This window comes from Macaca nemestrina, assembly GCF_043159975.1.
Source record: "Macaca nemestrina isolate mMacNem1 chromosome 8 unlocalized genomic scaffold, mMacNem.hap1 SUPER_8_unloc_4, whole genome shotgun sequence".
Lineage (NCBI taxonomy): Eukaryota > Metazoa > Chordata > Mammalia > Primates > Cercopithecidae > Macaca > Macaca nemestrina.
This window is the reverse complement of record NW_027257568.1, coordinates 177,860-322,038: the sequence shown is the minus strand read 5'-3', so window position 1 is coordinate 322,038 and position 144,179 is coordinate 177,860. Positions and strand designations below refer to the sequence as shown.

At 47.4% G+C, this 144,179-nt stretch overlaps 2 protein-coding genes and 1 pseudogene across 4 annotated transcripts in view; 2 read left to right on the top strand and 1 right to left on the bottom strand.

The window, feature by feature from the left end:
* The window catches only part of LOC139361110 (SH3 domain and tetratricopeptide repeat-containing protein 1-like), a 43,171-nt gene extending 17,428 nt beyond the window's left edge, over positions 1–25,743 (bottom strand). The window contains exons 1-2 of one of the 2 annotated variants that reach the window (XR_011618654.1): positions 25,514–25,743; positions 25,099–25,213 (exon numbers count right to left, since the gene is read on the bottom strand). Coding sequence is in view for 1 of the 2 variants with exons in the window: in XM_071089596.1 (XP_070945697.1) it covers positions 10,675–10,765 (91 nt within the window). In the remaining variant the exon portion in view is untranslated. Of the gene's footprint in view, positions 1–10,674; positions 11,032–25,098; positions 25,214–25,513 lie in introns of those variants that run through there. The other variant, XM_071089596.1, reaches the window with a different exon arrangement.
* Positions 25,744–52,810: 27,067 nt separating this feature from the next.
* Positions 52,811–58,552, top strand: LOC139361107 (zinc finger protein 705A-like; annotated as a pseudogene).
* Positions 58,553–66,911: 8,359 nt separating this feature from the next.
* Positions 66,912–118,550, top strand: LOC139361108 (SH3 domain and tetratricopeptide repeat-containing protein 1-like). Of its 2 annotated transcripts, none has more exons than XM_071089594.1 (7): positions 66,912–67,123; positions 108,662–108,842; positions 110,019–110,168; positions 113,298–113,420; positions 114,122–114,278; positions 115,238–115,433; positions 118,164–118,550. In XM_071089594.1, exons 2-4 carry the CDS (start codon positions 108,709–108,711, stop codon positions 113,338–113,340), a joined length of 327 nt encoding a protein of 108 aa, XP_070945695.1. In that variant the 5' UTR covers positions 66,912–67,123; positions 108,662–108,708; the 3' UTR covers positions 113,341–113,420; positions 114,122–114,278; positions 115,238–115,433; positions 118,164–118,550. The 2 variants fall into 2 exon arrangements, with proteins under 2 accessions (XP_070945695.1, XP_070945694.1); XM_071089593.1 differs by lacking the exon at positions 66,912–67,123 and adding an exon at positions 70,803–71,211.
* Positions 118,551–144,179: the final 25,629 nt, after the last annotated feature.

The window sequence follows — 144,179 nt, the reverse complement described above, 5'->3', positions numbered from 1 at the left end:
AGAGAGGACAAGATACTTAAATGCTCCAAAATGAATAGAAGCCTCCAAAGAAACTCCCCCAAAATGGGGCAGGAATTTACAAAAGACCAAACCGAGCAAGCGCAGTTACCTGAGCAGAGCGCCACCAGAGCGAGCCATCCAGGAAGAAACAGGGTCACTAGAAGCCTGAGCCTCTACTCCCAGCTCTGCGACTCATTCACCCTATGACCTTGGTGAAGGCTCTTAGCTTCTGTGAGCCACAAGAGAATCATGGGAAAACAGAAGATATGAAAACTGCTCTGCCTTTTTCACAGAACTGCTGAGGGAATAAAATCAGATAATGGATATTAAAATTCTCTGTGAATTACGAAGCGAAATACAAACGCATGACATCATTCTTACCATTAACAACAGCACTGTCAAATTAAGAGCAGAGTTAAGACCACAGCATTTTCCACCCCCCCGACTCCCGAGAGAAATAGTGAGTCCAGCCGATGTATTTGGGCAACCCCAGTATCTAGGCTTTGAGAGCCTCAAACAGCTCATGAACTCTGACAGTATCGCTCCAGCCCAGTGCTCACTAAGTTCTCCAAGACAGCCAACTGACAGAAAATACTATAGATTTTTCAGCTGGGCTTGAAGCCCTCCAAGCTCCCAGCACAGCTCAACAATGAAGAAGAGGTTTTCTGCCACTAGACTCAAAAGCTGGCTTTTGTAGATTCCCATAGAAAGAACATTCAAGGCCAGGCGTGGCGGCTTATGCCTGTAATTCCAGCAATTTGGGAAGCCGAGCCAGGAGGATCACCTGAGCTCAGAAGTTCAAGAACAGCCTGGCCAATATGGCGAAGCCCCATCTGTCCTAAAAATACAAAAATTAGCCGGGCATGCTGGCGGGCACCTGTAATCCCAGCTACTTGGGAGGCTGAGGCAGGAAAATAGCTTGAACTCAGGAGGCTGAGGTTGCAGTGAGCTGAGATCATGCCACTGCACTCCAGCCTGGGTGACAAGAGTAAAACTCCATCTCAAAGAAAAAAAAAAAAGAAAGAGCATTCTTTTTTGCTGATGTTAAATTTCCTGTGCTAAACACAGAGAAATCATGCAACACTGAAATCCTGAAAAACATATCATAAAAAGCATTTAGTGACTGAAAAGGTATTCAGTATAACCTGTAACAGTGAGTTCCCCTCCTCTTTCCAGCCAGATCCACTAACGCTGTGACCCTTAACAATGCTTTCACTACCACAGAGGAAAATTAATAGGACCTCTTACCCCTCTCAGCTGACAGCTAAACCACTGCTTCTCCCTGGGCTCACTAAAGATGGCCTTTACCCAAAACCAGGCTGCAACGACCCTGTAGATGTTGACTAACAATTTCAAAATTCCCATATTCTTTGTCCACTCCTAAGGAAGATGAACTGAAGCCAGGTGTCTCCAAGTCAGAACTAACAGAGGCCTTAAACATCAGATGGCCCATCCCCTTCTTCGACAACCGGGGGATCTAAAGCTGAGCTTATGGAAGAAAACAGCCTGTTTAGTAACAAAGCGAAAACCAAAGCCTAGTCACTTAACCTCTGGTCCAGAAGTCCTGTGACAATCCAGCACCCATAAAGGATGAGTCTCCCTAACCAGAAACTCCGAAATCCACAACTTTTTCAGTGCCGACGTGACGCTCAACGAAATGTTCATTGGAGCAGCTCAGATTCTGGATCTTTGAATTCAGGATGCTCAACCAGCAAGTATAATACAAATATTCAAAAATCCAAAAATGTAAAAAAATCTGAGACACTTCTGGTTCCAAGCAGTTTGGATGAGGGATATTCAACCCGCATTTTTTTTTTTTTCCTCTAATGAAGGAAATTAAAAACGAGGCCCAAGCAAAGTCATTCAATCCATACTAAAGTCATTCAATAGTTTAATTAGTACCCATTTAAAGTTAAGTGCTACCCACAGATATTTAAAAGGATGAAAACATACATGCCTATAATCCCAGAACTTTGGAAGGCCGAGGCAGGAGGATCACCTGATGTCAGGAGTTCAAGACCAGCCCGGCCAGCATGGTGAAACTCCATCTCTACTAAAAATGCAAAAATTAGCCAGGCGTGGTGGCACACACCTGTTATCGCAGCTACTCGGAAGGCTGAGGCACGAGAATCACTTGAACCTGGGGGGAGCACGTTGCAGTGAGCTGAGGTCACACCACTGTACTCCAGCCTGGACCACAGAGCAAGACTCTGTCTCAAAAAAAAAAAAAAAAAAAGAAAATTAATTTAAATTGTGTTTTCACATGGAGCCCATGTTCCCAGAACACAAGCCCTGCTCTATGCTCCAAGGGCACACAGGGTGCCCCTTTATCTTAATACTCACCACATTCCATGGCAGGCATTGGCATGTGTCTGTCCATCGCACTAGACTTCCTGTGCATGAGGCAGGGATCATATATTATTACCTTTCTGTCCCCAATGTCTGGCCTAGAAGACACTCAGTAAATGATTACTGAACTAAGTCAGATACTAAGACATTTTAAACTTGTATTAACAAAATTGATTCAGTAAGTCTGCCAATGCAGCGTTCATACCACACAGCTTAAATCTCAACCTGCGGATTTATCTTGTGTTCTGCTAGATTATCACCTATTAACATTCAGGAGGCACCTAGTATGTGCTGGGCATTACTAATTGCTGGGGACCTAGCACTCACAAAACAACATTCCTTGTTCAAAGAGAAGTTCTAGTATAAAGAGGAATAGGAGGAACAGGCTAGATTGATGAGAGAGCTAAGAAAAGGACAGGGTGCCGTGGGAAGCACCTGGTCTTGTCTGGATGGTACACAGTTAACGAAGTCTGAGTGCTTCATATAGCATAAGATCATCTCCTCCAAAGAAGCTAATGAAGCTTTGATTCCCCAGTACCAGAAGTCACCACAAAGGTGCCCACAGCCACATGCTTAGTGTACGAAGTGTAACCAAACAAACAAACAAAGCTCCAACTTCCAGAGGCAACGGTCCAATTATGAAATCCTCTGGCTACGTTCAATTGAAATTCAAGGTATTCAAGAGGCCAATATTTAAGTGATAAATTAACCCAACCACTTAAAACTAAAGTAGTCTTTGGTTCAAGGGGTAAGGGTATACTACCTTTTACAAATTTATTAGCTCCTAATATTTACATTTAAATATGATGATGGTGTAATAATAACTTTACTGAGTAGTTACTATGTGTTAGGCACCAAACTAAGCACTTTACACACACATTTGCACGATCCTGTGAGATGATAATGACCCCTTGTCATCCCATTTCATAGATGAAAGTCAGGTTTATATAAGCTTAAAAACTTGCCCAAATGACACAGCTAGTTAGCAAAACCCAGGCAGCCTGACTCCATAGGCCTTGTTTAAAGAAGTAATATTTATAAACTGTCCAGCACAGCTGTGGTACAAACGAGAGTTCAATAAATGCCTAAAGGGTACTTCATACCCAAAATCGTTTCCCGCCAATCAAACTAGACTTACTCTGGTTCTGCACAACCAACTGTCAAATTATTGTTCCATGAAGAAAAAGTGGAATGGGTAGAGATCAGAATAGAGTGAATAACTGGTAAATATACTTGATGACAGGTAGTAACAGGATGTGGCATTTAGGCTATTTCCACATTTGTTTGCATAACACTTTTTCACAGTTCTAAAGCACAAGAACCATTCTAAGCTGGTGAAAGCATAAGGCATGTCTATGATCCAGGACTCCAATTCACTGTGGATCAGTGGATCTCAACCTTTACGGTATATCAGAACCACCTGGGGATTTTTAACAGCACTATAGCTGCGCAGGCTCCATTCCTGCAGATTCTATTTCAACTGGTCTGGAGTAAGCACGCATGTTTTTTTCACAGCCCCCCAGATGCAGCTAGGCTTGCAAACCACTGTCCAAGTTGCTCTCACACTTCTGCTCAGTTCAACACGCACTCACTGAGATTCTAAGCACGATGAATTGGGCTAAGTTAACAAGTCAGGCTCCACTCCCTAATAATATTGGCAAAGAAATCAATATCAAAGATTTATTCCAGTCCAAACCAAATAAGTTGCCGGGTGAAAAAAATGCCCTGGCAGTTTGCCACACAAAACAACTTCCTGTATCTTCCCGGTCAGTAGCCTAGAGACTGACTCTGAGCCATGAGAATTCAGAATCAGGGGAAAATGCCAGTCTGAGGCATCTGCCACACTCCTAGCACACCCCCAAAAGCGCCCAGCTACATTTCACATCCACTGTCCTAACAGGGGTCGAAATAGGGAAGAGCAGTGCAATACAGAAAACAGAGCCTGCTGGGTGGCAAAAGGCTAGGAAATACCAGTCCTAGCCCTGCTACCAATCGCTCTGGTCACTTCTCTCTGGTCCTGGTGTGGCCAACAGTTACACAAGAGGGTGAGGCATAAAAACACAGATGTCAGGCAAGCTCCAGCATCCAAAATACATAGAAATTAAAAAGCATTAAGGTGATATCAAGGAATGTATGCCATCAACCAGAAAAGTAACTGAAATATTCCTCTTCCCTTTCTTAAGAAATCAAAAGTGGAAGCAGAAAATTGAGCAATCAGCCTACCAAGTTGACTGGGGCAACAGAATACACTCACGGATTCTGTTCACAACAGCGGGGGTGACAGACCAAAAGGAGAACGGCAGAGCGTCCCTCTCTCCTCTATACACCCATGCCACCAGCACGTGAGTGCGTCCACATGCAGCGCCCAGTCTCCTGTTCCACTGACGCCAGCGTCCACTCACCGCAAGCATAATAAGTGCCACATGTGCTATGATGCTCCCTCATCTCATCACCATAGACATCCCTGCTGGAGGTGAGTATGTGACAGATGAAAATCACGGAGGCCTAGGGAGGTTGAGACCCGCATTCCCACTGCGGTGAGGGCGTGCTTGAGAGGGACCCCACGGCTGGCCTCTCCATGCCGCTCTCCTCAGTAATCACTCCCAGACCAGAGCAGCGAGGGAGAATTTTCTTCCTCTCACTATTTTCAGCCCCTTGGCTGACACAGCATTCCCCAGAAATCTATTGAGTTCTGGCAGCTCTGAGGCAACAAAGCCATAAACGCAGGGGACACACAGCCCATCTATCTCGAACGGGTCTTTTCCTTGTCATGCTGGTCATTTCTAAGAGCAGATGGGTTAAGAAAGACTTGGCAAGTTACCACGAAATGAACCCTCCACTCCTCCCTGGGGGAAGGCTGACTAGCGAGCAGTCAGGCCGGCTTTCTTCCCCCACTCCCTGCATTCCTGTCCCTAAGGAGCCACAGACAATCCCACCAAATACAGGCAGGAGACAGCCGCCTCCTTCCTACAGCTGGAGGGGGGAAGGGTCCTCTCGGGCCTTTCTAACTGCATGAAAACCAAACTGGGAGTTGTACTGACTCGGGCCTCACCCATGTTGCAGGCATGTACAACACAGGTGCCCAGTGGTATCATCAGGCAGAACTACGAATGTGCTTTCCATCGTTTTCATACAATGATTCCAGAACCGCTATCCACACAGCTCCACGTCTCACATATACGACGTGCTTCACGGATTACACAGCATGTTCACCAAGCCCCTCATCCACTCCTCCCAGCAGCCTTATGTGATCCCTTCAGTATGCTTCCTCATCTCCATTTCTTAAGAAATGGAGTTTCTGAGGTTATGAAACCAAAACTTTCCCAAGAACATCCAGCTAGTGTTAGAACCAGGATATGAGGGCTTCTGATTCTACAACCAGTATTTGTGCCACTGTTCCACATGGGCCCCTCCAGGGATTTCTGCCTGATCTTAAAATGCAGACAGCAAATCTGTCTCTCTACAGTCCTGGGGTTCCCTATAGACAAGAAGTCACACTTCTAACAGAAAGCTTATACTTATTTGGAAGGCTACCTGGGATATTTCTTTTAAGTTAGTTTGTTCATGTTTTGGAAAGATTGTTCCAATGGCAATGCGGGGCATGAAATGTGGAAAGGATTCCATGATGAGGCAGAGAAACAATTCGGTGGCTCTTACAACAGTTCAAATGAGGCATGAGGTGCAACTAGAAAGGACAGAGGGAAAATGCATTGGAAAGAAATGCAAAATGAAATCCACTCAGACCCAGGATGGAAAAAAGGGGATTAAGCATGATGGTGGTTTCTAGTTTGAAAGACTGATGAACACGGATGTCATTAACTACTGCAGAGTAGTATCTGGGGCCTGGGTGCACCAGTTTGTTTAACCATTCACCTGCTGAGCAGTCTCCGGGCTGTTTCCAGTTTCTAGCCTCCATAAACAATGCGGCTATGAACAGATACATAAAGGCTTTTGTGTGAACATAAGTCTTCATTTCTCTGGGATAACTGCCCATGAATGTGAGTGCTGCATCCTATGTCAATTGCACATTTAATTTTTTAAGAAACTGTCAAGCTGTTTTCCACAATGGCTGTGCCATCTTCCATTCCCACCAGCCAAGTGTGAGTGATCCCGTTTCCCCGCATCCTCACCAGCACTGGCCTTGTTACTACTTTTTATTTTAGGCTTTCTGATAGGTGTATAGTGACGTGGCTTTAGTGTGCCATTTTCTGATGGCTCGTGATGTTGAACAAATTTTCATGTGCTTATATGTTATCTGAAATGTCTCTTCAGGTCTTTTATTCATTTTCAAAGTAGATGATTTGGTTTCACTGTTGAATTTTGATAGTTTTTTATATATTATAGATATGAGTCCTTTATCAGACATCTGGTTCGCAAATAGTTTCTCCCAGTCTCTAGCTCTCCTTTTCATCATTATTTTGCATTTTACATTTTAGTCCATAATCCATTGTGAGTTAATTTTTGTGCGAGGTATGAGGTTTAGATCAGAGTTCAGGTTTTTTTCCTATGAATAATCAGGTAGCCAGTAACTTTTTTAAGAGACAAGGTCTCACTCTGTCACCCAGGCTGGAATGCAATGACAAGATCAGAGCTCACTGCAGCTTTGACTCCTGGGCTCAAGTTATTCTCCTGCCTCAGCCTCCTGGAGTAGCTGGGACCACAGGCAGGTGCCACCGTGACCAGTTAATTTTTTTAGTTTTTGTAGAGACGGGGTCTTGAGCCATTTTACCCAGGCTGGTGTGGAACTCCTAGGCTAAAGTCAACATCCCACTTATATGGGGCCAGGCAGTGGCACATGACTGTAATCACAACACGTTGGGAGGATGAAGCAGGAGAATCACTTGAACCCAGGAATTCCAGACCAGCCTAAGCAACAGAGGGAGGCCCTGTCTCTGCAAAAAATTTTAAACATTAGCTGGTCATGGTATTGTACACCTGCAGTCCCAGCTACTTGGGAGGCTGAGGTGGGAGGATCTCTCCAGCCTATGAGGCTGAGGCTGCAGTGAGCCATGATCGCATCACTACACTCCAGCCTGGGAGAAAGTGAGATGCTGTCTCCAAAAAAAAAAAAAAAAAAAAAAAAAAAAAAAAAAAAAAAAAGCTAGAGCATCACCCATATTAAAGACAGGTTTGTTTTTTTGAAAATTTAATTACAGTTATATAATGGACATGTAAAATGTCCAGTTTGAAAGCTTGAAAAATATATAACTAAGTATTCTTACCTTAAAATTCTGATTCCTACCTAAGATATCGCATACTGTTTACATAGGTATCACAATGCCTGGACAACAACTAAAAATGTGTATGAGTGAGAAAAATGAGCATGTATGCCTATTAATTGAGGTATATTTCCCCCTTATTACATAAACAAGTCATCACAGCAAACCCCTGTGACGGTATCTAAAGCAAGCCTACAGTTTTACTTCTCTGTATTATAAAATGCAAGGCTAAAATTCAAATACTAAACATTTTCTGAAGCCAAGGGTAGTTTACTTAAAATAAATGCCTAGGGTCTATATCAAAAATATGAAAAAGCTAGCTACTTCATAGCCATTCCAATCTAAGTTCAGCTTTTTCTTTTTTAATTGACACATAATTGTGTGCTGTACATACGTATAGAGTACACATAGTGATGTCATAATACATGTAATATATGTGATCAGTGTAATTAGCATATTCACCATCTCAAACATTTATCATTTCTTTGTGTTGGTAACGTTCAATACCCTTCCTCCAATTATCTGGAACTATATATATATATCTATATATATAGATATATATATTTTTTTCTTTTGAGACAAAGTCTTGCTCTGTTGCCCAGGCTGGAGTGCAGTGGTGTGATCTCAGCTCACTGCAACATCTGCTTCCTAGGTTCAAGCTATTCTCCTGCCTCGGCCTCCTGAGCTGGGGTTACAGGCACCCACCACTATGCCCGGCTAATTTTTGTACTTTTAGTAGACATGGGGTTTTACCACGTTGGCCAGGCTGGTCTTAAACTCCTGACCTCAGGTGATCCACTCACCTCAGCCTCCCAAAGTGCTAGGATTACAGGCATGAGCCCCTGCACCCAGCCTGAAACTATATATTCTTGTTAACTATAGTCATCCTATGTTATAGAACACTAGAACTTATTCCTATCCAGCTATAATGTACAGTGGTGCAATCTTGGCTTGCTTACTGTAGCATCCGCCTCCCGGGTTGCAGTGGTTCTCATGCCTTGGCCTCCCGAGTAGCTGGGATTATGGGCGCCCGCCACTGCACCTGGCAAATTTTTGTATTTTTTAGTAGAGATGGGGTTTCACCACGTTGGCCAGGCTGGTCTTGAACTCCTGGCCTCAAGTGACCCGCCCACCTCAGCTGCCCAACAGTGCTGGGATTACAGGTGTGATCCACCGCTCCCAGCTAAGTTTTGTGTTTTTAGTAGAGACGGGGTTCACCATGTTGGCCAGGCTGGTTTCGAACTCCTGACATCAGGTGATCTGCCCGCCTCGGCCTCCCAAAGTACTGGGATGTCAGCGTGAGCCCCACGCCCAGCCAGCTGCTCTAGTTTACACCCCCGTACAGTGTGTAAGAGCTCCCTTTTCTCCATATCCTCACCAGCACTTGTTATTTTTTGTCTTTTCGATAATACCCATCCTAACAGATGAGATGATGCCTCACTGCGGTTTTGATTTGCATTTCTCTGATTATAAGCGATACTGAGCATTTTTTCACATATTTTTTGGCCATTTGTATGCCTTCCTTCAAGAAATGTCTGTTCTCTTGGGTGTGGTGACACAAACCTGTAAGCCCAGCACTCAGAATGCTAAGGCAGGAGGACAGCTTGAGCCTAGACCGGCCTAGGCAGCATACCTAACCCTAGCTAAAAAAAAAAAAAAAAAAAAAAAAGAAAGAAAGAAAGAAAGAAAGAAAAAGAAAGAAAGAAAGAAAGAAAGAAAGAAAGAAAGAAAGAAAGAAAGAAAGAAAAAGAAATATCTGTGTCTGTTCAGCTTTTTGACCTCCAAAAATTAAGAGTCCATTTTGGAATCGGAAGACCTGCCTGATTCAGAGACAATCTGTGTTTGGTTCTACTCTGCTACTTCCTATGTGACTTTGGGAAGTTCCCTTAGCCACTTTGAGCTCAACTTCCTCAACATTAACCAGGAATAAGTAGCACCTGCCTCTGCTGGTTAACGCTGAGAACTGAAAGGAGAACCTCCACAACGCCACTTGACAATGCCACCTTGCGGAAGCCCCTCAATGCGGGACTGGTAGGATCATCTGAAGCCAAATACAACTTTCCTTTCCACTGTCCCAGGCTCACTCTGCATGCGATTAGCAAGGAATAGCGAAAAAAGGAAACCAAAATAGTTGCTTAATTTTTAATAAGAAATTTTATAAAGAGGGGGTGGTGGCAAAATAGGAGGGAGAGGAGGGGAAGGAAAAGCAGCCGGTCACAAGTTCTAGTCCAGGGCTCATCCCCGGCCTCCTCACTCAGGCAATCACCAGTCCCCACCTCCTGGGGAGGGGTACTTTCTCCGCTGGCTTCACCTACAGGAAAGGCACTGCCACAGGTGTTCAGAAACCAGGAGCACCTTGAAATGGGCAATGTGCTTTGGGTAGGAGACCTACAATTTCCCCAAAGAAACCACGGCACAAAAGTGACCCACATAGGAGGGACCAACCGCTGTAAACCCTTGGTGGCAAAAACGGATGTCATACCTTCTGTACAGGAGACACACACGCAGATAAAACTTGCCAAAATAGCAGAGAAAAAAATACAGCAGACATCCAGTGCCATTCTGTTACAGAAATATTTATATCCCAAAGCCAGGGACCTCTCTGGAACACTGTCTTTATTTCCACATTTCATGGAAGATGTTTGAGTGCACTCACGTGTGTCTCAACAAACTTCCAGTCCCTGCTCTAAAGCCTGTGGCTTCTCAGCAAAACCCAAAAACAAGTATCAGTTTTCCTTCCAAATGGGAAATTTCCTGACCTAGCGAAACCAGCATCAAATCCACTTATTATGAGATAGCTGATTACAGGTGAAGCCCTCTAGTCCAGGATGACTCCCCTCCTGCAGGAGCAGGAAGGATGGGCAGAGCAGTGGCCTGCCAGACCACATCTCCAGGCAGTTTGAAACCATGGCTGCTCAGGTGAGCCATGATAAAAATCAAAACCAAATATCTCTGAAAAGTATACATGTCAAGACCCAGACCTCGGACCAGACTCAGCCGAAATGGATGTTGCAAGGTTTGTTCAGAGACCTCCTCTCCATGCCCCCTCTCCCCGGGACCTCCCTCCTTGAACTAGGGTTCCAGGGCCAATGGACCGCTCCCTTACCTCTAGCCCAGTGCATTTTCAGGACCAGCTCCCAGACTGTACCAGACCCTGAAATGTATTCGCTGAATGCACTCTTTCTTGAAATGATCATAAATCACCTGACTATAACAACAATTGTGTTAAAAGTGTTCTCTCTCTGTCTCTCAGGAATCATGCCATGAGTTTGAGCAAGCAGCTTTGCTTCTCTCTACTGCAATTCTATCACTTGCAAAATATTAACAATTACTGTGTTCACCCATAGCATTGTTGTAAAAAGCCTTAAGACCCACTTCATGTAGCCTGCCTGGAGCACAGACCCTGTCACATGGTAAATGCCCACTGAAGGTGAGTTATCTGTAGCTATTATTACCTAGTACTACAGCGAACTAAAGGAGTCCATCAGGTCTCATCGTATCACCATGAAAGGATGTCCATGTAGACTGCGGAGTGGGAGTAGGGAACTCAATGTTTATCAGGTACTATTTTGTTTCTTACAATGTGTACATGTATCTTTGTAGGTACACTGGAAAAGATCTGGAAGGAAATACACCCAGTGTTAATAGTGACTCCCCAAAGACACATTCATCCAAACACACAGGAGAAAAACACTCACTATCTTTCTGTCTTCCAAATCATTTGAACTATTTTCAATAAGCATCTATGGCTTTTGTAAAGTTTTTGAAAGGAATTTATTGCATTTTTTTCTAGAGAAACAAGCAGGAGCACGAAAAAGGTGGAAACAGAAGGTAAAATGGAATGGGACTCAATGGAATTGAGTCCCAGCCAGGCTCAGCAGGCTCACGAACCACGCACCTCTCACTACAACTCAACACCAGCTCTCTCTTCTCTTGGTCCAATGGCCCAAGACTTAGAGATAAAATGTTTATTGTGATCACATCAATCACACCAAGGAGCTTGGAACCACCCTTTCAAACTCCTCTCGTTGTGTGTACCTGCCCGGGGCTGTTAGCTTTCCTCCTGTGTCTTTGGCTGGCCTGTAATCCCCTAGTGGTGGAAATGCACCCTGACACTTAGCCATCATCCCCACAACACTCAGCACCGCATAGAGACCAGGGCAGTGATGCCCACTCGGACTGTGATTCTACTTATAAAGCAAAGGACCAGGGGCCAGATGCGACTTGTCTTTGGTAACTCACCAGCTGTTGCTTGAACCAGAACAAAGCCAGGTCTCCTGATGCCCAGAAAAGAGCTAGTGCCTGTCCCGCTAGAAACGTGGTGAAAATGTTTTGCTTGCTGTGAAAAGACGCACTACTGGAGAAGATGGGTGCAACTTCTCATGGAGCCACTCAGCCCAGATCACCAGGAAACAAGGTAGCCGGATTAGACCCTCAGCCCAGATCACCAGGAAACAGGGCAGCCGGATGAGACACTAAGCCCGTCCACTGGAAAGGAAATCTAGCTGGGCAGTAGAAGGAAATTCACACAGGTTAGCCCGGCCCAACGGCAGCAACAACATGAACAAAACAAAAAATACCTGACTGGAAAGCCATAGCTTGGCTAGCAAATTCAAAACAGAGCCACAATACTAGCAGCACATATCACTGCAACACAGAGCTTCAGTCAGTGTGCGCACACTTTAAGTAGAAAGGTAAAATGTCCATGTTTTTGGAACAAAGGGCTATTTTTATGTGTGTGTGTGATGTCAGAAGAAACTGTTGGCAAGGAAATAGAAATAGGCGCCCTTACACATTGACAGTGAGATAACGGTATGGCCCTAACGGAAGGGAATCGAGCAACACCCATCAACATTTAAAATGCGCAGAACCCTAGACCCCACAATTCCATTTCTAGCAATGCACCCTATAAATATATTGATGCAAATATGCAAGAATTATGTACAACTCAGCATTGATTAATCCAAACGGTTGGGAATAACCTAAATATTTACCAGTGGGGAAGTGGTGGAGAACACTGTTTATCTTATGCCAACATCTGTGTTTTAAAAAGAAGATACATAGGCTGGGTGCAGTCACTCACACATGTAATCCCAGCACCTTGAGAGGCTGAGGCACGTGGATCAAGAGGCCAAGATATCCAGACCATCCTGGCCAACACGGTGAAACCCCGTCTCTACTAAAAATACAAAAATAATCTGGGCACGGTGGCGCACGCCTGTAGTCCCAGCTACTCAGGAGGTTGAGGCAGGAGAATCGCTTGAACCCAGGAGGTGGAGGTTGCAGGGAGCTGAGATCACGCCAGCCTCGTGACAGAGCAAGACTCCATCTTGGAAAAACAAACAAGCAAACAAACAAACAAAACTGGCAACAGTGGTCACAGGGCAGTGATGGGAGTAGGACTGCCTTTCACTCTCCAGGACCTTTTGAATGTCGCTCATATTACATACTCAAAATATATGACTACAGTAAATATTTTCAGAGTAACTATGAAAAACTGGGGAAATAATAATATCTAACACACAGGACTGCTGCATAATTAAAGGATGAAAAACATTAATCACTATCAGAGTTCAAAGGAAGAAAGATTAATTCTAGCTTGGATGTCAGAGCGGGGATCATGTAAAGGAAGTGAGTATTTCAAGTCTTGAAGGATGGAGAAGATTTAAAGAGGCAGAAGTGTGGAGATGATGTCCCAGATGGAGATAAGAACATAGGCGAAGATGATGTCCCAGGTGGAGATAAGAACATAGGCAAAGACGATGTCCCAGACGGAAATAAGAACACAGGTGAAGACGATGTCCCAGATGGAGATAAGAACATAGGCAAAGAAAATGAAGAAATGAGAAGGTATAAATTCTAAATGCAGCTCTCAGGCTGGGCTTCAGAACAGGGCTTAGGCAACAAGTTGGAATGCAAGGCTGATGGCGGGAACGGAAACACTGAAACCCAACTTGCATATCACGCCCAGATCATGAGCCTTGAATGCCAAGCCAGGGAACCCATCCTTGATCTTAACAACAAAAAATCACTGGGGTGGGTATGGAGGCTCATGCCTGTAATTCAGTGCTTTGAGAGGCTGAGGTGAGAGGACTGCTTGAGGCCAGGAGTTTGAAACCACTCTGGACAACATAGCAAGACTCTGTCCTTACAAAAAATTTAAAAATTAGCTAGGCAGGATAGCACACCTGTAATCCCAGCTACTCAGGAGGCTGAAGCGGGAGGATCAATTGAGCCCAGGAATTTAGGGTTACCGTGAGCTGTGATTCTGTTGCTACATTCCAGCCTGAGCAACAGAGCAAGGACGTGTCTCAAAAATAAAAAAAAAAAAACGAAATAAATCACTAAAAGTTTGTATAGACATAAAGTATAAAATCATACCATATATGATTTAATCCAGATATATAATATAAATTAGAGGGGGAAAAGAGAAATTAGGAAGCTATTATAAGAAGACAAGACTCAACTAAGACATGAGCAAAGGCCCTGGGCTCACAGTGCTATCTTTATATAAAGGAATAAACTACCACATTTATTTTCATGGCATCACCAACTTAGATACAGGCTACAGTATTCTGGAACCATCTCTGTATCAGTCAAATCAGATGGCCATAATACTATAGGCAAATACCATAAAAAACACCATAAAAATAGTATAGGCAAATACCATTAAAAAAAATGTAAAAACTGTGTGGTTTAAACATTAGTTTATTTCTCACAGCTCTGGAGGCTGGAATTCCAAGAACAAGGTGTCAGTCAACTCAGTTCTGGGACAGGGACCTCTTCCTGGATTGCAGATAGCCACCTTTCTTCTTGTTTCCTCACACCAGGGCAGTGGGAGCTCTCTGCTTTCTCTTTTTTTTTTTTTTTTTTTGAGACAGAGTCTCACTCTGTCACCAGGCTGGAGTGCAGTGACACAATCTCAGCTCACTGCAACCTCTGACTCCCTGGTTCAAGCAACTCTCCTGACTCAGCCTCCCGAGTAGCTGGGATTACAGGCACGTGCCACCACACCCAACTAATTTTTGTATTTTTAGTAGAAATGGTTTCAGGATGGTCTCAATCTCCTGATGTCCTGATCTGCCCACCTCGGCCTCCCAAAGTGCTGGGATTACAGGTGTGAGCCACCACACCCAGCCAGGTTTCTCTTCTTCTAAGAGCACTAATCCTGTCAGACCAGGGCCCACGCTCATGACCTCATCTAACCCTAATCACCTCTCAAAGGTCCTATCCCCTAATACCATCACACTGGCAGTTAGGGCTCCAGTACAAGAATCTGGGGGAGACATAAACATTCAGTTTATAACAATGTCTTTTCAATCCTGTTGAAAAAAGCAACCAAATGAGTAGGCGAAGAAGTACCTTATATGTAAACAAGTCAGGACTTTTCATATTTCTGTTAATACATTAAGGTCAATTTAAAATGTCTGATAACAAGAGTCAGAAGCAGAGATACATGAAAGTTAGTTAATCTGCAATTTAGGCCCACATTGAGTTGTCTTCCAATGACATTGTGGCACAAAGAACACTGCTTTCTATTCCTGGTTTTGCCACCAAAGAAGCTGGAACATTTCCCTGTATTTCTGTTTATCTTGAAAATCACTGGGCTGACCTAGCAGACCTCCAAGGTACCTTCCATTCACAAATTCCACAAATAACTTCCTACCAACAGAGGCTACACAAATAAACTACACTGATGAAGGGGATAGCTAACACTAGCAAACAATGAGATGCACACAAGACAAGACGTATAGAGAAGTGGATCAACCACAAACTGGTGGATGATGAGCCGGCGGGGGATAAAAACACATTCCCTAACGATGGACAGACAGGCAATGGCGCCGAGGTAGTATTGTTGAAGATTTCCTGTTTTACATCTTCAAGATAAATGGCCCAATTGTTTATATTCATTCTGATTAAATGTGAACATGAAAACTTCCTCCAGGGGACGCAGACATCTAAAAAGTTCTCAATGTATCCAATTTGTCATTTGATATTTTTACTGACCAGAAAAATGAGGGACTGAATATACAAACAGACCATGCCTGATCATATGTATAAAGACAGAACTCAGACCACAACCTGTAGCTACCCACCCAGGAAATCAATCCCCTATCTACAGTAAACAGCCAGGAGGCCAGCCAGGCTAGCACATCAGACAGGAAGCCAGACTGCTCTCTCAACAACCCAGAAACTAAACCACGACTCTGTCCCACGTGGGCAGGACTTGACTCAAAACTGACAGCCACCCTAATTTTGGCCCCTATTTCCGGTTAGGATAATTCAGAGAAAGCCAAATACGCCCCTAACCAATCACATAGGACACCCCACTTCTGCACAGCCGCCTCCAGCCCCCACAACAGCCTCCACTGGGAGTCATTCTTTTCCATCCTGAAGCTTCCCCACTCCTCATCCGCCACTCACTGGCATGTCAGTCTCTGCCACACGCAAGTGACAGTGCCGACTCCCTTGCCACAGCAGCTCTGAGAAAGTTGCCTCTGCCTGTCTCATGTGGGTGGCCTTCCTTTATTTCCCCCAAAGAATAAGTCTTAAATGAGGGGCTTCTCTCTATATGGCCAAGCTATACAATTCAGAAGCCCAGCATGGCAATTCCAAGCCTGGAAAGACCATACACCCCTTAGGTCCTCTTTCCACAAAACACAGCTTCCTTGAGTTCCTCAGTCACTCCCCACCAACCAGGGAAGGAACCACGTGTTATGGAAAGATCAAGGGCCTTGAAGTCAAACTTCTGAGTTCATCAAGTACTTCATTTTTCCACTTAAATTACATGGCCTTGGCCAGGCGTAGTGGCTCACACCTGTAATCCCAGCACCTTGGGAGGCCAAGTTGGGCAGATCACCCAAGGTTGGGAGTTCAAGACCAGCCTAACCAACATGGAAAAACCCCGTCCCTACTAAAAATATGAAATCAGCCTGGTGTGGTGGCGCATGCCTGTCATCCCAGCTACTCGGGAGGCTAAGGCAGGAGAATCACTTGAACCTGGGAAGCAGAGGTTATGGTGAGCCGAGATCACACCATTGCACTCCAGCCTGGACAAGAAGAGCAAAACTCTGTCTCAAAAAAAAAAAAAAAAAAAAAACAAAACAAAAAAAAAACGAACAACAACAACAAAAAAAAACAAATGACGTGACCTTGAACAATTTCCTTAACTTGTCTAAGCCTCTATCTTCATCTTCAATAAAATAATTTTACCTCCAAGATTGCATTAAATGGAATCCCACATGTAAAACAGCTGACAAATATTAGGGGCCCAACAGCTGTGTGCTCCTACTGCCACCCCACTTTACCCCAAGGGAGAAGCACAAGATGTCCAGAAAAAGCCTGTTGATCCCTACACCTCAGCATCCTGTGTTCACACAAGGCGCAGTGGCATCCAGACTTACCCGGGTCGCCCAAATACAAGCCACGTTTTGATTTTTCAACTTAGTTACACATGACTTCTAACGTTCACCATATATGATCCATAATTTAGAAGAGATTTTCCTACACTACCCCTTGGTTCTATTTTAGCAGACTCAGATGTGCCGTAATACCTCACTCTCTTAAATCCTCTTCAGTATCAAAAACAAAACTTTAATCTGTAACACAGTTATCAGCAGCGAAAGTGGACAAGGTACCTATGAGTCAAAATGACCCTCTGCCCTGCCCTGCCCCACCCTACAAAAAGCTGTTCAGGAGGATTTGGGCTGCTTATGAGAATGCTGTCTGTATTCCCAGGGACAGACAAATGCCTACGCTGGTTAGAAGCTGCGATGCTCAGCCTCCAGGGTAGAAAGCTCCCCACACCCTCTACCCAAGGAGAAGAGAAGCAAACGGGGTGGCCAGGCTCCAGGACGTGGACTGTGTAGTGTGGTTTCTGCAGTCCAGGTCACCGCCCTGGGTGAAGCTTTTCCTTCCTTCTTTTCCACCCAAGCGGCCAAGGTCCTACGGCTGCTGTAGGGTCTCTTCCCTAGGATGAGTCAGCCCAGCCATTCCCCTTCCTTTTTTTTTTTTTTTTTTTTTTGAGATGGAGTCTCACTCTGTCACCCAAGCTGGAGTGCAATAGTGCAATCTTAGCTCACTGCCACCTCTGCCTCCCAGGTTCAATCAATTCTCCAGCCTCAGCCTCCCAAGTACCTGAGATTACAGGCACCCACCACCACGCCCAGCTAATTTTTATATTTTTAATAGAGACGGAGTTTCTACTTGTTGGCCAGGCTGCTCTCGAACTCCCGACCTCAGGTGATCCACCTGCCTCGGCCTCCCAAAGTACTGGGATTACAGGCATGAGCCACCGCATCTGGCCGAGTCAGCCCAGCCATCCTGACTTTTTGTTCTGGCAAAATTACTCTCTTCCACGTCTGCCTTCCAAGAAGCTAAATTAGAGATCTGGCCTTGGGGCAGGCTTGAAGAATCCCTGTTTTTTGGTCCTCAAGAGGTCCTACCAGGGTCTGGGACAATTCCAAGACTTGTGTTCTTAAAGAGGAAAGAAGCCTCACATATATGGCTCTCGCAGAGCTCAGGCAGAGCTCACGCAAGGCTTGGGAGGCGGCCTTAAGGTTTGGGTGTGCCATCTATGATAACAGCTAAGAGATCTGAAGCCAGCTGTCTGGGTTCCAACCTCAATTCCAACAGCACTGGCTGTGTGATGTTAGACAACGTCCCCAGCCTCTCTGTGGTTCCGTTTCCTCACTGTAAAGGGGCCACAATAATAGAGCTGCTCTAAAAATTAATTGAATTCGTGCATATAAGGTATTCAGAACAATGCTTGGCACATGGGGGAGTTCAATAAACACGTAATGAACAGAGTAACTTAGCAATTAGTAAATATACTCATGCAGGCCAGGCTCAGTGGCTCACGCCTGTAATTCCAAAACTTTGGGAAGCTGAGGCAAGAGGGTCACTTGAGCCCAGGAGTTTGAGACTAGCATGGGCAACACAACAATATTCCATCTCTAAAAATGTGTTTCTGTAACATATATGTATATATACACTCATATATTCACAGCTTATTTATAATACACAAAATAACTGGAATACAGACTTAACTATTCACAATGGTTACTTCTAGAGAACGGGGAATACAAATTTCAGCTTTTTACCCCACACGTATATACTTGTAACATCTGAAATATTTAAGCAAATTGTATGTATAAATTTGCCCCAAAACGCATAGCAGAACAATGTAGTTTTGACCCAAAAATCTTCAAATCATGATGGAATTGTCCTGTGAAAGTAAAGTTATAGAGATGAAAAGTCTCCCTCCAGCCTAAATCCTCTTTCATATGACCTATATTACACACACCAATGCAGACGCCCCAATCCTTTCCCCACTGTCATAAGAATTTTTCAGTGAACCGCGTTCCCTTTTACAAACTAGATGATAGTTAGAGTTACTAGGCAAGAACGTGGATCCAGTTCTGCTTTTTCAAAGCCCAGTGTTCCTCACATAATAGCAATGTATTCTTCAACCGGTCCACTGCCCCCAACACCTGAGCTCTCTGTTGTACACAACTCAGCGAGGCCTGGGAGAAAGCAGGTGCAAATTTCACTTACTCAGTAACAACACGTCCCGCCTGATTCCTCTGCTGGGCTAGTTCTCAAGTCATCTTTTTCTAAGCTTTCATTCGGCTCTACCACACGTAACTAGGCTGGGTAAAACACTTTACCAGGTTTTTTTTTTTTTTTTTTTTTTTTTTTTGAGACAGAGTTTCACTCTGTAGACCACACTGGAGTGCAGTGATGCCATCTCAGCTCACAGCAACCTCTACCTCCCAGGTTCAAACGATTCTCCTGCTTCAGCCTCCCAAGTAGCTGGGACTACAGGTGCACCCAGGACTACCACCACACCCAGCTAATTTTTGTATTTTTAGTAAAGTTGGGGTTTCACCATATTGGCCAGGCTGGTCTCAAACTCCTGACCTCATGATCCGCCCGCCTTGGCCTCCCAAAGTGCTGGGATTACACGCGTGAGTCACCGCACCTGGCCTACTTTACCAGTTTTATTCCTGAATTAAACCTACTATTACTATCAATAATGTCAATCAGTGCCATTTCATTCACCGTATGACACACACACAAAGCACTTCATACTCACTCCACCTATCTGCTTTTCTGCAATGGCCACAGTGTTCCCCATCTTACATGAGAGGCACAGACAAAGACAATGACTTCTCCAAGGTTTTGTAATTCACAATCAGTGGCAGAACCAACACGACCAACCACGTCTGGCCAAGGCCTGTGTTTCAGCCACACCACCTGGTTGCTGCCCCTAACGCTCAATGGGCAAGTAACAGATCACTCCGATTGCAGAGGCTTCAGAAATGCCCTCCGCCATGGTACAATGGACGGTTCGCTCTCAGCAGGGGAGGCAGGGGTGGGAATCAGCACACAGTTCTGCTAGGTTTCTCATGCAGGGCACAGACTATGTATTTTGTGCCTTGCTTTGCAGGTGAAATGTCTCCTGCCCCCTGTACAACAGCTTTCTTTGTCCTCTCCACATAAAAGTACAACTGAGTTCCTCAGGGGAAGGCAGTGATCACTGCCCTGTGCCACACCTGACTGATGTCCAAACAAGTGGACACACAGGCTCTTCTCTTATGGCCCAGGTTGCTCCCATCTGCTAAGCATCGAAAACTACACACAGGATTCGCAGAACATGAATGACATGGAGGTGACCGCTTTATCTCTGTTGAAAACTTACTGCACTCTCTTAAAAAAGGGAATTCAGGAAAAACTGAACGTTTGAGGCTGGCTGGCTGTAATCTTCAGCTACTGAGAAAGCCTCAGCTGCTCGGTTCCACGGAGGAAATCCAACTCCTCCCTCAAAGTCCAACTCAAGTACACCTCCTCTGCGGTGCCTGTCCCTTCCTCCCTTTCACAAGCATGTGTTCCCTCTGCAGTCCCAGAGCATTCTATCGCCATCTCTGGAGCCACACTGTCCCAGCCTACAGCCAGCTCAGTGCACAGCTGCGTCTCCCTGTGTGTACCTGCAGGCCCCACCTGGGCTGGAAGGCTGCCTCCTTCTCCTCCGCACAGAGGCGGCACTCAGGAACTACTGAATGAGGGAGGGAGTGGATGAGCAAGATCAGCCAAGGGCTACAGGGAGTGACCTGCAGCTCCCAGCAGGAACAGCCCCTGCCCTGCCAATCCGGAGGTGCTGGCTCTGTTCTCAGCAGGGCCGCTAAAAGCTCCGTTATAACAGCTCTAGGCCACAACGGTCAACTTGGTGTCAGGCCCTAGAGACACCAAAATTCCTAAAAAATAAAGAGGCCGCGTATGCAGCATGCCAGTTAAAAGCACAGGCTTCAGAGTCAGAGCTTGAATTCCACTTATTATGTGACCTTGAGCAAGTTATTCAATGCATCAGTCTCATTTTGTCACCGGCAAAATGAGGACATTATCTGCCACACAGTGTTGCTGAAAAAGTAAGAGAGGTGACAGACGCAAAGTGCTTGGCACTTACTCTTACTGGTTTATTACAAAGAGAACACAGGAACAGCCAAATGCAAGAGATGCACAGGGCACACCACGGGGCAGAGAGGTCGGGGCTCCCATGCCATTGCTGGAAGTGCCACCTCCCCAGCACCAAATGAGTTCACCAACCCAGAAGCTTTCCAAACCCAGTATTTAGAGGGTGTTATGGAGTTTTCATAACATAGACATGATTAAGTCATTGGCCACCGTGAGTAGCTCAATTTCCAGCCTGTCTCATCTCCCCTCCCAGAGGTAGGTGTGGGGCTGATATGTCCAACTCTTTAATCATGACTCATCTTTCTGGCAACCAACCCTAATCCTGAATCTTTCCAGGTGCCCAAAGCCATCTGTCATCTCATTATCATACAAAAGACACTCTTATCACCCCAGAGATTCCAAAAGCCTTAGAAGCTCTTGTATCAGGTATTGAAACCTAAGACCAAATATTATAACCAATGATGCTCCTATCACTCAGGAAATTACAAGAGTTTTAAAGCTCTGGGCCAAAATCAGGAAGAATACTAAATATACACAATATTGTACTATGTATCCCACTATCACGATACTTTTTTTTTGAGACAGTCTACCTCTGTTGCCCAGGTTGGAGTGCAGTGGTGCGATCTCACCTTATCGTGCGATCTCAGCACACTGCAACCTCCAGCTCTCAGGTTCAAGCAATTCTTGTGCCTCACCCTCCTGAGTAGCTGGGACTACAGGTGTGGGACACTACAACTGACTAATTTTTGTATTTTTTAGTAGAGACGGGGTTTCTCTGTGTTGGCCAGGCTGGCCTTCAACTCCTGGCCTCAAGTGATCTGCCCGCCTCGGCCTCCCAAAATTCTGGGATAAGTCATGAGCCACCGTGCCTGGCCTCACTATCACAATAATTATACTGAGAGGATGGGGGAGAAAAACATGGGCAGCAGGAGAAGCGGGGAAAGTAAGCAGCCTGAATCCTTGTCTTCCACAGTAGGACATCTCCCTGTCTTTCACACAATCTAGAATGAGCTAAAACATAAACACAGTAACCTCCAAGGAGCAGGGATCAGAGTAGAGAAGGGTAAGGTAGGGGATTGCTGGGTTTTATTGTAAGCCTTGTTAATTACTGACTCTTAGAGCTATATGCCTGTACAACTTGGCTAAAAATGAGTATTTACCTATAATCCCAGCACTTTGGGAAGCCAAGGTGGGCAGATCACGAGGTCAGGAGATCAAGACCATCCTGGCTAACAGGGTGAAACCCCATCTCTACTAAAAATACAAAATATTAGCCGGGCGTGGTGGCGGGTGCCTGTAGTCCCGGCTACTCAGGAGGTTGAGGCAGGAGAATGGTGTGAACCCGGGAGGCGGAGCTTGCAGTGAGCTAAGACCATGCCACTGCACTCCAGCCTGGGTGACAGAGCGAGACTCCGTCTCAAAAAAAAAAAAAAAAAAAAAAAGAGTATTTAGTTTTTAAACAAAATCTGATACTTGACCAACAACAATAGTATATTAAGTAATATGGTTTTTTGTTTTTGTTTTTGTTTGAGAGAGGGTCTTGCTCTGTTGCCCGGGCTGGAATGCCGTGGTGTAATTCTAACTGACTACAGCCTCAAATTAGTGGGATCAGGTGATCAACACCCCCCCCCCACCCCAGCAGCTAGAACCACAGCTGTGCACCACCATGCCCAGCATTTTTTTTTTTTTTTTGGTAGAGGTGGAGGTCTCACTATGTTGGTGGTCTTAAACTCCTGACCTCAGTGGATCCTACTGCCTCAGCATTCCTAAGTGCTGGGATTACAGGTGCGAGCCACCACTCCATAGCCAGGATGGTCTCAATCTAGTGACCACATGATCTGCCCTCTTCGGCCTCCCAAACTCTGGGATTACAGGCATGAGCCACTGCGCCCGACCCTACATTCTGGTTTATTAAAGGAAATGTATTTCAAGTCAGAGTTTGTCATTTATTGCACAGGAAAATAAAAACTTCGTTAAGAAAATCAAAACACCCACATGATAAAACGAGGTCCTGCTTGGCTTTAAACTACTTGGTGACCACCATCAGTTGTTTTCTTGACCACAGGATACACCTAATTCCTAACTATGAATAAAGTGCAAACATTGTTTATTGGGCTTTTGGCTTCAGCCTGAGACAATCGGATTCTCTCAAACTCAGGAATGTGAATCGCTGTTGGGTTGATGCAGCTGTTTCCATTCTAGAAATGGACCTGGAATCATGTAATTTTCACCCATGAAGAGTCCTTTGGGTAAAACTTGAAAAGGCAAGGTCCCAAATTCCCCATATGGTGTTTCTTCCAGTAGAGGAATTACTCTAATGACTTCTTAGCAAAACTTACATAATCAGGGCAGGCCATCAAAATACTCCAGAACACAAAGTTTAGCTCCATTTCTGATGGACCTGTCTCCACTGCTATCAGTCTCACCAACAGCCTCACATCAAGTCAGAGGAACGGTTTTTTCATTTAAGAAGGATCTTCATGGCTGGGCGCGGTGGCTCATGTCTGTAATCCCAGCACTTTTGGAGGCCAAGGCGGGCGGATCACAATGTAAGGAGTTTGTGACCAGCCTGGCCAACAGAGTGAAACCTCATCTCTACTAAAAATACAAAAATTAGCCGGACTTGGTGACATGTGCCTGTAGTCCCAGCTACTCAGGAGGCTGAGGCAGGAGAACTGCTTGAACCCGGGGGGTGGAAGTTGTGGTGAGCCAAGATTGCACCACTGAACTCCAGCCCAGTCAAGAGAATGAGACTCCGTCTCAAAAAAAAAAAAAAAAAAAAAAAAAGAAGGATCTTCATGTTCCTGCCAATTTGCAAAAAAAAAAAAAAAAAAAAAAAAAATTGGTATCTGTTAACGAGAGGCAATGAAAAGCACCTCCCAGGCTGCTGTAGTAAGTGGATCGGTAACTGTGGTGGGAGAGTCCAACCCCCAAGACCTGTGACTATGTTATGCAGCAAAAGGGCTTTGCCACAGGCCTTAGGAAGAGTATCCTGGGCTATCCAGGGAGGTCCAATCTAATCCCATGAGCCTCTAAGAGCCTAGATCTGGCCAGGTGTGGTGGCTCACACCTGTAATCTCCACACTTTGGAAGGCTAAGGCAGGCGGATCACGAGATCAAGAGATGGAGACCATCCTGGCTAAAATGGTGAATCCCATCTCTACTAAAAATACAAAAATTAGTCGGTGTCATCGCGGGCAACTGTAGTCCCAGCTACTCAGGAGGCCGAAGCAAGAGAATCACCTGAACCTGGGAGGTAGAGATTGCAGTGAGCTGAGAACACGCCACTGCACTCCAGCCTGGGCAACAGTGCGAGACTGCATCGCAAAAAAATATTTTAAAACAGGGCATAGAACTTTCTCCGAGTGGAAGAAGAGAAATGCACACAGGGGAACTGGAGAGCCTGACCAGGTCCCTGGCCTACCTAGTCCTGAGCTGATGGGACCACGTGCAAAGACCAGATAGAGGGAGCTGAGGGCAGCCCCCAACAGATGGCCAGCAAGGGAACAGACACCTCAGTCCTGCAACCACAAGGAACTATATTTGGCCAAAAGCGCTTGGAAACAATTCTCCAGTGAGGAATGCAGCCCAGCCCACATGCTGATTTTTGCCCAGTGACACCCACGTCAGACTTCTGCCCCACAGAACTGTGAGATGATACAATTTCAATTGTTTTAAGCCATGAAATTTGTGGAAATGTGGTAAAGCAGCAACAGAAATGAATACAGTGATTTACGTGGAAACCCCTAGAAGAGTGTCTGGCATGGTGTTGACACCTTACAAGCGTTTCCTGATTTCCTTACATGGCAAAGCAGGGCTGGCCACACTCCATCCAAAACAATAGATGATAGACTTGTTCTGACAAAACAGATTCAGTGAATTATAAATGGCCCAGAACACCTACAAATTGTAGGTTTCAGGTAAGTGATTGCCTTTCTTTTCACTTAGAAGCCTCCCAATGCTCATCTTACTGATAAACTCTAAGTACCAGGCAGGAGACTAAACACCAGACAAACCCAGCCCCAGATGCCCCGAGGGAGCCCGTCCCAGCACTCACTCCGCTGCACTGAAATGATGTCCAAGTCAGTTGATCCCACTAGACCAAGAACTCCAGCTCTCCATGTGTGAGTCACCAGTGCTGCCTCTGCATCTCTGCTTCTAGGATGGTGCTTCTGCACTTCACAGGAAATCTGTATCAATGTTTGTCAACACTATATATGACAGTGTCACTTAATATCTGCACAGAAAACATCAATTCTTTGAGGACCAGGGCTGAGTTTATTAGCCTTTGTAATCCCACTGCCACTGTCTGAGACATCAGAGGCACTCGGTAGAAGTTGGTGAAGAGAAAGAAAAGGCAGAGGAGAGAGAGGAAAGCAGGACCAACACCGCAGACACAGATTCTGAGGTGGCTGGAGGAGAGGCAGGACAGAGAAACTTCCTGGATGCTGGAATGGGGTTCACTGTGATACCTGCTGCTGGATTTCAAATGTCAAAGGTGACGCTTTGCTGATCTTGACCTCTGACTGCCCTTTAGCTTTCCCAACCTCAACACAGGGCACTTAGAAACTGAGATGTCAAGAAATGATGCTTCATTGAACCATGGGAATGTTATTTACATGGACGTTCATTACTGCATTTTTTATATGGGAATGTAAATAATTGAAGAGATTGTTAAAGACTAAATCATGCACATTCAATAACTTTGTAAAATACTAATGATAACTGAAACACAAATTTTGATGTTCCCCCAAAATGCTAACATATAAAAAAATACTGGCCAATTAAAGATAGAAAACAATCCTAATGAAGCTCCCCAACAGACACATTAAAACTTCTCAATACATTAAACATTTGGGATTTCAAAAGAAAACCCAGATTCATTCCATTCTTAATATGGCGTTTAAAAAAAAATCTTAGGTAATACAATATTTCATTTAAAATTTACAAAATTCCATTCCATTCATAATTTCATTTGATCCTCAAAACAATCTCCTGAGTTAGGCAGAACAGGTATTACTAACAACTAACTCCATTTTATAGGTAAGGGAACTGAAGTTCAGCAAGTACTTGGACTTAACAAAAGCTTTAATAGGGCCACATATCGAAACCAAATCCTCTGCTCAAAAGAACTAGAATAAGTTATCTTTACATATTATTCATACGGATATCCTGTCAATATCCAAAAATGTTTTGAGGTAGCCTGCAATAATAGACACCTATCCAATAAAAACATTAAAATGAAAAACAGGGGGAAAAAAAACAGCCGGTGATATGGGAGACAGACGAAGGTAGATAGCAAAGACTGAGACTTATAATCTAAGAAAACTTCATCTCTGACCTTCCAGTTCCAGGGAGATAACGCTAAAGGAAACAAGATGGTTTATAGACTCAAAATCTGACAAAAGAGAGGTTGCATCAGTTCTTAACTCTGAAACACTCCTAGCAGCCACAGCAAATCTCTAGGACAACATACCAATGGCATCAAAGCAAGAGTATACTTCAGTGATAGAGTGAATTAAGTTCCCTGTTTGGGACCCAGGCCAGGGCTAGAGAAAAGAACTCTGAAATGTAGAGCTCAGAAATACATCCTCTGTCGGCCACAGGCAGTGGCTCACACCTGTAATCCCCAGCACTCTGGAAGGCCGAGGCGGGCAGATCACGAAGTCAGGAGATGGAGACTATCCTGCCTAGCACAGTGAAATCCTGTTTCTACTAAAAATACAAAAAAAATTAGCCAAGCGTGGTGGCAGGCGCCTATAGTCCCAGCTGTTTGGGAGGCTGAGGTAGGAGAATGGAGTGAACCCAGGAGGCGGAGCTTGCAGTGAGCCTAGATCCTGCCACTGCACTCCAGCCTGGGCAACAGAGCAAAACTCCGTCAACCCCCCCAAAAAAAAACAAAAAATTCTTCTCCATACCCTTGTGTCCCCTTCTGTGAGAGACTTCCTTACACCATTGCGAGGAAGAGAATTTTTCTCTGCTATATTTGCTTGAAAGAATTAAAGGTGTAGAGCAAAAATTCTTGGAAATTGTGTAGTTTACGATCCTCAAAAGTGAGAAAAATGAAGCCCAGAAGTGAAGGCCTTCCAGGAAAATTCCAGAGCCAGAGGTAGACCCAGTACATTGTTTTTGTTTTTGTTTTGAGAGGAAGTCTCACTCTATGGCCCAGGCAGGAGTGCAGTGCAGCCATTTCACTCACTGCAACCGCCGCCTCCTGGGTTCAAGCTATTCTCCTGCCTCAGCCTCCTGAGGAGCTGCGATTACAGGCGCCCACCACCACGCCCAACTAATTTTTGTATTTTCAGTAGAGACAGGGTTTCACCATGTTGGCCAGGTTGGTCTCCAACTCCTGACCTCAAGTGATTCACGTGCCTAGACCTCCCAAAGTCCTCGGATTACAGGCGTGAGCCAAGGCGCCCGGCCGACCTGGTAAGTTTTAATCAAGTACTCTGAACTATGCTACAAACACTAGGAAGTAATAGAAAAAAAATTAATCTAAAAACCCTCTGGAGAGTCAAAGAATTGCAGATTTAAAATAGCATGAATACTTGGATTCATGGTATTGAAAAAGGACCTCGCATTTACCCGCATGTACAAACTGCCTGCGCACTTCTATCACAGCATTTTTCAAGCTGTGCTACAGTTAACTATGTACTGCCCAAAGCCAATCTGTCCCTGCAAATCATAAGCTCTTAAAGACCAGGAATTCAGGAGAACAAGCAAAACTTCAGAGAGAAGAGAGCCACCGAAACAGAGTTCATAGCAATGGGTCGGCAGGAGCTGATGACTGGAGGTGCGCAGTAGCCTTGGGGTCTGGGACAGCGGAGGACAGAGAAGGCAAAAGGGCCTGCATGACACGCTACAGGGCTAGGAGCCACAGCTGTCGTGATTAGTTCAGTTTTGTCTCCTACGCCTGTTACTTATACACCATCTCTTGTTCAGAAAGAACTTCAGGTTGAGTATTTGGACTCCTTGAGCCTTCTGCTGTTTGTCTCCGGGACGTTTAACACTCTTAAAAGGGGAAAACTGTCCAGTTCGATTTCGCTTCCTGGGACATTACAGGTTTTTCAAAAGTTTGATGAAAGCATTCACTAAGGAATGATTCCACTTTCCTCGGTGGCTGAGAAATACAGCCTCTGAGGGGCAGCATCAGGTCTTCCCATCAAGCTGAGGTCGGAGTCTCCCGAACCACGGACCTCACCCTCGCTCTCCCCTCATAAGTCTGACCTCTAACTGTAACTGCCTTGGCCTCATTCCGTGGGTGTGGATGCTCCTGCTTGAAACGCATTTTCCAGCCCGCCAAATTCTTGGGATAGTTTCTTCCACTCTCCAAGCGCTAAGAGCTACAAAGTTCAATTTGGCTTTCCAGATTTTTTTTTCTTCCCATTGCTAACGGAAGAAATCAAGAAGTGCCGGGCAGAAGGGCCCTGCTCCCTCCAATCAGAGCCCAGCCCGGGGCCAGAGCGGGAAGTGCGGCGGTGGGACCCGCGGTGGGACGCGCGGTGAGGGCCCCTCGCCCCCCGGGACCCGCTAGCCAGGGCAGAGGTCGGTGCGGCCACTGCGCGACAGCTCCGGGCCCGCGCCTCTCGCTTCCTCCCGCCAGGCAAGTGAGAGGATAAACCATGGGGCGGGGGCAGTGCGCCCCCACCGACCGCGCCCCCCGCGCACGAACCCCCACTACACGCGCGTCCCAGGCGGAGTCGACCCAGACGAGCCACGGGGCGGCGCACAGCACCACTAGCAGGGCGGCCAGGACCCACGGGCGCGGGTCCACGCAGCCACCTATATAGGTGACAAAACAGGAAGCCGTCATGCGGGGCCGGGAAAGAGCCCCCACCCAGAGTCACGGACTCCCTCGTCCGAGGGTCCGCGCAGTCCCCTCGGTGAGTCTAGCGAAGCATCCTCGCTGCTAGGGAGGGCGGGGAGGGCGGCGGAGTCTCCCACTCTCGGTGACCCGGACCCCGCCTCACCAGTGGGCCCACGCAGGGCCCCCTCTGCCGCACGCGGGGACCAGCCACGCTGCGGGGGACCGGGCAGAAGCCAGCGCCCGGGTCCATGCAGTCCCCTCCGCGGAAGACGCGGGGAGCCGGGGAGCAGTAGGGACCGGCCCCACCCGCAGGGCGACCGGGACTCCCCCGCGGGCCCACGCGGTACCGCAGCAGGCGCGAAGCCCCCAGTGCCGCCCAAGGCCGAGACAAAGCCCTGGCGCAAGGACCCCGGATCCCGACCTCGGACCCTGCGGAGCCCAGCTCGGAGCCGCCACGCCCGGGGCAGAGACTCCCGCCCGGGCCGGAGACCCCGTCGCCCGTCGTGCCGTCTCACCTCAAGCTGCCGCCTCGCAGCGCTCGCTCCTCGCCGCGGCGCCTGGGCCGACTGAAGCGCAGCTGAGCAGCCGACAGAGCCACTGCAGCCTCAACAACGGAGCCCCGGGGCGGGGCCGCCGCCGCCGCTTCAGCCCGTGTTCCCCGCTCAGGATCCGGCTCGGATCAAGGAGCTGCAGCTGGCGCAAGGCTGCGGCCGGGAAACACACCCTGCAGGTGCACACGGCCCCGCCCGCCGCCCGCCGCCCACCGCCCCGCCCCCAGCGGAGCCGGACGCCCAGGACCCGCCCCCCGGCCAATGGGGAGCCAGCTGCGCGGAGAGGGCGGGGCCTGGAGGAACAAAGGGAGGTTGGGCGGGGCGGCGCTGGGACTGGGCGTGCGGGGTCCCGCGGGAGGACCGGACCCAAGAGCTGGCCGGATCCTGGCCTCCTAGAAGACCCAGCTCAACGTCCACCTGGAGTCTGCTCTACAGGACACGCTCATCTCAAGCCCAGAACTCAGGCTTTTAGGGCAGAGAGCGAGAGACAGGCTTGCTTTACAAAAAGGGAAACTGAGGTCCAAGGAATAGGATTGCCTGCTGGCTGAACTCACGTAGTCCCATTCACTCGTTCACCTTGTCATTCAGCAAACATTTGGAAGCACGGATGGTGGGCGTTAGGAGTGAAGTAGGGCCGGGCGTGGTGGCTCGCGCCTGTAATCCCAGCAGTTTGTGGGGCCGAGGCAGGTGGATTACTTGAGGCCAGGAGTTCGAAACCAGCCTGGCCAACAAGATGAAACCCCATCTCTGCTAAAAATACAAAAATTAGCTAGACATGGTGGTGCAATCCTGTAATCCCAGCTACTCGGAAGGCTGAAGCAGGAGAATTGCTTGAATCCAGGAGGCAGAGGTTGCAGTGAGCTGAGATTACACCATTGCACTCCAGCCTGAGTGACAAGAACAAAACTCTTTCTCAAAGAAAAAAAAAAAAATTGTCTCTTGCCACTAGCATGAAGGTCCCATGAGAAGAAAAATGGAAACTCTTGCTCATAACAGTGCCCCAAATGCCCAGCACATTGTAGCTGTAGGGCAGTTGGTCGATGGTGGACGCTGCTGGTTGAAGGGCCCAGCTGGCCCTCCCAACTGCCTTCTCCCTGGTCACGTTCCATTATAGAGAACAGAATAGTTTCTTGCCCTTCCAGAGTCCCTCTTAGTGGGGATTGGCCAAGTGACATTGTCCTGCCCCGGGAGACATAAGTGGAAGTTGGCTGAAAGGTTTCTAGCCTTGGTTTGCTGGGACGATTTGAACCAGGACATGACAGCTGACCGTCCATTGTTCAGGAATTCTGCAAGTTAGTTGTTCAATACATTCAGTACTTCAAATTTTAAATAATATATACTCGCAAAATAAAAAATGCGTTAGACCAGATGCAGTGGCCCACGTCTAACACATTGGAAACCTGAGGCAGGAAGATCACTTGAGCCCAGGAGTTCAAGACCAGCTTAAGCAAAAAAGGAAGACCCTGTCTCTACAAAAAATTTTAAAATTAGCTAGGCATGGTGGTGTGTGCATGCAATCCTAGCCACTCAGGAGGCTGAGATGGGAGGATCGCTTGAGCCATCTGTTCAAGGCTCCAATGAGCTCTGATAGTGCCACTGCACTCCAGCCTGGGTGACAGAGCCAGACCCTGTCTCAGAAATAAATATATTTCATATATTAATAAATTTATAATAAATGTATATATACACATTTATGTATTATAATTATATATTTAGACATAAAGATGTATTTCTTGTTTTATTTATTTATTTATTTATTTTGAGATGGAGTTTAACTCTTGTTGCCCAGGCTGGAGTGCAATGACACAATCTGGGCTCACTGCAACCTCCACCTCCCAGGTTCAAGTGATTTTCCTGCCTCAGTCTCCTGAGTAGCTGGGATTACAGGCACGCACTACCACGCCTGGCTAATTTTTGTATCTTTAGTAGAGATGGGGTTTCTCCATGTTGGTCAGGCTAGTCTCGAACTCCTGACCTCAGGTGATCTGCCCACCTCAGCCTCCCAAATTGCTGGGATTACAGGTGTAAGCCACTGTGCGCAGCCTATATGATATATTTACATATTATAATTATGTATATTAATTTTATATAATTATATATAAATATAAAATATAAAAACTTTCCTTGCCTTCTCTTGTTTCTACCTACAGTCAGTATATACCCATGACTTCAAATACTATCTACATGTAATAATTTTAAATGTATATTTTATATATATATATATATATTTTTTTTTTTTTTTGAGACGGAGTCTCGCCCTGTCACCAGGCTGGAGTGCAATGACGCAGTATTAGTTCATTGCAACCTCTGACTCCCAGCTTTAAGCGATTATCCTGCCTCAGCCTCCCAAGTAGCTGGGCTTATAAGCGCCCACCACCATGTCCAGCTAATTTTTGTATTTTTAGTAGAGACAGGGTTTTGCCATTGTGGCTAGGTTGGTTTCAAACTCTTGACCTTAATTGATCACCCGCCTCAGCCTCCTAAAGCGCTGGGAATACAGGCGTGAGCCACCTTGGCCAAAATATTTTTTTGTTTCCAAACATTTTACATGAGAGGAAAGTGGAGAATAAATCACCTGACACTCTACTCTAAAAAAAAAAATCTTTGTGCCTCTCTTCTTTTCATCCTTCCTAAGTGTACATATGACCAAAATGTCTTTAGGTTGAGGTCCCCCCGTGAAAACTTTACAGGGTGTTGTGTCCTCAGCCACCCTCCTGTCTTTTCCTAGTCCTGGCATGTTAGAACTGTCTGGGAATGACCCAGGATACCCACAGTGGCCATGTCTATTGGAGGGTCTAGTGAGTATCAGCCCCGGGGTCATCTCATCCCCAAGGACAGAGTCTCTCAGGGGAGCAGCTGGATGCTCTTGGCCTTAGAGGAATCTCCTGGTATAGTTTCATCTAAAATGGTGACCCTTAAGGGTTATTAAAATTTTAGGACATTAAAATGAATGGACCATACAACGTAACGTCATTAAAGCTAGGTCATTAAAGCTGTTCCTCTAGCTGGAGGTTTTATTCCTCGGAGACACATTGACGGTCTGCCAATGGGATGCTGATATTGAGAGGAAAAGGCAGAAATGATTTCTGCTCTCTAGATTGTCTCAGACTTGTGAAGAGAGAAAAACTGTCCCAAAGGATGAGGAAAACCCACCCCAGAGAGGATGTGCAAGAACCTGAATATGAAAATGCTCTGAAGGCACACAGGAGGACAAAGAGCAGTGCCAGTGCCTCCTAGGTGGTCACTGAGTGCTTTACTGAACAGGATGGGTGTCCCGAGGGATAGAATGGCCTGCCGTGACACTTAGAAAGGTCTGCGTTGGAGTCAGCACTGCCTCTCCCTGAGTTTGTTACCTTGAAAAGGCTTGTCCTCTTATTTGAGTTTCAGTTTTTCATTGACTGTAAGATACATTTTGTCAGTACAGCTTGAAAGATAAATATACTATTTCCAAAGAGGCAAGATAAAATGATGCATTTTATTTGCTAAAAATTCGTATTTATTTCTTCCCCAGAGTGAGTGTAGTAAGTTTTAAAGGTCTGTTCTTTTCAAGGGTAATTTCAAATGGAATTGTAGGACTTAGCTTTGTCAATGCTACTGGTGAAATAAAAGTGTGATAGATAAATTGATGATTTACAAAGATTCACCAAAATGTCAGTTCCCCTCTTGTAGCATGGTGAAGAATTTATGACAGTGGACATATCTGTATCCTCTTATCTGGATATCTGAGGGGGTTTTTCGTGTTGTTTTTTGTTTTTTTGGAGACACTGTCTTGCTCTGTAACCCAACTGGAGTGCACTGGCGCCATCTCTGCTTACTGCAACCTCTGCCTCCCGGGTTCAAGTGATTCTCCTGTGTCAGCCTCCCGAGTAACTGGGATTATAGGCACCCACCACCACACCCAGCTAATTTTTGTATTTTCAGTAAACGCGGGGTTTTAGGCCTGGCACGGTGGCTCATGCCTGTAATCCCAGCACTTTGGGAGGCCAAGGTGGGCGGATCACGAGGTCAGGAGTTCCAGAGCAGCCTGGTCAATGTGGTGAAAAACTGTCTCTACCACAAATACAAAAAAATTATCTGAGCCTGGTGGCAGGCACCTGTAATCCCAGCTACTCGGGAGGCTGAGGCAAGAGAATTGCTTGAACTCGGGGGGTGGAGGTTGCAGAGAGCCAAGATCTTGCCACTGCACCCCAGCCCAAGCGACAATGCAAGACTCCGTCTCAAAAAACAAACAAACAGACAAACAAACAAACAGCAAAAAGACGGGGTTTTGATATGTTGGTCAGGCTGGTCTCAACCTCCTGACCTCAGGTGATCACCCGTCTCATACTCCCAAGGTGCTGGGATTACAGGCGTGAGCCACCATGCCCAACCCACTCTATTTTCTTTTTATTCCCTAAATTTTAATATGTTTGAGTTTGTCTGTTCCTTTATCACTGTTTTCTTACATAAAAGAAATTCTGCCTAATCCTTCATAAAAAAAAAATCTTCCTGTGACTTCTGAAAGTGTTCTGGTTTTATCTTTCATATTTGAATATATAATAAGTTGATTATGGATCATGGAATGGAGAAGAATGCAATGCATTTTCCCAAGTAGATGCCAGCCTGGTTTGCCTCATATTTTAAAGTGCATGTGATTTCTTTTTCTATTCTACAGTGCCTACTCTATCATTCATCAACTTTCCATATAAATGCTGGGTCATTAAGACTTTTCTTCCCCTTGGTCTGCTTGCTCGTCTCTCTGCTAATACTGTGCTGTCCTGAGTATTGTCGTTTGAAAATCTTAGAAGTATGTTAGACAAGTCATCACTCTTTTTTTAGATGACTAAAAAGCATTAGACATTTGTCATTTTTACTACGCATGAAAAAGTAGTTTTTCCTTCCTAAAAAAACCTGATTGGGGAATTTATGTGATTTCATAGGAATAGCATCTGGACGTGGTGACATTAATGTCATTTTAAAAAACATGTGTCATATTTCCTCTTATTCCTTTCTGCCTTGACATTGTGCAATAGAAATTTTAAAAATTGTTGTATTAGTATTGTTAAATATCAATTATTGGTTTTATTTACTACTCAATTAAATTTAGTAAGCCTACTTTCTCTTGGTATAATCACATTGAATGGGCTCAACTCCCCAGTTAACAAGTGACAGCACATGTAAAATATTGTCTATCAGGGAAACTCATTGAACACTTAGTGTTCAGACTGTGTTTTGGTGTCTGGTTCCCTAAGCACCACTGCAGTGAAAATAATAGACCTTCGGCAGAAAAACTTTTGGCAAATATATTGCATAAGCCATTCAGATGCAGTGAGTCATTCTTATTACTTGGGTTGGTGGAATCCCTTTCAAAATGTAAGTTACTATTACAAACAAAGGTGGAACTTTGTGAGCAGGCATTTTTAAGAATAAGTAGTCTCAGGACTGATAATATTAACTCCCTTATGCACATCAGGTAGGACTTTATTATGACAGATACTAAAAATGCACAAAGTGAAGTTAAAAGGTAACTCCTAGCAGCACATCTTACTCCCTGGATTCTCTAATGAGATGGGTGTTTCTACTTTGCTGTTGCCTTTCTGAATAGTTCAATTCCAGCATTAGTACTGCTGTGTGGGAGGGAGTATGTGTGAACAGAGTAAGAGTTGTGACAATCAAGTCATAGAAAAAATGCTTGGAAATTTTAGAATCATGTAAACAGCTTATGGATTGAGTATAGATTCCCAGTGCAGTCAGTCTCACCCATCCTTGTATCCACATGTGTGGAATGTTCTAGGACTCCATGGCTTTTGAGGATGTGGCTGTGAACTTTACCCAGGAGGAATGGGTTTTGCTAGATTCTTCTCAGAAGAATCTCTACAGAGAAGTGATGCAGGAAACCTGCAGGAACCTGGCTTCTGTAGGTGAGAATGACAACACATTTCACCTAATTACAGAAGTATTTCCCTATCATCAGTGCTATTTGTGATTTGGAATGTGGCAAGGGAATGATTTGGTGACTAAATCAGGCATGGGCACTGTCCACAAAGAACATTAAATCTAGTAATGTTTCTGTAGTTTGTAATAATTCATGATAATTTTGTGGGTCTGCATTTTAGGAAACAAATGGAAAGACCAGAATATTGAAGATCACTTTGAAAAACCTGGGAAAGATATAAGATAATTTGTACTGAGAAGAGGAAATAAAGTCCTCTGAAGGAATCTTATCAAGTCATGAACTTAAAAACAAGCAATCAAAACAAATAAGAGTCACTTGAAATTTATTTTCTTTTAGAAAAAAAATTTATTTTTTTTTAGAAAGTGGGAATGTTTCATTTCTCTCATACCCACTCAAGGACATATGAAAATGCACACTGTAGCTCCCTGGACCTTGTTAATACAAGAACGTACACAGGATTAAAACTCTAATAGTTTAGAAACTGCAAGAATATTTTCAGTTTTCACATTTACTTGAAAAGTCATGTGAAAACTCCCACAGGAAAGAAGTTCTATAAGTGAAGCTTTTCTAATTTGGAAAGCCTGATGCAAATTAATTACGGTGCAGTGCTTGAAAAAATGTATGAAATGTTACACAAGTTACAAGTATATTGTTTTTATCAGTGGCTCATTCTTAAGGAGTCATGAGTATAAAATTCACCTTGTTTTGCAGGGAAACCTTGAGGTGAGAGTTCTGTAATTGCTCTTTAGGCAGTAGTACTTGAGTTTCATAGATAATGATATTAAGTTTATTGGTAGGATTTTTGTCTATTCATTTGATAATGTGCTGGATTCATGGTTGAATTTTAATGTTTTTCTAATGTGTAGGTAAGTTTAATTTTTTTTATTTCATTATTACCTTTTTTTGAGATGGAGTCTCACTGTGTTGCCGAGGTGGAGTGTAGTGGTGCAATCTTGGCTCACTGCAACCTCCGCCTCCTGGGTTTAAGTGATTCTCCTGCCTCAGCCTCTGTTGTAGCTGAGACTACAGGTGCCTGCCACTACATCCAGCTAATTCTTTGTATTTTTAGTAGAGACAGGGTTTCACCATGTTGGCTAGGCTGGTCTTGAACTCGTGGCCTCATGATTTGCCCACCTCAGCCTCCCAATGTGCTGGGATTACAGACATGAGCCACTGCACCCGGTCAGGTAAGTTTCGCTTTTATGTATTGTCCTGTGATTAACGGACCAGTGAATAATGACTGTGAATTGTTGGGATTGTCTTACTAGCCTCATTTGGCAAATTTTGATTATCCCTTGTTCATTATACACATTCCACCTTTCTTTATTAAAGGAAAAACTACTCTTGATGTAAAGATGTTTATTTTTTGCTAATAATGAGTTGGTATTAATTCCTAAGTACATAGATTTTACTATAGAGTATCATCTCGTGAGTTCTTTGCATTTGTCGCCCTTTATTCTTTATTATTTCTGTCTATTATTTGGGTCATTCACTTTGAATGAAGGAGAGAGGACTGTGATAGGACAATATGTTGTAACCAATCTGAGGGAGGAAGCATTCAATCTCTCAGTCACATATGATAGCGTTGGGCTTTTCATCAATGCCTTTCTTATTGTAGTAGATAGTATTGCACCATTATGATATGATAGTTTATATACTGTATTTTAGAGTATTACAGTCTTACCAGTCAGTGTCACATGATTCAGTTCCCTACCAGCCAATAGACAAACCAATCACATACTCCTCTAGGAACAAAGGAACATCCTCGGCCGCGTGGGTGGATCACGCCTGTAATCCCAACACTTAGGGAGGCCGAGGCCGCTGAATCATGAGGTCGGGAGATCGAGACCATCCTGGCTAACACGGTGAAACCCCGTCTCTACTAAAAATACAAAAATTTAGCCGTGTGTGGTGGTGGGTGCCTGTAGTCCCAGCTTCTAGAGAGGCTGAGGCAGGAGAATGGCGTGAACCCGGAAGACGGAGATTGCAGTGAGCCAAGATCACACCACTGCACTCCAGCAAGGGTGACAGAGAGAGATTCTGTCCCCCCCCCCCAAAAAAAAGAAAAAAAAGAACATCCTCACTTTCTAATGCTATACCACTGCTATACCACTCTCTACTCCCAAGTTAATCCCTGTTTGGGCCTGTGGGAGCTTACACCATCCTCCTATATGTAATTAATAACTGATGTCTGGCTTATCTGTCTAGTAATAGATGTTATGTGTTTAACGGTGCCAGTAAACGTAGGGTGCTCATTCCTTCCTCACCAGTGGGGTACGTGAGACGCTGTTGAAACAATTGGCAACACAAATGGAACGGACCAGCCCTCATGAAGGACACCTGCTCAACTTGACCTACCTGCTGTCGGCTGATGGTTCCGTAACACATCAGCAGTCACCTGGATCAGAACCGTGAGCTGATGATGGGTCTTCCTTTTGGTCTGCACAGCGTTTTGTGGTCTTCAGGTGTTGTCATCTTCTCCCACACTAAACTGCTCTCATCTCCTAGACTTGAATGTTTACTTGCACTCAGCGTGACATTTGGCCTGTGCTTAGCAGGCAGTTTTGAGGCCCTGGCTTATTAATGCACAAAAGCGCAGCACATAAGCTGACACTTAAGTCCTAATTAGCAAGGATCAGGCTGTATCTCTGTAGTCCCTGCATCTACTCTGGTCACCATCTCTGTATGCTTAGGGCAGCCATGTGAACATTATTAATTATTGTATACTCCAAGACAATAGTTATTATGTAGGCAGAAGTAGTGGCCTTGTTTGTTTCTTGTGCTGCTGCTCCCCTTGCCGCTGTCCCCTACACCCTCCTGATGAGGTGTACATCTATGGTGCCTCATGGTTCAGTCACGGATGAGTAAAGAAAATGGGAAGAAAGAGTTTGATATTAGCCCCTATGAAAGCATATGAAGAAGAGTCTCAGCTGCTTTCATTGAAAAATTCCTAGCGAGTGTGTGGGTTTTTCTTATCACTGCTGCTTATCAGCATGCCAAAAGTCGAATCTTCGGACTGCAAGTCTTGCCGGCCTTAGACATAATGGCCTTACTGCATGTGGAGCTAACCCCAGGAAGATGGAGTGACAGTCTCTGGAGGATTAGGTGGTCTCCTCCAATGTGGCTTGATGGGCTCCTGAACTCTTTCCTGTAACCATGCAGAGAGTCTACACTGCCAGCAATCATGTGCCTCAACTCTGTAGATGTAGAAACTCAAAATATTCAAAATATTCTGAAACAGTTTCCATTGAAAGGAAAGAGAAAGGCAGTTAGGTGCCATGCTCCGGTCAAGAGGACTAGTGGATGGCTCACAAGAACACTCTGTCGCTACTGTCTGTGCCTCTGTCACAACAAATATCCTGATCCTTCAGTTTTAAGGGTGCAGGGCCATTTTCCTCCCTTTCTTACTGGTAGTTCTCAAGATAACTGTATGATGTGCTGGGAAGGCAATATCCTGAGAATCAGGTCACATTGGTCAGAACAGCCCAGGCTCTGTTATAGACCCTGCTCAAAACAGAATGGCCTTTAACGCTTGTGTCCAGCAAACCACATCATTGGAGAAAACCCAAGGTGGGCTGCTTTCTGGGGTCCCTCAGTTGTAGTGCAAGTGAAGTGTTTACATCAAAACTCCATCCATCTGCTCTGGGTAGCCTTCCTGGTCTTGTGGTAGCGGTTCATATTGAATCCTAGACTTCTGTTGTCTTTTGTTTGCTATTTGTAAGTAATAAATTCATTTCATGGAATTTATGTATGAATGTGTTTGGTCTCATTATACTCAGAAAAGTTGGTAGCCATTGCACAGTGAACCCGCTTCATAATTGGTGAAAACGCCTATGCCCCCCTTGTGCCACAGCAAGGAGGTTCATTCAGCCAAACATAAACTTCATGCGCGTAAAACCCTGTAGCACAATTATTACCATGTGGGAGGCCTTTAACAATGGTGATGCTGATTTGAAGAACTCTGAAGGAAGAAATTTACACAAATGGGTTGGGTACACGGGAGTCCCTCCTAACGTAAAGCAACCGTTACTCCCCTCTGCCTAAAAAGAGTGAAGAGGCCAGGCACGGTGGCTCAGGCCTTTAATCCGAGCACTCTGGGAGGCCGAGGTAGGCAGATCACAAGATCAGGGGTTCAAGACCAGCCTGACCAACATGGGGAAGCCACATCTCTACTAAAACTACAAAAATTAGCTGGGCATGGTGGTGGGCACCTGTAATCCCAGCCACTTGGGAGGCTGATGCAGGAGAATTGCTTGAACCTGGGAGGCGGAGGTTGAAGTGAGTCAAGACCATGCCACTGCACTCCAGCCTGGGTGACAGGGCAAGACTCTGTCTCGGGGGAAAAAAAAAAAGTGTATAAGAACTGAAACAGGTTTGAAATTTCACCTAATTGGAAATGCAAAGTTTACAAAAATAATATTAAAATAAAATGCTAAATGAGTGCTCATTGAATTTTATGCCTCCACAAAGTGGATTGTGAATTAACTTCCACATCTGTTGAAAGCCACCAAAGTTCGGCAGCCTCCGTGTCTGAAATTCACATGTGGCTCAAATAAGAATTATACCTGGGGATACCCCAAAGTTTAAATATGGTATCCCCTGTGATATTATGAGGAAGTGCTGTACATAAAACAGGTTGTCTTCCTTTAATTCTGAAAATAATATTATCTTGCCTAAATTCTCCAAAACGCATCGCTCTGCAGTATCCGATAGAGGACATAGGTTTCCTGACCAATGAGCACTGAAAGTAAGTGTGTGCGACTCACCTATGTTCTTATCAAAATGGAAATCCCCGAATCCCACCAGTTAGAATAACATGACAGACTGGCAGATTTTTGGAATATATAGGTTTTCTGTGAGGTTATTAAGTATTGATTCCATTTTTAAAATAGATATCAATATATTTAGATTACCTATTTCTCCTATGTTTTAGTATTAATAGATTGTGTCTTTTAATTCATCCAGTTGGTCTAAGTTACCAAGTTTGTGCATTATAGAGATTGTAATATTGTTTATTATTTTATCATCCATGGGCTCTCTAATATAAAGGCCTCTTTTAATTCTTCTATTATTAGGTTGGTGCCAAAGTAATTGTGGTTTTGGACCATGAATTTTAAATTTTTATAACTAGGCTTCAACACATCTTTATTAATCAAAATAGAACCCATTACAATGGACTGGGCACAGTCGCTCACGCCTGTAATCCCAGCACTTTAGGAGGCTGAGGCGGGTGAATCAGGAGGTCAGGAGTTTGAGACCAGCCTGAGCAACATGGTGAAATCCCGTCTTTACTAAAAATACAAAAAGTAGCCGGGTGTGGTGGCATGTGCCTGTAATCCCAGCTACTCAAGAGGTTGAGGCAGGAGAATCTCTTGAACCCAGGAGGCAGAGGTTACAGTGAGCTGAGACTGCACCTTTGCACTCTGGCCTGGGTGATAGAGTGAGACTCGGTCTTTAAAAGAAAAGAAACCATTACATTGAGCACATTTTTGCCAATGAGAAATAAACTTGTTTATTCCATGCTTTCAGGGTTCGATGAACTCTTGGAAAGCATTTTCTGCATCCTGCTGGTTGTGTAAGTGTTTTCCCTGCAAAAAGTTGTCAAGATGCTTAAAGAAGTGGTAGTTGGTTGGCGAGAGGTCAGGTGAATACGGCAGATGAGACAAAACTTCATAGCCCAGTTTCTTCAACTTTTGAAGCCCTGGTTATATGGCATGTGGTCACACGTTGTGGAGAACTGGGCCCTTCATGTTGACCAGTGCCAGCTCCAGGTGCTACAGTTTTCCATGCATCTCATCGATTAACTCGGCATACTTCTCAGATGTAATGATTTCACCAGGATTCAAAAACTGTAGTGGATCAAAAGACCGGCAGCTGACCACCAAACAGTGACCATGACCTTCTTTTGGCACAAGTTTGACTTTGGGAAGTGGTTTAGAGCTTCTTCTCAGTCCAGCCACTGAGCTGGCTGTTGTATGAAATCCACTTTTCGTGGCATGTCACAATCTGATCAAGAAATGGTTCATTGTTGTTTCATAGAATAAGAGAAGATGACACTTCAAAAGGATGCTTTTTAAACTATTTGGTCAGCTCATGAGGCACCCACTTATCAAGATTTTTCAGCTTTCCAATTGGCTTCAAATGCTGGATGACCATAGAATGGTCGACATTCAGTTCTTCGCCAACTTCTCGTGTATCTGTAAGAGGATCGAATTCAGTGGTTGCTCTCAATTGGTCGTTATCAACTTCTGGCCCAGAGCCTGGGGCTGAGGCTGCCATGACCACCCTGTTCTCTACCTTCTGTTGCGCTTGGGCCCAGAGCCTGGGGCTGAGGCTGCCATGACCACCCTGTTCTCTTCCTTCCGGGGTCCCCAGGAAGCTCCCAGGACTGAACGATCACCACAAAATACAGTGGCCAGGATGGGAGGGCTGGAGGTCAACTACCCCCCCGCCCCTGCCACCACAACCAAGAGGCCCCCATGGAGGTTGGCCCTGAGATGTGGGTCCCTGTGGGATGCAGGTCCCTGTGGGATGCTTCAGGGGATGAGCACGGGTCCTCCTGGCTGACAGGAGCCTGGTGGGCACTGGGTGTGTGGGGCCTATATAGATGGGTTGGACAGAACTGGGCCTGACCAGGGAGCCAGAGACTGGTGTGTCTTCCCGATTTCCTATGAGATCCCCTATCTGGTCATAGATGATGGTGATTTCTCTTTAAGTACTGAATCCCTGTAAGGTGTTAGGCACTCCATTCTTACCAAGTTTATTTTGTTACCTGGTAGAACCTGGCTCATAAAGAAGAAAATGGTGAAGAGGAGGACAGGAATCCTCATGGCTGAAGAAAGAAGAAAGTTTGGCTTCATTTCCAGGAGGCAGAGAAAACTTCCGTCTGTGGCTCTCTAGCACCAGTGGAATGTCTCTGTTTGGATAATGAAAGCCTTTCTGTACCTCATTACGAATATTCATAGATAGAGGTGTTCTATGCATGCAAAATTGCTTTTATGGGAGGACTGATGTGGGTGCACAGTTTTGGCCAGAAAACCTTGTTCAATGGGAACATGAGCAACATTTTGGCAAAAGATGAAAGTTTATGAACAAACAACCATTTATATTGTTACAATAAATTAGACTATGTTGAGAAACCAGTTGCTTTCGTTAATGATCAGACATTTTGTTAGTGAACACTTCCCAGACTTTACTAGCCCTGCTAAGAATTAATCACCCCACTTGCTCCTGGTCTGAAGCCCCAAAGTGCTTTGTTGATGTTACAGTGCTTACCGCCTTGTATGTTAGATTAGTGAATGTATATTTGCCTCTTCCACCACTGTATGAGCTTCTTGCTTGCTAGGACAAGGCTATATTCCTCAGAGCAGAGGAGGGAGTTGAATCATGCGGCCATTTATTCTCAAATCCTCTTCACCAAGTGGAACAAAACAGAACAGCAAAAGACCACTGCACATGGAAGCAGGAGGTCTGGATTTGGGTTCTAGTTCTCTAGATCTATTACTAACTGGAGGTATGGATAGAGTCAGGAAAATTTTCTTCCTTAGATGCTTCCTTGATAGCACCTATAAAGGTTGAGATCTGTTGGATCTAGATCAGGGGATTCTCAATCACTACTATGCATAAAATCAACTGGGAGAGTTGCTTTGCAATACAGATGCTTAGTTCCATCTCATGATATTTTTACTGTTTTTTAAAATTGATCTAGTATTTTTCATTAAATAATGTCAACTTTCTTAGTCTACATCTAATAAAACTCCCACCAGCATACAAATACATTGAATGATATTAGCAGCAGAATCTTTAAAGAAAGTAACCATATACAACTATTAAACCATTTTTTTCATTACTTATTATTTCATGCTGTTTGTCACTATTGTCATCATAATCAGCATCACCCTACATTGCTGAACACCCATTATGAACCATATGGCATAAACATTTTTCCTACTCGTCAGGAGCATACATTCTCTATACGCATATGAAATTAATGTCTGAACAAAGTGGCTTAAACAAGGCAGAAGTTTATTTCTTTCTCACTTAAATCTATAGTTACACGTATCATGGCTGGTACAGATGTTTGCCAAATTCATTAGGGATGCAGGCCCCTTCCAGCTGTCTGTTCTGCTGCATTTTAGAAGAGGCTCCAGTTTGGCTGCTAAATGCCCACCTGTCATTTTTTAATTCCAGGCAGCAGGAAAGAAAATAACAAAGAGAGAAAAACAAGGGAACGTCTACCCCTCCTTTTAAATTTTTTAACCAACCCCCTCTTTTTTTTTTTTAACCCAATTTGTTGAGCTATGATTACATTTAAAAAGCTGTCCATGTTTAAGGTATGCATCTCAGTGAGCCTGGGGACCTCCAGAACTTACTTATATGGTATATCTGAAACTTTGTGCTCTAACCACATCTACCCATTTGCCCTGCACCACGGCCCCTGGCAGCCACCATTCTACTCTCTGCTTTTGTGAGTTTGTCTATTTTAGATTTCAAATGCAAGTGAAATCATATAGTAATTGTCATTCTGTGGCTGGCCTATTTCATATAACGTAATGCCCTCAAAGTCCACCCATGTTGTCACAAATGACAGGGTTTCATTATTATGTAACACTGAATAATATTCCAATGCATATATGTATTAACCATTTATCCTGATACTCTCCCTCCACCTGCCTCCCCAGTGTGTGTTTTTCCCCTCTCAGTATCCATGTGTTCTCATTGTTCTGCCTCCACTTGTGAGAACATGCACTGTTTGATTTTCTATTCCCGGGTTAGTTTGCTGAGGATAATGGCTTCCAGCTCCATCTATGTCCCTGCAAAGGACATGATCTCATTCCCTTTTATGGCTGCATACATAGTATTTCATGGTGTATATGTGCCACATTTTCTTTATCCAGTCTATCATTGATGGACATTTGGGTTGATTTCATGTCTTTGCTGTTGTGACTAGTGCTGCAATGAACATGTGTGTGCATGTATCTTTATAACAGAATGATTTATATTCGTTTGGGTATATACACAGTAATGAGATTGCTGGGTCAAGTGATAGTTCTGGTTCTAGGTCTTTGACGAATCACCATACTGTCTTCCACAATGGTTGAACTAATTTACATTCCACCAACAGTGTAAAAGTGTTCCTATATCTCAACAGCCTCATCAGCAGGTAGTTTTATTTAAAAATTTTTGGAGAAACCTTCATACTATTATCCAAAATGGCCATAGTAGTTTGTATTTCCACCACGAATATACAAGGGTTATCTTTTATCCACATCCTCACTAATACTTACTATTCATCTTTTCGATAACAGCTATTCTAAGAGGTGTCAGGTGACATTTCATGGTGGTTTTTATTTGCATCCCCCTGACAATTAGAGATGGTAAGAATTTTGTCATGTATTTGTCGGCCATTTGTATCTCTTCTTCTGGGAAATGTCTATTCAGATCTTCACCTATTTATTTATTTATTTATTTTTATTTTTTGAGACGGAGTCTTGCTCTGTCACCCAGGCTGGAATGCAGTGGCATGATCTCGGCTCACTGCAAGCTCCGCCTCCCGGGTTTACGCCATTCTCCTGCCTCAGCCTCCTGAGTAGCTGGGACTACAGGCGCCCGCCACCTCGCCCGGCCAGTTTTTTGTATTTTTAGTAGAGACGGGGTTTCACCGTGTTAGGCAGGATGGTCTCGATCTCCTGACCTTGTGATCCGCCCGCCTCGGCCTCCCAAAGTGCTAGGATTACAGGCTTGAGCCACCGCGCCCGGCCCACATCTTCACCTCTTTAAAAAAAAAATTTCAACTTTTATTTTAGATTCAGTGAACGCACGTGCAGGGTTTTACATTGGCACATTGTGTGATGCTGAGGCTTGGAGTATGAATGATCTTGTAACCCAGGTAGAAAACATAGTATTTCATGGTGTATATGTTTTTCAGGTTTTGGTCCCCACCTTCCCTTCCCCTTCTTGTAGTCCCCAGTATCCGTTGTTCCCATCTTTACATCCATGTATAATCAGCGCTTTGTTCGTACTTATAACTAAGAACATATGATATTTGGTTTTTTCTTCCTGCATTATTTTAGAATAATGGCCTCTAGCTGCATCCATGTTGGTGCAAAGGACATAATTTTTTTAATGGTTGCATAGTATTCCATGGTGTATATATACTACATTTTCTCTATCCGATGATAGAGAAAATATTCATGTCTTTGCTATTGCAAATAATGCTATAATAAATATATGAGTGCACGTGTCTTTATGGTATTTTCTTTTGGATACAAGGGTCAGTCCCCGTGGCTGCTGTCGAGGGCTAGCATTGAGTGCCTGAAGCTTTTCCAGGCTCAGGGTGAAAGCTGTCAGTGGATCTATCATTCTGGGGTCTGGAGGATGGTGGCCGTCTTCTCAGAGCTCCACTAGGCAGTGCCCCAGTGAGGACTCTGTGGGAGCTCCTACCCCATATTCTCCCTCTGCACTGCTGTAGTAGACATTTGCATGAGGTCTCCACCCCAGCAGGCTTCTACTGGACATACAGGCTTTTCCATACATCTTTTGAAATCCAGGTGAAGGCTTCTGATATGGTTTGGCTCTGTGTCCCCGCCCAAATCTCACCTCAAATTGTACTCCCACAATTCCCACATGTTGTGGGGGACCCAGTGGGAAATAATTGAATCATGGGGGCAGTTTCTCCCATATCGTTCTTGTGGTAGTGAATAAGTCTTACGAGTTCCGATGGTTTGATAAGGCGAAACCAGTTTTGCTTGGCTGTCATTCTCTCACTTGCCTGCTGTGATGTAAGACATGCCTTTCGCCTTCTGCCTCCCCCCAGCCATGTGGAACTGTAAGTCCAAATAAACTTCTTTCTTTTGTAAATTGCGCAGTCTTGGGTATGTGTTTATCAGCAGCGCACTCCTGTACTTTGTGCAACTGCAGGTTTAATATCCCATGGAAATTGCCAAGGCTTAAGGCTTGCACCCTCAAAGCCGTGACCCAAACTGTGTCTGGGGCCTTTTTTAGCCATGGCTGTAGCTGGAGTGGTTGGGAGGTAGAATGCTGTGAGCACTGTCCTGCGCTTGCCCGGGGTGGTGCAGCCCTAGGCCCAGCCCACAAAACCAGTCTTCCCTTATAGGCCTCCAGGCCTTTGAAGGGAGGGGCTGCCACCAGCCAAGGTCTCTGAAATGCGTTTCAGGCCCTTTCTTCATTGTCTTCTATTAGCATCTGCTTTCCTTTTAGTTATGCAAATGTCTTCAGCCTGCTTGAGTTTCAGAGGATACCAACGGCCTTAGAAGTACCATATGACCCCTAACACTTCTTGACTTCATTTCTGCAATATATTTTATTTTTTTACGTCATCATGAGCATTGAAACTTTTTATATCTATTCACTTTCCATTTGTTTTCAAGTCCAGTTTACTTCCAAATAATTTTAGAATATAGAGTCTCCATAAGACTCTAGTTTGTCTGGTTTCTTGCTGTACCCCATGACTGCGAATGCTTTCTAGTACATATAATACACTCAAAAGTACTTGTGAGGCCGGATGCGGTGGCCCACGCCTGTAATCCCAGCACTTTGGGAGGCCAAGGTAGGTGGATCATGAGGTCAGGAGATTGAGACCACCCTGGCTAACACAGGTGAAACCCCGTCTCTACTAAAAAAAAATACAAAAAAATAGCCGGACGTGGTGTCGGGCGCCTGTAGTCCCAGCTACTCGGGAGGCTGAGGCGGGAGAATGGCGTGAACTCGGGAAGCGGAGCTTGCAGAGAGCTGAGATCTCACCACTGCGCTCTAGCCTGGGCAACAGAGCAAGACTCCATCTCAAAAAAAAAAAAAAAAGTACTTATGAATGAAAAAAGGAATGAATCTTCCTATTTTTCCTTCAACATAGCCTTAACTTTTTGGTTTCCAACTTTATGTGGGGTTTTCAGTAGCTGTCTCAAAAATCCAATCAAATTGAACCGGGTGTGTCTCCAGAATGCAGTTTTGATTAGGTTCAGTATCTGTGCAGTCAGGGCATGTCTCTTGGAATGTAGTGCTGATTAGGTTTATTAATTGTTTTTTCCTATATAAGGGGAAGCCAGAGGATGCGTTTTCCCAGAGAAGGAGCATCAGAAGAGTTTAAGACCTTGGAGAAAGGGAGTCTTGCTGCTTGCTTGTGGGACTTGCCTTGGAAAGTAGATAAGTTCACAGCATCCTCCAACTTTTTATTTTTGGTGAGTTCTCCGAGCACTGAGATGTGAACTGGCCTCATTCCCTTACAATGATACTGTTACCAGTAGAAGAGATTCGAGTTACTGGCAGCATATCTGCATGGATCCATAAGCAACTTCAGTCCTTACCTCCTCAGAAGAAAGAATTCGACTGAGGGGCATACAGCGGAAAAAGAGACTAAGTTTCAGAGCAGGAGTGGAAGTTTATTTAAAAAGGCTTTAGAACAGAAAGGAAAGGAAAATTCTCCTGGAAGAGACCCAAGTGGATGCCTGAAGGTCCAAGAGAGAAAAGAGAAGGGCCTTTAACCTTGATCCTGGGATGGGCTTGCCTCTTTCCCACGATTCTTCCTTTAGGGAGAGTTTCCGGCATGCACAGTGCTTTCCTTACCCTTTGGAATTGGCATGCACGGTGTGTTTAGGGAGTTATATGCGTGTCCGTCTGAGGCTTTCTTTCCTTTTCCAGTGGAGTGTGTCCCCGGAAGATTATACTTTGCCATTTTTGTCTCTTAACATGCATGCCCAAGAAGTTGCTTCTTCCTGGGGTCTGCATTTAATTAACATGTAGACCACCAGGAAATGGCCTGTCTCTGGTGCTGCCTAATTATCATTGTTAGAGAGGCAAAGTGATCATTAACAGGCCATCACCTGACATTTCTAGTGGATAGGGGAAGAGCCCTCTCCTGCCCTGCTCCTGCTCTTCTACCTGTAACAAGACAAGCCTTGAATATCATTAGACATGTGTCCCATCAAGGCAGCATCTCATTATTAAATTTTACTGTGTGAATTGTTACTTCACATTCTCATATTCTGTGTTCACTATTTGTGTGCCTTTTCCATTTTTGTTTTGACCGTATCTCATTATTTTAACTGCTTTCTCCAAGATTCTAGATCTGCATTGACCAATAGAGTAACTACTAGTCACATGTGGCTATAAACTGTAAATTAATTATAATTAAATAACTAAATGGCATATCCTTAGTAGTAATTGCCAAATTCGTGGCCAAACTAGAAATTCTGTAACTACATATGTGTGGTAGTTACTGCATTGGACAATGTAGATATAGAGCATTTCTTTCATCACAGAAAATCATGTGGGGCATGTTGACTGCCACTTATTTTTAATTTATTTTTATTTTTTATTTCTTCGAGACAGAGTTTTGCTCTTGTTGCCCAGGCTGGAGTGCAATGGCATGATCTCAGCTCACCGCAACCTCCGCCTCCCAGGTTCAAGCGATTCTCCTGCCTAAGCCTCCCTAGTAGCTGGGATTACAGGCTTGTGCCACCACGCCCGCCTGTTTTTTTTTTTTTTTTTTTTTTTTCTATTTTTAGTAGAGACAGGGTTTCTCCATGTTGGTCAGGCTGGTCTCAAACTCCTGACCTCAGGTGATCCGCCTGCCTCCGCCTCCCAAAGTGCTGGGATTACAGGTATGAGCCACTGCGCCCGGCCTTATTTTTAAATTCTATTTGTGTGGTTTATAGTTAAATTATATTCTGCTTCTCTATATTCATTTCCTTTCACAGATTTTCTCAGGCAATTTTTAAATTTCATTCATTTACCTTCTTGAGGAAAGTACTTAGATCATTTTTTAAAAATAATGTACAGCAAATAATTTTTCCACGGATATTGTTTTAGCTTTATTGTGTTGGTACTTTTACATACTATATTCAGGTATTATTATTTTTCATAACTTACTTTAAAAATTGTGCCAAGTTTATTTAAAAGAGATTTCTCCCTTGATTTTCAGAGGTCAGATTGTGTCTTCCATTGCTGTTATTTTAGTTTAATTTTATTTTATTATATGTAAATATGTTGCATATTCCTTTTTTAAAAAATATGAGATTTTTTCTCTGGTTACACAAACTTTGTATGAAGTGTTCATTATGCGCTTTAAAAATAAATATTTTGTTTCAGGGCATGGTGCTTTCACACATGCAACCTTAGAATAATTTTAAATTCCATTCCACTTTCACCATTCCTGAACTGCTTTGAATATATTGGATGTTGGAAGCCATGAGAGGTTTTGACTTGCAATCCAGTCAAGATAATAGGATTTTCCATTTATAGTGTAATCTGATATATATTCGTTTTGGTTTCATACTTTTAAAAAATCTATTCTCTTTTACTCTGTGGTGATCTTTGCTTTTCTATTTGTGCATTACTAGAATGTCAGCTGCTGTTTCCCTAGCACCTGAGATGTTACTCAACACTGTATAGTGCTGGTGTTGAGAATTGAGAGAATCTACTAAATAATAGCACTTTTTGAGACCGCAGTTCTGAATTAAAAGGAAGGGAAAGGACAGGCAAAAGAATATAGACATCAGCTATTTTTACTGAAGATCTGTTGGAGAACATGGTTTTGGTGTCCAGGAGCTTGAGACCTAATACTGCATTCCTAATACTTCACTAAGGTGGGCCTAAATAGCCCTGAAAGGGCTAGGAAGTCACAAGTCAGCCTCTTAATTGTTATGGGTGTCCTGAAAATATTAAGGTAATATTGAGGATGCAGAATGGCTCCTTCCTCATGACTTTTTAAGAGATCTGGGCCGGCGCTGTGGCTCATGCCTGTAATCCCAGCACTTTGAGAGGCTGAGGCGGGTGGATCACCTGAGATCAGGAGTTCCAGACCAGCCTGACCAAATTGGAGAAACCCCGTCTCGACTGAAAATACAAAATTAGCCAAGCGTGATGGCGCATGCCTGTCATCCCAGCTACTTGGAAGGCTGAGGCAGGAGAATAGCTTGAACCTGGGAGGTGGATGTTGCAGTGAGCTGAGATTTCACCATTGCACTCCAGCCTGGGCAACAAGAGCAAAACTCTGTCAAAAAACAAAAAGAGAGAGAGAGAGAGAGAGAGAGGGATCTGGAGGGAGATACTAAGCTGTGCAGGCTCTCATCTTGAAGTCACCAAATACGTAAGTTGTTATTCCTGCTCTGGTGAGAAGTTTGTCAATACATTTTTTCCATGAATTAATGAAAATTTTAGACCCATAACATAAGTTTTAAAAAATTTATCCTAAAGATTGCTTGTGTATGTGTCTGTTTTGAAATATATTTAATCTCTATATCTTGAAATAGTTTTTATAGATTCCACACAAGAGTCCTTTAGGAAATAAGTGTGCTTTGATTTTCTTATAATATTTGTCCTTGTTTGTCCCTGGCACAGTCTGTATACGACCATTTAAATTACTTTTAGTTCATGTTTGGGTTATAATCACACACAAATATTCTCTAAAGTCCAAATCTTATTTTGATATTCGAGGAAGAGTTTACATGGTAATAATATTAAGGGTTACAGCTGGTTTCACTGAAGCTTTGTAGGCATTCTCTAATATCTTATTTTTTTGAAGGAATATCTGTTCTGCTTGAATTATAGACTACATAATACATGTACTGTCAGGTACATTCATGGAAGGGACAGGCAGATGGAGTCATATGTTACTGAAGCCTTGATAAACAGATGTAGGAAATAGACCAAGGAATAAGAAAAAAGTTGATATTGAAAAGTGCTTGTTGAAGTCTGTAAATGTGCATTAAAATGTGGCAGTAAAAACAGACACAGTGAAGTTTGGGAACTGGGGTCTAAATCCTGGAGTCCCCAGAATCATAGAGAACCTTGGTTAGGGGAGTAATTTTGTAAAAAAGCAAGAAGAGGCAGTGACAAGGCAGAATATAATTAAAAGTATTGCTGTGTCATTTTCTAGTTTTGTAATTTTGTCATATTTTTCAAACTCTGTTGATCATTTATTGAACTGGTAAATAAACTATCATCAGCAGGGTTACTATAAGGGTTAAATAAGGAAATTTATGTATATCTGTAAGCACAACATCACAATTAATACAAAGTTACCCTTTTTATTTTTCCTGGACTTCATGTACAAATGGGTCAGTTAATTTTTTATTTATGAAACATAATTATCATTTGTACATAAAATATATTTATTTTTTTTATTTTTAGCAGGGAAATAATACATGCATGTTTTCCCCCATCTCAAACACATGCATTCATATAAACATATCCATCTATATACCTACATATCTATGTATGAATATACACATGGACATCAGTATTTCTCAGCAAATATGTATCATGATAATCAGAGATATTGCAACTCACAAAGACTAATATAAACCATGATTGCAAGAATTTTAGATACCACCTTAGTAAAATACCAGATTGAGCTGCTACATTTCTCTCAGCCCTAAGTCATTTTGTATTTTCTGAGCATCTTAGAGGATTGTGACTGCATACACAGGACAGAAACACCATGACCCAGGGTACTGCTGCGAATTTCTGATGCAGGGGATTTTAAGGGCTAGATCAGCAGGATGGGAGTGTTGACCCTCCAAGTGAAATAAATTCCTGAATTCATTATCCCCATCCTAAAACAGATTTTTTTTTTTTTTTTTTGATACAGAGTCTTGCTCTGTCGCCCTGGCTGGAGTGCAGTGTTAGGATCTCGGCTCACTGTAATTGCCTCCTGGGTTCAAGCGATTCTCCTGCTTCAGCCTCCTGAGTAGCTGGGATTACAGGCAAGCACCACCATGCCCAGCTAATTTGTGTATTTGTAGTAGAAATGGGGTTTCACCATTTTGGCCAGGCTGGTCTCGAACTCCTGACCTCAGGTGATCCACCTGCCTTGGCCTCCCAAAGTGCTGGGATTACAGGCAAGAGCAACCGCACTTGACCCTAAAACAGATTCTTTCTTGATTGATTTCCAAGTTCCAAGGGGAAATACAAAAGTCGAAATTGAGAGAAAGTAAAAGTGGAGTAAGGCTTCAGAAGGCTGTGATTGGTGTTGGAGAAACATTGCTAGGGCATAAAGCTGGGATAATAAAATCTGAGAAATCCCACAGTGTTTATCTACAGGTGGAAATCATATTCCACATGTGGGCGGAGTCAGGGATCCCTGTATTTTAAAATCAGCGAGGGAATTGAATATCTGGACTTGTGTCAATTAACATACAAAACTCAGTGCTTTTAATGTTCTCGTTCACAAGATATCTGTGTTCCTTCTTTGTCAGAAACCATAGTCATAGGCTTCCTAATTTTGACCTTGGGGAAAGAGGAGAGGCCTCTGTGTGTTTGTGTCTATTGGTCAGGCTGTGGTGCAGGTGATGTCACACTTCAGTGAAGGTCTGGCTTTTCATCACAGGTTGGTCTGAAAATTGTGTACAAGGCTGCTGTCTCACGTGTTCTTTCTCCAACCTCAGCTTTTTTTAGTGCCTGAAGTGTCTGCAAGTGGAAATCCAGAAGAAGACAGAGAGAGACTGAGTTCTTGACAATGCATTCACTAGTGAGTAGGGGATGCCTCTTTCTGCTGAAATGACACCCATATTGCTGGCAAATGGGCAGTTTTCTGCAGTTTGCATGGGTGTTTCATTTTTATTCTTTTTGTTTGTTTGTTTTCATGATGCAAAATCCATCCAGCCTGGGTGTTCCAAATGCAATCAGGAGACTTTCAGGTATCTGGCCTCCAATTAAGTTTTCTCAGGACTCTAGGTTGGGTATCATGTGTCAAAGATTCCTAAATTATCAATATAATTTCTAATATTACACTACTTTATTCCAGCCCCTATTCAGGCTATTTACAAAAAAAGACATGAGAGGTCTCATTTATGTATTTCTTTTTCTTCTATCCATCCTATAACCTCATAGGGAAATAATTGACCCATTAACTGTACCGTTGGCTGAAATAGACTTAGGATTGTGATGAATGCAGGCAATAGAGATGCGTGAAGAGCAGAAGATCACAGCCCAATAATGAGGCTGATGTTCTAGCAGCTGAGTTCAATAAATCCCGTGTGATAGGCCTTGGGCAAGAGCTGCACAGTGCTGAGGAAAAAGGAGAGTTTGATAAAATATATTTGTGCTTTTAAAAACTTTGCAAAAGGACAACTAAAGAAGTCATTATTATTCTTATCCCCATTCATTTTACCTTTTGATAATTAACCTTTTCACCTTCTGGTAACTGAAAGTAACATATAAGAAATACAATTACTTAATTATGGTTGCACACTCAGGAGAAGGAATATAGTAGATAGAGTACAATTTAGGGTTCTGTGGAAATGCTTCATAAGGGCTGGTTAGAAAAAAGCAAAACAGTAAAGAGGCCTTTTTATCCTTGAACAAGCCAAGTGACAAGGTAAAGTTAAAAGAGAGGCAGTGATAACTGATGTTTGGATTGCCTTGAGAACAGGAAGCTTCATATCACAGGAATCATCAGACTAAGACTTCCTCAGTATAGCAGCCTCAGCGGTCTTGTCTTGTGCTGCTCGACTGTCTTCAAGCCTTGTCATGAACACCTGAATTACATAACATTAGAGTGACTCTATGTATAAATTGAATCCTATATTCTGCGTAAAACTTGTTCAGTTCTGAAGAATGCTGGAGTCTGGTTCATTACTTTCTAACTTTTTAATGAATGAGGGACCAATGACATGTATTTAATAAATATTTGCTAGATAGGAAACATGTTTTCTATTACTTCGTTAGATTATTCAAAGCACATAATAGGTCTTTTAACCATTTGATTGGTGAGAAACCTGTGGTTTATGTAGAGAAATAATTTATTTAATCACGGTCATGTTTAAAAAGTAGTAAATCATGGTTATTTGCCTTGTGACTACTCTGTAATTTTCTTGAAATTCATGGTAAATTTGTTTTATTTATGAAGGTTCAAGCGAAAATTTTATACTCAGTTATGTACAGGTGATTAACACATTACTGAAAAATATCTGGGCTATATTATGCCACACTTCATGTGATATTTCTTCATAGTAAAGTTTAATGGATTAAGAGTGGGCACGTCTCTGTGAGTGAATCGGAAAGGCAGATACCAGCCTAGTATTGAGAATGAACTGGCTGGAACCTAAAACACTGGGTGTTCTGCATACCCAGCTCCTACCTATGTCATCTCAGCCTTCCTCCTCTGGACGTTAAAAGGGATTCTCTGTCCAAACTAAAGTGTCTGTGATGTTTTAGAAGAAAGTGACTTTTGAAGATGTAGCTATTGACTTCACCCAGGAAGAGTGGGCCATGATGGACACATCCAAGAGAAAGCTGTACAGAGATGTAATGCTGGAAAACAACAGTCACCTGGTGTCCCTCGGTGAGTCCCTCAACATTCACGTATGTATGTAGACACACATTGACTCATTCATTCAATAAGTGTTGGAACAGCTTCCCCATATCTAACTCTAATCTCTTCTCTGATTCTCTCACAGATCTTATCTGAAAAAGTTTGAGCTCTCTAAATCTGTCTGAAAGAAATATCTTTATTTTATTTTATTTTATTTTGTTTTATTTAGTTTGTCACTCAATTAGAATGTAATCTTGACAAGGATTTCATGATTTCCTTGGTACTCAGTGTCTAATACTCAGAACAGACCTGAGAACTTAATGAATATTTTCTTTTTTTTTTTTTTTTTTTTTTTTTGAAACAGAGTCTCGCTCTGCCGCCCAGGCTGGAGTGCAGTGGCGTGATCTTGGCTCACTGCAAGCTCCGCCTCCCGGGTTCACGCCATTCTCCTGCCTCAGCCTCCCGAGTAGCTGGGACTACAGGCGCCCGCCACCTCGCCCAGCTAGTTTTTTTGTATTTTTTAGTAGAGACGGGGTTTCACCGTGTCAACCAGGATGGTCTCGATCTCCTGACCTCGTGATCCGCCCGTCTCGGTCTCCCAAAGTGCTGGGATTACAGGCTTGAGCCACCGCGCCCGGCCTAATGAATATTTTCAATGTATTAAATTTAATATTTTCTAAATAACTCTTCTGCTTTAGTCGCTACGCTTAGGCTGAGACCAATTAGTGAAAACAATAGCAATATCTTTTCTGTATAGAACATCAATTATTTTTGTAAATCAAATTTTTTTTTTGTTCTGCATGAGAATAATAATAAACATACTGTGCAGAGGTTTAATTAATCTCTTTCTGAAAAGACTGTGTATTCTGCATTGTGTCTTGGAACTTAGGCATGGACTCAGCATTCATAGGTCCTGACTGTTTTGAATTTCCTTTTCCTGATGGACCTTTCATTTGGATTTATTTTCTAGTCTCATGTTGGGTCAAAAAAATCCTGGGGAGTTTTCTGTGTTCTAGGTCTTGTGGCCTGAGCTGACCTTCACTGTTTTATTCTTCCTTGATAGCCTGCCTTACAGTTGGTGATAATGCACATTTATTGACAGTGAACTCAAAACACATGTACTGTTTCCACTAACAGGGTACCAGATAAGCAAATCCTATATAACTTTGCAGCTGGAGGAAGGAAAAGAGCTCTGGCGGGAAGGAAGAGAATTTCTCCAAGGCCAGAATCTGGGTAAGCAACAGGGTCCTGTGCTCTAATAGGAGGAGGTGCTTTGTCAATGAATAATATCAGTCAAATATTAATTAGAGGTTTTATTAAATGAGTGGTAATTTCTAAAATGTAGGTTAAGCTACTGGAGCAGAATTCCTTAGATGGTATCATCATTTTTGTTCATATGTCAGATGCTACTCTTGTGTCCTCTTGCCTTTTCTTTTACTTTCAGGAAAAGGATAATTCATGTACTCGTTGGGGTTAAACTGTCACATGCTGACTCTTTTACTGATACCCCTGTGAAGACTATCCCTCTATTTACCTGCCTGATATCTCATGTCCATTTTAAATCTTTTCACATTTTAATTTTAAGACTCTTTTTAATTGCTGACGCTTTACCTTCTGTTCTATTGAAGTATTTTCTTCATTTGACACATTTGCCACATCTAAGTGTCAATTTTTGAAAAAAAGTAAACAGGCCTTGTGGTTTTTCAAACAATTTTATTACCATAATACCAAGGTAACAATTTATTTTTCAATTATTTCAGACAAGGAAAGTGCCCTTAAGAAAAAACACACGATAACCATGCATCCTATCAGAAAAGATGCATCCACCGGTATGACAATGGTGAGTTTTATAGCTCTGTACACCAGTCATCTAAGTTAAAGATCTGGTAATGGGTTAAGTTAGTAATGACGCACAGTCACCTGAGTGTAATTAGGCTGGCCCTAAGTGCTTTCTAAGCAAAAAAAAAAAAAATTTGATACTTTGAATTCAGTGAATAAAGTGACCTGTGTTGTAAACCATAACATGAGATCTTTAAAATAGAACAAGTGCATACACATTACTCATGCTCAGACTTTGAAAGATATTGATATCATCACAATTAATGGAATAACTCTGCAGTTGGGATCTTACAAAAGAGAAAATATCTGTGTCTGCAGAAGATAATGTGTACGCAAGTGTCAATCGAGAAAAATGACGAGACAAGTCTCAATCATTTTAGGAGATGTATTTGCCAGAGTTAAGGACATGCACCTGGGGAACAGGTGTATACCTTTCTCCAAAGATAATTTTCTCCAAATTTAAAGGGGGAAAGGGTGGGATATTGAGAAGTACACAATTTTCATGTAAAAGTTGGGTAGAAAAAAATAGTCATTCATGAATTTTTCTGGCTTAGTGAATCTGGATTTTTTTTCATAAGATGACATAAACAAATGAGGCAGAGGAATAATGCAGGAAAGCTGCATTTTATATAAGACAACATAGGCAAAATGGGGCAGGGAAACAATTGGATATGCATTTGTGTCTGGTGAACTGGGGATGACTGCGCCTGTAAAGACAAGCTATCAGTTTGCATTGTCATGGTGTAATTTTAACAGCTCATCAGGAATCTCCTTGTGGGCAAAATATGGGGGAGGCATGTAGCTTTTCATCTTGTAGCCATATTATTTAGGAACCAGAAGGGGGAGGCAGGTTTGTGTGACCCTGTTCCCAGCTTGATTTTTCCCTTTGGTTAAATGAGTTTGGGGTGCCAAAATTTAATTTCCTTTCACACAAGTAACATTGGAAACATTTCAACTGGGCTCTACCACTGAATGGTTGGTCTAGGATTCAAAGGTGGTGAAATGAATGTATAGATGTATGTCGGTAAATCATTAAGAGCTTTTAATCTTTGTCTCTAAAGGAGAACTCTCTCATTCTGGAGGATCCCTTTGAATGTAATGATTTGGGAGAAGATTGCACTCACAGTTCCACAATGACTCAGTGTTTGTTAACTCAGAGTGGAAAGAAACCCTACGTCAGCAAACAGTGTGGAAAATCCCTTAGTAATCAGTTGTCCCCTAAACCACATAAACAAATTCATACTAAAGGTAAATCATATCAATGTAATATATGTGAAAAGGCCTATACTAATTGCTTTCACCTTAGACGGCACAAGATGACTCACACTGGAGACAGGCCATATGCATGTCATCTATGTGGAAAATCCTTCACTCAGCGTTCTCACCTTAGAAGACATGAGAAAACTCACACGGGAGAGAGACCGTAGAAGTGTCATCAGTGTGGGAAAGGCTTTATTCAATCCTCTAACCTTCGAAGACATAAGAGAACTCACCTTGGATAAAAGTGTTATGAATGTGATAAAAGTGGGAAAGTCTTTAGTCAAAGCTCTGGCTTTAGAGGACACACAAGAATTCACACGGAAGAGAAACCACATGCTTGTCTTCTATGTGTGGAAAGCCTTTAGTCTATCTTCTGACCTTAGATGATAGGAGAGAACATGCACTGGAGAAAAGCCATATGAATGCCATTTATGTGGGAAAGCCTTCAGTCAACGTACTAATCTTAAATAACATCAGAAAATTTACCCTGGAGAGAAACTTATAAATGTCTTCAGAACATATTCTGACTTTAGATGACATGGTGTCAGGAATGATGAACGTAAGGAATATGGAAGAGACTTCAGCTGTAGTGTAACATCTAAACATGCCAAAGGACCCACATTTTGAAGAATTACTATACCCAACATGGACGTAACTTCAGTTGCCTTTATTCTTCAGTCCACATCAATAAATTCATATGGAAGAGAAATTGTACGACATGTGTGTACCAAAGACGTGTTAGTGATCTGATCATAAATGACACGAGAGAGCTGAAACTGTCAACATGATAAACTAAAAGTCTTCAGCAACAGTTTTAATAATTTAAAACGTGTGGGACTTTCAGGTAGAGAATCTCTAGCTCTGTGTTCAGTGTGAAAATGATTTTATGTGCAATTTGTTGTCAAATAACCTAAGAAAACTTTACTTGGATGAACCCTTTATTGGAATTTTCTGTGAATAAACATTCAGCCAAGCACTAGGCTTGATGTTCACAAGAAAACCCAGTGATAAAATGCTGCTAAAATGGAAAATAAGAAAGGAAATCCTTTATAAGCTAAATAAGAAGGGAAAGTCTTTCCAAGGGCAATGAATTCTCTTGGAATACCAAACACTTCTTACTGGAGAAGTTATGCCTTGAAAAATCATGAGAAATCCTTTCTTCACAGAGTAACGCTTGTTGCACATGTGAGATTTCACACTGGACAAAACACGGTTAGCATCTTGAAAGGAGAAGATTCTTTAGTGGTAATTCATTTCTTAGTTGACATTAAATTTCTCACATTGAGGAGCTATCAAATTTGAAAATCACTGTGGAGAAACCTGATAGATTTCTCATCAGAAAAGTGAGTCAAGAAGGTGGACCTCTAGAAAAAACTCTTAACACATAGTTTAGCAAAATAATTAAGAAATTTGAGAAAATGTCTATTCATAAAAATGCAGCACATAAATGTATAATAGCAAAGTGACCTGGGCATAAATTGAATGCAGAATTATATAAGAAATCTCATTAAACATTTCCAAAAGATCAATACTTACAAATATTGAAAGAATACAATCGGTTGTTGAAAAAACTTAGTGTGTTGGTGAAGTCCTTCTTTCATTGATGCAGCCCTAACAAATCGATGTGCATCTGCACTCCTTGGCTTATGGGTCGACATTCTACCCCAACTTCCGAGTCTCCCCAGTCTTCGACGGCTCTTTCCTCACAGCTCACCTCCCTTTACTTCAATGTCCACTGAAACCACTTGTTTCCATCCAACCCTGGAACTGACACATCAGGGACCTTCAGCCCCACTCGCCAGATTTCTCAGTGTGTCATTGCATAGATTTAGCAAGGAAATGGAGGCTGTATCAAAGACACCTAGTATATGCATTTGGGTGTCCCCAGCCCTTGCCTCTGTCTCTGAGTGGTTACCTGGGATCAGAGAATAAGGCAGCCCTGCTCTTCTATCCCTCAGAAATCTCTTGAAATTTTGTCCCTGAAGCCTCTCTAAGTGGAGGTAGCAGTTCATCTCATGACACCCCAGAGTTTACTCAGGTAAGTCCTGAGTTATTACACAGAGGCAGACATAGCTGTGTTCCTTTTACTTCTGTCCCGAAGATAAAACACCAGCATGATAAAGCAGGCGAACCTGTCAGCCACCATGCAAGCCTTTCCTATATTTGATTCAATGTACTTTTCCAGAAGCAAAATGAAAGTTCTCACAGAGGGGGCTTCCTCTGCCTTGTCCTCAGAATTGGAAAATGTATTGTCCATCAAGGAGCCTCAGTACTGAACCTAAAACTCAAGAGAAAACGTTTCCTGAATAACAAGTGGGATGATGACATGAAATTTTGCAAAACAGGCACAATCTTAACACGATAGGTCTTACTAAGGCTAAATGGCCTTATCCATGGTTGAAATTGACACATCATTATATTAAAAAATCTCCACAAGTGATTGATTTTACTCTGCAGCCAGGGTTTACGTCAAGTGTGAGGATGGTGTCTTGCATTGTCGCTTGGGCTTGGGTGCAGTGGCAAGATCTTGGCTCACTGCAACCTCCACCTCCCGGGTTCAAGCAATTCTCTTGCCTCAGCCTCCCTAGTAGCTGGGATTGCAGGTGCCTGCCACCAGGCTCAGCTAATTTTTGTATTTGTGGTAGAGACAGTTTTTCACCATGTTAGCCAGGCTGCTCTGGAACTCAGGAACTCCTGACCTCATGATCCGCCCACCTTGGCCTCCCAAAGTGCTGGGATTACAGGCATGAGCCACCGTGCCAGGCCTAAAACCCCGTGTTTACTAAAAAAAACAAAAATTAGCTGGGTGTGGTGGTGGGTGCCTATAATCCCAGTAACTCGGGAGGCTGACACAGGAGAATCACTTGAACCCGGGAGGCAGAGGTTGCAGTAATCAGAGATGGTGCCACAGCAGTCCAGCCGGGCTACAGAGCAACACAGTGTCTCCAAGAAAACAAAAAACAACACCAAAAAATCCCTCAGATATCCAGATAAGAGGATACAGATGTGTCCACTGTCATAAATTCTTCACCATGCTACAAGAGGGGAACTGACATTTTGGTGAATCTTTGTAAATCATCAATTTATCTGTCACACTTTTATTTCACCAGTAGCATTGACAAAGCTAAGTCCTACAATTCCATTTGAAATTACCCTTAAAAAGAACAGACCTTTAAAACCTACTACACTCACTCTGGGGAAGGAATAAATATGAATTTTTAGCAAATTATATACGTCATTTTACCTTGCTACTTTGGAAATAGTACCTTTATCTTTCAAGCTGTACTGACAACATGTATCTTATAGTCAATGAAAAACTGAAACTCAAATAAGCGGACAAGCCTTATCAAGGTAACAAACTCAGGGAGAGGCATTGCTGACTCCAACACAGACCTTTCTAAGTGTCACGGCAGGCCATTCTATTCCTCGGGACAGCCATCCTGTTCAGTAAAGGACTCAGTGACCACCTAGGAGGCACTGGCACTGCTCTTTGTCCTCCTGTGTGCCTTAAGTGCATTTTCATATTCAGGTTCTTGCACATCCTCTCTGGGGTGGGTTTCCTTGTCCTTTGGGACAATTTTTCTCTCTTCGCAAGTCTGAGACAATCTAGAAAGCAGAAATCATTTCTGCCTTTTCCTCTCAATATCAGCATCCCATTTGCGGATCGTCAATGTGTCTCCGAGGAATAAAAGCTCCGGCTGGAGGAACAGTTTCAATAACTTAGCTTTAATGACATTACGTTGTATTGTCCATTCATTTTAATGTCCTAAAATTTTAATAACCCTAAGGGGTCACCATTTTAGATGAAACTATACCAGGAGATTCCTCTAAGGCCAAGAGCATCCAGCTGCTCCCATGAGAGACTCTACCCCCTACCTCGGGCTGTCCTTGGGGATGAGATGACCCTGGGGCTGATACTCACTAGACCCTCCAATAGACATGGCCACAGTGGGTATCCTGGGTCATCCCCAGACAGTTCTAAAATGCCAGGACTAGGAAAAGACAGGAGGGTGGCTGAGGACACAACACCCTGTAAAGTTTTCACGGGGAGACCTCAACCTAAAGACATTTTGGTAATATGTGCACTTAGGAAAGATGAAAAGAAGAGAGGCACAAAGATTTTTTTTTTACATTAGAGTGTCAGATAATTTATTCTCCACTTTCCTCTCATGTAAAATGTTTGGAAACAGAAAAATATTTTGGCCAAGGTGGCTCACGCCTGTATTCCCAGCGCTTTAGGAGGCAGAGGTGGGTGATCAGTTAAGGTCAGAAGTTCAAAACCAACCTAACCAACATGGCAAAACTCTGTCTCTACTAAAAATACAAAAATTAGCTGGACGTGGTGGTGGGCGCTTATAAGCCCAGCTACTTGGGAGGCTGAGGCAGGAGAATCGCTTGAACCCGGGAGTCAGAGGTTGCAGTGAGCTGAGACTGCGCCATTGCACTCCAGCTTGGTGACAGGGCGAGACTCTGTCTCAACAACAACAACAACAACAACAACAGCAACAACATAAAAAAATATATATATATAAAAAAACTATACATTTAAAATTACTACATGTAGATAGTATTTGAAGTCATGGGACTGACTGTAGGTAGAAACGAGAGAAGGCAAGGAAAGTTTTTATATTTATATTTATATATATTACATAAAATTAATATACATAATTATAATATATAAATATATAATATAGGCTGTGCACAGTGGCTTACACCTGTAATCCCAGCAATTTGGGAGGCTGAGGTGGGCAGATCAGCTGAGGTCAGGAGTTCGAGACTAGCCTGACCAACATGGAGAAACCCCATCTCTACTAAAGATACAAAAATTAGCCAGGCGTGGTGGTGCGTGTCTGTAATCCCAGCTACTCAGGAGACTGAAGCAGGAAAATCACTTGAACCCAGGAGGCGGAGGTTGCGGTGAGCCTAGATTGTGTCATTGCACTCCAGCCTGGGTGACAAGGGTTAAACTCTATCTCAAAATAAATAAATAAATAAATAAATAAAACAAGAAATAGATATTTATGTCTAAATATAATTATATTACATAAATGTGTATATATACTTTTATTATAATACATAAATTATATTATATACATAAATGTGTAATACATTATGTGTATTATACACATAATAATTATAATACATAAATGTGTATATATACATTTATTATAAATTTATTAATATATGAAATATATTTATTTCTGAGACAGGGTCTGGCTCTGTCACCCAGGCTGGAGTGCAGTGACACTATCAGAGCTCATTGGAGCCTTGAACAGATGGCTCAAGCGATCCTCCCATCTCAGCCTCCTGAGTGGCTAGGATTGCATGCACACACCACCATGCCTAGCTAATTTTAAAATTTTTTTGTAGAGACAGGGTCTTCCTTTTTTGCCTAAGCTGGTCTTGAACTCCTGGGCTCAAGTGATCTTCCTGCCCCAGGCTTCCAGTGTGTTAGACGTGGGCCACTGCATCTGGTCTAATGCATTTTTTAATTTGCGAGTTTATATTATTTAATATTTTTAAGTACTGAATGTGTTGAACAACCAAGTTGCAGAATTCCCACACAATGGACGGTCAGCTGTCATGTCCTGGTTCAAATTGTCCCAGCACACCAAGGCTAGAAACCTTTCAGCCAACTTCCACTTATGTCTCCTGGGGCAGGACAATGTCACTAGGCCAATCCCCACTAAGAGGGACTCTGGAAAGGCAAGAAACTATTCTGTTCTCTATAATGGAATGTGACCAAAGAGAAGGCAGCTGGGAGGACCAGCTGGGCCCTCCAACCAGCAGCATGCACCATCGACTAACTGCCCTAGAGCTACACCGTGCTGGGCATTTGGGGCAGTGTTATGAGCAAGAGTTTCCATTTTTCTTCTCATGGAACCTTCATGCTAGTGGCAAGAGACAATTTTTTTTTTTTTTTTTTTTTTTGAGACAGAGTTTTGTTCTTGTCACTCAGGCTGGAGTGCAATGGTGTAATCTCAGCTCACTGCAACCTCTGCCTCCTGGATTCAAGCAATTCTCCTGCCTCAGCCTTCCGAGTAGCTGGGATTACAGGATTGCACCACCACATCTAGCAAATTTTTGTATTTTTAGTAGAGATGGGGTTTCACCATGTTGGCCAGGCTGGTCTGGAACTCCTGAGCCACTGCACCCAGTCAAGAGGGAGATTTTAAATCAATAAGTATAATTGTGATGAATGCCAGAAAGCAGAATATGTGTGATGGGGAGGGGACTTAAGTTACTGTCTCATATTTTAACACTTTCATAGGCAATAACTAAAAACTTAGAAGCTTAAAACAACACACACCTTTAAGCCAATTTTGGCAAGCTAGGAGTTGAGCACATTTTAGCGGGTTGTGTGCTTGGGATCTCACGCTAAGCAGCTGGGCTGCATCCTCATCTGAGGCCACATCAGGGCAGAATCCATTTCCAGGTCCGCCGAGGTTATTGGCCGAATTCATTTCCTCGGACCCGCTTGGCAAGGGCCCAGCTTTTTGCTTCCTTGCCTACGGGCCCCTCCAAAGGTCCTTTCTCAGCACAGCATCTCCCTCCTGCAGCGCCTGCAGGTGGAACCGTTCTCTCTAGTGTGCGAAGGTGATGCACTGTGACATTGACATCCCATTGCTTTCGCCAGGCTCTATGGGTTAGAAGCCAGTCACCGGTTTTGCTCGTACCCAAGGTCAGGAAGATTATGCAAGGGCATAGGTCACTGGGGGGTGGTCAGCCACCTTAGGGTGTGGCTGCCACCACTGAATTTGGTGAGACTTTAAGGGTTGGTAGGAGTTGGTCAAGTACAGGGGTGAGGGTGTGTCAGGCAGGGGTGAGGGCATGGAGGGGGATGCAGAGGCCTGCACCCTGGAATGTCCTTTCACTCCCTGAGGTTTTGTTCTCCTGATCCCTGAGTACATCCCAGAACACGGTGGGGCCCTAGCAGGGGAGAGGTAGGGAAGCATGTGTTGTTCATCCGGGGACCTTGTTAGGCAAATCAGATTAAGGAACAGGCTTTCAGTGGTGGGTGCAAGCTTGGGAGTGATGAGGGTGCAGGTGTGTGTGGGAAGAGCGATGGGGATGGGGTCAGCCCCAGCCACCAAGAAGACTTTAACTGTGCATCCACCCATCCCAGCAGCCTCCCTGGGTGAGTGCCTTCAGGGCGCAGGTCCTGTTTTGCACATGGAAGTGAATCAGAGTGGGACACTGCCTTGCCTTAGAGAGGTCACACTTCTTCTCTTTCTTCTTCTTCTGCTTTTTTTTTTTTTTTTTTAATTTGCAACAGATTCTCACTCTGTTGCCCAGGCTGGAGTGCAGTGGTGTGACCTTGGCTCACTGCAACCTCTGCCTCCCAGGTTCGAGCAATTTTCCTGCCTCAGCCTCCTCGGTAGGGTAGCTGGGATGGTAGGCACGCATTACCATGGCTGGCTAATTGTTGTATTTTAGTTTCACCATATTGGCCAGGCTAGTCCCAGTCTCCTGGCCTCAAGCGATCTGCCTGCCTCAGCCTCTCAAAGTGCTGTGACTACAGGCGTGAGCCACCACACCGGGCAAAAGGTCACAATTCATGCCACGTGGGTGGCAGCCACTCAGACAGCACCCCAGCCGGCGCTGGGAGTGAGGGGTGCTCAGTGTCCTAGGAAGGCAGAGGGCTGCATGAGAGGTTCGGGGAGGAAGGACTGGAGGAGGATTTGAGATTTTCACCTGAGCAGCTGGGTGGATGGAGGGGCTGTTCACAGAGAATCACAAGAATGTGAATGAGCAGGTTAGGGCACTAATAAAGCACTCTGTTTTGGCCTGTGGAAAATTTAAGATGCTTCCCTGCGTCCAGCTGGAGCTTTGGGAAAGGTCAGGGCTGGGCATCTGATGGGATAGATGTCTCTGGCAGGCAGCAGAGCATGTGGATGGTTTGTGAAGCCCGGAAGAGCAAGAGATTTCTTGTGGCAGTGCCCACTGCAAATGGAAGGGCATTTGGCCTGAGTCCAGACATATACAAGTTGGGCAGAGAAGGGGGTGGGTCCCTGGGACCCACCGAGGAGCAGCTATGGGAGTACAGGGAAACCAAGAGTGTGGGGTCACATGAAGCAGGAAGCTCAAATAAGATGAGGAAAGAGGTTTTAAAGACGATCAGGTCTGGGGACAGTGGTTCATGCCTGCAATCCCAACACTTTGGGAGGCTGAGGAGAGGATAGCTTGAGGCCAGGAGTTTGAGACCAGCCTGGGCAACATAGGGAGACCCCATTTCTATAAATAAATAAATACCATTGGTACTTGGCATTTCAGGCGGGGAACAGCAAACACGTGAAAGCTCTGAGGCAGGAAAGGGAAGTGATTAGTGCTCGCTCCTGGTTCGTTTATCAGACCTTAAAGAGATGCAGAGACATTTCAGGTACTCCTTGGCCGAGCTCCTTCAGGGAAGGCCTAGGTTCGCCTCTACTTCCCATCTATTAATTTTTTTTTTTTTTTTTCCGAGACGGAGTCTCATTCTGTCGCCCAGGCTGGAGCACATGCAGTGGCACCATCTCAGCTCACTGCAACCTCTACCTCCCTGGTTCAAACGATTTCTCCTGCCTCAGCCTTGCCAGTAGCTGCAACCACAGGTACGCGCCACCAAGATCGGCTAAGTTTCTGTATTTTTAGCAGAGATGGGGTTTCATCTTGTTTGCCAGGCTGGTTTCGAACTCCTGGCCTCAAGTAATCCACCTGCCTCGGCCCCACAAACTGCTGGGATTACAGGCGCCAGCCACCGCGCCCGGCCCTACTTCACTCCTAACGCCCACCATACGTGCTTCCAAACGTTTGCTGAATGACAAGGTGAACGAGTGAATGGGACTACGTGACTTCGGGCAGCAGGCAATCCTATTCCTTGGACCTCAGTTTCCCTTTTTGTAAAGCAAGCCTGTCTCTCGCTCTCTGTCCTAAAAGCCTGAGTTCTGGGCTTGAGATGAGCGCCTCCTGTACAGTAGACTCCAGGTGGACGTTGAGCTGGGTCTTCCAGGAGGCCAGGATCCGGCCAGCTCTTGGGTCCGGTCCTCCCGCGGTACCCCCCACGCCCAGTCCCAGCGCCGCCCCGCCCAACCTCCCTTTGTTCCCCCAGGCCCCACCTTCTCCGCGCAGCCTGCTCCCCCTTGGCCGGGGGGCGGACCCTGGGCGCCCGGCTCCGCTGGGGGCGGGGCGAGGCGGCGGGAGGCGGGCAGGGCCGTGTGCACCTTCGAGGTGTGTTTCCCGGCCGCAGCCCCGCGCCAGCTGCAGCTCCTTGATCCGAGCCGGATCCTGAGCGGGCAACACGGGCTGAAGCGGCGCGGCGGCGGCCCCGCCCTGGGGCTCCATTGTTGAGGCTGCCGTGGCTCTGTCGGCTGCTCAGCTGCGCTCCAGTCGGCCCAGGCGCCGAGGCGAGGAGCTAGGGCTGCGAGGCGGCGGCCTGAGGTGAGACGGCGCCATGGGCGACGGGGTCTCCGGACCGGGCGGGGGTCTCTGCCCCGGGTGTGGCGGCTCCGAGCTCGGCTCCGCAGGGTCCGAGGTCGGGATCCGGGGTCCTTGCGCCTGGGCTTTGTCTCGGCCCCGTGTGGCACCGGGGGCTTCGCGCCTGCTGCGATACCGCGTGGGCCCGCGCGGGGAGTCCCGGTTGCCCTGCGGGTGGGGGCCGGTCCCCACTGCTCCCCGGCTCCCCGCGTCTGCCGCGGAGGGGACTGCATGGACCCGGGCGCGGGCTTCTGCCCCGTACCCCGCAGCGTGGCTGGTCCCCGCGTGCGGCAGAGGGGGCCCTGCGAGGACCCACTCGTGGGGCGGGGTCCGGGTCACCGCGAGTGGGAGACTCCGCCGCCCTCCCCGCCCTCCCTGCCTTCCCTCGCAGCGAGACTGCTTCGCCAACTCACTGAGGGGACTGCGTGAAGGTTGCAGTGAGTGAAATGGCTGCAGTTCACCCCAGCCTGGGCCATAGAGTGAGACTTCCTCTCAAAACAAAAACAAAAACAACGTACTGGGTCTACCTCCGGCTCTGGAATTTTCCTGGAAGGCCTTCTCTTCTGGGCTTCATTTTTCTCGCTTTTGAGGATCGTAAACTACATAATTTCCAAGAATTTTTGCCCTACACCTTTAATTCTTTCAAGCAAATACAGCAGAGAAAAATTCTCTTCCCCGCAATGGTGTAAATAATGGAGGCCTTTGAAAATGTGGATTCTAAAGTGGAAGTTCTTTTTCTTCTTCCCCTTTGTTTCCTTTTAAACGAGTTTAGTTACATGAGTATATACTTTATCTCAGACTTAAGGACAAGTATCTGTGATGAAAACTTAAGTAACTTTTTGGCAATATCTTGCATATTCTTCACAATTGTGTTTTATGTGCAGCATCTTCCCTATATCCAGTTGATTTGTTTTTTTCTCATTAATGGAGTTGTTGAGCTCAGAACTTTTCAGGAGCATTTTGTTGATCTTTTAAGTGTCATGTGAAATATGTTCCAATTTAACATTTTATTTTGTTGACTAAAATGGGAGTAAATGGAAACTTGAGAGTGCCTTGAGTAGATGTACTTGGCTTGTGTAATGGTTTGAAGCATAGTTGAAAATTACCACTTGTTGCCAGGTGTGGTGGCTCACACCTGTAATCCCAACACTTGGGGAGGGCAAGACGGGCAGATCACGAGGTTAGAAGATGGCTAATCTGGCTCATACAGTGAAACCCCGTCTTCACTAAAAATACCCCGTCTCCACTAAAAATACAAAAAATTAGCTGAGTGTGGTGGCACACGCCTGTAGTCCCAGCTACTCGGGAGGCTGAGGCAGGGGAATCACTTGAACCCGGGAGGTGGAGGTTGCAGTGAGCGGAGATTGCACCACTGCACTCCAGCCTGGGCGACAGAGTGAGACTCCATCTCAAAAAAAAAAAAAAAAAAATAGCACTTGTAAAAAATTGCATCACATGTTGAATGACCTATAAAGGAGCTCCAATTCTAAGGTATATGGTAATTAATTCTTTAAAATAGGCCGGTTGCTGTGGTTTACACCTGTAATGCCAGCGCTTTGGGAGGCTGAGGAGCGAGGATCACTTGAGCCCAAGATTAGAAGCTGCAGTGAGCTATAATCATGCCACTGCACTCCAGTCTGTGTGACGGAGTGAAACCCTTTCTCTTAAAAATAAAAAGGTAAATAAATAATTTAAAAATAAAATACTAAGCTCCTTTCCAATTTATCTGTTTGGTAAGGTGGGAATTTGATGTGTTTGAGTTTCTTAAAGCCAGCCACGTGTCTCTGTAGAAAGGAGACACAATTTTCTCTGCTCTTCCTAGTTATTTGGATGATTATAGGGATTAAAAATAGACATTTGGTCAAGTCTTGAGCTACTGAATTACAATTTTTGCTTCACTCAGTAGGATTTTGCCTTTATTTTGATTTGCATTCTTAGTTTAGGAAAATATCTTTGTTATATGCCCCATACACTTTGTTCTTTTGGGGAATCTGATCTTAGGAGAGGGCTTCAAAACGCGACCAGATTTTCTTTATGGTTTTCTAGATTTTATTAATGTCTTAATAAAACTTAACTAGTTAATGCTGCTTCTATGTCAAAGTATTTTTCATTTAGAGTAGGCTTGATTTTTATATGGATTAAATGAAAGGAAGTCTCTCACGGAAGGGGACATATGGGTATGGAGAAGACAGGGTGTATATATATATATATATATATTTTTTTTTTTTGGAGACAGAGTTTTGCTCTGTTGCCCAGGCTGGAGTACAGTGGCAGGATCTCGGATCACTGCAAGCTCCGCCTCCTGGGTTCACTCCATTCTCCTACCTCAGCCTCCCAAACAGCTGGGACTATAGGGGCCTGCCACCACGCCTGGCTAATTTTTTGTATTTTCAGTAGAAACGGGATTTCACTGTGCTAGCCAGGATGGTCTCCATCTCCTGACTTCGTGATCTGCCCGCCTCAGCCTTCCAGAGTGCTGGGGATTACAGGTGTGAGCCACTGCCTGTGGCCGACAGAGGATGTATTTCTGAGCTCTACATTTCAGAGTTCTTTTCTCTAGCCCTGGCCTGGGTCCCAAACAGGGAACTTAATTCACTCTATCACTGAAGTATACTCTTGCTTTGATGCCATTGGTATGTTGTCCTAGAGATTTGCTGTGACTGCTAGGAGTGTTTCAGAGTTAAGAACTGATGCAACCTCTCTTTTGTCAGATTTTGAGTCTATAAACCATCTTGTTTCCTTTAGCGTTATCTCCCTGGAACTGGAAGGTCAGAGATGAAGTTTTCTTAGATTATAAGTCTCAGCCTTTGCTATCTACCTTCGTCTGTCTCCCATATCACCCGCTGTTTTTTTCCCCGTTTTTCATTTTAATGTTTTTATTGGATAGGTGTCTATTATTGCAGGCTACCTCAAAACATTTTTGGATATTGACAGGATATAAGTATGAATAATATGTAAAAGATAACTTATTCTAGTTCTTTTGAGCAGAGGATTTGGTTTCGATATGTGGCCCTATTAAAGCTTTTGTTAAGCCCAAGTACTTGCTGAACTTCAGTTCCCTTACCTATAAAATGGAGTTAGTTGTTAGTAATACCTGTTCTGCCTAACTCAGGAGATTGTTTTGAGGATCAAACGAAATTATGAATGTAACGGAATTTTGTAAATTTTAAATGAAATATTGTATTACCTAAGATTTTTTTTTTAAACGCCATATTAAGAATGGAATGAATCTGGGTTTTCCTTTGAAATCTCAAATGTTTAATGTACAGAGAAGTTTTAATGTGTCTGTTGGGGAGCTTCATTAGGATTGTTTTCTATCTTTAATTGGCCAGTATTCTTTTATATGTTAGCATTTTTGGGGAACATCAAAATTTGTGTTTCAGTTATCATTAATATTTTACAAAGTTATTGAATGTGCATGATTTAGTCTTTAACAATCTCTTCAATTATTTACATTCCCATGTAAAAAAATGCAGTAATGAAGGTTCATGTAAATAACATTCCCATGCCTTAATGAAGCATCATTTCTTGACATTGCAGTTTCTAAGTGCCCTGTCTTGAGGTTGGGAAGGCTAAAGGGCAGTCAGACGTCAAGGTCAGCAAAGCGTCACCTTTGACATTTGAAATCCAGCAGCAGGTATCACAGTGAACCCCATTCCAGCATCCAGGAAGTTTCTCTGTCCTGCCTCTCCTCCAGCCACCTCAGAATCTGTGTCTGCGGTGTTGGTCCTGCTTTCCTCTCTCTCCTCTGCCTTTTCTTTCTCTTCACCAACTTCTACCGAGTGCCTCTGATGTCCCAGACAGTGGCAGTGGGAGTACGAAGGCTAATAAACCCGGCCCTGGTCCTCAAAGAATTGATGTTTTCTGTGCAGATATTAAGTGACACTGTCATACATAGTGTTGACAAACATTGATACAGATTTCCTGTGAAGTGCAGAAGCACCATCCTAGAAGCAGAGATGCAGAGGCAGCACTGGTGACTCACACATGGAGAGCTGGAGTTCTTGGTCTAGTGGGATCAACTGACTTGGACATCATTTCAGTGCAGCGGAGTGAGTGCTGGGACGGGCTCCCTCGGGGCATCTGGGGCTGGGTTTGTCTGGTGTTTAGTCTCCTGCCTGGTACTTAGAGTTTGTCAGTAAGATGAGCATTGGGAGGTTTCTAAGTGAAAGGAAAGGCAATCACTTACCTGAAACTTAAAATTTGTAGGTGTTCTGGGCCATTTATAATTCACTGAATCTGTTTTGTCAGAACAAGTCTATCATCTATTGTTTTGGATGGAGTGTGGCCAGCCCTGCCTTGCGATGTAAGGAAATCAGTAAACACTTGTCAAGTGTCAACACCGTGCCAGACAGTCTTCTAGGGGTTTCCACGTAAATCACTATTCATTTCTGTTGCTGCTTTACCACATTTCCACAAATTTTGTGGCTTAAAATAATTGAAATTGTATCATCTCACAGTTTTTTGGGGCACCCACTGTTCTGACGTGGGTGTCACCGGGCAAAAATCATAATGTGGGCTGAGCTGCATTCCTCACTGGAGAATTGTTTCCAAGCGCTTTTGGCCAAATATAGTTCCTTGTGGTTGCAGGACTGAGGTGTCTGTTTCCTTGCTGGCCATCTGTTGAGGGCTGCCCTCAGCTCCTGAGGCCTCTATCTGGTCTTTGCACATGGTCCCATCAGCTCAGGACTAGCTAACCCAGGGACCTGGTCAGGCTCTTCAGTTCCCCTGTGTGCATTTCTCTTCTTGTACTTGGAGAAAGTTCAATGCCCTATTTTAAAATATTTTTTTGAGATGGAGTCTTGCACTGTTGCCCAGGCTGGAGTGCAGTAGCATGATCTCAGCTCACTGCAACCTCTACCTCCCAGGTTCAAGTGATTCTCCTGCTTCAGCCTCCTGAGTAGCTGGGACTACAGGTGCCCGCCACGATGTCCAACTAATTTTTGTATTTTTAGTAGAGATGGGGTCTCACCATTTTAGCCAGGATGGTCTCCATCTCTTAATCTCATGATCTGCCTGCCTTAGCCTCCCAAAGTCCGGAGATTACAGGTGTGAGCCACCTCGCCTGGCCAGTTCTATGCTCTTAGAGGCTCATAGGATTAGATTGGACCTCCCTGGATAGCCCAAGATACTCCTCCTAAGGCCTTTGGCAAAGCCCTTTTGCTGCGTGATATAGTCACAGGTCTCGCGGGTTGGAATCTCCCACCACAGTTACCGATCCACTTACTACAGCAGCCTGGGAGGTGCTTTTCATTACCTCTGGTTAACAGATACCAATTTTTTTTTTTTTTTCCAAATTGGCAGGAACATGAAGATCCTTCTTTTTTTTTTTTTTTTTTTTTGAGACGGAGTCTCATTCTCTTGCCCGGGCTGAAGTGTAGTGGTGCAGTCTTGGCTCACCACAACTTCCACCTCCCGGGTTCAGGCAGTTCTCCTGCCTCAGCCTCCTGAGTAGCTGGGACCACAGGCACGTGCCACCAAGCCTGGCTAATTTTTTTATTTTTAGTACAGACAGGGTTTCAGTATGTTGACCAGGCTGGTCACAAACTCCTGACCTCGTGATCCACCCACCTTGGCCTCCCAAAGTGCTGGGATTACAGGCGTGAGCCACCACACCCAGCCATGAAGATCCTTCTTAAATGAAAAAACCGTTCCTCTGACTTGATGTGAGGCTGTTGGTGAGACTGATAGCAGTGGAGACAGGTCCATCAGAAATGGAGCTAAACTTTGTGTTCTGGAGTATTTTGATGGCCTGCCCTGATCATGTAAGTTTTGCTAAGAAGTCATTAGAGTAATTCCTCTACTGGAAGAAACACCCATATGGGGAATTTGGGACCTTGCCTTTTCAAGTTTTACCCAAAGGACTCTTCATAGTCGCAAAGTACATGATTCCAGGTGCATTTCTAGAATGGAAACAGCTGCATCCACCCAACAGCGATTCACATTCCTGAGTTTGAGAGAATCCGATTGTTTCAAGGCTGAAGCCAAAAGCCCAATAAACAATGTTTGTACCTTTATTCATAGTTAGGAATTAGGTGCATCCTGTGGTCAAGAAAACAACTGATGGTGGTCACCAAGTAGTTTACGACCAAGCAGGACCTCATTTTATCATGTAGGTGTTTTTGATTTTCTTAACGAAATTTTTATTTTCCTGTGCAATAAATGACAAGCTCTGACTTGAAATAAATTTCCTTTAATAAACCAGAATCTAGGGCCGGGCGCGGTGGCTCACGCCTGTAATCCCAGACTTTGGGAGACCGAGGAGGGTGGATCACGAGGTCAGGAGATTGAGACCATCCTGGCTTTGGGGAAACCCTACCTCTACTAAAAATACAAAAAATTAGCCAGGCATGGTGGCGGGCTCCTGTAGTCCCAGGTACTCGGAAGGCTGAGGCAGGAAAATGGCGTGAACCTGGGAGGCAGAGCTTGCAGTGAGCGGAGATCACGCCACTGCACTCCAGCCTGGGCGACAAAGTGAGACTCTGTCTCAAAAAAAGGAAAACGAAAAAAAAAACCCAGAATCTATAATCCTAAGGTTTTTAACCTGGCTTTCAGAACTTTATGAAGTCCCCAAAATCCTGTGCAACAATTTTGTGTATATGCATCCATGTGTGTTTATGGGGAGACGATTTATAGCTCTCCATAGTTTTTCAAAGTGGTTGGATTACAAAAAATTTTAGAATACACCACTTTGGCCTGGTGTGGTGGCTCACACCTGTAATCCTAGCACTTAGGGAGGCTGAGGCAGTAGGATCCACTGAGGTCAGCAGTTTAAGACCAGCAACATAGTGAGACCTCCACCTCTACCAAAAAAAAAAAAAAAAAAAAAGAAAAGAAAAAAAAGAAAGAATGCTGGGCGTGGTGGTGCACACCTGTGGTTCTAGCTGCTTGAGAGGTTGATCACCTGATCCCAATAATTTGAGGCTGTAGTAAGTTAGAATTACACCACCGCACTCCAGCCCAGGCAACAGAGCAAGACCCTCTCTCAAACAAAAACACAAAACCATATCACTTAATATACTATTGTTGTTGGTCAAGTATCAGATTTTGTTTAAAAACTAAAAACTTTTTTTTTTTTTTTTTTTGAGATGGAGTCTCGCTCTGTTGCCCAGGCTGGAGTGCAGTGGCATGGTCTCAGCTCACTGCAAGCTCCGCCTTCCAGGTTCACACCATTCTCCTGCCTCAACCTCCTGAGTAGCTGGGACTACAGGCACCTGCCACCACGCCCGGCTAATATTTTGTATTTCTAGTAGAGAGGGGTTTCACCGTGTTAGCCAGGATGCTCTTGATCTCCTGACCTCGTGATCCGCCCACCTTGGCTTCCCAAAGTGCTGGGATTACAGGTAAATGCTCATTTTTAGCAAAGTTGTACAGACCTACAGACTAAGAGTCAGAAATTAACAAGGCTTAGGACAAAACCCAGCAATCCCCTACCTTACCCTTCTCCACTCTGATCCCTGGTCCCTGGAGGTTACTGTGTTTATGTTTTAGCTCGTTCTTCCAGATTGTGTGAAAGACAGGGAGATGTCTTACTGTGGAAGACAAAGATTCAGGCTGCTTACCTTCCCCGCTCCTCCAGTTCCCCATGTTTTTCTCCCCCATCCTCTCAGTATAATTATTGTGATAGTGAGGCCAGGCACAGTGGCTCGTCAGTTATCCCAGATTTTTGGGAGGCCGAGGCGGGGAGATCACTTGAAGCCAGGAGTTGAAGGCCAGCCTGGCCAACACAGTGAAACCCCATCTCTACTAAAAAATACAAAAATTAGTCAGTTGTAGTGTTGCACACCTTAGTTCCAGCTACTCAGGAGGATGAGGCACAAGAATTGCTTGAACCTGAGAGGTGGAGGTTGCAGTGAGCTGAGATCGCACCATAAGCTGAGATCGCATCACTGCACTCCAACCTGGGCAACAGAGGTAGACTCTGTCTCAAAAAAAATTATTGTGATAGTGGGATACATAGTACAATAGTGTATATATTTAGTATTCTTCCTGGTTTTTGGCCCACAGCTTCTAAAACCCTTGTAATTTCCTGAGTGATAGGAACATCATTGGTTATAATATTTGGTCTTAGGTTTCAATACCTGATACAAGAGCTTCTAAGACTTTTGGAATCTCTGGGGTGATAGGAGTGTCTTTTGTATGATAATGAGATGACAGGTGGCTTCGGCCCCTAGACAGGTTCAGGATCAGGGCTGGTTGCCAGAAAGATGAGTCATGAGTATAGAGTTGGACATGTCAGCCCCACCCCTACCTCTGGGAGGGGAGATGAGACAGGCTGGAGATTGAGCTAGTCACGGGTAGCCAATGACTTAATCATGTTGATGTTATGAAAACTCCATAAAACCCTCTAAACACTGGGTTTGGGGAGCTTCTGGTTTGGTGAAGTCATTTGGTGCTGGGAAGGTGGCACTTCCAGGGACGGCATGGGAGCCCCGGCCTCTCTGCCCCGTGGTGTGCCCTGTGCCTCTCTTGCATTTGGCTGTTCCCGTGTTCTCTTCTTTGTAATAAACCAATAAGAGTAAGTAACTGCCAAGCACTTTGCGTCTGTCACCTCACTTACTTTTTCAGCAACACTGTGTGGCAGATAATGTCCTCATTTTGCCGGTGACAAAATGAGACTGATGCATTGAGTAACTTGCTCAAGATCACATAATAAGTGGAATTCAAGCTCTGACTCCGAAGCCTGTGCTTTTAACCAGCATGATGCATACACGGCCTCTTTATTTGTTAGGAGTTTCGGTGTCTCTAGGGCCTGACACCAAGTTGACATTGTGGCCTAGAGCTGTTATAACGGAGCTTTTAGCGGCCCTGCTGAGAACAGAGCCAGCACCTCCGGATTGGCAGGGCAGGGGCTGTTCCTGCTGGGAGCTGCAGGTCACTCCCTGTAGCCCTTGGCTGATCTTGCTCATCCACTCCCTCCCTCATTCAGTAGTTCCTGAGTGCGGCCTCTGTGCGGAGGAGAAGAAGGCAGCCTTCCAGCCCAGGTGGGGCCTGCAGGTACACACAGGGAGAGGCAGCTGCGCACTGAGCTGGCTGTAGGCTGGGACAGTGTGGCTCCAGAGGTGGCAATAGAATGCTCTGGGACTGCAGAGGGAACACGTGCTTGTGAAAGGGAGGAAGGGGCAGGCACCGCAGAGGAGGTGTACTTGAGTTGGACTTTGAGGGAGGAGTTGGATTTCCACAGTGGAACCGAGCAGCTGAGGCTTTCTCAGCAGCTGAAGATTACAGCCAGCCAGCCTCAAATGTTCAGCTTTTCCTGAATTCCCTTTTTTAAGACAGTGCAGTAAGTTTTCAACAGAGATAAAGCGGTCACCTCCATGTCATTCATGTTCTGCGAATCCTGTGTGTAGTTTTCGATGCTTAGCAGATGGGAGCAACCTGGGCCATAAGAGAAGAGCCTGTGTGTCCACTTGTTTGGACATCAGTCAGGTGTGGCACAGGGCAGTGATCACTGCCTTCCCCTGAGGAACTCAGTTGTACTTTTATGTGGAGAGGACAAAGAAAGCTGTTGTACAGGGGGCAGGAGACATTTCACCTGTAAAGCAAGGCACAAGATACATAGTCTGTGCCCTGCATGAGAAACCTAGCAGAACTGTGTGCTGATTCCCACCCCTGCCTCCCCTGCTGAGAGCGAACCGTCCATTGTACCATGGCGGAGGGCATTTCTGAAGCCTCTGCAATCGGAGTGATCTGTTACTTGCCCTTTGAGCGTTAGGGGCAGCAACCAGGTGGTGTGGCTGAAACACAGGCCTTGGCCAGACGTGGTTGGTCATGTTGGTTCTGCCACTGATTGTGAATTACAAAACCTTGGAGAAGTCATTGTCTTTGTCTGTGCCTCTCATGTAAGATGGGGAACACTGTGGCCATTGCAGAAAAGCAGATAGGTGGAGCGAGTATGGAGTGCTTTGTGTGTGTGTGTCATACGGTGAATGAAATGGCACTGATTGACATTATTGATAGTAATAATAGGTTTAATTCAGGAATAAAACTGGTAAAGTAGGCCAGGTGCGGTGACTCTCGCCTGTAATCCCAGCACTTTGGGAGGCCAAGGCGGGCGGATCATGAGCTCAGGAGTTTGAGACCAGCCTGGCCAGTACGGTGAAACCCCATCTTTACTAAAAATACAAAAATTAGCTGGGTGTGGTGGTAGTCCTGGGTGCGCCTGTAGTCCCAGCTACTTGAGAGGCTGAAGCAGGAGAATCGTTTGAACCCTGGAGGTGGAGGTTTCAGTGAGCCGAGATGGTGTCACTGCACTCCAGCCTGGGTAGAGAGTGAAACTCTGTCTCAAAAAAAAAAAACCTGGTAAAGTATTTTACCCAGCCTAGGTACATGTGGTAGAGCCGAATGAAGCTTAGAAAAAGATGACTTGAGAACTAGCCCAGCAGAGGAATCAGGCGGGATGTGTTGTTACTGAGTAAGTGAAATTTGCACCTGCTTTCTCCCAGGCCTTGCTGAGTTGTGTACAACAGAGAGCTCAGGTGTTGGGGGCAGTGGACCGGTTGAAGAATGCATTGCTATTATGTGAGGAACGTTGGGCTTAGAAAAAGCAGAACTGGATCCACGTTCTTGCCTGGTAACTCTAACTATCATCTAGTTTGTAAAGGGGAATGCAGTTCACTGAAAACTTCTTCTGACAGTGGGGAAAGGATTGGGGCATCTGCATTGGTGTGTGTAATATAGGTCATATGAAAGAGCATTTAGGCTGGAGGGAGACTTTTCATCTCTATAACTTTCACAGAACAATTCCATCATGATGTGAAGATTTTTGAGTCAAAACTACACTGTTCTGCTATGTGTGTTGGGGCAAATTTATACATACAATTTACTTAAATATTTCAGATGATAAAAGAATATACGTGTAGCATAAAAAGCTGAAATTTGCATTCCCCCTTCTCTAGAAGTAACCATTGTGAATAGTTAAGTCTGTATTCCAGCTATTTTGTGTATTATAAATACGCTGTGAATATATGAGTGTATATATACATATACGTTACAGAAACACATTTTTAGAGATGGAATATTGCTGTGTTGCCCATGCTAGTCTCAAACTCCTGGGCTCAAATGATCCTCTCGCCTCAGCCTCCCAAAGTTTTGGAATTACAGGCGTGAGCCACCGTGCATGGCCTGCATGAATATATTTACTAATTGCTAAGTTACTCTGTTCAATACGTGTCTATTGAAGTCCCCCATGTGCCAAGCATTGTTCTGAATACCTTATATGCACGAATTCACTTAACTTTGAGAGCAGCTCTATTATTGTGGCCCTTTTACAGTGAGGAAACGGAACCACAGAGAGGCTGGGGACGTTGTCTAACATCACACAGCCAGCGCTGTTGGAATTGAGGATGGAACCCAGACAGCTGGCTTCAGATCACTTAGCTGTTGTCATAGATGGCACACCCAAACATTAGGGCTGCCTCCCAAGCCTTGCCTGAGCTCTGCCTGAGCTCTGCGAGAGCTGTGTATGTGAGGCTTCTTTCCTCTTTAAGAACACAAGTCTTGGAATTGTCCCAGACCCTGGTAGGACCCCTTGAGGACCAAAATCAGGGATTCTTCCAGCCTGCCCCAAGGCCGGATCTCTGATTTAGCTACTTGGAAGGTAGACGTGGAAGAGAGTAATTTTGCCAGAACAAAAAGTCAGGATGGCTGGGCTGACTCGGCCAGATGCGGTGGCTCATGTCTGTAATCCCAGCACTTTGGGAGGCCGAGGCAGTTGGATCACCTGAGGTCGGGAGTGTGAGAGCAGCCTGGCCAACAAGTAGAAACTCCGTCTCTACTAAAAATATAAAAATTAGCTGGGCGTGGTGGTGGGCGCCTGTAACCCCAGCTACCAGGGAGGCTGAGGCAGGAGAATTGTTTGAACCTGGGAGGCAGAGGTGGCAGTGAGCTAAGATTGCACCACTGCACTCCAGCTTTGGTGACAGAGTAAGACTCCATCTCAAAAAAAGAAAAAATGAAAAGAGGGAAAGGGAATGGCTGGGCTGGCTCATTCTAGGGAAGAGACCCTACAGCAGCCGTAGGACCTTGGCCACTTGGGTGGAAAAGAAGGAAGGAAAAACTTCACCCATGGCAGTGACCTGGACTGCAGAAACCACACTACACAGTCCACGTCCTGGAGCCTGGCCACCCTATTTGCTTCTCTTCTCCTTGGGTAGCGGGTGTGGGGAGCTTTCTACCCTGGAGGCTGAGCAGTGCAGCTTCTAACCAGCGTAGGCATTTGTCTGTCCCTGGGAATACAGACAGCATTCTCATAAGCAGCCCAAATCCTCCTGAACAGCTTTTTGTAGGGCGGGGTGGGGCAGAGGGTCATTTTGACTCATAGGTACCTTTTCCACTTTCACTGCTGATAACTGTGTTACAGATTAAAGTTTTGTTTTTGATACTGAAGAGGGCTTAAGAGAGTGAGCTATTATGGCACATCTAAGTCTGCTAAAATAGAACCACGGGGTAGTGTAGGAAAATCTCTTCTAAATTATGGATCATACATGGTGAACGTTAGAAGCCATGTGTACCTAAGTTGAAAAATGAAAACATGTCTTGTATTTGGGTGACCCTGGTAAGTCTGGATCCCACTGTGCCTTGTGTGAACACAGGTTACTGAGGTATAGGGATCAACAGGCTTTTTCTGGACATCTTGTGCTTCTCCCTTGGGGTAAAGTGGGGCGGCAGTAGGAGCGCACAACTGTTGGGCCCCAATATTTGTCAGCTGTTTTACATGTGGGATTCCATTGAATGCAATCTTAGAGGTAAAATTATTTTACTGAAGATGAAGATAGAGGCTTAGACAAGTTAAGAAAATTGTTCAAGGTCCCGTCTTTTTTTTTTTTTTTGAAACAGAGTTTTGCTCTTCTTGTCCAGGCTGGAGTGCAATGGCGCAATCTCGGCTCACCACAACCTCTGCTTCCCAGGTTCAAGTGATTCTCCTGCCTCAGCCTCCGGAGTAGCTGGGAAGACAGGCATGTGCCACCACGCCAGGCTGATTTCGTATTTTTAGTAGGGATGGGGTTTTTCCATGTTGGTTAGGCTGGTCTTGAACTCCCAGCCTTGGGTGATCCGCCCAACTCAGCCTCCCAAAGTGCTGGGATTACAGGTGTGAGCCACCACACCTGGCCAAGGCCACGTAATTTAAGTGGAAAAATGAAGTACTTGATGAACTCAGAAGTTTGACTTCAAGGCCCTTGATCTTTCCATAACACGTGGTTCCTTCCCTGGTTGGTGGGGAGTGACTGAGGAACTCAAGGAAGCTGTGTTTTGTGGAAAGAGGACCTGAGGGGTGTACGGTCTTTCCAGGCTTGGAATCTGCCATGCTGGGCTTCTGAATTATATAGCTTGGCCATATGGAGAGAAGCCCCTCATTTAAGACTTATTCTTTGGGGGAAATAAAGGAAGGCTGCCCACATGAGACAGGCAGAGGCAACTTTCTCAGAGCTGCTGTGGCAATGGAGTCGACACTGTCACTTGCGTGTGGCAGAGACTGACATGGCAGTGAGTGGCGGATGAGGAGTGGGGAAGCTTCAGGATGGAAAAGAACGGCTCCCAGTGGAGGCTGTTTTGGGGGCTGGAGGCGGCTGTGCAGAAGTGGGGTGTCTTATGTGATTGGTTAGGGGCATATATGGCTTTCTCTGAATTATCCTAACTGGAAATAGGGGCCAAAATTAGGGTGGCTGTCAGTTTTGAGTCAAATCCTGGCCACGTGGGACAGAGTCGTGGTGTAGTTTCTGGGTTGTGGAGAGAGAGCAGTCTGGCTTCCTGTCTGATGTGCTAGCCTGGCTGGCCTCCTGGCTGTTTACTGTAGATAGGGGATTGATATCCTGGGTGGGTAGCTACAGGTTGTGGTCTGAGTTCTGTCTTTATACATATGATCAGGCATGGTCTGTTTGTATATTCAGTCCCTCATTTTTCTTGTCAGTAAAAATATCAAATGACAAATTGGATACATTGGGAACTTTTTAGATGTCTGTGTCCCCTGGAGGAAGTTTTCACGTTCACATTTAATCAGAATGAATATAAACAATTGGGCCATTTATCTTGAAGATATAAAATAGGAAATCTTCAACAATACTACCTCGGCGCCATTGCCTGTCTGTCCATCGTTAGGGAATGTGTTTTTATCCCCCGCCGGCTCATCGTCCACCGGTTTGTGGTTGATCCACTTCTCTATACGTCTTGTCTTGTGTGCATCTCATTGTTTGCTGGTGTTAGCTTTCCCCTTCATCAGTGTAGTTTATTTGTGTAGCCTCTGTTGGTAGGAAGTTATTTGTGGACTTTGTGAATGGAAGGGACCTTGGAGGTCTGCTAGATCAGCCCAGTGATTTTCAAGATAAACGGAAATACAGGGAAATGTTCCAGCTTCTTTGGTGGCAAAACCAGGAATAGAAAGCAGTGTTCTTTGTGCCGCAATGTCATTGGAAGACAACTCAATGTGGGCCTAAAATGCAGATTAACTAACTTTCATGTATCTCTGCTTCTGACTCTTGTTATCAGACATTTTAAATTGACCTTAATGTATTAGCAGAAATATGAAAAGTCCTGACTTGTTTACATATAAGGTACTTCTTCGCCTACTCATTTGGTTGCTTTTTTCAACAGGATTGAAAAGACATTGTTATAAACTGAATGTTTATGTCTCCCCCAGATTCTTGTACTGGAGCCCTAACTGCCAGTGTGATGGCATTAGGGGATAGGACCTTTGGGAGATGATTAGGGTTAGATGAGGTCATGAGCGTGGGCCCTGGTCTGACAGGATTAGTGCCCTTAGAAGAAAAGAAACCAGGCTGGGTGTGGTGGCTCACACCTGTAATCCTAGCACTTTGGGAGGCTGAGGTGGGCAGATCACGAGGTCAGGAAATTGAGACCATCCTGAAACCCTGTTTCTATTAAAAATATGAAAATTAGTTGGGTGTGGTGGCATGTACCTGTAATCCCAGCTACTCGGGAGGCTGAGGCAGGAGAGTTGCTTGAACCAGGGAGTCAGAGGTTGCAGTGAGCTGAGAATGTGCCACTGCACTCCAGCGTGGTGACAGAGTGGAGACTCTGTCTCAAAAAAAAAGAGAAAGCAGAGAGCTCCCACTGCCCTGGTGTGAGGAAACAAGAAGAAAGGTGACTGTCTGCAAGCCAGGAAGAGGTCCCTGTCTCGGAACTGAGTTGGCCGACACCTTGATCTTGGACTTCCAGCCTCCAGAGCTGTGAGAAATAAACTAATGTTTAAACCACACAGCCTATGGTGTTTTTTATGGTATTTGCCTATGGTATTATGGCCATGTGATTTGACTGATACAGAGATGGTTCCAGAATACTGTAGCCTGTATTTAACTTGGTGATGCCATGAAAATAAATGTGGTAGTTCATTCCTTTATATAAAGACAGCGCTGTGAGCCCAGGGCGTTTGCTCATGTCTTAGTTGAGTCTTGTCTTCTTATAACAGCTTCCTAATTTCTCTTTTCCTCGTTGAACTTATATTATATATCTGGATTAAATCATATACGGTATGATTTTATACTTTATGTCTCTACAAACGTTTAGTGATTTTATTTCATTTTATTTTATTTTTGAGACATGCCCTTGCTCTGTTGCTCAGGCTGGAATTCAGGCATGCCATCACAGCTCACGGTAACCCTAAATTCCTGGGCTCAAGTGATCCTCCCACCTCAGCCTCTTGAGTAGCTGGGACTACAGGTGTACTATCCTGCCTAGCTAATTTTTAAATTTTTTGTAAGGACGAAGTCTAGCTGTGTTGTCCAGAGTGGTTTCAAACTCCTGGCCTCAAGCAGTCCTCTCACCTCAGCCTCTCAAGGCACTGGATTACAGGCATGAACCGCCACAGACAGCCCAGTGATTTTTCGTTGTTAAGATCAAGGACGGGTTCCCTGGCTTGGCATTCAAGGCTCATGATCCGGGAGTGATACGGAAGTTTGGGTTTCAGTGTTTCCATTCCCGCCATCAGCCTTGCACCCCAGCTTGTTGCCTAAGCCCTGTTCTGAAGCCCAGCCTGAGAGCTGCACTTAGAATTTAGACCTTCTCATCTCTTCATCTTCTTCGCCTATGTTCTTATCTCCATCTGGGACATCATCTCCACACTTCTGCCTCTTTATATCTTCTCCATCCTTCAAGACTTGAAATACTCACTTCTTTTACATGATCCCTGCTCTGACATCCAAGGTAGAATTAATCTTTCTTCCTTTGAACTCTGATAGTGATTAAAATTTTTCATCCTTTAATTATGCAGCAGTCCTGTGTGTTAGATATTATTATTATTTCCCCAGTTTTTCATAGTTACTTTGAAAATATTTACTGTAGTCATATATTTTGAATATATAATATGAGCGACATTCAAAAGGTCCTGGAGAGTGAAAGGCAGTCCTACTCTCATCACTGCTCTGTGACCACTGTTGTCAGTTTTGTTTGTTTGTTTGCTTGTATGTTTTTCCAAGATGGAGTCTTGCTCTGTCACCAGGCTGGCGTGACCTCAGCTCTTTTTAAAAACACAGATGTTGGCATAAGATAAATACTGTTCTCTACCAGTTCCACCTCCTGAGTTCAAGCGATTCTCCTGCCTCAACCTCCTGAGTAGCTGGGACTACAGGCGTGCGCCACCATGCCCAGATTATTTTTGTATTTTTAGTAGAGACAGGGTTTCACCATGTTGGCCACGATGGTCTGGATATCTTAGCCTCGTGATCCACCTGCCTCAGCCTCTCAAAGTGCTGGGATTACACGTGTGAGCGACTGCGCCCAGCCTATGTATCTTTTTAAAAACACAGATGTCGGCATAAGATAAATACTGTTCTCCACCAGTTCCTCACTGGTAAATATTTAGGTTGTTCCCAACCGTTTGGATTAATCAGTGCTGAGTTGTACGTAATTCTTGCATATTTGCGTGAATATGTTCATAGGATGCATTGCTAGAAATGGAATTGTGGGATCCAGGGTTCTGCACATTTTAAATGTTGATGGGTGTTGCTCGATTCCCTTCCGTTAGGGCCATACCGTTATCTCACTGTCAATGTGTAAGGGCGCCTATTTCTATTTCCTTGCCAACAGTTTCTTCTGAGCTATTTTGTTTGACATCACACACACACACAAATAGACCGCTTGTTCCAAAAACATGGGCGTTTTACATTTCTACTTAAAGTGTGTGCACACTGACTGAAGTTCTGTGTTGCAGTGATATGTGCTGCTAGAATTGTGGCTCTGTTTCGAATTTGCTAGCCAGGCTATGGCTTTCCAGTCAGGTATTTTTTGTTTGGTTCATGTTGTTGCTGCCGTTGGGCTGGAGTAACCTGTGTGAATTTCCCTCTGCTGCCCAACCAGATTTCCTTTCTGGTGGACGGGCTTAGTGTCTCATCCGGCAGCCCTGTTTCCTGGTGATCTGGGCCGAGTGTCTCATCCGGCAGCCCTGTTTCCTGGTGACCTGGGCCGAGTGTCTCATCCGGCTGCCCTGTTTCCTAGTGATCTGGGCTGAGTGGCTCCATGAGAAGTTGCACTCATATTCTCCAGTAGTGCATCTTTTTACAGCAAGCAAAACATTTTCACCACGTTTCTAGCGGGACAGGCACTAGCTCTTTTCTGGGCATCAGGAGACCTGGCTTTGTTCCGGTTCAAGCAACAGCTGGTAAGTTACCAAAGACAAGTCGCATCTGGCCCCTGGTCCTTTGCTTTATAAGTAGAATCACAGTCCAAGTGGGCATCACTGCCCTGGTCTCTATGCGGTGCTGAGTGTTGTGGGGATGATGGCTAAGTGTCAGGGTGCATTTCCACCACTAGGGGATTACAGTCCAGTCAGAGACACAGGAGGAAAGCTAACAGCCCCGGGCAGGTACACAGAACCAGAGGAGTTTGAAAGGGTGGTTCCAAGCTCCTTGGTGTGATTGATGTGATCACAATAAATATTTTATCTCTAAGTCTTGGGCCATTGGACCAAGAGAAGAGAGAGGTGGTGTTGAGTTGTAGTGAGAGGTGTGTGGTTCGTGTGATTGCTGAGCCTGGCTGGGACTCAATTCCATTGAGTCCCATTCCATTTTACCTTCTGTTTCTACCTTTTTCATGCTCCTGCTTGTTTCTCCAGAAAAAAATTGCAATAAATTCCTTTCAAAAACTTTACAAAAGCCATAGATGCTTATTGAAAATAGTTCAAATGATTTGGAAGACAGAAAGATGGTGAGTGTTTTTCTGTTTTGTGTTTGGATGAATGTGTCTTTGGGGTAGTCACTATTAACACTGGGTGTATTTCCTTCCAGATCTTTTCCAGTGTACCTACAAAGATACATGTACACATTGTAAAAAACAAAATAGTACCTGATAAACATTGAGTTCCCCTACTCCCACTCCGCAGTCTACATGGACATCCTTTCATGGTGATACGATGAGACCTGATGGACTCCTTTTGTTCGCTGTAGTACTAGGTAATAATAGCTACAGATAACTCACCTTCAGTGGGCATTTACCATGTGACAGGGTCTGTGCTCCAGGCAGGCTACATGAAGTGGGTCTTAAGGCTTTTTACAACAATGCTATGGGTGAACACAGTAATTGTTAACATTTGGCAAATGATAGAATTGCAGTAGAGAGAAGCAAAGCTGCGTGCTCAAACTCATGGCACGATTCCCGCGGGAGAGAGAGAACACTTTTAATACAATTGTTGTTATAATCAGGTGATTTACGATCATTTCAAGAAATAGTGCATTCAGTGAATACATTTCAGGGTCTGGTACAGTCTGGGAGCTGGTCCTGAAAATGCACTGGGCTAGAGGTAAGGGAGCGGTCCATTGGCCCTGGGCCCCTAGTGCAAGGAGGGAGGTCCCGGGGAGAGGGGGCATGGGGAGGAGGTCTCTGAACAAACCTTGCAACATTCATTTCTGCTGAGTCTGGTCCAAGGTCTGGTTCTTGACATGTACACTTTTCAGAGATACTTGGTTTTGATTTTTATCATGGCTCACCTGAGCAGCCATGGTTTCAAACTGCCTGGAGATGTGGTCTGACAGGCCACTGCTCTGCCCATCCTTCCTGCTCCTGCAGGAGGGGAGTCATCCTGGACTAGAGGACTTCGCCTGTAATCAGCTGTCTCGTAATAAGTGGATTTGATGCTGGTTTCGCTAGGTCAGGAAATTTCCCATTTGGAAGGAAAACTGATACTTGTTTTTGGGTTTTGCTGAGGAGCCACAGGGTTTAGAGCAGGGACTGGAAGCTTGTTGAGACACACGTGGGTGCACTCAAACATCTTCCATGAAACGTGGAAATAAAGACAGTGTTCCAGAGAGGTCCCTGGCTTTGGGATATAAATATTTTTGTAACAGAATGGCACTGGATGTCTGCTGTATTTTTTTCTCTGCTATTTTGGCAAGTTTTATTTGGGTGTGTGCCTCCTGTACAGAAGGTATGACATCAGTTTTTGCCACCAAGTATTTACAGCCATTGGTCCCTCCTATGTGGGTCACTTTTGTGCCGTGGTTTCTTTGGGGAAATTGTAGGTCTCCTACCCAAAGCACATTGCCCATTTCAAGGTGCTCCTGGTTTCTGAACACCTGTGGCAGTGCCTTTCCTGTAGGTGAAGCCAGCGGAGAAAGTACCCCTCCCCAGGAGGTGGGGACTGGTGATTGCCTGAGTGAGGAGGCCGGGGATGAGCCCTGGACTAGAACTTGTGACCGGCTGCTTTTCCTTCCCCTCCTCTCCCTCCTATTTTGCCACCACCCCCTCTTTATAAAATTTCTCATTAAAAATTAAGCAACTATTTTGGTTTCCTTTTTTCGCTATTCCTTGCTAATTGCATGCAGAGTGAGCCTGGGACAGTGGAAAGGAAAGTTTTATTTGGCTTCAGATGATCCTACCAGTCCCACATTGAGGGGCTTCTGCCAGGCGGCATCATCAAGTGGCGTTGTGGAGGTTCTCCTTTCAGTCCTCAGCGTTAACCAGCAGAGGCAGGTGCTACTTATTCCTGGTTAATGTTGAGGAAGTTGAGCTCAAAGTGGCTAAGGGAACTTCCCAAAGTCACATAGGAAGTAGCAGAGTAGAACCAAACACAGATTGTTTCTCAATCAGGCAGGTCGTCTGATTCCAAAATGGGCTCTTAATTTTTGGAGATCAAAAAGCTGAACAGACACAGATATTTCTTTTTCTTTTCTTTTTTCTTTTTTTTTTGTTTTTGAGCGAGGGTTTTGTTATGCTGCCTAGGCTGGTCTAGGCTCAAGCTGTCCTCCTGCCTTAGCGTTGTGAGTGCTGGGCTTACAGGTTTGTGTCACCACACCCAACCGAACAGACATTTCCTGAAGAAAGACATACAAATGGCCAAAAAATATGTGAAAAAAATGCTCAGTATCACTTATAATCAGAGAAATGCAAATCAGAAACCGCAGTGAGGTATCATCTCACCTGTTAGGATGGGTATTACCAAAAAGACAAAAAATAACAAGTGCTGGTGAAGATATGGAGAAAAGGGAGCTCTTACACACTGTAGGGGGGTGTAAACTAGGGCAGCAGGCTGGGCATGGGGCGCACGCTGACATCCCAGCGCTTTGGGAGGCCGAGTCAGGCAGATCACCTGATGATAGGAGTTTGAAACCAGCCTAGCCAACATGGTGAAACCCCGTCTCTAGTAAAAACACAAAAATTAGCTGGGAGTGGTGGATCACACCTGTAATCCCAGCACTGTTAGGCAGCTGAGGTGGGTGGTTCACTTGAGGCCAGGAGTTCAAGACCAGCCTGGCTAACGTGGTGAAACCCCATCTCTACTAAAAAATACAAAAATTTGCCGGGTGCAGTGGCGGGCGCCCGTAATCCCAGCTACTCGGGAGGCTGAGGCATGAGAACCACTGCAACCCGGGAGGCGGATGCTACAGTAAGCAAGCCAATTTCCACCACTGTACTCCAGCCTGGGCAACAGTGAGACTCTGTCTCAAAGAGAAAAAAGAATAAGAGTGAGTAAGCTAGGGCACCCAGTATGGCAAACAGTATGGAGGGTCCTCAGAAAACTACAAATAAAATTACAGTGTGATCCAGCAGTCTCACTACAGTGTAGATACCCAAAGAAAAGGAAATCAGTGTCGGAGGGGCTTCTGCGCCTGTGTGTTTCCTGCAGCACTGTTCACCATAGCCAAGATATGGAATCAGCCTCGGTGTCCAACAGCAGATGATGGATAGAGAAAATGTGGTCTTTATACACAGTGGAGTACTATTCAGCCATAACACAGGATGAAGTCCTGTTATTCTCAACAATGTGGATGGAACTGGAAGATATGAAATAAGCCAGAGACACAAAGTTACACGGCACATGTTCTCTTATGTGGAAGGCAAAAGAGAGTGGATCTCATGAAAGTTGGAAGTAGAGGATCCTAGAGGGTGAGAAGGGTGGGGGAAGAGGGAGATAGGGAGAAATTTGTTAAAGGATACAAAATTATAGCTGGATAGGAATAAGTTCTAGTGTTCTATAACATAGGATGTCTGTAGTTAACAACAATATGTAGTTTCAGGCTGGGCGCGGTGGCTCATGCCTGTCATCCTAGCATTTTGGGAGGCTGAGGTGAGTGGATCACCTGAGGTCAGAAGTTTGAGACCAGCCTGGCCAACGTGGTAGAAACCCCATCTCTACTAAAAATACAAAAATTAGCCGGGCATAGTGGTGGGTGCCTGTAACCCCAGCTACCAGGGAGGCCGAGGCAGGAGAATAGCTTGAACCTGGGAAGCAGATGTTACAGTGAGCTGAGATCACACCACTGCACTCCAGCCTGGGATACAGAGAGCAAGACTTTTTCTCAAAAAAAAAAAAATATATATATATATATATAGTTCCAAATAATTGGAAGAAGGGTATTGAACGTTACCAACACAAAGAAATGATAAATGTTTGAGATGGTGAATATGCTAATTACACTGATCACATAAATTACATGTATTATGACATCACTATGTTTACTCCATACGTATGTACAGTACACAATTATGTGTCAATTAAAAAAAAGCTGAACTTAGATTGGAATGGCTATGAAGTAGCTAGCTTTTTCATATTTTTGATATAGATCCTAGGCATTTATTTTAAGTAAACTACCCTTGGCTTCAGGAAATGTTTAGTATTTGAATTTTAGCCTTGCATTTTGTAATACAGAGAAGTAAAACTGTAGGCTTGCTTTAGATACAGTCACAGGGGTTTGCCGTGATGACTTGTTTATGTAATAAGGGGGAAATATACCTCAATTAATAGGCATACATGCTCATTTTTCTCCCTCGTACACATTTTTAGTTGTTGTCCAGACATTGTGATACTTATGTAAACAGTATGCGATATCTTAGGTAGGAATCAGAATTTTAAGGTAAGAATACTTAGAGTTATATATTTTTCAAGCTTTCAAAGTGGACATTTTACATGTCCATTACATAACTGTAATTAAATTTTCAAAAAGACAATACCTGTCTTTAATATGGGTGATGCTCTAGCATTTTTTTTTTTTTTTTGGAGACAAAGTCTCACTTTCTCCCAGGCTGGAATGTAGTGGTGCGATCATGGCTCACTGCAACTTCAGCCTCATAGGTTGGAGAGATCCTCCCACCTCAGCCTCCCAAGTAGCTGGGACCACAGGTGTACAACACCATGCCCAGCTAATGTTTAAAATTTTTTGAAGAGACAGGGCCTCCCTCTGTTGCTCAGGCTGGTCTGGAATTCCTGGGTTCAAGTGATTCTCCTGCTTCCTCATGAAGGCTAGAAACTGGAAACAGCCCGGAGACTGCTCAGCAGGTGAATGGTTAAACAAACTGGTGCACCCAGGCCCCAGATACCACTCTGCAGTAGTTAATGACATCGTTGGTCATCAGTCTTTCAAACTAGAAACCACCATCATGCTTAATCCCCCTTTTTCCATCCTGGGTCTGAGTGGATTTCATTTTGCATTTCTTTTCAATGCATTTTCCCTCTGTCCTTTCTGGTTGCGCCTCATGCCTCATTTGAACTGTTGTAAGAGCCCCCGAATTGTTTCTCTGCCTCATTATGGAATCCTTTCTACACTTCATGCCCCGCATTGTCATTGGAACAATCTTTCCAAAACATGAACAAACTAACTTAAAAGAAATATCCCAGGTAGTCTTCCAAAAAAGTATAAGCTTTCTGTTAGAAGTTTGACTTCTTTTCTATAGGGAACCCCAGGACTGTAGAGAGATGGATTTCCTGTCTGCATTTCAAGATCAGGCAGAAATCCCTGGAGAGGCCCATGTGGAACAGTGGCACAAATACTGGTTCTAGAATCAGAAGCCCTCATATCCTGGTTCTAACACTAGCTGGATGTTCTTGGGAAAGTTTTGGTTTCATAACCTCAGAAACTCCATTTCTTAAGAAATGGAGATGAAGAAGCATACTCAAGGTATTACACAAGGCTGCTGGGAGGAGCGGATGAGGGGCTTGGTGAATATGCTGTGTAATCCATGAAGCACGTCGTATGTGTGAGACGTGGAGCTGTGTGGATAGCCGTTCTGGAATCAATGTATGAAAACGATGGAAAGCACATTCGTAGTTCTGCCTGATGATACCACTGGGCACCTGTGTTGTACATGCCTGTAACATGGGTGAGGCCCGAGTCAGTACAACTCCCAGTTTGGTTTTCATGCAGTTAGAAAGGCCCGAGGGGACCCTTCCCCCCTCCAGCTGTAAGAAGGAGGTGGCTCTCCCCTGCCTATATTTGATGGGATTGTCTGTGGCTCCTTAGGGACAGGAATCCAGGAAGAGGGGAAGAAAGCCGGCCTGACTGCTCACTAGTCAGCCTTCCCCCAGGGAGGAGTGGAGGGTTCATTTCGTGGTAACTTGCCAAGTCTTTCTTAACCCATCTGCTCTTAGAAATGACCAGCATGACAAGGAAAAGACCCGTTCGAGACAGATGGGCTGTGTGTCCCCTGCGTTTATGGCTTTGTGGCCTCAGAGCTGCCAGAACTCGATAGCTTTCTGGGGAATGGTGGGTCAGCCAAGGGGCTGAAAATAGTGAGAGGAAGAAAATTCCCCCTCGCTGCTCTGGTCCGGGAGTGATTACTGAGGAGAGCAGCATGGACGCCCAGCCGTGGGGTTCCTCTCAAGCAGCCCTCACCGCAGTGGGAATGCAGGTCTCAACCTCCCTAGGCCTCCATGATTTTCATCTGTCACATACTCACCTCCAGCAGGGATGTCTATGGTGATGAGATGAGGGAGCATCATAGCACATGTGGCACTTAGTAGGCTTGCAGAGAGTGGACGCTGGCGTCGGTGGAACAGTAGACTGGGCGCTGCATGTGGACGCACTCACGTGCTGGTGGCATGGGTGGACAGAGGAGAGAGGGACGCTCTGCGGTTCTTCTTTTGGTCTGTCACCCTCGATGTTGTGAGCAGAATCCATGAGTGTATTCTGTTGCCCCAGTCAACTTGATAGGCTGATTGCTCAATTTTCTGCTTCCACTTTTGATTTCTTAAGAATGGGAAAAGGAATATTTCAGTTACTTTTCTGGTTGATGGCATACATTCCTTGATATCACCTTAATGCTTTTTAATTTCTATGTATTTTGGATGCTGGAGCTTGCCTGACATCTGTGTTTTTATGTCTCACCCTCTCATGTAACTGTTGACCACAGCAGGACCAGAGAGAAGTGACCAGAGCGATTGGTAGCAGGACTAGGACTTGAATTTCCCAGCCTTTTGCCACCCAGCAGGCTCTGTTTTCTGTATTGCACTGCTCTTCCCTATTTCGACCCCTGTTAGGACAGTGGATGTGAAATGTAGCTGGGCGCTTTTGGGGGTGTGGTAGGAGTGTGGCAGATGCCTCAGACTGGCATTTTGCCCTGATTCTGAATTCTCATGGCTCAGAGTCAGTCTCTAAGCTACTGACTGGGAAGATACAGGAAGTTTTGTGTGGCAAACTATGCCAGGTCATTTTTTTCACCCCGCAATTTATTTGGTTTGGACTGAAACAAATCTCTGATATTGGTTTCTTTGCCAATATTATTAGGGAGTGGAGCCTGACTTGTTAACTTACCCTGATTCCTAGTGCTTAGAATCTCAGTGAGTGTGTGTTGAACTGAGCAGAAGTGTGAGAGCATCTTGGACAGTGGTTTGAACCTAGCTGCATCTGGGGGGCTGTGAAAAATGCATGCGTGCTTACTCCAGACTAGTTGAAATAGAATCTGCAGGAATGGAGCCTGCGCAGCTATAGTGCTGTTAAAAACCCCCAGGTGATTCTGATATACTGCAAAGGTTGAGATCCACTGATCCACAGTGAATTGGAGTCCTGGATCATAGACATGCCTTATGCTTTCACCAGCTTAGAATGGTTCTTGTGCTTTAGAACTGTGAAAAAAGTGTTATGCAAAAAAATGTGGAAATAGCCTAAGTGCCACATCCTGTTACTACCTGTCATGAAGTATATTTACCAGTTATTCACTCTATTCTGATCTCTACCCATTCCACCTTTTCTTCATGGAACAATAATTTGACAGTTGGTTGTGCAGAACCAGAGTAAGTCTAGTTTGATTGGCGGGAAATGATTTTGGGTATGAAGTACCCTTTAGGCATTTATGGAACTCTTGTTTGCACCACCGGTGTGCTGGACAGTTTATAAATATTACTTTTTTAAACAAGGCCTATGGAGTCAGGCTGCCTGGGTTTTGCTAACTAGCTGTGTCATTTGGGGCAAGTTTTTAAGCTTATATAAACCTGACTTTCATCTATGAAATGGGATGACAAGGGGTCATTATCATCTCACAGGATCGTGCAAATGTGTGTGTAAAGTGCTTAGTTTGGTGCCTAACACATAGTAACTACCATCTTCATCATATTTAAATGTAAATATTAAGAGCTAATAAATTTGTAAAAGGTAGTATACCCTTACCCCTTGAACCAAAGACTACTTTAGTTTTAAGTGGTTGGGTTAATTTATCACTTAAATATTGGCCTCTTGAATACCTTGAATTTCAATTGAACATAGCCAGAGGATTTCATAGTTGGACCGTTGCCTCTGGAAGTTGGAGCTTTGTTAGTTTGGTTGGTTTCACTTCTTACACTAAGCACGTGGCTGTGGGCACCTTTCTGGTGACTTCTGCTACTGGGGAATCAAAGCTTCATTAGCTTCTTTGGAGGAGATGATCTTACGCTATATGAAGCACTCAGACTTCGTTAACTATGTACCATCCAGACAAGACCAGGTGCTTCCCACAGCAGCCTGTCCTTTTCTTAGCTCTCTCATTAATCTAGCCTGTTCCTTCTATTCCTCTTTATACTAGAACTTCTCTTTGAACAAGGAATGTTGTTTTGCCACTGCTAGGTCCCCAGCAAGTAGTAATGCCTAGCACATACTAGGTGCCTCCTGAATGTTAATAGGTGATAATCTAGCAGAACACAAGATGAATCCGCAGGTTGAGATTTAAGCTGTGTGGTATGAACACTGCATTGGCAAAATTATTAAATCAATTTTGTTAATACAAGTTTAAATGTCTTAGTAACTGACTTAGTTCAGTAATCATTTACTGAGTGTCTTCTAGGCCATACATTGGGGCAGAAAGGTAATAATATATGATCTCTGCCTCATGTGCAGGAAGTCTAGTGCGATGGACAGACACGCGCCAATGGCTGCCATGGAATATGGTGAGTATTAAGATAAAGGGGCACCCTTTGGAGCATAGAGCAGGGCTTGTGTTCTGGGAACATGGGCTCCATGTGAAAACGCAATTTAAATTAGTTTTCTTTTTTCCTTTTTTTTTTTTTTTTGAGACAGAGTCTTGCTCTGTGGTCCAGGCTGGAGTACAGTGGTGTGATCTCGACTCACTGCAACGTGCTCCCCCCAGGTTGAAGTGATTCTCATGCCTCAGCCTCCCGAGTAGCTGGGATAACAGGTATGCGCCACCACGCCTGGCTAATTTTTGCATTTTTAGTAGAGATGGAGTTTCACCATGCTGGCCGGGCTGGTCTTGAACTCCTGACATCAGATGATCCTCCCGCCTCGGCCTTCTAAAGTTCTGGGATTATAGGCATGTATTTGTTCATCCTTTTAGATATCTGTGGGTAGCACTTAACTTTAAATGGGTACTAATTAAACTATTGAATGACTTTAGTATGGATTGAATGACTTTGCTCAGTCCTCATTTTTAATTTCCTTCATTAGAGGAAAAAAAAAAATGCGGGTTGAATATCGCTCATCCAAACTGCTTGGAACCAGAAGTGGCTCAGATTTTTTTACATTTTTGGATTTTTGAATATTTGTATTATACATGCTGGTTGAGCATCCTGAATTCAAAAATCCAGAATCTGAGCTGCTCCAATGAACATTTCCTTGAGCGTCACGTCGGCACTGAAAAAAAGTTGTGGATTTCGGAGTTTCTGGTTAGGGAGACTCATCCTGTATGGGCGTTGGGTTGTTGCAGGAGTTCTAGACCAGAGGTTAAGTGACTAGGCTTTGGTTTTTGCTTTGTTACTAAACAGGCTGTTTTCTTCCATAAGCTCAGCTTTAGATCCCCCAGTTGTCAAAGAAGGGGATGGGCCATCTGATGTTTAAGACCTCTGTTAGTTCTGACTTGGAGACCCCTGGCTTCAGTTCATCTTCCTTAAGAGTGGACAAAGAATATGGGAATTTTGAAATTGTTAGTCAACATCTACAGGGTCATTGCAGCCTGGTTTTGGGTAAAGGTCATCTTTAGTGAGCCCAGGGAGAAGCACTGGTTTAGCTGTCAGCTGAGAGGGGTAAGAGGTCCTATTAATTTTCCTCTGTGGTAGTGAAAGCATTGTTAAGGGTCACAGCGTTAGTGGAGCTGGCTGGAGAGAGGAGGGGAACTCACTGTTACAGGTTATATTGAATGTCTTTTCAGTCACTAAATGCTTTTTTTGATATGTTTTTCAGGATTTCAGTATTATATGATTTTCTGTATTAAGCACAGGAAATTTAACATCAGCAAAAAAGAATGCTCTTTCTTTTTTTTATTTTTCTTTGAGATGGAGTTTTGCTCTTGTCACCCAGGCTGGAGTGCAGTGGCCTGATCTTAGCTCAGTGCAACTTCAGCCTCCTGAGTTCAACGATTTTCCTGCCTCAGCCTCCCGAGTAGCTGCGATTACAGGTTCCCGCCAGCATGCTCGGCTAATTTTAGTATTTTTAGTACAGACGGGGCTTCGCCATATTGGCCAGGCTGTTCTTGAACTTCTGAGCTCAGGTGATCCTCCTGCCTCGGCTTCCCAAATTGCTGGGATTACAGGCATAAGCCACCACGCCTGGCCTTGAATGTTCTTTCTATGGGAATCTACAAAAGCCAGCTTTTGAGCCTAGTGGCAGAAAACTCTTCTTCATTGTTGAGCTGTGCTGTGAGCTTGGAGGGCTTCAAGCCCAGCTGAAAAATCTGTAGTATTTTCTGTCAGTTGACTGTCTTGGAGAACTTAGTGAGCACTGGGCTGGAGCGATACTGTCAGAGTTCATGAGCTGTTTGAGGCTCTCAAAGCCTAGATACTGGGGTTGCCCAAATACATCGGCTGGACTCACTATTTCTCTCGGGAGCCGGGGGGTGGAAAATGCTGTGGTCTTAACTCTGCTCTTAATTTCACAGTGCTGTTGTTAATGGTAAGAATGATTTCATGCGTTTGTATTTTGCTTCGTAATTCACAGAGAATTTTAAAATCCATTATCGGATTTTATTCCCTCAGCAGTTCTGTGAAAAAGGCAGAGCAGTTTTCATATCTTCTGTTTTCCCGTGATTCTCTTGTGGCTCACAGAAGCTAAGAGCCTTCACCAAGATCATAGGGTGAATGAGTTGCAGAGCTGGGAGTAGAGCCTCAGGCTTCTAGTGACCCTGTTTCTTCCTAGATAGCTCGCTCTGGTGGCGCGCTGCTCAGGTAACTGCGCATGCTCGGTTTGGTCTTTTGTAAATCCCTGCCCCATCTCGGGAGAGGTTCTTGGGAGGCTTCTATTCATTTTGGAGCATTTAAGTATCTTGTCCTCTCTCCCTCCTCCCAGATGCATGGGCATTTCTGCAGGCCCCCAGGCTGGCCCTTGTGCGTGGGGGTGTCTCCTGCCTGCACGTTGCTTGCATGCCCCCTTCTGAAGGTGCTCTTACCCGCATGAAGCCCCATCGTGCCTGCCTCCATACTTCAGGCTGTTCAGTACATGTTACTGACTCAGCATCGTTGTTTTCTAGAAATGGGACGGGATATGGATGCCAAGTTCTTTTGTGTGTGAAGCCTGCGATGGTATCATCTTGCCTTCCCCATGTGTGCTCCTTGAGGGTGTCACTGTGCTGCGGTCATCTGTGTTCCCTAGGGTGCCTCCCTTGGAGTCTGGGCTGTAGCAGACTTGCAGTCAGTGCTCATGGCCTAAATGAGAGGAAGGCCAACAGAGCCATTAAATCTGGAAAATGACAAGTGAGGGAAAGGAATTTTTATTGAAGGCATGTGAAAAAGAAATCTTTTTAGAAACGTTGACTTGTTTCTCAACTGGAGTTGAATTTCAGCTCAGAAAAGCAGCTGTGTGCCCAGAGGGCTTTGGGATTTCGGTTTGTGACAGATGAATTGAATTTCTTTTTGTATGAATGTATTATCCTTTTGTGGTTTTATTAGACCTTTCTCCCAAATGGAATAGATTTTTCTCTAAAAGTCACACTTCCTTTTTGAGAAGTGTAACACTAATTGTATGGGATGGTCTCCCAAAAGATTACCTGCCAGGAACCAAACACACTGCTTCAGACTCATGGCACCTGGTTACTGCCTGTGCAGCTGCAGGGGAGAGATGCACGATCGAGCTGAAATCAGGACGCATGTCTGCATCTTCTCTTTCTTGACTGCTGTTTCGTCTCTGAGCTGGCCTGCCTTCAACATCTAGGAGCTTGGTGGGTGCAGACACATTATGGTATGGAGGAGGGATATGGTGTTGCAACATCCAGGAGACTCGCTGAAGTCTCTGTTCTCTTCCTGCTCACTGCTCTGACTTTGTACAAGTCACATTTGTAGGGCTGTGCACAGTGGCTTACACCTGTAATCCCAGCACTTTGGGAGGCCGACCTGGGAGGATCTCTTGAGCCCAGAGTTTGGAACCAGTCTGGGCAACATGGTGAAACCCCATCTCTACAAAAAATGAAAATTAAAAAATTAGCCAGGTGTGGTGGCTCATGCCTGTAATCCCAGCTACTGGAGAGACTGAGGTGTGAGAATCACTTGAGCCCGTGAAGTCGAGGCTGCAGTGAAACATCATCACGCCACTGCACTCCAGCGTGGTCAGAGCAAGACCCTGTCTCAAAAACAAACAAACAAACAAACACCCATTTGTAATAGTGGCAGTAGTTAACTTTTGAAAGTTTGGAGAAAAGTTCCTAAATAACCTGTGACCATGGACAACTTACTTAGCCTTTCTGTGCCTCAGTTTCCTCATCTATGAAAAATAAGAGAATATGGTACTGATCTTACAGGATTTCAATGACAACTAAACGAGATCAAACCCAGACCCTGGCACCTCGTGAGTGCACACTCAATGTTATTATTTCAACATTTTACAGGAACAAGAATGCTAATGGGTCACTATGGCTAAACACAGTCTATAACTGGCGTTACTCATGGTATTGGAAGGAACTTGAATTCCATATAGATAGTGTGATGGAGAAAGTATTTTGGGCATTGGCAGCATTTATTCAAAGAACAAAGGACGTGTCTGTCCTGTGTGGAGAGCCGTTTCTGCTTGTTTCTTTAAATGCTATGGGAAAAGCAGTGGACCCTGTGCTGTCTGCCAGACAGCTTCAGTCTCCACGTATTGATTTGGCCAATTGTCGCTTGCTGTCATGGCAGCAGCAGTTGAAGGGTCAGCTTGTCTTAATTTGCATTTTTGGGTGTTTGTGCTATTTATAGACAATTAAGACACGGAAGCCTGTTTATGGCAAGCTGGCAAATTCAGCAAAACATGGAAAAACCTGTTAGCACAGTTTGCACGTGTGCAGGGACAGAGCAGCCAAATAAACACACACATTTTCCTGTATTTTAAAAACTCTCTGGAAAAAAAAAAAAAAAAAGACATTAAACCATTGCCCAGATGGCTTACAGAGCTAGAGATTTTTCCTTGAAGTACATGAGTATGGCTGTCAGACATCTGAAACCTGAAGTCATCTTAAAACATCACCATCATTTTGATGTTACCCCCTACCCGCCCTTTTTTTTTCCATTTGTAAGGGACAAGGATCCAGGAAGGAAAGTATCAACTTACAAAGGGTTTTGTTACAATTAATCGTTCATGTTCTTTCTTTTGGTATCTTATTCTCTGTTTACATTTTATTTTTATTATTACTTTTTTTTTGAGACAGAGTCTTGCTCTGTCACCCAGGCTGGAGTGCAGTGGCGCGATCTCGGCTCACTCCAACCTCTGCCTCCCAGGTTCAAGTGATTCTTGTGCCTCAGCTTCCTGAGTAACTGGGATTACAGGTGTGTGCCACCACGTCCAGCTAATTTTTATGTTTTCAGTAGAGATAGAGTTTCGCCGTATTGGTCAGGCCGATCTTGAACTCCTGAACTCGGGTGATCTGCCTGCCTCAGTCTCCCAAAGAGCTGAGATTACAGGTGTGAGCCACCGCGCCCGGCCACTGTTTCCATTTTGTAACGCTAGCGTCACCCCAGTGTAGGGTGGCTACGGGTATTCTTCTTTCCTGTTTCCTGGTGTATTTTCCTCTACAGCATTGATCACTCTTTAACATACTTTTTGGTTGTCTGTCTCTACCTACAAAAATATATGTTCCCTGTTATATCACCAGTTCCTGGCACATAGATAGTTAGTCAATATTTGTTGAATGAATGAATGAATGAATGAATGAATGGGCTGAAAGAACCTTCTTCTTTCTTCTGTCACTTCACACCAAATGCTTTTGGAAAATGCTATGTGAACAGGGATCCTAAGCAGGAGAGGTTACACACATTGCTGTGGGATAGGCCATCATCCTCTGATACTTGTCTGGAAGGAGGTGGAGTACTTCAGTAGAAATGATACAAGACAACTTCTTCAGGAAATCAGCCAAGTGTCACAGCTTTCACATAGGCATGTGATGTTTGCGTATGTATGTATGAAGAGCTGTCGTGTTCTAGAATCACGGGCCTTTAGATCCCTTGTACAGATAGAAAATTAAAGGTCGAGGCCCAGGAGTGCTGCAGGCCACCGAGGTAGAGTCCCTGTCTGCCCTTCTCAGTGCCCGGTCACTTCTCACTGCACTCCCCTCTTTACTGCTAAAGCCACCTTCCCTGACTCTGAATGTGTAACCACGAGGGAGAAAATGTACTCCAGGCTCACAGTTTGTGGAGAAAAAGCCCAGCAGCTGAAAATCATGTTCACAAAGTTTGTACCTAGAAAAAGTGGCCATTTCTATCATGTCTTTAAATTTCCCTGTTTCTCATACATTTTATAAACAAGACAGTAGAAGGAGATTCGGGAACAGCAACTTTAGAACAAGGGGGAAAAAATCAAATCTAGAGCATTTCAGTTTCTGTTTTCTTCTCAGTTTAGAGCTGAGGCACTTTAGCTTTCTGTCTAAGGGACCACTCAAATCTGATTAGAAGCCATTGTGGGCTGGTAATTATCCATAATTTTAGAAAGACAGATGCAGCACCAACTCTGTTCTCTAATAGCAGGCTTATTAATTTTAAATTTGCATGGCAGGAGAAGCAGATGGCGAGGTGGGATAAGCGTTCAGATGCTTGGTCATTGATAGTTTTTTACTTCCGTGTATCACATGGGGATTTGGGACCCGGGAAGCCCCCTGAGAAGTGATGATTTTCTGTCCCCTAACCAGCTGGGTTCTTTTTCATCCTGAGCTCAGAAAGATTGCTCCTACTGTAGCCAGGGAAGACAGGTGGTTGACTGGTTAGAAATCACGGCAGGTTATTTTCTCTATGGGCAGTTCGCATTTGGAAAGCAGAGCTATCAAAAAGTTGTCTTCTCTATTGTATTTCAAATCTGGGTGTTTAAAAAATTGTGTAAGCAAATTAAGCGTTTCTTTAATGGTAGTTGTGTGTGTTCTTGATGTGAATGAGAGGTGCATTCCCTTGTGAAATCCCTAGGACTTTATAGGAGGATGTGAGCCTTAGAACTGAAGTTGGTTTTCTAGATGATCATGTAGACATGATGCTGAGCACCAGACAAAGATGTTAAGTGATTTAAAAAATTTTTTTCTGAGTTCAGATTTTACACCAATATTTAGAAAATCAGCAAAAGAACTTGGAGGAATGTTCTCAGGCATCCAGTTCAGCCTCCTGCACACATTGTCATAAAATCCGAGCGTGTGTACAGGGAGGCACATTCCTTTCTGTTCTCATCACAGATCCTTCCCTGGCTCTGCACCTGCGTGTCATGCGCGTCCCTGTGAAGAGACCACCAAACAGGCTTTGTGTGAGCAATAAAGCATTTTAATCACCTGGGTGCAGGCGGGCTGAGTCCGAAAAAGAGTCATCGAAGGGAGATAAGGGTGGGGCCGTTTTATAGGATTTGGGTAGGTAAAAAAAATTACAGTCAAAGGGGGTTGTTCTCTGGGCAGGAGTGGGGGTCACAAGGTGCTCAGTGTGGGAGCTTTTTGAGCCAGGATGAGCCAGGAAAAGGAATTTCACAAGATAATATCATCACTTCAGGCAAGAACCGGCCATTTTCACTTCTTTTGTGGTGGAATGTCATCAGTTAAGGTGGGACAGGGCATTTGCACTTCTTGTGTGATTCATCAGTTACTTCAGGCCATCTGGGCATATGCGTGCAAGTCACAGGGGATGCGATGGCTTGGCTTGGGCTCAGAAGCCTGACATTGCCCTGTTCCCTACCTTCCCTAGCTTTTCCCTCCTGTGCGGTTCTCTCACAAAGTGAATGGCCTCAGCCACAGCTTCTCTGCAGCTGCATCAGACTGTGGCGACAGGAGTGGTGGCTGCTGCAGGGCCTGCTGTCCCCACGGAGCCCAGTCTTGCTTGCCGCTACAACCTGGTCACCATTTTGCCCCGAAAGTATGTAATTCTACAGAATGAGAGCCCACATGCTGGGGATGGAGGCGTCTTTATCACGGTGCTCTGCATATTTTAATCTTGGGTGGAAAGTGTGGAAAAGTATGTGATACCTGTGGTTGGATGTCAGAAGAACGTTGTGAACTTGATGTGGACTGAGGATGTTAAGGTGCAACAGGCACCCCGGCTTCATTAAATGAGACTTCCCCATCTCCCTGCCAGGCACGCACAGGTGTATGGCCACGTCTTATGTGTTATCCTTATCTAGAGTACGCCTTGTCATCATGCTTAACATTACATGATGATATTCTGCCTCATAGAGTAGGTCCCAAACCGCATTCAACACAGAAATGTACTCTTGCTATTATACATAGAAAATGCTTTCATATACCAAGTGGGAGAGCAGTCCTAAAATCTGGGCTGGAATCGCAGAAGGAAGGCATTGGAAAGCAACAGATTCCCTAGTCCAAAGCTGCTTTTTGATGAACCTAGAAACAGGACCAAGAGAAGTGAATTTGCCTAAGGCCCTGACAGTGTCTCACGGTAGCATCTGAACCTAGCAGTTTCTTGACCTATTTCTTTAAATGATTAGTCAAGCTTCCTCTGATTCCTATATAAACATATTCCTCATTCATTCTTTTGTTTCAGTGAATTATTGCAGTGCTACCACGAAACAGTATTTGAGTCAAAATGTGGCAGTGTTGATCCCTTTCCAAGGATTTTAGTTGCACAGTTTGTCAAAGTTGTGCTTACAGTTTCTTGTTGGTTGCAAGGTGTCCTTTCAGAAGCCAATTGTGTGGTGTATTTACGTTGATTGTTGGAGGTAGTTTGGTTAGAACCTACTTCGAGTGGCTGGCGTGGGCCTGGGGGACAGTGACAGCTGCCTGCTTCATGGGCAGAGATGAAGTAATTGCTTCCTGGGAAGTACCATCCTCCTGGCCACACTCTCCAGCCCATTTCGTTTGTGTTGGTTTCCTTGGCATCTGCACATTTCTGGCTTCATGTGAGTCTCATTTATTTTAGCGTATGACTTCAGGCTGTGGGGAAGAATGGCCATTTTAGCACAGAGATGCACACAAAGGAACAACGGGCTAAATGTGAGTGAAGACATTCTTAGGGGTGATTTCATTTCTTTTATTCTGTAACAGGCAGTCTGGGAAGCAGTCTGGACACGTGGCCTGCGCTGTCACAGTTCCTCCTTGTAGGATCACAGATGTTTGGAGATTGTAGTGATAACTGTTATCATTGAGAATGTCATTCTCACAGGCTCTAATAAGTCAGGATGTATTCAGTGTTAATTTGTTGAAGACAACTGTATTTCTAGCCAAATCCATGTGAGACGTTTCTCCTGGCAGTGTTGCTGGGGGGGTATTCCCGTGGCTTAGTCTTAGGGAAGCACACGCCTTTGAATACTGCTGCAGCTGTGAGTACCCAAAGCGCACCGGAGTACTTTTACCATACGGGGTGTTAGTCACTGATACACGTCTCAGTCAGACCTGATGGATTCTTGACCCTTTCCTTTTTTAATTTTTTAGTTTTTAATTTTAATTTTTGTTTTTTAAGAGCACAACCCCTCAGGTGGCCACCATGAATCTCTGGTGTTTTCAGTTGGCTGCAGCCTATTTGCCATCTCTGGTTCAAACAGATTCGAAGCCTGATGATGCTTCCCTCTGTTGTTCTTCTGCTGTGTGACCCCCGCGCCCACAGGGTTCAAGACTGTCAGAGCTGGGAGCCACCTTCACAACTACCAGGGTTTCCGGAACCTCCTTCATCTAGCCCTGGGGATGGAAGAGATGTCATCAGAGGTGAAGGCTTATTAGGTTTACATGCCATTGATAACGAATGAGGAGGTTTTCTTTTATATAAGGGGAGCTTCTTAGAACGCGCTTTACTAGGGTAAAGAAGCTTTTGAGGTTTGCTTTCTCTGGAAAGATAACCTGCCCTTGTTTTCAACAAAAATATAATTTGCATACCAGTGCATGTTGTATTACTGAGCACTGGCTGACAAATGGTTCTTAACTCGTCATTCACTCAGCCACTGTTTCTTGAATGGCATATGTGTGCCAGCTGTAGTAGGAACTCGCTGGGCTCTAGGACTAACCCTTATGAAACAGAGGTCCTGGGGGAAGCAAATGCATATAACTATAAACGTTTGAGGTGATATCAGAGGGGGTGCCTATAGGTGCAAAACTTCATTCATTCATTGCCCCATCTAGGAGGTTTTGTGTCTTAGCAGCGTGTTCCATAGCAACACATCCAATGATCAAAATATTCATCATATTGTTTTGAAATTCTCTGCTTACGTATGTGTTTTTCCGACTAAGTTTAAAGCCGGTTAAGGACAGGCTATGGGGTATGTATTATATATATCTACACACACACATATATTTATATTTATATACATTACCAATGTAAATATACTATATATATATAAACACATATGTATTTCTCCCTCTCTATATATACACACACACCACACACATATATACACACACACACACTTCTACTGCCAAGCACAGAAAGTCAAAACTAGGCAAGGGTTCTTTTAGTGTTCATGAAAAAATAGATGTGTTAGTTGAGAGCGTCCTTCAGTTCCCAGGGGAAAGACAGGATGGGTTCACAAAGGGAGACAGTGTTTTATTTTTGTTTTTGTTTTTTCTTTGTTTAACTCTTGAATTCAACATACTCCAGACTTATGGAAAAGTTGCAAAAATAGTACAGAGAATTCCCATATACTCTTCCCTCAGATTCCCCAAACATTTCACCCCATTTGTACTTTCTCTTTCTCTCTCTGTGGATATAATTTTTTTTTTTTCTGAAATGTTTGAGAGTGGAAGGTAGAATGCAGGGCAGGGTGAAAGGTGGAAGGAGAGACGTGGGTTGGGAGGCTTTTTTTTTTTTTTTTTAACCTTCTGAGATGGAGTTTCGCTCTTGTCACCCAGCCTGGAGTGCAATGGCACGATCTCGGCTCACTGTAACCTCTGCCTTCTGAGTTCAAGTGATTCTCCTGTTTCAGCCTCCTGAATAGCTGGGATTACAGGCACCCACCACCATGCTTGGCTAATTTTTTGTATTTTTAGTAAAGGGGTTTCACCATGTTGGCCAGGCTGGTCTTGAACTCCTGACCTCTGATGATCCACCCACCTTGGCCTACCAAAGTACTGGGATTACAAGCATGAGCCACTGTGCCTGGCGATTTTGGAGGCTTTTGCAGTAACCCAGAGCGCTATGATGAGGGCTGGACCTGGTTGGAAATGATGAGAAAGGTGAGAAGTGGTTAGGTCTGGCATAGAGTTTGAAAGGAGAGTTTAAATGGGTTAGATGACAAGAGAGAGACGTGGCTCTGAAGGCATAGTAGCCCTTGCCCTGCTGGGCCGGACGAGACAGGCAGCCTAGGGCTACTACCACACCCTGCGGGCAGCTCAGGACCTGGGCCAGCGGAGGAACCAGGCAGTGGTGCTGGCCAACTTCGGGACCCTGTGCCTGCACGCGGGTGCCAGCAGCATGGCCCAGCACTACCTCCTGGAGGCCGTACGGCTGTTATCGAGGCTGTCCTGCAGGGAGTGTGGCCGGGACTTCACCACGTGCTCCTGCAGCTGGGCCACCTCTGCACCCACCAGGGTCCGGCCCAGCAGGGCAAGGGCTACTATGAGTGGGCCCTTCTGGTCACTGTGGGGATGGGCCATGTGGAGAGTGAGTGCCCCGGTTCCTCATGTGCTCCTTCCGGGGCCACTCAGGTCAGGGCACACCTGGGGTTTGTGATTCAGAAACAAGTGGTGGTTTTTCCACCATTGAAAGTGCTGAGTCACGGCCAGCAGCAGATGTTGGCAAGCGCCCTGGAGACAGGCGGTTCCCACACAGGGCTAGGCTGTCTGCCCTACTGGGGCAGCCAGCTCTTCCCAGTTTGCCCAGGGACCATGCTGCCTTGAGCACGGAAAGTCCTGCGTGCTGGGAATCCCTAGCCATAACCCTGGGATCAAGGCAGGCTCTGCTGAGCTGGGACTTGGGGCCCCTCCATGAGCCAGGCCGTGAACGCCGGTTCTTGTGCCCGTGTTATCTGCTTGGTATGTTGGCAGCCTGCGCACCTGTCATCCCACTTCACAGAGGACACGGGGCGGGTGATTGCCCAAAGCCGCAGAGCAGTTCATGCAAAAGCAGCTCGTTGTGCACTGTGTGCCAGGCCCCACCCACAAATGGGGCTTGTGGGGTCCTCGGGTGGCAGGGACTGAGCGTGGGAATGTGAGCTTTAGGCCAGAGAAGCCACAAAAGGGTAAGTGGTGTGATGGCGGGCCAGCACTTGGCCCCGGGTTAGGGAAGCCTCTTTAGTCTGGGACCAGAGGGTTGAGAGGATTTAGTCAAGTAATAGGTGGTGGGGGAGGGGCTGGTGGTGTAGCCTGTGTGAAGGACCAGGGATGAGCGAGTGTGGGTGAGTGGTGGTGAGTGAGTGGGGGTGAGGGAGCGGAGGTGTGATGGGGGTGAGTGAGTGGGAGTGTGAGCGGGTACGAGTGGGGTGTGAGCAGGGGTGAGCGAGTGGGGATGAGTGAGCGGGGATGAAGGGGGTGTGAGCGGGGGTGATTGAGTGGGGGTGGGTGAGTGGGGGTGAGTGAACGGGAGAGAGAGCGGGGATGAGTGAGTGGTAGTGAGTGAGCGGAAGTGTGATGGGGGTGAGTGAGCAGGGATGAGTGAGTGGGGGTGAGTGAGCAGAGGTGTGATGGGGGTGAGTGAGCAGGAGTGTGAGCGGGGATGAGTGGGGTGTGGTGGTGTGAGTGGGGGTGAGTAAGCGGGAGTGTGAATGGAGATGAGTGAGTGGGGGTGAGTGAGCGGAGGTGTGATGGGGTGAGTGAGTGGGAGCGTGAGCGGGGATGACTGAGTGGGGGTGAGTGAGCGGAGGTGTGATTGGGGTGAGTGAGCGGAAGTGTGAGCGGGGATAAGTGGGGTGTGAGCGGGGGTGAGTGAGCAGGGCTTATGCAGGGAGGTGCAGAGTTAGGAGTGGGTGGTTTGGGTGCTGGATGGTGAGAAGCTCTTCTGGAGAGCTAAGCAGGGCCTGGGGCCTCAGGCTGTGGCTTGGCCTTTTCCCCAAGAGCACTGGGGAGCCATGGAGTGCTATCGAACAGTCACTGCAGACTGAGCAGTGAACAGACAGACAGTAGGTGGGCAGGGCTGTCTGAAATCTAGGCCGCAGAGGATAGATGAGGAAGTTGAGTCCAGGGAAATGGCCGAGACAAGGGATACTGTTGTGGGTCCCCTCTGCCTTGCAGCGGTTTGTCATGGCATAGTGAGACCACTCAGAGATGCCTCCTGTGGCCTGGACCAGAGTCCCAGGGGCTGTGGCCAAATCTGCCCATTTCCCAGCACAGGCCTGGCACCCACTCCTGGCCCTAGGAGGGATGAGATTTTGGAAAGGACCGTGTGAAGGGGCCCCGGTTCAGACCCAGGCTTCTTCCCCAGGGACATTCTCTGACTGGAAGGAGACCTTCCAGGAATCCAGCGCCCCAGCCCCCACTGCAGCCTCCGGTTGCTCGTGGCATAATAGCCTGTGGCACCTCCTCCTAGGAGGCCCTCCCCGGGGTGCTGGGGGATTCAGACTTGGAAATGCAGGCCAGGGAAGGGGGATCATGCTTTCCTGTCTCCCCACCCCGCGCTGAATGGTCGAGGAGACCGAGGGCGGGGCTGCTACCCCACATGCTTACTCGGGGTCATTTTTGAGTCACTTTTGGTAGTTTGTGTCCTTCTAGGAGCTTGGCTGTTGTGTCTAGATGGTCTGATTTGTTGGTGTACAATTGTTCGTAGTGTTTTCATGGAATCCTTTTATTTCTGTCAGGTCGGCAATAATGTTTCCTCTTTCATTTCTGATTTGAGAAACTTGGGTTTTTAATTTTTTATTTATTTCTTTTTATTAGAGATGGGGTCTTATCATGTTCCCCCAGGCTGGTCTTGAATGCTGGCCTCAGCGATCCTTCCACCTCGGCCTCACAAAGCGCTGGGATGACAGGCGTCAGCCATGGAGCTCAGTCTCTGATTTTAGTCATTTGTGTCCCATCTTTCTTTTCTTGGTCAGTCTGGTGAAAGATTTGTTAATTTTGTTATTATTTTCAGTAAACTCACTTTTGGTTCTGTTGATTATCTCTTTTGTTTTTCCATTCTCTGTATTTTTACTTCCCATTTCCACTCTCATGTTTATTATTTTCTTCCTTTTATTTGCTTTGGGTTTAGTTCATTCTTTTTCTAGTTTCTCAAGGTGGAAGGTTAGGTTTTTGATTTGAGATTTTTCTTCTTTCTTTGAATGTAGACATTTACAGTTATAAATTTCCCTTTCAGCACTGCCTTAGCTGCATCTTGGAATTTTTGATACACTGTGCTATTTTTTTTTTTTTAAAGGCAGAATTTTGCTCTAATGCCCAGGGTGGGATGCAGTGGTGCAATCTTGGCTCACTGCAACTTCTACCCAGGTACAAGCCATTCTCATGCTTCAGCCTCCCAAGTAGCTAGGATTACAGACGTGCACCACTGCACCCGGCTAATTTTTATATTTTATTTTTTTATAGAGACGGGATTTCACCATGTTTCCCAGGCTGATCTCAAACTCCTGGACTCAAGCGATCCTCCCACCTTGGCCTCCGACAGTGCTGGGATGACAGGCGTGAACCACTGCGCTGTCCCGGGCTGTGCATTTGTTTGCATTCTTCTCAAATTAGTTTTCAGTTTCCCTGATGGTCTCTCTGACTCACTGGTTGTTTAGGAGTGTGTAATTTCCACATATTTTTGAATTTCTCACATTTCCTTCACTGTTGATTTCCAGTTTCGTGCCAGTACAGCTGAAGAACACCTCTGCTTCGGTCTCAGTCCTTCTCCATTCACTGTGGCTCATTTTGTGGCCTGGCACATGGTCTGTCATGGGGAATGTCCCCTGGGTGCTCGAGAGGACTGTGTATTCAGCTGTTGTTGGGTGGCGTGTGTAACAGATGTCCATTCGGCGTACCTGGTTTCCTGTGTTAATCTCCGGAATGTTTCTGGCACTAGAAAATCAGAAACTTTCCACCGTTCCCAGCGCCCTGGCTTTGGGAGAGGCCAGTGAGCATGTGGCTTGGGAGCCTGGTTGCATGAGAGAAGCATGTGTGGGAACACCAGGGGCCGGCTTTGAACCCCATTCCCCCAACATGATGCCGTGTGTGGCAGACATGACGCTTGGCTTTGCTCTCTCAGCATTCCATCGGCGACAGGGGCTACTTGTGCCCCTGGCCTCATCAGCTCAGGCTGAAGGCAGCCCTGGTCCTGGCCTGAGGGGCTTTGTGAAGCAGAAATAGATGGCCTGGTGCAGGGGCCGAGCCTGGCCAGGACCTCGGCCCTGGGAGTTGTAAAGAAGGCTGGCCCCTACCATGAGCCTCTGCACCAAGGTGTGCCCATGTGACTGTGTGCTCGGCGTCTGCCCTGGCACGGGTGCATGGCCTGTCTGCGCTCAGTCTCCCCGCCTATGGGGCCCAGGCTCACAGAGGTGTGAAAGAGGCAAGCACGGCGCAGGGGCCTCCGAGCCCAGCCAGCCTCGCTTCGATGCTGGGAGACTAACGTCTTCCATTTTGTCTTCTGCCCAGGCCAGTTGCGGGCCGTCCACCGGCTGTGCTACTTCTACAGCACCGTCATGCCCACCGAGGCCCAGTGTGTCATCTACCATGAGCTCCAGCTCTCCCTGGCCAGCAAGGTGGCCGGCAAGGTGCTGGAGGGGCAGCTCCTGGAGACCATCAGTCAACTCTACCTGTCCCTGGGCACCAAGCGGTAAGGGCTGGCTTTGCAGTGGTGGAGGTGGGGGTGGGCAGGGCAGGGAGGGGGGCAAAGGGAAGCTGGCCCAGGACACCAGCAACCCCTCTCCTTTTGATCATTTGGTTCCTTGGCATCAGATGTTTTGAGCTGGTGGGCCTGGGGTCGTCCCAGGGCTGCTGCTGGCCCGTGAGTCCCAGCTTGAGCGTCCCTTGTTGGGTCAAAGGTCATCTCCACCCCAGCAGAGGCAGTACGTGCACTCTGGGCTGTTCTTCCTACTATGATGGCTTTTGTCCTCTGACCTCTGCCTGCCCCGAATCTTCACTCCTGGCCTTCATCTGTCCCCTTAAATGTGACCACAGCAGCCACCTGTGGCTTCTCTCCCACAGAAGACAGAGCCAGTTGTGTCACCTGCTTCCCTGGGACAGGGTTTCAAGGTCTCACGTCCCATATGTGGCCTACTCGGCTTCCCCCAAGCATCCTGACCTGGTGGGGTAACCATGGCCCTGGCCACCCCACACACAGGGCCCAGTGACATTGCTGCAGTCACACCCCCTCGAGTGTCGGACTTACTGAGAGGGCAGCGAAGGAGCCAGATTCCATGGGGACCCGGGAGACTGCCTCCAGTCTTGGTCTCAGGTTCACAGAAGGAAAATGGGCCAGTGTGCTAGAGCCATGCTTCTCAAAGTGTAGTCCCTGGACCAGTAGAACAGCATCCATGTCACCTAGGAGCTTGTGGCAAGTGGGAGTTCTAGGGCCTGCCCCAGGCCTGTGGAGCCGGAAGCTCTGTGGGCAGGGCCAGCAAGCTATAAGGACTGGCCTCCGGGTGACTGTGATGCCTGCACACCTTGAGAACCATCGGCCCAGATAGCCTCTGAACACTAACGGCTCCTGGTGCGTCTGGAGAAGACACAGGTCATGTCTGGGAGGCAGGGGAGATGGACTAGCACACTCCTCCTGCCACAGGGCAGCATGATGCTCGATTCCCTCTGAAGGATGTCCTTCATCTTTTCCATGCCATGTGTGTTCACCCTGGCCCTCCCAGCAGCCTGGGAAGAGCAGAACACTGCACACACAAGAGGGCCGTTCCCAGTCCGCACATTCTAGATTCATCTGTCACCAGACCCACGGGAGGAGGCAGACTGGTTCCAGGAGGATGAGAGCCCTTGTTCTGACACCTGTGTCTGATTCCAGGGCCTGCAAATCCACTCTGGACTACACCAAGGAAGTTTGGGGATTTTCATTGACCTTCAGAAGGAAGAGAAGGAGGCGCATGCCTGGCTGCAAGCAGGGAAGATCTATTACATCCTGCGGCAGAGCGAGCTGGTGGACCTGTACATCCAGGTGAGTGGCAAGGGATGCAGGAGGACCCCTGTGTTGTTGACTCTCCATCCACCCATCCATTCATCCTTCCATTATCTATTTACCTGCTCATCCTTCCATCTATACATCCATCATCCATCCATCCATCCATCCATTCTTCCGTCGTCTTCCCATACACCTGTGGGTCCTTCAATCCATCCATCCATCCATCCATCCTTCCATCCTTCCATCATCCATCCATTCACCTGTTCGTCTTTCCAAGCATCCATCCATCCATCCATCCATCATCCATCCCTCCATCCATCTATCATCCATCCATCCTTTTATCATCCATCCATTCACTTGTCCATCCACCCATTCACCTATTCGTCCATCCATTCACCTGTTCGTCCATCCATCCATCCTTCCATCTATCTTTCCATCATCCATCCAACTGTTCATCCTTCTATCCATCCATCCATCCATCCATCCATCCATCCATCATTCTTCTGTTCACCTCTTCGTCCATCCATTCACCTGTTCGACCATCCTTCTATCCATCCTTCCATCCATCTTTCCAGTATCCATCCAACCATCTTCCATATATCCATGATCCGTCCATTCACCTATCCATCCATCCCTCCATCCATTCTTCCATCCTTCCATCATCCATTCACCTGTTCATTCTTCCATCCATCCATTCATCCATCATCCATCCATCCATCTATCATCCATCCATCCTTCCGTCATTCATCCACTCGCCTGCTCATCCTTCCATCCATCCATCCGTCCTTCCTTCTAGCATCCATCCATTCACCTGTTCATCCATCCATTCACCTGTTCATCCTTCCATTCACCTGTTCTTTCTTCCATTCATCCATCCATCATCCATCCATCCATCCATCCATCCATCCATCCATCCATCCATCCATCTATCATTCATCCATTCTTTTATCATCCATTCATTCAGCCACCATCCATCCACCTGTTCGTCCATTCATCCATCCATCCTTCCATCATCCATCCATCTTTCCATCATCCATCCTTCCGTCATCCATCCATTCACCTGTTCATTCTTCCATCCATCCATCATCCATCCATCCATCCATTTATCCATTCATCCATCCATCATCCAACCAGCCATCATCCATCCATCTGTCCATTCATCCATCCATTCTTTTATCATCCATCCTTTTATCATCCATCCATTTATCATCCATCCATTCATCATCCATCCATTCACCCGTCTATCCATCCATTCACCTGTTGATCCATCCATCCGTCCATTCATCCTTCCATCAACTATCCATTCACCTGTTCATCCTTCCATCCTTCCATCCATCGACCTGTTCATCCTTTCATCCATCCACCTGTTCATCCTTCCATCCGTCCAACTGTTCATCCTTCCATCCATCCACCATTCATCCATCCATCATTCATCCATCATTCATCCATCCATCACACTCACCTCCTGTTCATCCTTCCATCCATCCATCATTCATCCATCTATCCATTTATCCATTCATCCATCCATCCTTCCATCATCCATCCATTCATCTGTTCATCCTTCCATCCATCCATCATCCATCCATCCATCCATCCATCATCCATCCATCCATCATCCGTCTATCTGTCCATTCATCCATCTGTCCATTCATCCATCTGTCCATTCATCCATCCATCATTCTTCCATCCTTTTATCCATCCATTCACCCGTCTATCCATCCATTCACCTGTTCATCCATCCATCCGTCCATTCATCCTTCCATCATCCATCCATTCACCTGTTTATCCTTCCATCCATCCATCATCCATCCACATATCCATTTATCCATTCATCCATCCATCCATCATCCAACCATGCTTCCATTATCCATCCATGCTTCCATCATCCATCCATCCACCTGTTCATCCTTCCATCCATCCATCATCCATCCACCCATTCATTCATCCATCCATCCATCATCCATCCATCCTTCCATCATCCATCCTTTCTCCCATCCATCCATTCACTGTTCGTCCATCCATCCATCATTCATCCATCCACCCACTACTCTACCTATTAATCCATCCCTCCATTCATCTATCTGTCCATTGGTTTATCCATACATTCGTCTATCCACCATCTAGCCATCAATATGCACATACATCATCTACCCTCCACCCATCCATACATTATCTACCCACCCATACATACATGCAGACATACATACATCATTCCACCCACCCACCCATCCATCCATCCATCCATCCACCCATCCGTCCGTCCATCCACCCATCCGTCCGTCCATCCATTCATCCATCCATCCATCCATCCATCCACCCATCCATCCATCCCAAAATTAATCTATCCACACACCCATCCATCCATCCATGTGTCTACATCTCCTCATCCATTCATCCATCCATCCACTCATTCCTAAGCCACTGCTGAGCACCTGTTGTGTGCCTTTTCCCTCCCTCCAACTGGTTCCTGCACATCCTCCCCCAGTGGCCAGCATCTTCTCCCTGAGGGCAGAGGCGCGGCCCCTCACAGTGCCCAGCACCTGCTGGTGTACAGCACATGCTCAAATAATGTGACCACTCAGTTAACGCACAGAAGAACTTGCTCCAAGCGACACGTGGCACATCTCCTTACAAAATGAATCTATCATAGTGGCTGTTTTCAGCGGCTTTCCCAAACACAGTGTGATCTGGAACAAATTGTGAAGCTCACCAGCCTGATGAAGCTTTCGTGATTGAGCACCTGCTATATACCTCCTTGAGCTGAGGAGAGGGATCAAGAGCTCATGGCCAAGAGGGGACCAGGCCCACCCACAAACACTGTTGATGTGGCAGGGATGTGGCAACCCAGAAAGGAGCCAGGGGATGGGGTCCCAGCTATCTGGGGGCCACGGAGACTGGTTTGAGTACAGGCGGAGTGGGCTAGGCCTAGCCCTGGTGGTAGGATTCACGGGTGTCGGGCTCCTGGGCTGCAGCTGCTCAGTCACCTCCTGGCACTCAGGTGCATCAGTTCATTGTCCTCACGCCAGTGGTGGGGGCATCCCTAATGCACAGAGCCTGAAAAATGCTCAGGTGTACCTGTAGTGTGTGAGAGGAAGGAGGCTGGCAAAGGTGGGCGTGGCCACCTCGCCAGGTGTGGGTCTTGAGGGAACTTCTGTCTCCTTTCAGGTGGCACAGAATGTGGTCCTGTACACAGGCGACCCCAGCCTGAGGCTGGAGCTGTTTGAGGCAGCTGGAAACATCTTCTTCAATGGGGCCTGGGAGCGGGAGAAAGCCGTGTCCTTCTACCGGGTGAGCTGGCCTGTGGGCTGATGTGGGTGGGCCTCGGGAGCACCTGGAGGGCTGAGGCACAGGTGTGGCAGGGCAGAGGCTTCCCACCTGGAGGCAGGGCCACCCATGCACATGCTTAGTTTCCAAGTGGTCTCACCGGGAATGATATTGACCTTGCCCCTGCCCGGGACAAACGTTTGGGGCCTGGATGTGACAATGGCTCTACCCTTGTACCTGATGATCTCAAGCAACCATGAGCTGGAAGTTCTGTCCCCATCTTCCATATGAGGAAACTGAGGCTCAGAGAGGCACAGGGACATGTCAAAGGACACACAGCATGTCAGTGGGAGGCCCAGGTCTGCTTGCACCCCGAAGTGGGACGGCTTCTCCCTTCCTCTGAGCTCACGGTGTGGCTCAGCCCTGGGCACAGATAAATGCGGTGTTTTTAGAGCAGAGAGGAGTGCTGGCTCCCCCGTCAGACCCCTGGTGCCCAGGTGGGAGAGGCTGGTCTGAGGCTGCTGGGTGTAGCTGGATGGGCCTCAGGTGACTCTTCAGCCCCCAACTTGGGTGTCTGAACTGTGTGTTATCCCAGAGCACAGAGCTGTGTGGAGGTGCAGGGGTAGCTGGGGCGTGGGAAGCTCCAAGCACATGTTTGAGCTCTGAGGAGGGCACTGGGCAAGGTGGGTGCTGTGGGAAACCTGAGCCACCTGCCTGTGTGGTAGGACCGGGTCCTGGCCCTGGCAGTGACTACGGGCAACTGCAAGGCGGAGCTGCAGCTACAGCTGTGCAACAAGCTGGTGGCACTCCTGGCCACACTGGAGAAGCCCCAGGACGGCTTGGAGTTTGCCTACATGGCCCTAGCACCCAGCATCACTCTGGGTAAGTCCCCTGAGCCCCCACCCTGCCAGGACCCACACTTTGCCAGAGCCCAGCCTCCAGGTCTGCAGGGCAGGAGCTGAAACAGCGGCTGGATTTTCCTGGTCTCCTGTCCAGGCAGGCAGATCTGCCCAACTGGCTTGCCCATCTAGCTGTGGGGCACGGCCCGAGGTGTCTCACGCAGTGCAGAGCTCCCTGCCTGACTGAGCTCTGTTTCCTCTGCCTGTTCCCGCTGCCGACCACAAGGGCCGCCCAGTGTGCCCTCTGCCTTCCAGACATGCCAGGCATCTCGTTGGTCCCTATATGTGCCAGGCTGAGTGGCACATTCCCTTTCTCTTGTGCCCTTCCCAACCTCATCAACCACACGGCTCTCTGGCTGATAAAATCCCAGTTCTCCTTCCAGCAGTCGGCACCTTAAGGCCGGGCATCCCCTGGTGCTGTGCCAGGGTCGTCTGTCCCCCTCCAGAGACAGGGAACCCTAGGCAGGCCGCATGCCCCAGCACCTTGTGCCCCGTGGCCCAGTACACAGTAGGTGTGCAGCTGACTCCCCAAAGTAGGGGGCTCTGATTGTGACACATGCAGGAGGAGTCGGATGTCACGTCTGTGGGTTGCCTGGAGCCGGGGTGCCCGGGAGCACCTGGACTGCATGGCTTTTGGGCTCCCCTGGTTAAAACCAGTGAGCAAAGGCAGGTGGCTATGTGTAGGCACAGAGCTGGGCCATCCAAGTCCGACTTTGCCAAAGCCTCACAGTAGACAGGGGCAGGCCTTATTAGTTCTGCTTTGCAGATGGGAAAGAGTCTGGGAACCTGGAAGGGACTGGCCAGAGCTGCCCAGGTGACCGCAGGTGCCTGGAGGCAAGCCAGGTGCTGCCCGGGGTCTGCATACCTGCTCCTGAGGGGCCTGTGCCCTCCCTGCCCCAGGGAGCCACTTCCTCACACCTGCCCCTTTGGCATGCACCCCAGGGGACCGGCTGAACGAGCACGTGGCCTACCACCGCTGGCCGCCCTGCACCATCAGCTGGGCCAGGGCAAGCTGGCGGAGCACTTCTACCTCAAGGCCCTGTAGCTCTGCAACTCGCCACTGGAGTTCGACGAGGAGACCCTCTACTACGTGAAGGTGTACCTGGTGCTCGGTGACATCATCTTCTATGACCTGAAGGTGGGTGGGGAGGGGCAGGGCTCGGGGTGTTCCCGGCCCCCTTGGAGTGGGATCTCCACCCAGACCCCAGAGGCCTGGGTTCCAGCCTACATTAGGAATGGCCCAGTGGCCTCCCTGGAGCTCTGCATGCGGCTGGAGGAACCGGCAATGTTAGCAGATACAACCCAGCTCCCAAGCTGGCCAGGCCCCACCCTCAAGAACTCAGTCTCAGCCAGGGAGGCTGACACATGAGTGGGCAATGGTGGCCCCTGGGTAAAGAAGGCGGATTGTAGTCAGGGGGACCCTCCTGGAGGAGGTGACACCAAAACTGAGTCTTGACAGTCAAGTGTCAAGTTGCATTTAACAAAGAAAACAGGGTCAGGAGAAGGACATTTCGGAGGACCACATCACCTTGACATTGAATCCACGTTGCAAGATCCAACCCAAATCCTGGCGCCTCCTCTAGGAAGCCTGCCCAGGGTGCCAGCCTGTACTGAGCAACTCCTTCCTGGAGTCCCGAGACACCTTGAACCTTCACATCACCCAGGAAGGGTGGGGTGGGACCAGTGTCTTACCATCCGGTTCACAGACAGGGAAACCCCAGCTCAGGGCAGGTGCAGTGGGGCGGGGCCCCAGCCAGCCAGGCTGAGGCCTTGCTGGGTCGGGTCTGTCTGGAGCGGAGGTGCTGTGCTCCCTCTGCCCCCAGCCCTGCAGGGGTGGAGAGCTGGGACTGTCAGGTTCAGACCTGGCGTGTCTCCACCCCTCTGCCCAGCAGGCACCACCCCTCCTCAGCATCGCACCGGCACGGCATCAGTGCTCCTTATGGGCTGAGGGGCCAGGGCACTCCAGTCCAGGGACCGAGATCTTGGGGTCCTTAGAACAACTTGAGGATCTGGGGCAGCCCTACGACCTCGCCCCGTATCCCCCACCCGCAGGCCTGGGGCTGCCCGGGAGGCCCCCGCCCAGTGCTGGCGACACCTGGTGGTCAGAAGTGGTCCCTGTGGCCTGCCAAGTCCCGGCCAGACAGGGAGGTGCCAAGTGTCAGACCCAGAGGGACGCTGCTCACCACTCAGGGGCTCGCCTGGGACCCAGGGGGACGGGCCTCCCAGAAGAGGCCTTTATCTCTCTTGGTCAAGGCTGCCGCCCACTCCGCCTGCCCAGGAGGAAGGAAAGGACCAAGTAGTACCTGAGAGGCCAAAGTCCACGGTTGGGGTTGAGGGGCAGAGGCCTCCTTCACCTCCTTCCCATGCAGAGCCCTCTGGGAGTCATCGTGACTATGCTGTCAGCGCAGGCCAGCTTCCCACAGGGAGGCCCCCTTGGAATTCCCTAAGGGCGGCTGTCTTTCCAAGGCTACACCCTCCTCCTTGTATAGGAGGCTCTGGACCCAGGGCCCAGAGGAGTAGGAGAAAACGCCGGGCTGCATGGGGCCTGGAAGGCTGGCAGAGAGGCAGGGGTAAATGGGCATCTTTGCCGATTGCCTCTAAAATGGGGTCGCCTTTAGTGTACACGTGAGAGTGAGCCCTGGAATAGGGAAGATTAGGTGTGTCCTGGCTCAGCCTGCCACTCACTAGCTGTTGCACACACTACAGGCACATGGAAATGCACACGCAAATGCACACGGGCACAGGCACACGCACACACAGGCATGCACACAGGCACACAAACGCACAAGCACACGCACAGGCACACGCAGAGACATATGCATTGGCTGGCTCCTTCCTGTTTAGTTGGGTTGCCCCCACCCCTTCAGGAAGCCTTTGCCTTCCACCCCCGGCTGAGTCTGGGGCCTCCTGGGCCCCCCACAGGCTCCTGGGCTTCCCTCTGCCACAGCCTGGGCCACCCTGTGTGGTCAGTGTTTACTCCCAGGTCCCTCAGACTGGGAGCAAGGACGTTAGGCTCAGCCACGCACCCAGCACAGAGTCCAGTGTTCGGGTGGGCCGGGGGCATTGGATGAGCAGTGGCGGTGACTCGGGGCCTTCTCACACCCCTGCTCCGTGTGTGGGGCGGGGCAGTGGGGGAATGGACTTGCTGCATTTTGGACTTTGTCCTTGACCCTGGGAGCCATCTTGAGATGGTAAAGAGGGACAGGCCAGGCATGGGTCTCAGAGAGGTTCCTTGGGTGACCCCCATGTGGAGGAGGCGCCTGGGGGAGAAGCCGGGTGGGGGATGGGAGGGTGAAGGAGGAGGTCTGGGAGGCGGCATCCCAACCCAGGGATGGTGAGTTTGGGCCAAAGATGCATTGAAAATGGGACTGGATGTCTGGGGCGTCACACTCCGTCAATATTTCAGGGAACATTGCCAGAGAGGACACCTGTGAGATGGTTTTGTACCTGGCCTGTCCCGTGGAGGGCCTGGAAGTGGTCAGCATGGACAGGGGCCAGAGGGGAGCCTGGGTCACTCAACGCTGTGCCCCTGCTGTGGCTCGGAGCCACGGGTCCTGCATGGAACTCTCAGAGCAGGCAGGATCTGCCCTGACAGCCCATGGGGAAAGCAGCCACTGCCTGCGGAGAGGGTGGCACTGGGGCAGGACGGTTGGGGTGAGTGGGGCGTAGGGGCAGTCAGGAAGGCTTCCAGGGGTGTCAGGGTCGTCCCCACTTCCTGCAGCTGAGACCACAGCAGTGTAACAGGTTTCGGGGCTCATGGGGTGAGCCAGCATTGGCTGGACACGTGGAATGACCTGGAGACAGGAACGGCCTCTGGGAAGACGGGCTCCAAGTCCCCCTTTTGCTGAGCATGACCTGTCCCCTTCAGGACCCGTTTGAGTACTACCAGCTGGCACTGGCAGTTGCCGTGGACCTGGGCAACAAGAAGGCACAGCTGAAGATCTACACGCGGCCGGCCACTGTCTCCCACAACTTCCTCCTGGACCTTGAGAAGTCGCTCCTCTTCTACCAGAAGGCCAGGACCTTTGCCACAGAGCTCAACGTCCGCAGGGTCAACCTGCCTCCTCTGCCACTCTGCGGGTGGGCCCCCTGGTTGGCCCCCAGCCACCCTCGCTGAGGACAGCATCCGAGGGAGTGGGTTTTGTGCAAGAAGGATCGTCTCCTCCCTCTCCTGGTGTCTCCCGTGGCTCATTTTCTGGGAAATGGGGCATGAAAGCAGGGTTCAAATAGCAATAAATTTTTCTTTGCAATAACATACCGAAGTCCCCAGGGCATCCTTCCCTGTGTGCTTCCTGGGCTGTGTCTAGGGGCCAGCTCCTTCCCTGGTGGCAGCCCTCTGATCTTGGGGATGAGAAGGACCATGAGTCCAACAGACCTGGGCCAGGTCACCATGAGCCTCGGTTTCCTCGGTGGCTAGAGGGGAGATGGTGGTGGAACTCTCTGGGCAGCTCCCTGCCCTCCCTGCTCAGAGCTTTTGCTGTAGGTCTCGTGCCGCCCTTGACTTTAACCTTCAGGCCACTGTGCCCGGATGTGGGGGCTGCTAGTGTCCCTGTTTGCCATTGAAGAAATAGAGGCACAGAGAGGTTAGGTGTCTGGCCCACCGTCACACAGCAGGTAGGGGCGGAGACGCAGAGCCCAGTACACTGACCACCACACCACCCTGCCAGCCTGCAACCAGGAAGGTGTCCCCCATTAGGACCCAAGGTCAGCTCCTGGACCTCTCTTGTGGTGTTAGGAAAGCCACAGGCCAGTGAGGGTGGCCCCGGGGATCCCTCACTCAGTGTCCTCTGCTCCCAGACTTGGTTGGGCTGAGCCTGGCCAGTCCCACCTCTGGCCACTGGTCAGCCTTGCGGGAAGTGAGATGCAGGGATCTCTGCCTGTGTAGACGCTGCTGCGCAGTATTGAAAGCCTTATCTGGGCTGCCCCCAAGCCATCCCCACATACCCCTCCCCTTCCGGTCCCCGGCCCTCATCCCAGTCCCTGGAATCCCAGGTTTTCCTTGTTGGAATCTCTTGACCTTAGGGAACACAGCTCACACGGTCTCTTTGCCAGTTTACGGCAAGAAAACCGAGGTTCAGAGACCGTGGGTGTCCCACGTGATTCTCACATACACTGCACTCTCCCAGGCCCCCCTTTTAAACACTTTAAATGAGGTGACATTCACATCGCACGCAATGAACTATTTCAACGCGAATAATGTGGTGGCATTTGTGGATTCACAGTCCTGTGCAACCACTCACGCCATCTAGTTTCAAAATGTTTTCATCTCCCCAGAAGAAATCTGCCATCCTCACTAAGCTGTTACCCCTCCTTGGTATCCCCCAAGCCCCTCGTTTAATGGAAGGGGAAACTGAGGCCCGGAGAGAGACTTGCCAGTGGGCGGAGCTCTGATCATAAGGAATCAGGCAGCCATCTGCTGCTTCAGTCCTGGGTTGGTTTTCCACCCAGCAGAGGTGACAGAGTCAGGAGGTTCTGGGAGCGCCACAGGTGTCACTGGTTCAGTCCTGGGTTGGTTTGCCACCCAGCAGAGGTGACAGAGCCAGGAGGTTCTGGGACCCCATGCTTGCAGCCAGAGCCCTGCCCCGAGCCTCCCCACCAGGGGGCAGCAGAGAGCTTTCCAGAACCGGCCGCGGGACTGGCGGGAAGCAGCGGGTCAGAGCTGCTGACAAACCTCACGTGGACTCCAGATCGCTGTCTCTGTGGGTCGGGCTTGGGAATTGGAGGGGAGGCCGCATGATTGGAAACGTGAAGACGGCACGGCCTGGCTGGAGGAGTGGGAAGCGCCGTCACGTTGACTGAGGACACAGACCTCCTGCCCGCTTGGCCGGGCCTGCAGCCATTCTTCTCAGGGTGGGGTCCGCAGGTCCGGCTTGCTCTCGGCCCCCGACCTGCCTCAGAGTCCGGGGGGCTTTGGAACTGTGCCTTCCCATCTCCACCCACCCTGGCTGGTGCCATGAGGGGCCTGGATCCTGGGATCCTGTTCCTCTTGGGCAGCAGAGACTGGGGGACCAGAGGAGATGATGGGTCTTCAAGACCCACATTCAAACCCCAGCCCACCACTGACAATCTGGGGGTTCGAAATGAGGGAGTTGATGTCTCTGAGCCCCAGTTTTGTCACCACTAAAATGAGGCCGACGTACTGGGGCAGAGTGCCAGCCCCAGGACTAACAGAGGCCTGTTTCCTACTGACAATCCCTCTTACTCCTAAAAACAGCTCCAACAACCACACACTAGGGAACGCTCAACCCAGGCCAACTTGTCAGAGGCACGAGAACCAGAGCGACTCCATCTTGAATGGGGGCTGGGTAAAGGGAGGCTGAGACCTGCTGGGCCACATTCCCAGGAGGCTAGGCATTCTTCGTCACAGGATGAGATAGGAGGTCCCCACAAGATACAGGTCATAAAGACCTTGCTGATAAAGCAGGTTGCAGTAAAGAAGTTGGCCAAAGCCGCAAACCCAAGATGGCCACGAGAGTGACCTCTGATTGCCCTCACGGCTCATTATGTGCTAATTATAATGCGTTAACTGCTACAAGGCACTCCCACCAGCGCCAAGACAGTTTACAGATGCCATGGTAACATCTGGAGGTTACCCTACATGGTCTCGGAAGGGAGGGCAGAAACTCTCAGTTCTGGGAATTTCCCACCCCTTTCCTGGAACACTCATGAATAGTCCAACCCTTGTTTAGCGTATGATCAAGAAATAACCATGAAAATGGGCAACCAGCAGCCTTTGGGGCCACTCTGCCTATGGAGCAGCCATTCTTTTTTTTTTTTTTTTTGAGATGGAGTCTTGCTCTGTTGTCCAAACTAGAATGCAGTGGCATGATCTTGGCTCACTACAACCTCCGCCTCGTGGGTTCAAACGATTCTCCTGCCTTAGCCTTCCTAGTAGCTGGGATTACAGGCACCTGCCACCACACCGTTAATGTTTTGTATTTTAGTGGAGACAGGGTTTTGCCATGTTGAACCAGGCTGGTCTCGAACTTCTCACCTCAGGTGATCCACCTGCCTTGGCATGCCAAATTTCTAGGATTACAGGAGTGAGCCGCTGCGCCCGGCCAGAGTAGCCATTCTTTGATTCCTTTTCTTTCCTAATAAAGTTGCTTTCACTTTATGGACTCACCCCGAATTCTTTCTTCCGTGAGATCCAAGAAACCTCTCTTGCGGTCTGGATTGGGACCCCTTTCCAGTAACAAACTTTCTTAACCTCTCAGACCCCTCGTCTCTTCATCTGTAACCAAAGACAAAGCCTCCCCCGAGGTTCCTACAGTGAGGAGAGAACACATGGGAAACGAGGGGCACAGAGTTGGTGTGCAGAACCAATATCACAGACTGGGTGTCAAGCCACTGTCATATTGGAAGTAATATCATGCTCTCCCCTACAAGTTATGAGGATCAATATCACAGGGGGGTGTGTACCTTCTCCGGTAGTGGGAGTAGTATCATCATGTCTTCCTTTAGATGACAGGAACAATATCTCAGGGTGGGTGTACACCCCGTGTGTTTTTGGAAGCAATGTCATTCTCTCTTGTTCTAGGTTTTATGATTCATATCACAGGTGGGGTGTACACATCATCCACTCAGCCCCTGGATATCAGCAACCATATCACAGAAGAGGTGTCCACCCCCTTCGATACTGTCAGCCATATCATCTTCCTCCCGCCTGGATATTAGGAACAATACCCCGGGGTTGGGGGCGGTATACACCCACTGTGATATCGAAAGTAAACTCAGCCTCTTTCCCGCTGGATATTAGGAACTATATCACAGGTGTGTGTGCACCTTCTGGGATATTGGGAGTACTGTCAGCCGCCAACCCACTGAATATTAGGGATAATATACAGGGGACAGGGTGGTTACAACACCTGCGATATTGAGAGCAATATTCTTCTCTTTCCCCTGTACGTTAGGAACCACATCACAGGGGTATGTACACCTTCTTCGATATTGGGATTAATGTTATTGTCTCCCCCAACTGAACGTCAAAAACGATATCACAGAAGGGTGTACACCCCATGCGATATGGCCAGTAATATCATCGTCTCTACCTTTGGATACTAGGAACAACATCACAGAGGGTGTGTATACTCCCCAGCAATATTGGGCATAATGTTATCCTCTCTTCCCCTGGATATTAGGAACGATATCCCTGGTGGTGGGAGGTGGAGTACATTCAGAACAACATCACTGAGTGGGTGTCCACCCCCCGCGGTATTGGGTGTAATATCATCCTCTCTTCCCCAGGACATAAAGAACAATATCACAGGAGGAGTGTACAGCCACAGCCCCTGCGTTATTGGGAGTAATAGCTTCTTTTCCCACTCTCGATATAAGGAACAATATGCTAGGGTGGGTGTACATCCCCTGTGATATTGGGCGTATTGTCATCGTCTCCCAACGTGAATATTGGGCGTAGTGTCCCAGGGGGGTGTACGCCTTCTTCCATATTGGGAGTAATATCATCCTCTCCCCTCAGGATTGTAGGCAAAATATCGAAGGGGTTTTACACTTTGTACGATATGGGCAGTAACATCATCCTCTCCCTACCTGGATGTAAGGAACTGTATCACAGCCGGCTGTACAGTTCTTGCCATATGGGGAGTCTTATCATCCTCTCCCATCATGGATATTAAGAAAAATATTACAAAGGGGGTGTACACCCCCTGAGATATTGAGAGTAATATTATGCTCTCCCCTTCGGGATATTAGGAACAATATCACAGGAGGTGTGTACAACCCTTGCGATATTGGGAGTCATATCATCCTCTCCCCCTGAATATAAGAAACAATATCACAGGAGGATGTACCCCCCCCGTGATATTGGGAGTCATATCGTGTTAGTCGGAACAATAGCACAGTGGGTGTGTACATCCCCTGCGATATTGCCACTAGTAACATCGCCTCCCTCCCAGGATATAAGGATGAATATCCCAAGGGGGTGTACACCCCTGTGATATTGGCGGTAATATCTTCCTCCCCCCGGCTGGCTATTAGGAACAATGTCACAGAAGGGGTGTACACCCCCTGCTTTATTGGGAGTGATATCATCCTCTCCATCCCTGGATATTAGAAACAATACCACCAGGGAGTGTACACCTCCTGCAATATTCAGACTGATGTCATCCTCTCGCCATCTGGATATTAGGAAACATAGAACAGGGGTGGTGTACAACCCCTGCGAAATCGGAAGAAATATCACCCTCTCTACCTTTGGATGTTAGGGAAAATATCACGGTGGAGGTCCACGCCCACAGTGATATTGGGAGTCATATCATCCTCTCCCACCTTGGAAAGAAGGAACAAGATGTCCGACGGGATATACCCACACAAAGGTAGTTTTAATACTATCCTCTACCCCCTGGCTACTAGGAATAACATCATAGAGCAACGTACACTTTCTGCGACAAGGGGAGTAGAAGATCATCCTATCCTGGCCGGATATCAGAAAAAAGGCTATTAATTACTAATATTAATAAATATAAATGATAAATATTAATTATAGATATTAAAATCACAATTAAGATACTAAAATTAACATTGCTTAAAAAAGTTAATCATGAGTATTAATAATTAATATTTAATAATAATAAGACAATTAATAATAAAATAATATCAACAACTAACGTTACTTAAATCAATACTAAGTGATATTGGCTATAAAATAATAATAATTATTAAGAAATATTATTATTGATAAATGACATTAATATTAAAAATTAATCCTTGGAGTAGATCATAACCTATTCAAACAATTATAATAATTACCGGCTGGCTTTAGGAACAATGTCACAGAAGGGGTGTACATCCCCTGCTTTATTGGGAGTGATATCATCCTGTCCGTCCCTGGATATTAGGAAAAACATCCCCAGGGAGTGTACGCCTCCTACAATACTGGGACTGATATCATCCTCTCGCCATCTGGATATTAGGAAACATATCACAGGGGTGGTGTACAACCCCTGCGAAATCAGAAGAAAGGTCACCCTCTCCGCCTTTGGATGTTACCACGGTGGAGGTCCACGCCCACGGTGATATTGGGAGTCATATCATCCTTTCCCACCCTAGAGAGAAGGAAGAAGATGACGGACGGCATGTACACACACTGCGCTACTATCTTTTTTTTTTTTTTTTTTTTTTTCCCCGAGACGGAGTCTCGCTCTGTCACCCAGGCTGGAGTGCGGTGGCCGGATCTCAGCTCACTGCAAGCTCCGCCTCCCGGGTTCACGCCATTCTCCTGCCTCAGCCTCCCGAGCAGCTGGGACTATAGGCGCCCGCCACCTCGCCCGGCTAGTTTTTTGTATTTCTTAGTAGAGACGGGGTTTCACCGTGTTAGCCAGGATGGTCTCGATCTCCTGACCTCGTGATCCGCCCGTCTCGGCCTCCCAAAGTGCTGGGATTACAGGCGTGAGCCACCGCGCCCGGCCACTGCGCTACTTTCAATGTCATCCTCTACCCCATGGCTACTAGAATTAACATCATAGAGGACTGCACACTTTCTTCGATACTGGGAGTAATATCATACTCTCCCGGCCAGATATCAGGAACAAGACTATTAATTATTAATATTAATAAACATAAAAATGTATATTAATCATAGACAGTAAAAATCACAATTAAGACACTAAAATTAATACTGGTTAAAAATGTTAATGATGAGAATTAATAATTAATGATATTAACACATTTAATAATAAAATAATGATATCAACAATTACTGTTACATAAATCAATACTAAGTGATATTGGCAAAAAAAATTATAATTATTAAGAAATATTAATATTGATAAATGATATTAACATTAAAAATTAATTCTTGGAGTAGAACATAATCTATTTAAAACACTAATTAAGAATTAATGGTAAACTATTAATTGATAGTATTATTGATAATTAATAAAATGGATCCTTGATGTTTAATAATTAATTATATTACTGCTCCCTGAGCAATACACTGAGGGTGTACACCCATGTGTGAAACAGTTCATTATTTCCAGAGAGGGAGACGATACTACTCACAATATGGTCAACAGGCTGTGAGACCACAATGCCTCCGAATAGCCAAGGGGGGGAGAGGGGGTGGCTATTGGTCCCCACCTCGCGGGGGGTGGCTCACCCCCCTGCGAGGTGGCTCCCAATAGCCAAGGGGGGGAGAGGGGGTGGCTATTGGTCCCCACCTCGCGGGGGGTGGCTCACCCCCCTGCGAGGTGGCTCCCAATAGCCAAGGGGGGGAGAGGGGGTGGCTATTGGTCCCCACCTCGCGGGGGGTGGCTCACCCCCCTGCGAGGTGGCTCCCAATAGCCAAGGGGGGGAGAGGGGGTGGCTATTGGTCCCCACCTCGCGGGGGGTGGCTCACCCCCCTGCGAGGTGGCTCCCAATAGCCAAGGGGGGGAGAGGGGGTGGCTATTGGTCCCCACCTCGCGGGGGGTGGCTCACCCCCCTGCGAGGTGGCTCCCAATAGCCAAGGGGGGGAGAGGGGGTGGCTATTGGTCCCCACCTCGCGGGGGGTGGCTCACCCCCCTGCGAGGTGGCTCCCAATAGCCAAGGGGGGGAGAGGGGGTGGCTATTGGTCCCCACCTCGCGGGGGGTGGCTCACCCCCCTGCGAGGTGGCTCCCAATAGCCAAGGGGGGGAGAGGGGGTGGCTATTGGTCCCCACCTCGCGGGGGGTGGCTCACCCCCCTGCGAGGTGGCTCCCAATAGCCAAGGGGGGGAGAGGGGGTGGCTATTGGTCCCCACCTCGCGGGGGGTGGCTCACCCCCCTGCGAGGTGGCTCCCAATAGCCAAGGGGGGGAGAGGGGGTGGCTATTGGTCCCCACCTCGCGGGGGGTGGCTCACCCCCCTGCGAGGTGGCTCCCAATAGCCAAGGGGGGGAGAGGGGGTGGCTATTGGTCCCCACCTCGCGGGGGGTGGCTCACCCCCCTGCGAGGTGGCTCCCAATAGCCAAGGGGGGGAGAGGGGGTGGCTATTGGTCCCCACCTCGCGGGGGGTGGCTCACCCCCCTGCGAGGTGGCTCCCAATAGCCAAGGGGGGGAGAGGGGGTGGCTATTGGTCCCCACCTCGCGGGGGGTGGCTCACCCCCCTGCGAGGTGGCTCCCAATAGCCAAGGGGGGGAGAGGGGGTGGCTATTGGTCCCCACCTCGCGGGGGGTGGCTCACCCCCCTGCGAGGTGGCTCCCAATAGCCAAGGGGGGGAGAGGGGGTGGCTATTGGTCCCCACCTCGCGGGGGGTGGCTCACCCCCCTGCGAGGTGGCTCCCAATAGCCAAGGGGGGGAGAGGGGGTGGCTATTGGTCCCCACCTCGCGGGGGGTGGCTCACCCCCCTGCGAGGTGGCTCCCAATAGCCAAGGGGGGGAGAGGGGGTGGCTATTGGTCCCCACCTCGCGGGGGGTGGCTCACCCCCCTGCGAGGTGGCTCCCAATAGCCAAGGGGGGGAGAGGGGGTGGCTATTGGTCCCCACCTCGCGGGGGGTGGCTCACCCCCCTGCGAGGTGGCTCCCAATAGCCAAGGGGGGGAGAGGGGGTGGCTATTGGTCCCCACCTCGCGGGGGGTGGCTCACCCCCCTGCGAGGTGGCTCCCAATAGCCAAGGGGGGGAGAGGGGGTGGCTATTGGTCCCCACCTCGCGGGGGGTGGCTCACCCCCCTGCGAGGTGGCTCCCAATAGCCAAGGGGGGGAGAGGGGGTGGCTATTGGTCCCCACCTCGCGGGGGGTGGCTCACCCCCCTGCGAGGTGGCTCCCAATAGCCAAGGGGGGGAGAGGGGGTGGCTATTGGTCCCCACCTCGCGGGGGGTGGCTCACCCCCCTGCGAGGTGGCTCCCAATAGCCAAGGGGGGGAGAGGGGGTGGCTATTGGTCCCCACCTCGCGGGGGGTGGCTCACCCCCCTGCGAGGTGGCTCCCAATAGCCAAGGGGGGGAGAGGGGGTGGCTATTGGTCCCCACCTCGCGGGGGGTGGCTCACCCCCCTGCGAGGTGGCTCCCAATAGCCAAGGGGGGGAGAGGGGGTGGCTATTGGTCCCCACCTCGCGGGGGGTGGCTCACCCCCCTGCGAGGTGGCTCCCAATAGCCAAGGGGGGGAGAGGGGGTGGCTATTGGTCCCCACCTCGCGGGGGGTGGCTCACCCCCCTGCGAGGTGGCTCCCAATAGCCAAGGGGGGGAGAGGGGGTGGCTATTGGTCCCCACCTCGCGGGGGGTGGCTCACCCCCCTGCGAGGTGGCTCCCAATAGCCAAGGGGGGGAGAGGGGGTGGCTATTGGTCCCCACCTCGCGGGGGGTGGCTCACCCCCCTGCGAGGTGGCTCCCAATAGCCAAGGGGGGGAGAGGGGGTGGCTATTGGTCCCCACCTCGCGGGGGGTGGCTCACCCCCCTGCGAGGTGGCTCCCAATAGCCAAGGGGGGGAGAGGGGGTGGCTATTGGTCCCCACCTCGCGGGGGGTGGCTCACCCCCCTGCGAGGTGGCTCCCAATAGCCAAGGGGGGGAGAGGGGGTGGCTATTGGTCCCCACCTCGCGGGGGGTGGCTCACCCCCCTGCGAGGTGGCTCCCAATAGCCAAGGGGGGGAGAGGGGGTGGCTATTGGTCCCCACCTCGCGGGGGGTGGCTCACCCCCCTGCGAGGTGGCTCCCAATAGCCAAGGGGGGGAGAGGGGGTGGCTATTGGTCCCCACCTCGCGGGGGGTGGCTCACCCCCCTGCGAGGTGGCTCCCAATAGCCAAGGGGGGGAGAGGGGGTGGCTATTGGTCCCCACCTCGCGGGGGGTGGCTCACCCCCCTGCGAGGTGGCTCCCAATAGCCAAGGGGGGGAGAGGGGGTGGCTATTGGTCCCCACCTCGCGGGGGGTGGCTCACCCCCCTGCGAGGTGGCTCCCAATAGCCAAGGGGGGGAGAGGGGGTGGCTATTGGTCCCCACCTCGCGGGGGGTGGCTCACCCCCCTGCGAGGTGGCTCCCAATAGCCAAGGGGGGGAGAGGGGGTGGCTATTGGTCCCCACCTCGCGGGGGGTGGCTCACCCCCCTGCGAGGTGGCTCCCAATAGCCAAGGGGGGGAGAGGGGGTGGCTATTGGTCCCCACCTCGCGGGGGGTGGCTCACCCCCCTGCGAGGTGGCTCCCAATAGCCAAGGGGGGGAGAGGGGGTGGCTATTGGTCCCCACCTCGCGGGGGGTGGCTCACCCCCCTGCGAGGTGGCTCCCAATAGCCAAGGGGGGGAGAGGGGGTGGCTATTGGTCCCCACCTCGCGGGGGGTGGCTCACCCCCCTGCGAGGTGGCTCCCAATAGCCAAGGGGGGGAGAGGGGGTGGCTATTGGTCCCCACCTCGCGGGGGGTGGCTCACCCCCCTGCGAGGTGGCTCCCAATAGCCAAGGGGGGGAGAGGGGGTGGCTATTGGTCCCCACCTCGCGGGGGGTGGCTCACCCCCCTGCGAGGTGGCTCCCAATAGCCAAGGGGGGGAGAGGGGGTGGCTATTGGTCCCCACCTCGCGGGGGGTGGCTCACCCCCCTGCGAGGTGGCTCCCAATAGCCAAGGGGGGGAGAGGGGGTGGCTATTGGTCCCCACCTCGCGGGGGGTGGCTCACCCCCCTGCGAGGTGGCTCCCAATAGCCAAGGGGGGGAGAGGGGGTGGCTATTGGTCCCCACCTCGCGGGGGGTGGCTCACCCCCCTGCGAGGTGGCTCCCAATAGCCAAGGGGGGGAGAGGGGGGTGGCTATTGGTCCCCACCTCGCGGGGGGTGGCTCACCCCCCTGCGAGGTGGCTCCCAATAGCCAAGGGGGGGAGAGGGGGTGGCTATTGGTCCCCACCTCGCGGGGGGTGGCTCACCCCCCTGCGAGGTGGCTCCCAATAGCCAAGGGGGGGAGAGGGGGTGGCTATTGGTCCCCACCTCGCGGGGGGTGGCTCACCCCCCTGACAATATCACCGTTGCGTGTGCACCACCTATAGTTCAATGAATGACATTATCTTCTCTCCCTTTAGACCTGAGAACAATATCACATGACGGAGGACACCCCCAGCCATTTTCGGAGTAGTATCATTTTCTCTTCTTCTCGATAGTTGAAAAAATATGTCCGGCGAGTTGGACAACCCCTTTTATTGAAGGTAGTATCATCCTCTCCCAAGGTAGGTATTTGGAACCATATCACAGGGGGCGTTTTGGCTTCCTCGATATTCGTCGCGAAGTCATCCTCTCCTCACTGGGTATAGGAAACAATATGACAGCCGCGGTAGACACTCCCCTCGACTTGAGGTGTAATATCTCTGCCTGCATATTAGAATCCTCGATGGACCCACAGCGTTTTTACGATTTTGTGTGTAATGTCATGTCCCTCTCTAGACATCACGAACAGTATCAAAGACGGGTGTACACCCTCTCCAATATAGGGAGGAATATCATCCTCTCTCTGTCTGGCTATTAGTAGCAAAATCAAAGTAGTGTTTATAACTCCTGGGATATTCAGAGTAATATCATCCTCTCCCAAGTGGAAATTATGAACAGTATCACTGGTGGCGTGTACACCCCCGGCGATATTGAAAATAATATCATCCTCTTCCCTCCCGGGTCTTGGGAACAACATCACTGGGGGTGTACACTTTCTGGGATATTGGGTGTAACATCATGTTCTCTGCCTTGGAATATTAAGGACAATATCACGGGGTGAGCATGTACATCTTTTGCAATATTGGGAATGAAATTATCCTCTCTCCCCCTGCAAATTAGGAAAGATATCACAGAGTGAGTGTTCACCTCCTGCGATATGGGGACTAATACCATCTTCTCCCCTTCCGGATATCAGGAAGAGTATCACACGGGGATGTACAGTGTCTGCGATACTGGGAGTAATATGAACCTCTCGGCCTTGAGATGTTAAGAAGAATATCACAGGGTGAATGTTCACCCCTGCCATATTGGGAGTAATATTAGCCTCTCCACTCCATGGATATTAAGAACAATATGCCAGGCTGGGTGTACGCCTCCTGCTCTATGGGGAGTCATATCATCCTCTCCCTTCCAGGATGTTAATAACAATATCACAGGGCGGATGAACACAGCCTGCGATACTGGAATTATTATCATCCTCTCCCCCTCCGGATACCAGCAACAATATCCCAGAAGAGTTGTACACTCCCTGCGATATTGGGAGTGATATCATATGCTTCTTCCGTGAATATTAGGAGCAATATCACCAGGTGGCTGTCCATTCGTTGCTATGTTGGGAGTCATGTCATACTGTATCACCCTAGATATTAGGATCGGTGTCACAGCGTGAGTGTACACATACTATGATATTAAAACTAATATCATGCTGTCCGTCCCTGAATATTAGGAACGACACCATAGGTAAGTGTACACCCCTTGCGGTATTAGGAGTAATAATATGATTAATTATTAAACATCAATGATTGATTTTAATAATTATCAATGACACTATTAATTAATTGGATACCATTATTACTTATGGATAATTATTTTACATACATGATTATGCACAGTTAAAATTAATTATTAATATTAATGTCATTTAACAATATTATTAGTTCTTAATATTAATCATTATTTTATTACCAACATCTCTTACTATTGACTTAAGCAATATTAATTGCTGATATCAGTAATTATTAATAGTGATATTATTATTAATTATTAATACTAATTGTTAACATTTTAACCAGTATTAATTTTTACTATCTTTATTATGATTATTAATATCAATGATTATTATTAATTTTTATTATATTTATTAATATTAATAATTAATAGATTTGTTCCTGATATCCGGCGGGGAGAGGATGATATTAGTCCCAACATCGAAGAGAGTGTACACCCCTCTATGATGTTATTCCTAATAGCCATCGGGTAGAGGATAACATTATTGAAACTATCACAGTGGGTGTATATCCCCTCGGTCATCTTGCTTCTTATATCCTGGGTTGGAGAGGATGATATGACTCCCAATATCGTAGGGGTTGTAGACCTCCCCCGTGATATTTTCCCTAACATCCAAAGGTGGAGATGATGATATTTCTTCCAATTTCGCGATGGATGTACACCATCCCTGTGATATGATTCCTAATATCCAGGGGGCGAGAGGATTAGTCTCAGTATTGCAGGAGATGTACACTGCCTAGTGATATTGTTCCTAATATGCAGGGAGGGAGAGGATATCACCCCCAATAGAGCAGGGGGTGTACACTCCTGTGACATTGTTCGTAATAGCCAGCGGGGGAGAGGAAGACATTACTCCCAATATTGCAGGGGATGTACACCCCCTTGGGATATTGTTCCCTATATCCTGGGAGGGAGACGATGATACCAGTGGCAATATCGCAGGGGGTGTGCACCCTTCTGTGATATAGTTTTTCTCTTTCAGTGGGGGAGATGATAACATGAATCCCAATACCGCTGAAGGTGTACAGGCCCCTGTGATGTAGTTCCTAATGTACAGGAGAAAGAGAAGAATATTGCTCTCAATATCGTAGGGGGTGTAACCACCCTGCCCCCTGTATATTGCTCCTAATATGCAGCGGGGTGGAGGCTGAGAGTACTCCCAATATCCCAGAAGGTGCACATACACCTGTGATATAGTTCCTAATATCCAGCGGGAAAGAGGATGATTTTACTTTCGATATCGCAGGGGGTATACACGGCCACCAACCCTGGGGTATCGTTCCTAATATCCAGGCAGGAAGAAGATGACATGGCTGACAATATCGAAGGGGGTGGACACCTCTTCAGTGATATGGTTCCTCTTATCCAGGGGGTGAACGGATGATATTACTCCCAATAAAGTAGGAACCGTACAGCCACCCTGGGATTTTTGTCCTTAATAACCACAGGGGAGAGGTGATATTACTACCAACGTTGCAAGGGGTGTACACCCCTCCTGTGATATTATTTCTTATGTCCAGGAAAGGAGAAGATGGTATTAGTACCAATATTGAAGGGATGGACAACCCCCATGGGATAGTTTTCTAAAGATACAGGTTGAAAGAGGATGAGATTCCATCCAATATAACAAGGGGTGTACATCCTGCCTGTGACATGAATCCTATAACCTAGAAGAAGAGAGAATGACATTGCTTCCAAAAACACACAGGGCGTAAGCCCACCCTGTGATATTGTTCCTGTCATCTAAAGGAAGACATGATAATACTACTCCCACTACCGGAGAAGGTACACACGCCCCTGTGATATTATTCCTCATAACTTGTGGGGGAGAGCAGGATATTACTTCCAGTATGACAGTGGCTTGATACCCAGTCTGTGATATTGCTCCTAATTTCCAGTAGGTAAAGTATGATGTTCCTGCCAAGAGAGTAGTGGGTGTACAACTGCCCTGTGATATGTCTCCGAATATTCAGGGAAACACAGGGCGATATTACCCCAAATCTCCCAAAAAGTGTACACCCATTGTGTGATATGGTTCCTAATATCCGGAGGTGCAGAGGATGGTGTTCGTTCTCCTGTCGCAGGCTGTGTATACACAACCTGTGAAATTGTTCCTAATATCCTGAATAAAAGAGACTGCTAATAATGGACACACATTGCAGGGGGGAGTAATTGGCTATTACGATCCACATCGCAGGGGGTGAGGCACTCCCCATGATATGGGGAGTAATAGCAACCCCCTCTCCCCCCTGGCTATTACGATCCACATCGCAGGGCAGTCCAGGACACCAGCACTGCCCCAACCTTGACCGAGACAGTGAGTGTCATGGGACCACCTCAGGGCGGGTGGCAGCTCAGCTTGAAGGTATCCCTGCTTCCAAAAACCAACTGCTCCTGCTACTTTGAATCTGGCCACAGGGTCTCTGTTGGTGAGACAGGTGACCATGAGGAAGACATCGTGAAATCTAGCACGACAGAGCTCAATGACCCCGTGAGAGGCACCATAGCACTCAGACTTTGCAGACATACTAGCGAAGGCCACAGCAGGCCCTGAGGGAGGAACAAGCTGACCAAGATCCTGGGGTCCTGCCACACAGCCTTTAAACCAGGGACTGGAAACTGTTTCCCTAAAGAGCCAGGAGTCAGTATTTTCAGCTTTGCCAACTGATCTTTGCCTCAAGAATGCAACTCTGCCATGGCTACACCACAGCAGCCTTCTGCAGGTGGCCTGTGAAGAGATGGGCATGACTGCACCCACATCAAACTTTACTTATGGACATGGAACCTTCTCAGTGTCATGAATTGTTATTTTTTTTTATTTGTTCAGCCATTTGGAAATGTAAAATCCATTCTTGATTCACGGGCCACAAGAGCAGGCAGGTACGGGCTGCCCCTGGCCGACCTCTGGAATGAGCTTAGAGAAGGAAACGACAGGCTGGGCCAGCGCAGCCTCCTCACAGCAGATTCGCTGCAGGAGGGTCCTGCGTAGCAACCACTTCTCATCCTTCATCTTGGCTTCAAGTGCAGCTCAGGTGGAGAAAGAGAGAACAGAACAGGCCTCAGCAACAAGAAGGAAGGAGATGCAGGGTCAAGCAGCCATGTGGATCCATCACACTCAACATTCACACCAAGCGGAGCACAGGCAGGACCAGCCCGGGGGGGCTGAAGTGGAGGCTCTGTGGGGTGGGGGCTCTCTGGGTGGGCAAGAGTCTCTACCTAAAACTCAAATAGAAGATCTACGCAGCAGTAGTTACAGAAAACACACACTAAGAAAAAGGCCAAAATAAAAATAGGACACCAAGTTTGACCAACCGGGTCTCACAAGCCGGTAGGTAAGAAAACCCAGGAGGGCCCACCAGAGGGGCTGGGGATTGGCTCCTGCCTGCAGGGGGCCTGGGACACCCCATTCCCACAGACGAGGACCCAAGCTTTGGGGAGGAAGCTGTCAGAGTCATCAGTAAGCTGTTCAGAGCTGGAGCCATAGAGCAGGGGAGGAGCCCTGGCCACGTCCCTGTGCAGGCTCAGAAGCTGGGGTAGGGGCACACTCCCAGGGGCCAATGCAAACAGTGGACCGCTGGCCCTCCTCCTGCCCAGAGGATACTCAGCTCCCAAGGGACCACCAAAGTCTCGAAACCAGGGACACACCACCTGACCCTCATGCCCAGGCCTCCTGGACCAGGCAATGTCCAATACAGGCAGGCAGTCTGGGTTTGGGGCAGGACAGGGGTGGACGGTCCTGCTAGGCAGGCCTCCTTCTCCCTGCCATCTGGGCTGGTTGCACTGTAGTTTTGTTCTGGCAACATATTGTTACCCACTTTGGCCACACCACTCCCCGGCTCCCTGGCTAGGCCCATTGCTGTCCAACCCACCTACACAGGCTCCACACACCCAGTGCCCATCAGTCTCCCATCAGCCAGGAGGACCCATGCTCACCCCCTGAAGTATCCGTGGGAACCTGCATCCCACAGGGACCCACAGCTCAGGGCCAACCTCCATGGGGACTCTTGGTTGTGGTGGTAGAGGTGGGGGGAGTTGACCTCCAGCCCTCCCTTCCTGGTCACTGTGTTTTGTGGGGATCATTCAGTCCTGGGAGCTTCCTAGGGAACCCAGAAGGAAGAGAACAGGGTGGTCATGGCGGCCTCAGCCCCAGGCTCTGGGCCCAAGTGCAAGAGTCTTTGGCTTCTGGTTTGATCTGGGTGATAACAACAGGTCAAGTCATTCACACAAGGATTGGCTTCAATATAACGCATCAAGGGACTGTGGAGGACATAGATCAGCCTCCAGGCCAGTTACACCTGGTGACTTCGCCAGTGCAGGCTGGGGAGTGGAAAAGCTGAGCCCTGACCTCCCCACCTACCCTGCCCACCAGATGCCAGTAGCGGCCAGGGATCCCTGACTTCAGGCAGAGGCAGACAGCACAGTTGCTGCCTCCTTTGATCCCATCCTAGGGCCCACAGGGCCTGGAGAAACCTGGCAGGGGCTGAGTTGGGAGAATCAGGCAGGGAGATGCCAAGTGAAGAATGTGAGGGACTGGGTATGAGGGGCACTAGGGCACAGGGTCTGCTTCCCCTGGAGAGGTGGCAGTGAGACATAGAGTAGCCAAGCCTCGGCAGGCACCACCCTGCTACCAGGCACACATGGTGCCCATACGCACCCCAACGGCTGCAGGAAGGTTCTTCATCAACAAAAGGGGAGGATGCACCCACACCTGTATAGGCATTGGTGCCCACACACATCAGAGAAGAAAATTACTGCTGTGCTCAAGGTGTGGGGAAAGGGGCAACGTCCCCTTCCTCCCCATGGTGGGTCCAAAGTTACCCGCTCCTGCCAGCACCCCCACCCCCAACTCCACCAGCTGCTGACCTCCACCACAGTGCCATGTCACGTGGCAGGAACAGCTCAGCGGTACATCCCAAAGGGTGCTATCCTGGAGCGGTTGTGCTGGGCAAGTGACACGTTTCCTAGTCACAGAGGTTTTCTTTCTTTACGGCTCACCGGCCCTGTGCCTCGGTTTCCCCCACTGTGGCACAGTGTAAAAATCCCATCTTAAAGGCTAGGAACCCAGAAACGTCACCACACCTGGTGAAATGGGGCGTGAAACTCCCTGCCTTAGACCTCTTGCTCCAGGACTGATGTCCATTGGGACACGGCCAGGCCAGCATCCTGGGGAGGGCTGCATTCCTTGCCTGGGGAACCTTGCTCCCAGTTAGGAATCACTGGAGTTGAGGCCCCTAATGGATTGGGGGAGGCACAGGGGTAGAATGGAGGTAGCCCCATCATACGGGCCTGTGTAGACCCCAGAAAACAAGCATTGAGTTCAGACTCTTGTCTGAAGCTGGCCACATGAAAGGATTTGGGCTTTGGGGTGTGATGAGGGCCTGGGGTCAGGGAACAAAGTGTTCTGGTTTGGACACGCAGGACGTTCTCTGCAGCTCCCTCAGGTACAGGGTATGTTGCTAAGTAAATGCTTTTAAAAACCCTAGGAGGAGGGGAACACAAAGGGCCCTGAAGTCAAGGGCATGGTCCTGTCTTTCCACCTCCCCAGCTGAAGACATGCTGGAGGACAATTCTCTGAGTTTCATAACAAAGAAGAGAAAAAAGAAATCAAAAAGACCTGGAGGATAGGCAAGCCAATGAGGGCTGACTGGGATTACCCTGCCTAATCCTCAAAACAAGCCTTCCCTATCTGTCCTCTGGGCCAGGTGAGGAAACAGATCACAGTAGGACATTCAGACCCTGGGCAGGCAGCTGGCAGCCTGGAGCCCAGGAGGTGCAAACACATTTTTACTGAGGCACATCCTGCACAGCCCTAAATCCATTAAAACTTGAGGCAATACAGCACATGCTTCTGTGAGCACAGGGTTGGGGCTGGGGTTACAGATTAACAGCATCTCAAGGCAGAAGAATTTTTCCTAGTACAGATCGAAATGGACTTTCTTATGTCTTCAACTTTCTCCATAGACAGAATAACAGTCTGATCTCTCTTTCCCCCACACAGAGTGTCACCACTGTATGTCAGCCACTAGGGGACAGGCTTCGGCCTCACCATGCAGGAGACCTTTCAGGACAGACCTGAGGAAGGTGGGCAGAGTGGGTAGGGAGAGGAGGGCCTGGCCTGAGGAAAGAGCAGGCTGGGCCTGAGGTTGTCGGGTGCCCGCATGAGCCTCTGGGCAGCACCAGGATCTGATGGGACCAAAGGACAGGCCAGTGGGCCATGTGGGGCCTGTGACTCTGAGTCAGCAGAGAATATGCCTGAATTACATCCTGATAGGTGCACCCTGACTTTGAAGCTGAGGACACCTAAGGCATGGAGGTGGGGTGGAGGTGGGGGCAGAGCAGGGGATGGGGAGGGAGCCTGTGCCGGTCCAGGTCAGAGGTGGTGGCTTGGCCCCAGTGGCTCCAGATGCAATGAAGAGCCAAGAGGGACTTTCCTGAGGGACTTAGATGCCGGGGTGGAGGAGCACTGCAAGGTTTCAGCCTGAGTCCCCGGGAGGATGGAGTCACCAGGAGCTGAGGTGAGGAAGACTGAGCGGTGGGGGGTTGTGCGGGGGTGCAGAGGCCTGAGCTCAGTTTGGCCCCTGCAGATTTGAGACGCCCACTCCATGCACAGGCAGAGACGGCAGGGGAGGGGAAGAGGCTGCAGCTCAGGTAGCCCTGGAATGTGCAGCCCGACATGCTGGGGCACTGGGTCCTGGTGCCCTCATGGCTGGGAGCTGCTTCCCTCCTGGGATGCCACAACTCCTTTAGGGCACATCTGCAGCTCCTGTGCCCACCACAGAGGGGAAGTGGGAAAGGCATCTGTGCCTATGCATGTTCTCCTTCACCTTGTCCTAGGCAGGTCCCAGGCAGCACCTCCCCTCCCAAGTGGCTCCCCTTGGCCCCTGCCCCTAATGTTCACAGACAGACCCTCGAAGAGGGCTGGACTCAGCGGCTCACTTCTAATGAATAGAACCAGGCAAAAGAGATGGCGGTCTCTCCTGAGATTGAATTGGGGGGGGGGGGCGCTGCAAGTTCTGTCCACTGGAACTCTCCCCCTGGCTCTTGATAGGTGCTAGTTCTGACAAAGCCAGTCACCTGCCCAGGGCAGAGGGCGGCCTGAAGCTGATGCCACGGAGAGACTGGGGCCTTCAGTCCAACATCTTGTAAGCAACAGAATCCTGCCAGCAACACAGAAGCGAGCGTGGAAGCAGCTCCTCCCCTGATGAGCCTGAGCCTTCAGAAGACACGGCAGCCCTGGGCAGACACCTGCTGCAGCCGCGGAGAGCCCCTGGGGCAGAGGGCTCAGTGAAGCCTGCACTCCTGGCCCCAGGAGTAATCATTCCTGTGGTATAACTGTGTGCTGGTGTGGCTGGGCCACAGTTTGGAGTAATCTGTCAAGGGACAATAAAGAACAAACACACACCTCAGGTCCTACTGGGTGGAAGCTGTACGGTCAGCACGGCATGTAATATCTTCCTCTTGAATTAGAAGATTCATTGCTAAGACCAACGATTAAAAAAAAAAATACCTCTGGTTGTAGCACCATTAAAATACATGACTTGCAAAAAACAAAACAAAACAAAACAAAAAAACCAAAAAAGAGCCATAGCTATTCTCTTCCATCTTAGCTACAGGAATATATTAATATATGTTAATTCCTTGACTGACTGAGCAGTGGGCCAAACGCATGAGAACAGATGTGTGAGGACCGTCCGTGACCACCCTGACCCCAGCCCTTACATACAGACAAACTGTTCAACATAAGCCGTAACCTTGGGGGTCTTGACACTCTAAATTTTATTGTTTTTTATTAACTATTTCTATTCCCTAAACAATACCTGTTCATCGGAGAGAAAAACAGCATTACCTATACTAAGCAAAAGAAAGGAAATAAAATGCTCAGAAACATTTACATATGTATGCAGACTCACACACACACACTCACACACACACGCACAGGCTCACACTGTGTCTAGGACTGCCTTTTCACTTATTTGTATGTCCTGAACATATTTCCACGTCAGTAGACATTTATCCTCGTAGCAGTAACAGCAATTAAATATTATTACAGCGTCTATTTTTACCATCATTTATTTAACTCATCATGTTTGAACTGTTAGGTTGTATCTATCGTTTTTTGTAATACAGGCAATTTGATGACAAATGACCCATCCCCTAATGTTCAATATGAAATATCAATTATATAAGGAGATAAGGGGTATTTTTCTAAAATAAAATTCAGCGTGCCCCACCTTCTCCACATGTACTATGCTCTAAAAAGGCATGAGTAATTAAATTAGCCCTTCTATTCTCCAGCACAGATCCTGAGCCCAGCCGTGGGTGCGGGTGCTTAGAGCACCGGTGTCCTCTCCTACCCGCCAGAAGGCAAAGGCCACTCAACTGCCACCTTAAGACACCCAGGATTCTCCTCTTCTTTTTTATTAATAGAATAAAGCTCAGGCTCAGTGCATGAGAGCAGCGCTCTCCGACTTTGCATTCATCAGAGTAACCTAGGTGGCCTGTTTAAAAATACACATTCCCTGGCTGCGCTCACAGAAACTGGACTTCAGTGGTTTAGTGGGGGTGTGCATAGGCCAGGTGATTCTGAGGACCACAAGGGGTTGGGAATTGCCCCGTTAATTCTGGCCAAGGGAGAGATCAGACCATCCAGCATAGTCCGCAGCATATTTCTTTTCCCTCTTTTGCAATGAATATTTGATTCTCAGCGGGTTGAGCCCCAGGATGAGGCACACATCCAAGAAAAATCCATGCCTCTCCATCTTTTCCCCAGGATTGCCCTTTGGCGAGACTCTCCTTTGCGACTGCTTCACTTTCCCTGGTTCATAGAACAAAACTCTTCTTAGTCTCTTTTGTTGTCTCTTATCTGTTCAACAAACACCCACTGCACAGGACCATCCTCCGGTAAGCCGTCGAGTGGGGCCGTTTGGGAGCCCTTCTTCGTGGGGTGAGCCCTGAAGGAACCGGGGCCCCATAAGCCCGTGCTTTTGTGGGGGTTGCCCCCTCTCCCATCGCAGGGTAACTGGCACCAGGCTGTTAAGCTGTGGATGGGCAACCGCACATCCCATTGGGTGTGCGTATTTCAGCACGTGGAGTTGGCCAGTGAAGCCTGCCGAGGTCGGCACAGCGTACAGCAGCGGGCCTGTCCGTGGGGAGGAAGGGTCGTCCCGCCTCCCCTCCAGGCTAGTCCTGTTGCGCCTCCTCCTGCCTCACTCTGACTTTCGCGCACCCAGATGTCTCTGAGGGTCGCGCCCCGATACCCTCCTCCACCCCAAGGCTTCTTCTCCCCAAGGGCCAGGTTGGGGGCCCAGGAGCGCCACAGCCTCCGTAGGCACGGGAAATCGCAGCTTCCTCAAAGCTAAGCCCGCCGTGCTCAGCTTTTCCCACCACCTGGAGGATCCACTCTCCTTCCGTCCTTCCCGACCTCAGGCTGCACAGAAATCTTGGGGGCGGGGATCGAGGAAGCCGCGCCCCGAGGCTCCCAGCGCAGCCCCAGGAGGAATCCTGCCGGCAACAAGAAGCTGTGCGCGCGGCCGGGCGCGAGCCTCCGCGTCCAGGTGGGGTCTCCGCGCCCCAATTCCACCCCACCCCGCCATCGGCGCTCCCCGCAAGTGCGGGGTTTCCACCCGTCCTGGCGTTCGCGCCCACTCAGGGTCTCCCTCGCCCCCCCGGGAGATGCTCCCCGCGTTCTATCCCGCCCCGCCCTGGCGCGCCCGGTAAACGATATGACCCCGCCCCTCTGCAGTCTCCCCTCCCCAGGACGCTGCCCCTGTCCCCACTCGTGGTGCTCGGGGCATCTCTAAAGCCCCCAACCAGAGTCCTCCAACCCACCCGCGAGGCTCGCGCACCAGCAACGCGGCCCCACCCGCAGGGACCTCGCCCACCTGTGGCTCTACCCCCGCCTCTGCGGCCTTTCCCACCGCTAGCGCGGCCCCCACCTACGACGACCCCCGCGTAGGTCCTCCTGCCCACACGTGTCCCCCCACCAGCCCCTGCCCCTAGCCGTGCCCCTGCCCCTAGCCGCTCCCCCGCCCCCGCAGCCCCTCCAGTGCGCTCGGGCCCCGCCCATTGGCGCTGGGGCCGAGCAGGGGCGCGGGCCTGGCGGCGGTTCCGCTTCCCCACCGCTAGCGCGGCCCCCACCTACGACGACCCCCGCGTAGGTCCTCCTGCCCACACGTGTCCCCCCGCTAGCCCCTGCCCCTACCCCTGCCCCTAGCCGTGCCCCTGCCCCTAGCCGCTCCCCCGCCCCCGCAGCCCCTCCAGTGCGCTCGGGCCCCGCCCATTGGCGCTGGGGCAGAGCAGGGGCGCGGACCTGGCGGCGGTTCCGAGTCGGGCGCGCGCGGGCAGGGTCCCCACTGCCTGCTGCGCAGCCGGACTAGCGGCTGCCCTCGGCCTTCTCGCCATGGACGCGGACGACTCCTGGGCCCCGAAGGGCTCCTTGCGGAAGTTTCTGAAGCACCTCTCCGGGGCCCGCAAGGCCATCGGCATGCTGACCTGCGGCGGGGATGTTCAAGGTGCGCGCGCCCCTACCGGCGGCGAGGGAGGGACGGACGGAGAAGGGGAGAACAGGGCGAAGTGGATGTGGCAACGGGGCAGAAGGGGGGAAGCGATGGGAGGACCCGGGGAAAGGTGGGGAAGCGATGGGAAGAACCGGAGAGACGAGCGGGGAAGCGATGGGGAGAACTGGGGAGAAGCCCGTGACCCGGAGCGGCAGGGGTCCCTGCGGGGCGGCCTGAGCCGTCAAGGCAGCCCCGGGGTCCTTGCCGAGTGGGGCGGAGGAGGAAGGGACACGGCAGTAGGAACCTCCATCCGGAAGAGAGTGAGCTTTCCACCCCTTCCAGTTTATGTTTTAAATTGAGCCTGGCCGAGGGGGTCGCCTGGAGCGCCCTCGGGGGTCGTTCTCCCTCAGAGCTGTAGGAAGGGGCTGGGCTTCCCTTCCGAAGCGTGGGTACAGCGCGATCACTTCCTAAGTAGCCCCCGCCCCCTAACTCCTCCCCACGTCACCCCCCAGCATGTCGAGGAAGAAACGGCCAGGTCCCCGCGCGCCTTCTGTCGCCTCATGCCCTGCGCGGCGTGGGTGGGGTCCCGGCTGGCGGCGGGGGTGCTCTGGGTTCCCGCCTGGCGACTCCGAGGCGGTCCGGCAGCCCGTCGCTTTTCCGCTGGAAGAGTTTTAAAAAGGGTTTCCTGCGCTCGCATGTGCTGTCGCTTTTCGGCTCGTGACAAAACCGAAAACTAAAATGGGTCCCAGGCCCTCCCCGCCAGCCTCCGCGGACGGGAAGGACCAGGAAGCGGGGACTCCGGGACGTCAGCGGCGCCACGGCGCGGGCTCTGGGCTTCCCCTGCCCTGCAATGTAGAGGCGGCTCTCCAGGAGGGGCCAGAGTCTGGGCCCACGACGCGGGCGCGCCGAGAGGACATTTACCATTGACGGGCCGGAGGTGGTGGAGACTGCGCGCCCCAGGCCCCGGGTGCACGTGGGGGCGCCTGTGCCTGGACGGTGGAGCGCCCCGATCCTTGCAGCCCCTGGCGGGTAGATCTGCGCTTCCCAGGCGAACGCTACCTGGGAGCCTTAGCGATCGCGAGGGCTGGAGACGCGACGCGCCCCGAGCTGGGTTTTGATTTTTATTTTCCCGGTTCCTCCTGCCGCAGATGCGTGGAAAGTCCCGGATGGCGGATTTCCTGCCGTTTCGGGACCGCGCACTGCACAAGGATGGAGCGGGGATGAGCCCCCCGCCCACGGCCCCGGTGACCTTCCCTTCGCCCTTGAGTGCGCGGGGCGGGCGCGGGTGCTGTAGGTTGGGGCGCTGTGGGCGCCGCCCCGCCCGCCGCGAGCGCCTACGTGATGCCAGGCCCGTCGTCTCCTTGTGCCCAGGCCCGGACATCCGTATGCCGCGCGCTCCGCGAGCCCGCAGCGCAACCTCCCCAGGCCCAGCGCCCCCCGCGGGAGACCCCGGGGGCAGCGCCAGACCCCGCCCCGCAGCCCGACCCCCAGCGCCCCTGGGAAGTGCTCTGGCGTTAGCGTTTTAGTAAAAGGACTCCCCCCCCAGCATCAGCATTCCTCCTGTAGAGTTGGATTCTCAGAGAAAAAAAAGGTGATGCAGCAGACGCTGGGATTGGAGAAATTACCAGAGTGAAGTGGAAATAGCCTGGCCAGCGTGACTTAAACCAGCCCGGAGATGTGCGAGTACGAATGGAACCGCCTGGGGTCGGTATAGGACCCAGAGTGGCTTCTCAGTCAAAGGCCTTCAGAAGCAGAGGGAACATCTTGAGTGACTTTACCGGGGCCGCGAAAGACGAGAAACCTTTGGCACGGGAACAGGAAACGATCTCTGGAAGTCACCAGGGCGGGTGGAAGGTCAGGGGTTCAAGGTTATTTTGGAATTTAGGTGCTGTGCTTCCTGCACGGTGGCTCATGCTTGTCATTCCAGTGCATTTGGAGGCCGAGGCAGGAGGATCGCTTTAGCCCAGGAGTTCCAGAGCAGCCTCGACAACATAGTGAGACTCTGTGTCTACAAAAAATAAAAAAAAAAAGAAAGAAAGAAAAACACATTAAGATGCTGTATGTATTGGAAAATATTTATGGGTCATTCTTTTGAGCTCCATGTCCAAAAGCTTGCTAAAATGCTTGGGAGTTCGCGTACAGGCACGTGAGATTAGGATACATTGGCAGAATCGCAGTGTTCTCTGTTACCCTGGTTTTGCCACCTGGGAGGAGTTACACATATTGAAGGTTTGTAAGTCAACGCCTCTTCTCTTCTGGGGAAAAAGGTATTTTGGAAACCAATATTATGTGGGAACGTGGCTTGGGTGGTACAGCCTCGGCTTAATGGGAGACAGCTGCCCTCAGCTCTGCAGGTGGCATCAAATACGGTGGCCTCGAGCCCACATGGGTCACACCTGGGCTGTCCCTGGGGAAGCCCGCCACGGCAGGTCGCCTGGGCATTCTTTCCTTGGCAGAGCCGAAGTCACAATTTTTTGTAAACTCTAAAGAGCTTTACCCTTCCAAGATATGATCTTGAACCTGTTGGAGCATTTGGACACATTTCTTTTAAGGAAGTTCACCTCCAGATGTGCTCAGAGGGCCTGGTCTTAGCTGCCACAGATTTACAAATTCTTACAGTAAGTAGGTTATTCCTCGAGAATTTATCTGTTGTGCCCCCATTCTTTTTGCCATTTTATTCTGATTCTATATTAGTACTTGATTTTCCCTGACGTAGAAGACTATTGCCTGTAGCTAGAGATCAGAGAACACATTCCCATTCAAGTATTAACTTCAGGGGAATTATCTGTCAGATGTGAAATTATGGTAAAATTCCATATATTAAAATGACCGTAGCTACCATTTGTTGAAAATATTTTGTATACTAGGAGCTTTACAATTCTTATCTCCAAGCCTAGATACATGATCCCAAGAGAGGCATGCCCTCATTTTGGAAGTGGGGAGAAAGACTCACAAAGAAAAATAACTTAGGTAAGGGCATGAGGTGCGTACGTGATTGTGGTAGGAGCAAAACAGATCCTAATTTCA

Excerpts from the sequence above, each read along its gene's own strand:
- LOC139361108 (XM_071089594.1), top strand. The coding sequence starts at position 108,709 with ATGCCCACCGAGGCCCAGTGTGTCATCTACCATGAGCTCCAGCTCTCC. Across the intron at positions 108,843-110,018 it reads CTGTCCCTGGGCACCAAGCG|GGCCTGCAAATCCACTCTGG; the intron begins GTAAGGGCTGGC and ends GTCTGATTCCAG. Across the intron at positions 110,169-113,297 it reads TGGTGGACCTGTACATCCAG|GTGGCACAGAATGTGGTCCT; the intron begins GTGAGTGGCAAG and ends GTCTCCTTTCAG.